The sequence below is a fragment of the Oryza brachyantha genome, chromosome 1 (genome assembly GCF_000231095.2).
Source record: "Oryza brachyantha chromosome 1, ObraRS2, whole genome shotgun sequence".
NCBI classification, from domain to species: domain Eukaryota; kingdom Viridiplantae; phylum Streptophyta; class Magnoliopsida; order Poales; family Poaceae; genus Oryza; species Oryza brachyantha.
The window spans coordinates 11,902,257-12,046,435 of NC_023163.2; the positions used below are offsets into that span (position 1 = coordinate 11,902,257).

General features: G+C 40.9%; 8 protein-coding genes and 1 long non-coding RNA gene across 12 annotated transcripts; 6 read left to right on the forward strand and 3 right to left on the reverse strand.

Moving 5' to 3' along the window:
* Positions 1-6,610: 6,610 nt before the first annotated feature.
* LOC121054147 lies at positions 6,611-7,810 on the forward strand. The gene has a single exon (XM_040523019.1). It carries the CDS (start codon positions 6,611-6,613, stop codon positions 7,808-7,810), a length of 1,200 nt encoding a protein of 399 aa, XP_040378953.1.
* A 2,846-nt stretch (positions 7,811-10,656) lies between these two features.
* LOC107305600 lies at positions 10,657-14,521 on the reverse strand. 2 transcript variants are annotated; one of them, XR_001551828.2, is made up of 3 exons: positions 14,240-14,521; positions 12,827-12,911; positions 10,657-10,668 (listed from the first exon to the last, which is right to left on the reverse strand). It is a non-coding gene; the product is annotated as an uncharacterized LOC107305600 (long non-coding RNA). The 2 variants fall into 2 exon arrangements; XR_001551827.2 differs by lacking the exon at positions 10,657-10,668 and adding an exon at positions 10,681-10,694.
* Positions 14,522-19,257: 4,736 nt separating this feature from the next.
* On the forward strand, positions 19,258-26,041 carry LOC102713866. The gene is made up of 7 exons (XM_015833262.2): positions 19,258-19,559; positions 21,224-21,442; positions 21,910-21,996; positions 22,991-23,137; positions 23,846-23,872; positions 25,427-25,522; positions 25,625-26,041. The coding sequence occupies exons 1-7, from the start codon at positions 19,308-19,310 to the stop codon at positions 25,823-25,825; spliced, it is 1,029 nt and encodes a 342-aa protein (XP_015688748.2). The 5' UTR covers positions 19,258-19,307; the 3' UTR covers positions 25,826-26,041.
* A 16,699-nt stretch (positions 26,042-42,740) lies between these two features.
* LOC102701866 (LEC14B protein-like) lies at positions 42,741-51,356 on the forward strand. 2 transcript variants are annotated; one of them, XM_006644125.3, is made up of 11 exons: positions 42,741-42,968; positions 43,268-43,387; positions 44,196-44,573; positions 44,704-44,823; positions 46,080-46,157; positions 47,014-47,187; positions 47,871-47,948; positions 48,565-48,737; positions 49,011-49,166; positions 49,753-49,813; positions 50,772-51,356. In XM_006644125.3, exons 3-11 carry the CDS (start codon positions 44,205-44,207, stop codon positions 50,979-50,981), a joined length of 1,419 nt encoding a protein of 472 aa, XP_006644188.1. In that variant the 5' UTR covers positions 42,741-42,968; positions 43,268-43,387; positions 44,196-44,204; the 3' UTR covers positions 50,982-51,356. The 2 variants fall into 2 exon arrangements, with proteins under 2 accessions (XP_006644188.1, XP_006644189.1); XM_006644126.3 differs by lacking the exon at positions 43,268-43,387.
* A 1,424-nt stretch (positions 51,357-52,780) lies between these two features.
* LOC102702327 (nuclear pore complex protein NUP98A-like) lies at positions 52,781-59,636 on the forward strand. 2 transcript variants are annotated; one of them, XM_006644127.2, is made up of 8 exons: positions 52,781-52,873; positions 53,597-53,740; positions 56,473-56,541; positions 56,711-57,240; positions 57,328-57,483; positions 57,709-57,822; positions 58,070-58,241; positions 58,909-59,636. In XM_006644127.2, the coding sequence occupies exons 2-8, from the start codon at positions 53,599-53,601 to the stop codon at positions 59,502-59,504; spliced, it is 1,779 nt and encodes a 592-aa protein (XP_006644190.1). In that variant the 5' UTR covers positions 52,781-52,873; positions 53,597-53,598; the 3' UTR covers positions 59,505-59,636. The 2 variants fall into 2 exon arrangements, with proteins under 2 accessions (XP_006644190.1, XP_015692326.1); XM_015836840.1 differs by having other exon boundaries at positions 57,331-57,483.
* Positions 59,637-61,969: 2,333 nt separating this feature from the next.
* On the forward strand, positions 61,970-78,837 carry LOC102702607 (probable LRR receptor-like serine/threonine-protein kinase RKF3). The gene is made up of 5 exons (XM_040523048.1): positions 61,970-62,078; positions 62,727-62,800; positions 62,924-63,206; positions 63,317-63,377; positions 76,783-78,837. The coding sequence occupies exons 1-5, from the start codon at positions 61,970-61,972 to the stop codon at positions 78,665-78,667; spliced, it is 2,412 nt and encodes an 803-aa protein (XP_040378982.1). The 3' UTR covers positions 78,668-78,837.
* Positions 78,838-90,565: 11,728 nt separating this feature from the next.
* Positions 90,566-91,542, forward strand: LOC102702889. The gene has a single exon (XM_015839647.2). It carries the CDS (start codon positions 90,681-90,683, stop codon positions 90,999-91,001), a length of 321 nt encoding a protein of 106 aa, XP_015695133.1. The 5' UTR covers positions 90,566-90,680; the 3' UTR covers positions 91,002-91,542.
* Positions 91,543-96,286: 4,744 nt separating this feature from the next.
* Positions 96,287-102,741, reverse strand: LOC102714424. Its single transcript, XM_006645853.2, has 4 exons — positions 102,676-102,741; positions 100,212-100,315; positions 98,142-98,282; positions 96,287-96,689 (listed from the first exon to the last, which is right to left on the reverse strand). Exons 2-4 carry the CDS (start codon positions 100,281-100,283, stop codon positions 96,573-96,575), a joined length of 330 nt encoding a protein of 109 aa, XP_006645916.1. The 5' UTR covers positions 100,284-100,315; positions 102,676-102,741; the 3' UTR covers positions 96,287-96,572.
* Positions 102,742-117,801: 15,060 nt separating this feature from the next.
* Positions 117,802-120,203, reverse strand: LOC102714698 (S-type anion channel SLAH2-like). Its single transcript, XM_040519875.1, has 3 exons — positions 120,051-120,203; positions 119,375-119,947; positions 117,802-119,272 (listed from the first exon to the last, which is right to left on the reverse strand). Exons 1-3 carry the CDS (start codon positions 120,201-120,203, stop codon positions 118,112-118,114), a joined length of 1,887 nt encoding a protein of 628 aa, XP_040375809.1. The 3' UTR covers positions 117,802-118,111.
* Positions 120,204-144,179: the final 23,976 nt, after the last annotated feature.

The window sequence follows — 144,179 nt, forward strand, 5'->3', positions numbered from 1 at the left end:
AATTTAGGCTTAGGACGAAACTCCGGGTGTGACCCCGGCCCAGCACGCCGCGCCCGCGAAGTCCACGTCGCCTCCCCGCGTCGGCTGAGTCCGACTCTGCCGCGTTGTCGCCGCCGCCGAATCCACTGTCATGGCCGACTCGGTCACCAACCACCGTGCCACCCATACGCTATAAAGCCTCTACCGCTGCACGTCGCGGCGCCTGTTTCCTCTCCACCGCCGCACCTGAGCTCGTCGCCGCTGATCGATCTCGTCGTCCGCGCCGCAGCGTCCTCGCCGTCGGCCGTCATCGGGCGTCCCGCCGCCTCGCCGACGCAACCTCGCCTACGCCACTGCCGGTGAGCGCCTCCATCTCTCCCTCTCCGCCCATGGCCGCCGGAGCCGATGCCGCCGGCTCGTCCTTGCGCGTTCCGGTCATTGTCGTCGTCCGTCCGCCCGCCGTCACCCCCGCCTCGCCATCACCGACGTGACCCCACCACCGTCGGTGCATCGCCGTGCCCGTTGCGCCCCGTCGGCGTCGACTCCCCGAGCCGGCTATGCCCTCCACCGCCCTCCTCTCGGCGTGGCCGCCACCTCCATCGCCCGCCGGTTCGCGCCACCGATGCCGCTCGGTCGGACGCTGCCGCCCTCCCCTACTCGGTCGGCGCCATCCCCCTACCCTCTCTGACCCGGGTCTCCGACCGGTGGTCCCCACCCGTCGGGCCCCTTTCCTCTCTCCCCTCTCACCATCAGGTGGCCCTGGCCTGTTAGCCAGCCGATCACCTCCCCTCTCCTCTCTCCTCCTCTCGGGCCCACCTGTCAACCTCTCCTCTCTTCCCCTCTGTCACCGACAGGTGGACCCCACCCATCAGCGCGCTCTCTCTCTCCTTGCTGACGTCAGCAGCCCTATTTATTACGCAATAATCGATTTAGGACTTTTTTGTTTAGTTAAAAATACAGTTAAACTTCTAAAGTTCATAACTAATTCATCCGGTCTCCGTTTAAGTCCATTCAAATTTCATTAAATTCATAAAATTATCAAAAATCCATTAAAAATACTTTCTTTTGTTGTTTCAGTAGAATTTGTGCCTATTTTATTAATTTTTGTGCTTTGTCGCTTAGATTCGGACCTCGCCGAAGCGCCGGTTTATTTCGAGATTGTCGCCAAAGTACCCCAAGGACCAGAGCAAGTCAAGTGGCACTCATATTTGATCATATTGAACCTATTATTGCAAATTCTCTGCTTTATTTATTCAAGCATGCATTGTTTTAATTAAAAGTATTTATTGTATTTATTTTTGCGGGTAACCTATTATTATGTCGTTGTTTATCCAGCTTTGTTTTATGTTATACCAGGGGTAACTTGAGTAGAGTTAGGCCCTAGCTTAATGCTTAGCCGTGCTTAGAACAAGTGGCTCATGGGATCACACTTTAATCATGACTAGTTTTGAATAGCTGTTAATTATGATTCATTACCTGGTTCGGGTTAATGTCAATTAAAATATTGATAATGGTGGACTGTGGGTACATGGTTTTGAGAGTCGCACCCATGGCAATTAAGGACCGGTTCACGGGAAACCCTGAAAGTAATTTAGTGCTAACCACATGCCAAAATGTGTAAGGTGGGATTTGGAGCATGGCTTAGAACTATTTGACATACCAAGGCAAGGGTAGGCGTGATAGAGTATGGACGGGACATCGTGGTATAACGATGGCCTGTGGTGCTTCCGGATCTACCAAGGCACAAGAGGGGACTGCCCGACTTGGTGTAAAGGAGGGGGTGAAACCTAAACTGCGGTGCCATTAAATAGGGAGGGTTATGTGACGGGTCCTATCACGGTCTCCTTTCCGGTATACCATAGTGGTATGTCGGTGCACGTTCAAGTGCAGTGGAGTCGTGTCTTGTGGGTACAGTAGTACACCTCTGATCAGAGTATAATCTATTTGAATAGACGTGTCCACGGTTAAGGGCGGACTCTCAGCTTCACTGTGATTAGTTGAACCTTTAATGACTTGGTTAAACTGTCTTTCGCTTGGGACTATTGCAACGTGGTGTAGCGTTGAGTACTGGTTGGGCCCGTCGCAGCGTGGTGTAACGCTGGACAGCGATGTGGTATTTTACAACTGTTATTTATGTATTTATTCTTTTGTTTACATAATTACCTTTATTCAGTTTAAATTCTATTAATTATTTAAATGCTGCTATATTGCAACTAACCCTAGTCTATCCTTGTTGATCCTTACGCATTATTTATTACCCTATTTTTCGTGCTGCTTGTTGAGTACAGTGGTTTGTACTCAGCCTTACTTAATTTCCCCCTTCAGAGTTAGATGCGGAATCCGATGGAGGTGACTCTCAGGAGTGAGCTGTTCCGATGTCGAAGCGTTGCCTGTGGACTGGAGCCGTACCCGCTAGAGCTAGTCTACGTTATCTTTTCCGCTGTATTTCTCGTTAGATTAATTGTTATTTTCAGTTGTTTCTAAGAACGATGGTTATGTAATCAACATTGTCTTTTTGTGTATCTTGGCTCGTCCTGGACAGGGATTTTAATACACAAATTAAGTTTAGAAATTCGTGAGAGAAATTTCTGAGCGTGACGCTCCAACAAAAGCAACTGGCTACGTCATCATCTGAGGGCGATGTACAAAACAAGCATGTGCCCCCCTCTCAAATGCGTTACCAAGATGCACAGGAATCAAGCGCTAAAGGAGACACACAACACAAAGTACGACACACACCTCGCTCTGAGGACAATCACCAACAAGATGGTGCGGCCGTGCCTATAGTAGCCCACAATAACAGTCAATCTGGAGCGACTTTTCCACTCATATCGATAACATCACTATCTTCAATATGATTGTACATATTTTACACATCAATAACCAAAGGTGCATGCTTTCTACTCCTCTATTTCATATTATAAATTACTTTGTGTTTATCCTTTTCAAGTTTAACTATGTTCATAAATAAATATAGTAATATCTAGAACACCAAATTAATTCTATTAAATTCATCATTAAATATATTTATATAGTATATTTATTTTGTATTGGAAATATTACTATATTTTTATAAATTTGGTATCCTTTGGGCGGAACAACCTTTAGCCAAGCAAGGCTTCATCCTTAGAGTAGTTCATGGTGTCGTTGGTTGATTGCTAGGAATATAGTTAAGCCTAGGTTAGGCTAGCAAATTGGCTAGTACAACTTCAATCTATTATTCAACTTGGCATTCTCTATTCTCAACAATTGCTTTTACTTGCTACCGTACGATGTCATTCGAGCTCGATCACATAATTCTAATGAGTACATGTTTTGTGGATACCTAAATTTATACTATCCAATGTCCCATGTAATCACCACATAGGTTTAGGCGAATTCAAATTTATCTAAAACTAGCTAGTATGCCCACATTTACAATTAAATTTGATATTTTTATAATATGTAGAAGTCGAATCTAAACTTGCATATTTGTGAAGTGATATCTTGTCAGTTTTTTAATCACTATTCATGTAAAATACAATAAATAAGTGGATATCCCACTGAGTGATGGAAATACTTTACATAATTAAATCCTACTAGAAAATTGTTTGTGCGTTACTACGGGTGAAAACAATTTTAATTGTACAAAAGAACTCATAAGAAACATGATTTTGTGTTGCATCACATGGGAACCTACGCAAACAAAGAATAGAAATAAAATAGAATCTAAGTCAATTAGTTAGATTTCTTATGATGGAATATGCTCACCGTGTTTAAATTCTAGATCTGACATAGATCGTCGTATTTATGTCTAACTATAGGAAACAATGTACCTATCGATTGACAGCGAGACGCCCATATTGATTTCTATAATAATAATAATAAGATAGGTTGGTTCGGTCTTTGAAATTTGTTATAGGGGTTAGGTGCGTGGGTATGTATCTATATAGGATGTGTTTGCGTGTGTGTGTACATATATATATATATATACTATTATAAAAAGCAATAAGGATTCTGCCGGTTTTTCATCCGTCACCCCGTGGTGCGATGCTTCATTTACATTTTCGTTCCCAATCATATAGCAGTCTGTTTGTTGGGGCAGCGGTGAAGCGCTCCACCTTGAATCGGGAGGTTCCGAGTTCAATTCCATCCCGGGCAAGTGTGTGCGAGAAATTATTTCTGCCTTGTCATGTAATCTGTGTGGGACGAGGGGCAGCGGTGAAGCGCTCCACCTTGAATCGGGAGGTTCCGAGTTCAATTCCGTCCCGGGCAAGTGTGTGCAAGAAATTATTTCTGCCTTGTCATGTAATCTGTGTGGGATAATCGTTTTTCCCATGGCAACGTAGGCCGTGGACCATATATTTTTTAACTCATGTACGTCTTGATCGATACATGAGTATTTCATTATTTAGCTAATTAAATCCTGCTCGATGTGTCAGCCTATTTATTGTTAGATACATTATTTGTGGTTACTTAGCTTGGTGTTAACATTTTGAGGGCAGGTTAATAGTTCCTATGTATTTTTATAAAGAGTGAGGTGCACCAGCGGTCTCTAAACTTGTGTGCATGTATCATCTAGGTCCCTAAACTCTCAAAATGCATTTTTGAGTTCCTGAACTTGTCCGGGGGTATCATATAGGTCCAATCGGGCTCTGACCCGCTCTATCCGCTGATGTGGCATGTTACGGTGGCGCATACGAGAACGGAGAGAAAAGAATAAGGAGGAGAGAGATACTGACATGTGGGATCTAAATGACCCCAACAACACGTAGGCACCACCGGGGCATGCCACATCAGCAGATAAAGCGGGTCGAAGCCCGATTGGACCTATATGACTCCCCCGGACAAGTTCGGGAACCCAAAAATGTATTTTGAGAGTTTAGGGACTTAGATGACACATGCACACAAGTTTAGGGACCGCTGGTGCACTTCACTCTTTTATAAATAATGTTGTGACATTTTGACACATGTTTAATCATTTAAAATTATGTGTAAATATGGAAAATATAAATTATAATTAAAATATATTTAATAATAAATCTATTCATAAAAATATAAATGATAATTATGTAAGTTAAGTTTTTTTAAGAGTGAAGTGCACCAGCGGTCTCTAAACTTGTGCGTATGTGTCATCTAGGTCACTGAACTCTCAAAATGCATTTTTGAGTCCCCTAACTTGTCTGGAGTGTCATATAGGTCCAAACGAGCTACGACCCGCTCCATCCACTGACGTGGCATGCCACGGTGGCGCCTACGTGTTGGTGGGGCCATGTCGGTCCCACATGTCAGTGGAGGAATCGAGAAGGGAGAGAGGAGAATAAGGAGAGAGATACTGACATGTGGGACCCACATGGCCCCACCAACACGTAGGCGCCACCGTGGCATGCCACGTCAGCGGATGGAGTAAGTCGGAGCCGGTTTGTACCTATATGGCACATCGGACAAGTTCGAGAACCTAAAAATGCATTTTGAGAGTTGAGAGACCTAGATGACACACGCATATAAGTTTAGGGACCGTCAGTGCACTTCACTCTTTTTTTTAATAAGACGAATGATTAAACATGTGCAATAAAGTTAAGAGTATTATATTAACATACATATAGAGAGTATATGTTTCTATGGAGCTCAACTATTCATTAAATTATTTATACATGCTATGTATTTTAATAGAATTTTATAAAATGATTTTTGCATGTAGCGAAGCACGGGCATTGTGCTAGTCATGAATAAAAGTATTTTAAGCATGATTTATAATTTTATATATTTGTATTAAAAAATTTGAATAGGACTAACATATATCGAAGAGTTGATTTTGTTTGTATAATTAACTTCAGGACCTGGAAATCCAGACTTCGTCGCACGTACGACAACGGAGAGCGGAAGCAAGTCAATTTCGTCAAGTAGCAGTGATAGAGATAAAGTAAATATTAAAGTCCAATCAGTTGCATTAGCCGTTATTTTAGATGCCAGGCCGAAACAACGGGTTGGCAGTAAGACGATGGTGTGGCCCAGTCTATGCAGTGACAGTGAGCTTTACTTACCGAGATTAACTACTCAATCACGCAAGAAAATGGACGACGCACGAAAAACGGATTGACGGCAAGACGATGTTGTGGCCCATAACGGCCCAATCTATACAGTGATCTCAAGTAATTAATACTAGATAATAATCGTGCTCCTTAAACTTTACGTGCCGATCAATCGCTTAATCACGCACGAAGACGGACGACGTAAAAAAATTGTAGCAGAATCATTATTCCTTCTTATATAACAAAAAAGTAGAGAAGGTAACCTGTCTGGTTCGGTTTTTTACCCAACAAGAAGGGCACATGTATCAATACATCGTGGATATATACCCGGAGTCGAAGACAACAGTCATGTAAATATTTCCTAATTTTGGACGATAGTTTAGCAATAGAGTTGGTTCCTGATTCCTGAATCGGTTCTTGGCGTTATATCTTGTTTTATTATCCTAGAACTGGAGAATAATATACTTTTCGGTTTGCCATAGAATCTCTGGGAAATCTTAACGAAGATTGCCAATCTGATAATTGCACCACTTGTCCATTAATGAAGTTAAGCCTTCGAACTGATTTATTTCCATCTGCCGTACGTCTCCCGACCCGACTTCGCGGCCAGCGCAGCGCCGATGGGAGGCGGCAAGAAACGGAAGCGCGCCAGCAAGCCGCCATGCCTCCCGCCGGCGACGACCACGCTTGAATCCCTCAACGACGACGTTCTCGAGGAGATCCTCTTGCGCCTCCCGTCCGTCGCCTCGCTCGTCCCCGCCGCCTGCGCCTGCTCGCGCTGGCGATCGCTCGCCTCCTCGTCGGCTTTCCTCCGCCGGTTCCGGGCGAGGCACCCTTCGCTCCTCGGCCACTTCGCCACCGACGCCGACGACGAGTCGGCGATCCCGACCTTCAACCCTGCCCGTGACCAGTTTGACGGCTGCTCCGACGCCGCCGTACGAGGCGGCGATTTCTTCCTGACCCACGTCGACGCGGACGCCGGGTGGCGCATCCAGGACTGCCGCCACGGCCGCGTCCTCTTCGCCAACGACAGCGACGACCTCCTCGTCTACGACCCCCTCTCGCGCCGCGGCGTCTCCATCCGCCGACCAATGGGGGACCCCGCTTGCCACTTCACCCACTGCCTTCTCGCCGGCGACGACGGCGGTGATGGCAGCAGCCCAGATTCCTTCCGCCTGGTGTCCATCGAGCACTACGGCGAACGGGCGGCGCGCGCGGCGGTGTACAGCTCGCGCACCGGCGCGTGGAAGCGCGGCCGGTGGGACTCCCGCGTCATCAACCCAAAGCGCCCCGGCGATTACTCCTACTTCCCGGCGATGCAGGCGGAAGGGCGCATCTACTGGAAGAACCGCGACACGGCGAAGATACAGGTGTTCGACGCGGGCGCCATGCGGTTCTCGTACGTCCACCACCCGGAAGGTGTGGGCCCGCGGTCCAAGTACGCCGTCGGCGAGGCCGAGGACGGCGGATGCTGCCTCGTCTGCCTCGCGGAGGCGCCCCACGGCTCGGTGTTCAAGGTGTGGCGCCTCCGGGTCGGGACTGGGGAGGCGGCCGGGTCGTGGACGTGGGAGCTCGAGCGGCGGCTGCTGGCAAGCCCGGTGATAGGGACGGTGCAGTACCCCCCGCTCCGCCACGTGTGCGCGGTTGTCGCCGGCGTGGTGCTGGTCTGCTTCCAGAACTACACGGGGCCTCGCCGGCACGTCGCGTTCCGGCTCAGCGACATGCAGGTCGAGGCGACGTTCAAGAGCGGCGGATGGGCTTACCCTTTCTTCATGCCATGGCGTGGCGTCGCTCACCTGTCTCGCCGTCCCCCAGTTTAGTCTAGTGTAAATCTATACATGCATGTAAGTGCTTTATTCTCGTATACTCCCTCCGTACCGTACCTAAATGTTTAATACTGTTTATTTTTTTATGCATGTTTGACCATTCGTCTTATTCAATTTTTTAAAAAAATATGTAAAGTTATACATATACATAAAATTATACTTAACAATAAATAAAATGATATAAAAATAATTAATCATTATATATTTTTTTAATAAGACGAATGGTTAAACGTACATTAAAAAATCAACGGCATCAAATATTTAGGGATAGAGGTAATAAATAATATGGGAGCAACGCCATGTTTGATACTTAGGCCATTTTCACTGCTGAGGTTTCATTATACGGTTTCTAACTGTCATATTAGCAAAAAAAAAAGTATTTGAGTAAATGAATGAAATAAGTTATCTCGATACAAAATTTTATTTCAAGGTTTCATGTGCTACTGTATCATTTAGATGGTGTATCAAGTGACCAATGGAAGTTGATTAAATATGCAAGGAAAGAAGAGAACACAAAAGGAACAGGAAAAGGGGAAAGACATGACTTTTCAGGTTCTGATACAGATGTGGATATTAGATAATTTGAGATCTTTAGGAATTTGGATAAATTTCAAGGAAAAGGGGATTTCGGGATTTTGGACCTTTGTAGATATTTGGAGTTTTGGAAAATTATTTGAAGTTGATGGAATTGAAAGGAATTAGCTCTACTCCACAAACAATCAAATAAAAACCCAAGAACTCCAAGTAACAAAGCAATATAAAATGACACGTGATTAATTGATTTAGTAAATTTAAATGAGAAAATCTAAAAAATATCATTGACAAACGTCTAAGTCTAAAAAATATCATTGACAAATGTGAGTTCTAAGAAATCTGTTTTCTTAGTGAAATTTTCATTAAGTTAATTTAGGTGAATAAACTCAAGGTGAATTTTCGCAACTAAGCGAGCTAAAAAGAAAGCAAGTAATCATTTAAGTTCATGATTGAATTCTAATCTCTAACTAGGGTGTGTTTGGTTCATAATCAAGGTGGGATAGGATATGATCATCCATATTTATATAGTCATCCAGATGTATGGTTGGTTGGATGGGATGATCCAATGTTTTATTTGATTGGATGTTTTATTTGATTGGATGGATGAGGATATTCAATTACTAATAAATAATATTATTAATTAATCAACATATATCTTATACTAATTAGTACAAATTAACAATGACATATATCTAACATCACTAATTAACACTAATTTAAACTTAATAATTACTAAATAATAACAAAAAACGCTAATTATCACTAAACCATTACTAATGAACATCGTTAGTGAAGGTGGATGAGCTCATCCAGCCAATTTAGCCGGATACACCCATCTAGCATTTTTAGAAAATATTCCCTTCCTGGATCTGCCTATCCAAACTAGTAATATAATCCAAAAACATTATAGATAATAATTCAGATCATAACTCTACCAATATTCATCTTGAGACGAATTCCCTTATAGCATAAAAATCATAAATCATCAGAAACCTCATGTAAATAAAATCATCTTGCGGCAAATAATCTTTTGGACTATACTAAGCACAAATCAAACTTGAGGACAATGAGAACCTCGCTTGTTTTGAATAGGAGCAAAATATCATCCTTCAAACTCGCCATAAAAATAAAACCCTAAATTTGTTGGTATAAATTGATAAAACCCAACAGAGATACGAACCAAAACGAAGTACTTAGATATCCTGATAAACCTCATGAAAAATTGGTCATATGCTTATAGTTTCGTCCGTAAACCAAATACATCAAAAACTGGACAGCCATCTCCAATCCAGGGATGTCTGGCCAACCAAACACACCCCTAGTTGAGAACAAACCCAGCGGATCATATATCCTATCATCCATCCGGAAAATAGATGATACGAGGGAAAAAAGGGTACTAGCAAGTCACATATCTCATCATCCAAAAATATAGCGCCATACATATTGGAAAGAAAAACTCTAAATATGGATATTCTCTCCTCACTTCATATCTCAACATCTAATCACACGAGGAAAGAGTAATAACAATAAAAGCGGAGGTGGTTGCAAAATATATTAATAAATATATATAGATGATGTAATATGGATGTTCTATTAAAGTAATAACTGATATTAATAAAGAATCTATTTTGGGTAATCATCCAAATGGCAAGATGGATGATGAAACTTGGATGAGCCATCGGGAAATGCGCTGAAAGAGGTCAAATAGACTAAATTCCAAAGTCAATTCATAAGTACATTAGAATAAAAAAAATGAACTACGTTCTCCCATAGACCAATGCGTTAAATTATTTCATTCAAGGTCAATTCATAAGTACAATAGAATAAAAATAGCAAGCAACATTACAGGTTTAATTTTCTCAAGATTCTGAACAGATTAGTAGGTTTAGTACTAGTGTAATGCCATCAGTCTCATCTCACAAGATGGTGGATACCGAGAAAGAAATGAGAGGTTTGATACTTGAGCACAAACCTTTGAACTCGTCTCTAGCTCTCCTTGTTCCCGTCCACACTCTCCACAGGTGGAATGGTCTGCAAGAGCATAGAAAATGAGCACGCTAGTAACCGAACAGAGCAGGCGTTACGTTGAACAGGTTATGCTGACTTGCTGAGACAGATAATGGATATAGAAGCCATACCATGTCAGGCCTGTAGATGTTGTGCACGACGGATGCCCCAGCTAGCAGGGAGATGACCACCACGACCGAAGACCAGGCCAGCGACGGTGTCCCAGTCGGCAGCCGGCCTCCTCCGAACTTCTTGCCACCGTTCATCACACAGATACTGATTCCAAGAATGGGAGACAACTAACCAATTCCCTGGCACCAGGTGAGGAGAGGAAGAGCTGGAAGAAATGATCAAGCTGGGTGACACCTTATGGGGACAGATCAGTGGAATACACGGGATTTTGCTACCATGTAATCAAAGGTACATAAAGTTGTTTCATATGAACATAAAAAATGGTAATGACAAGTTTTGAAGTACAAATAATTCATTCTAGACATACCTCAATTATAGTTTGAATGAATTACACAACAATGGAAGTAAATATTACCTTTGTTCCACATTATAGGATTTTTTGGTCCTTAGATTCCTATGGATGCTAACAAATTTGGAAACATATATATTGATCCATAGATGAATCTAAGTCAGGCTAAAACATCTTATAATATGAAACAGAGGGAGTACAATTTAACTTTGTGAGTTGCCATGCATTAGAAGAATCAAGGTATGTTGTCCTAATGTCGTCCCACTTAAACTGCACTTAACTTGCAGAAACAAAAAAGAATCAAGCTCGAGAAAAGTAACTAAGCAAGCATCCAAATTGCAAGCTCTACAATTTCGGATTAAATACCAGGGAGGATGTGAGCTGCTCCTTGGCGATGAAGTTGCCACACTTGAACCATAGAATGTGAGAGAATAGATTTAAGAGTAAATTAAAAATGAATAGTGTAATTATACATCTATTTCACTGGCTCTAGCAAGAATTTCACTATTTAACTAAAACAAAAAGGAGCTCCAGTATGTGTAATTGAAGAAAAACACTGGTATCACCACATTAGCTTCATGTCTTCCACAATAATGTAAAAGTATAACTCACTCAATCCTCAATAAACGGTAATTTCAAGTTGACATGTTTTCAGATGAATCAAAAAACAAAAATAACCAAAGTCATCATCACCTGGAGAAAATACTAAAATAAACATGAGCACCAAAACAGGAGCACCAAAACACCCCAAAAGCCAAGCGCTAGTCGTTCACATATGGCTATATAATCATGGATTAACAACTCAAAAGCAAGGGGCACCTTATCAAGAGGAGTCCCCACTTGCTAATAATCTTGGGGCTACAAAATCATAAAATGCACAGCTCCATCAAAACATGTTAATATAGTATCCTTTTTAAGGATAATATTTAGCTTTGCATCGGCTTAGGCAATAATTTTCTCCACGGCGTCGAGTTGTGTCCATGTGTGTGGTAGTATCTCAATGGTCGATGGCTCATTTGGCCAAGGCAAGGTGAAAAGCAATATTGGAACCGTGAACAAAAGTAAACATTTATACATATCATGAATTTGAAAATAATCTTACATGTACGATTGGATTATAGTATTGTATCCTATTTCTTCTCTAACCCTTTATGGGACAAACAGAAAACACCACTATGCTGGACAGGAGCTCGATTATAGTACATGAAGAGAATGTCATCTCAATGATCAATTCAGACTAGATATTAATAGTACCATCTCCTATTTCTTTTGTAAACCTTTAGGCAACAAATAGAAAACACCATCATAGATTGATTATAGTACACAAATAGATGAAAAAAATAACTCTTCTACACTCAATTGTGCTAAGCTGTTAGCACTGCTCCTTAGTTCATAGGCATAAAAACAATATATTAGTACAAATGTTCATTGAGGTAATCAATATTTATGTGTTGTACACTTGCCCATAGATCATGATTCAGCAACTTTTCCTAAACTCATGATATTCTCTCCTGCAGCTTGGTACACTAATATATGCACAAGTGGTGAAAGTAAATAATAGCATTGATGAAACTTTTATGTGCTCTCTCTCTCTCTCTCTCTCTCTCTCTCTCTCTCTCTCTCTCTCTCTCTGTGTGTGTGTTAACGTAGTACATTCAATCTAGGCAGATTAAGTGGTGCGGCCTGCTCATCAGGTTTCTGAAAAAGCATGCCAAGTGGATTTCCCTTGGTGTGCAATGGAGGCCATGATAAAAACACAATTCAAGAGGTAAAATTTGTAATCAGACACTTTTTAGTGATGAAGAATGGTGAAAATAGCAAAGTGGATTTCAGGTATTTCAGAAACATGAGACCTGAGGGCTGGGAAGTAATAACCCTCTACATATACTGACCAGACGGTTATTTTGATATTTGTATATACTACTCCTTTTGTATAACATTCTGGCAAGATATCAGGACGAAGGTGGGCGATCGTCAGGATAAAATACCAGGGAGGATGTGCAGCTGCTCCTTGGCGATGAAGTTGTCAGTTGTCACGCTTGAGGCTGGGCTGGATGTGCCAAAATTACCTACCTACACAAATAAGAACAAAATAATTAATGAAACAGATCTGAAAATGCATTTTTTGTAATTATCCTTTTTTTTGTTTTCTGAATTTATACGGCCTACTTTTACTTTTATAAAGTATAGTAGCATTGCAATTGAACAAGAAAACACAAAGAACAAAACAGATTCATCTTTATTAGCAGGTTCACTGTTGAAAACAGTCCCTTAGTAGTTATAGATGCAAGAAATCCGTTGTACTAATTGACAGGTTTAAAAAAGTAAAGTTTTTGGTTACAAATAGATGAAGCAGAAAAAGCAATAGTCAAGTTCTTCAATAAAGAAGCAACTTTGTAAAGATTAAGTAGGCAATCTATGACAGCAAGCAATTGAACTGATAGTAGCACAGTAGCTAGCATCAGTTTTTAATTTGAACTGAAGATAGATTATATAATCCTCAAGCTGGAAAAACAAATAAACAAAATATTAACAAAAGCAGGTAAGTGGGAGGGGGCATGTAGTTCCATGAGATGAAGAACACAGGTGTTTCAGCTTTCTATATGGTTGGTGAACAAGTTGAGCTGAATAGTGATACCTAAAAATAAAAATAGTTCCTGAGCTGTAAAGTGCTCCTAGTTCTCATTGTAAACAAGCAGATATGGATTTGGAATGTCTAATTTATACCTAAGGTTATTCAATGGTTTGCATGAATTTTAAGATTCAGAACTATGGGTCAATATGAACTTGGACCACCGTTTGTTAGAAGCATCCACCTTGTCAGCAATCTTGTTCATATCCTTGTGGATCAACTTTGCCATAGCCATAGCAATGAAATAGCTAAGGTTAAACTTTAGCGCTCAACATTTATGATATTGCATTCAGCATAAAAAATGGTAATCTAGCTTCGGTTATTATCGCCGTTAATTCATTGGAACATAGCTATCAACAATGTTATCATGGAAAAATTATCAAGACCAACATCTTTTAATAGAGTAACATGTTAACAACTTTGTGATATCAAAACCAATTATAAATAGAAACATGTTATCAAAGGAATCATAAACAGAAACACATTGTCGAATGGTTAATCACCAGTCACAAACAAAAAAAAAGAACCTGGTGTACAGGCGACTGCGGACCTGGTGTATCAGCCTGCAAAACCAAACTAAACCATGGGAATAGAACCTTTTCTAATGTATATTATGTGACCAACGATCATTTTATTCAATTGTTTCCTGACGATACCAGGCATAGAACTGAAGCCGAAAACGGCTAAACAGGCGGAGGCGGTGACTGTGGCTAGGGGCTAGGGTTTGGGGAGGCTGCTGGAGGAGAGCGGCAGGGATGAGGCGGCGCACCTGTCGTACCGGCGGCGGCGGGACGGGAGAGCGGCAGCGGAGGGAGGGCGTAGAGGAGGCGGCGGCACCCGGTTGGGGCAGCGGCGGCTAGGCCAGGCCGATCGGCGAACGGGGGGCGGCGGCGGCGGCGCCGAGACGGGAGGGCGAAGAGGAGACGGAGAAGAGCGCGGGGCCGCGCGTAGTAGGTCGGTGCGGCGAGGCGAGGCCGACCCGGGGGACGGGGGACGGTGGCGGCGGGACGGGCGGGCGAAGGAGGACGCCACGGCGTGTCTAGGATTTGGGCTGGGAGGGAAAATTACCAAAACACCATCAGCACTCAAAACATCACTAATAAAAAAAGGTATTCATACCAAAACGTCAAAATTCAAAACAGATATTAAAAATAACCGTTCCACCCCTAATCCTTGAATTAGCCATATATTATTCCAGAAATTAATAAAAATTATTTATTTTTAATAAATAGTCATAGAAAATATGAATAATTGTTTTTTCGCAAAAAAAAATACCATGAAGTCTTCAAAAAGCCATATATTATTCCAGAAATTAATTTTTTTTGCACCAAAAATAATTATTCATATTTTCTATGATTATTTATTCAAAAATAAATATATTTTATATTTTTTTATTAATTTCTGGAATAATATATGGCTAATACAAGGCTTAGGGGTAGAATGGTCACTTTTAATGTCTATTTTGTGAATTTTGGCGTTTTGGCATAACTACCTTGTTTACTAGTGGTGTTTTGGAGGGTTCTTGTTTACTAATGATGTTCTAGAGAGTGTTGACTGTACGGGTGGTGTTTTGGCAATTTTCCCAGAGCTCGTGCTCGGCAAGGTAACAAGTTCGGTTCATGGCCCAATGAGTAGAGCGCGGCTGTATGAGGTACGAACCTGAGGTTTCGTCGTGTTCGACTTACGGGCTAGCACTCTAAGTGGCATGTTTGGATCTAGAGATTTTTTAGTTCATTGCCATATCGGATGTTTGGACATTAATTAGAAATATTAAATATTGACCGATAACAAAACAAATTGCTTAAACAAAGGCTATTTCATTAGACAAATTTTTTAAACCTAATTAAGCCACAATTAGCAAATGTTTATTGTAGCATCACATTTGCTAATTATATACTAATTAGGCTTAATAGATTCGTCTCGCGAAATAGTCGAGAGTATGGGGTGGGTTTTATTAATAGTCTATATTTAATACTTCTAATTAGTGTCCAAACATTCGACATGACGGTGACTTAAAAAAGTTCGTAGGAAACAAACACCCTCTAAGGAATGCAGCCCGCACAGCGCCGACTTTCTTGCCATTGAGAACCAATAAATCCATAGCAAAGCATGTGAATTTTTTTGAGAATTAATATTATTTTAATGAAAAATCACAAAATTAGTGGTTATCCGTGAAAAATTATAAATTTAGGGACCTGTCAAACTGTCGTAGTTCCATACGACCCCTGTCGAACGACCAGCAGTCGACTGAGAAGGAGATCGGACTAGATTGCCAGCGCTAAAGTTCGACAGGGCCTGTCAAACGGTTAGACAGAGGGCATGTCTAACTACGGCATGACATGCCCCTACTGCGGTAGTTCGACAGGCGAGGCTGGCTCAGTAGTCGAACAGGTGGTGACCCTATCGAACTCGCTCCGTTTGATAGGCCTCAGTCGAACCCCCACCGTTCGATAGAGCTCAAAATTCGTGATTTCCCGCGGATGGCCTCTATTTTTGCGATTATTTTTCATTAAAATAATATTACTTCTCAAAAAAATTCAATGCATGGCGTGCTAGCGGCTAAGCCCAGCTGATTAATTGTTAAAATTTAAATTTAGTCCCAAATTCATAGCGTTGGATGTTATAATTTTAACACCAAATTTTGTTAGATTGTAAATTTTAACACCAAATTTTGTTAACTAAATAAATTCTCAAAATAAATCATCACTATTATGATTTTTAGGATAGATTATTTTGATTGTTGTACAAAGTTGACAGCAAAAATATTTGTACATATAAATCGTTTCTTATTTAAGCATTGAGTCAGGGCTACACCTACTATATGGATCTATTCAGTGCGCCAGTTTTTTCTTTTCTTAGAAGCCCTACACAATATCTACAATATTAAAATAGCAAGCATTCGGGAGATGTCCAACATATTGTGTGAAGATATTCCTAATGATCAAGAATCTGAACGGATAATTTAAGCGACTATGAATGACTTCAGGGGTTGTCGTGAAATAACCAGGTATGAGGTATCTTGTGTACTACATGTATCTATATAGGAAAGAGGGTTCTGAATCATAAAGGAATTATAAAGATAGATACTAGACCGTAACCGAATAGCTATATGGCAAGAATGTATGGTTTTTCATAACTAGCTAGGTACGAGTCAGTTTAGGATTAGTCTTATTAAATTAGGTCTCTAACTTTTATAACCCTATCTCATAGTATATAAGGAGAGGCAGTGGGTTTCTTAGTGGGCATGTTCTAACGTATCATTGTTAAGCCTGTTGTGAGTTTTAAACAATAAGTCTATATACAAGCACAAAGTAGAGTATTATCTCATCTTTAGAGCCTGAACCTTACTAGCTCCTTGTCTCTGCACATCATCATACTTTCGGTCTTATGTATCACCCTATATATTATTCCCTATATATTATTGCTGATATAAAACATAAAACACAGTGAATGTTTTCTAATACTTTTTTAATTGATCATTGAGCTATGACAATTGTTTTCATGTTATGTTCATAATAATACTAATACTCACAGCACTTTTTTTTTAGTACGTACTAACATCTAAAAATGTATAACCGTTGAATCTACTGTGCAGACTGCAGACCACGCAGAAAAATATAACTTTTCTTATAACAAACATGGCATTATAAATAGTTACAGCCCATCCCGTAGCACGTACGAGATGAGTGACTGCACAGGGCCAAAATAATATGGCCCAGCGTGTGTTTTAGTTTAAGTAAATACATTCATGTATTTAGGATCTTTATTCCGTTTTTGGAACTATATTTTGTGACAACGAGACGTGTGTCCCAAACAATAACGATTTCATTTACTATTTAGTTCTAGCAATATACCCATGCTAACGTCATATATATATATATATATATATATATATATATATATATATATATATATATCATTTAATTTCATGTCCGTTAAATTACTTTTTCTAAAATAGGTCTAATTGCACTTTAATTTGATTTAAGTCATATATAAAACATACATATGCTAATGAATGGTGATATTTGATAATAAAAATCAATTAATTGAAGTAAAATTTATGTTTTAGATATCGCACAATTTTATCTATCATAGTGTACCATCCACTATATTAGGAAGCCATGTGTATACTAAAGATGAGCTAAATATAAATCTTTTTAAGGACGTGCAAATGACTCTTTTATGCAATGCAATTGGGGTCTATCTTCTAATTCATATAAATAAAGTATTTAAGCAAATTCATACAATCCCATTAAACAATATTCTTTTATCACAATTTAACAAAAATCCACTAGGTAAAAGAAAAACTTAATTATATGAAATTCACAAATCTAATTGCGTGTATAATGATTAATCTTATAAATTTCTAAGACTCAACACGCCACAAGTCATCACTTTTGGTAATTATAGAAACATCCACACAATATATAGCATAATTATAGAACCTATGTATGTAAAGTGTATATATTTATATTTTATAGGAATTTCTAATATACAGAAAGAATTTTTCTATGCATTGTTACTGCCGCTGGGAGCAGTCTCGTGGGGGCGGAGGCGAGGGCAGGAGACGACGACATCAAGAGCAACTGTAACCGAGGTCGAGACGGTGACATCGAGAGCAGCCAGGAGCTGCAACGGAGGTGAGGTTGGAAACGGGGACGGGAGGGCGTCGACAGTAAGGAGTAGGAGGGGAGTGAATAAGAGCAAGACGCGACGGTAGGGGGCAGAGTGAGGGAGAGGAATCCAAAATTAGGGGTGCAAGAGGAAAGGTAGTGCACGAAATTAGAAGGCCGAGATGTGGAGGCCATCTGAATTGTTGGATGGACTCTAAGCAAATAAATATATAATGTTGAATCGATTCTATAAATCATAAGTCTTTTGTATTTGTGAATGATATGATAGAAGAAGAAGAACTAAATCGTGATAGTGGTTCTTCTTTCACATAGCCAAATGGATACTAGGTGAGCTTTTTTGAGGTAGCATTAAGTTGCTACAGTATTAGTTATGAATAATCTATGCTCGTTTTATAGGACATATAAATAGATGAGAACCTAGCTGATGCTAGCCCGCTTTTTATAGACGTCGTCAGATGGTCACTCGCTACAATGTATATCAAGAAATAAAAACATTATAAATCCATCCTAATGCATTATAAAAATAGATATAGTATTGGTTTATCGAGCAGTTACTATTTTCAAATATATTTAGCATGTGGCCCTGTATTATCAGAGATGGCCCTTTTAGATCCCTTCTCAAATGCCTAGTAAAAACAAAAATTGATTTGCATGGTCTCGAAGAGCATGGTCAGTATTATCACAGTATTTATAAACATATTAGAAATTATAAAATTACTTATTATTTATTTGATATAAAATTGATGGTTAATAAATTTGCTTTAATCTTATTCTCAAATATTTCATTTACGACAGAACGAAGTTTTTCTTTTTTCTTTCAGAAAACCCTATCCGTTCCAATATGTGGCCAATCGAATACTATTTTTCTAGGTATATAATGATTCACTAGCTTCTTTTATACTCACTCTGTCCCAAAATAAACCAATTTTTTTACTTTTTAAGTATAATGTTTGACTCTTCGTCTTATTAAATTTTTTTACAATTAATAATTTTATTTTTATTATATGATAAATCATAAATATTATTTCACATGTGACTAATTTTTCTCAATCACTTAAAAAAATTTAAATAAAACTAATGGTCAAATATTGATCTTTAGGAAAGATGGAGTATATGGCATATATATGATTTGGATAATGTTTCACTACAAGCCTCTGTGTTCTTTCGCCTCCACGTGTAAAAGAAAAGAAAAAAAAAAGAAAAATGATGATGAGACCGTCCTGCGGCTACGGCTTCACCGGCGCCGGCGGAGTCGCCGCCGCCGCCGCCATCACCGTCAGGCTGCCGCCTGCCCGCGCGGCGAATACCTCCTCGGAGCCGGCGGCGCGGCTGCGGGCGGTGCTCGAGCGGGTCGACGAGGAGCTGCGGGAGGGGAACGACGAGGCCGCGCTGTCCCTCGTGCGCGGCGCGCAGGGGGCCGACGGCGGGCTCCGGTTCTTTGGCGCAGCGAGGCAGGTTGGCTTTTTTTCTTGTCATGGAGTAATATTTTTTTCTGCATGATGTTGTTGTCGCGATTGTTTAGCAGCTCCTGCTATCCTGCAGCTGTGATAGTGATGCATTTTGCCCCGTGTTCGTTCATAGATCGGAGCATTTTTCTTATGCGTGTTGGGTTATCTGATCCCAATATTAATTTCTAATCTTAGCCTAATATTGATCACCTCTACTAATACGGAATTAATTTGATGTACTTACCTGATTGAGAAGCCAATGAATTTGAATTTGATCTCCTTCTCTGTTCTTTCCCCTCTTCTTCTCTGTTTCACTCGCAGTAGGCGTGGACGGCGTAGCAGTACGGTTTTCTCCTTTTGATCAGCGTCGATGACCTTTGGGTCTTCCTGAGATTACCTCAGGACTTCCTTCCGGCCCCTAATTGATCGGGCAATTAGGGTCACGAATTTTTCACGTTGGATCTGGGCGTCCCCTCCTCCTCTGTATTTATATCGCTGGTGGGAGTTGAGGGTTTATCTCGTATTTGATACGGAGTCTGATTCTACCGATCATCGAAACAAACTCCTATTCTATCTCTTCTTTTCTTATCAAAGTAAGACACAAATTTCTTGTTTGAGTAGGAGTAGGACACGGTAGAAAAATCGGTTATGGTGGATTCCGAATTTCTTAAACCGGTCTCTATCTCTAATTTCTTTTATCCGATGTTTAACCGAATAAATCAACCAACAATGCGCATCTTAAATCTTTCTGCTAAAAGCTATTTATGATTTGGTTTGATATAGTGATCTGTTGTACACTTCAGAAATCGGAAGTAGGAGTAATAATTACTCGATTTGAATCAGGAGTAATGGTTACTGGATTTTTATAAAAGCGCTATTCTACAAAAATTTGTGATTTACTCCCTCTCTATTTGAATAGATGATGTTGGTAACTTTTTTGGCACACATTTGATCTTTCGTCTTGTTAAATAAAACTTATGCAATTATATTGGATTTATTGGTAAAGGTATTTTAATTATAACTTATATATTTTTTTGCACGTTTGCACAAAATTTTTGAATGAAATGAATATCAGACGATGTGTCAAAACTCAATGTTGTGTTTTATTACAATACGGATGGGTACTTGTTAGCAAATTTGTAATATAACTGATGGACAGTAAAAGGAACTTTAACCAACTTAGTTTGTATAAATGTTCTGGGTTGAAGTTTTACCCCTTTTAACGGTGAGATTCAATGTGGATAATATCCATAAATGTGAAAGGATATATAGTCTAGTGTTGCAGTGACCTGAGTAGCATACCAAGGTCATACGGTTGGATGTAGAGGCTGGGTAAAAATACCTTTTTCTAAAAAAATTCCATAAATATATGAGTTAACAACATTTCTTGGAATACAATGCCAAGGATTTCTAACTATGAGGCTATGGTCAAATTGTTTCATACTGAAATCAACAAATGAGACTGTTGGTTAATGCCAAATTTTAAACTTGTTTTTTTTCCCATCTGCACATTTAATGATGACCTGCAAATTTGTGCGATATGTTGTTTCTATCAATAATGTTGTGCCCATATGTTTGATAATAAATAAAGTGAACCTTTGGCCTTTTCCTTTTCTGTAAAATTTGATCAATCATACGTAGTCACCTTTTTCTACTGAAAATATATATCAGGTACCTCAAAGACTTTATACATTGGACGAGCTGAAGTTAAATGGGATCGATGCTTCTGCTTTTCTATCTCCTGTGGATCTGACTTTGGGATCAATTGAGAGAAATCTCCAAATTGCTGCAATTCTTGGAGGGCTCTCTGTATCAGTTGCATTTGAGCTTTCGCAACTCCAAATACTGTTTCTTTTTTTGGGTCTACTATCTCTGTGGTCTGTAGATTTGGTGAGTTACATCATAAATATTTTTTTATCATAATATGGAATTTTAGATAATCTATTCTTTTATCTATTGAATCTATTTTGTTATCTAATGATATCTACTTAGTTTTGTCCTTCATGTAAAATTCTGAACTGTGCATGATTCAAGGCCATGTTGGTTATATATTCTTTACTGATAATCAAGGAACATGTAGTCATCTGTAACTGTGAAAATATGAAGTCTACCATACTGGTCCATTCACCCAGTAATGTGCTTCCACTGTATCGATGATCTTGAGCTTTCCTATATTTCTAACTAAAAATCTTAGCCTTGCAGACACTCCTTGGAACTCTAATTTGTTCTTTCCTTGAGTTCATTTCATGTTTTTTTTCAAAAATAAAATGTTTATTGATTTCATGTATCAGTTGTCCCATTCCGTGACCATCAGACGACCCACTGTTTCTTGATCTTACACAACTACAGCTTTCTAGGTATATTTCGGTGGTGGAGTGAGAAACTTGATTCTTGATACAATTGGTCACAATCTTAGCCAGAAGTATCATGACAGAGTTATTCAGGTATATATCTGTCATCCATTCTTATTTATAGAAGCTAAGCTGTGTAAGTTTTGAAAATTTCACATTGCTTTCTTCTTACTGATTAAAGAATATTCTCCATGAAACCAAGTTTATGAATGATAAAATGTGAATATTTAACCACTTTGTTCATTTTCCAAAATGGGATACAGTTTTTAAATTTATCATTGTGCGGTATAGTTGGTGCTAATATGCCACCTCTATCTATGTTCTTTTGCTTCCAGAGGGGTTTGAAGGTTGTCCAATTTTTGGAATTGTGGTTCAGAGGGAAAAATCTAAGTACTAGGATTAGAACAATTAATAAGTCTCCCTCAGTTTGATGATTCGATTAATTTCTTCCAAACAGTTGTTAGTATAATTTATTTATGTTGGTGAGTTTGTATTAAAATCTAAGAAAGTCCATATATTAGAATATATTGGTAATAAATTGGTGCTACAAAAGGGTGTGAACTCTGAAGGGACAAACATGATAATTCCCAATATTTTACTTGGTTTGAGAGCCAAGTGTTCATCTGTTTCAGACATGGATGGCATAGTTTCAAGAAAAACTAGTTGCTTCCCCTTTGAGTTTGCTTCACAGGCCTGGATGCCTTGTACAACATGGATATAAGGGGAAATGTTTAGTATGAGTACATTGCTCGGTTTTCATTGTGAGATCAAGCTTTGGTGAAATGGTTAACATGTGAAATTTATTAGACCCCTACTAAGTAGCAGTTCTGGTTTTTTCCCCTTTATTTCACATTCTATTATCAAAAATGTCAATCTCACAATGAAAACCAAATATAAAGAAGTAGCATTAGTAATTGGACCAAATGAAGGACATACCAAAATAGTTTGCTTCCAGCTGTAAGGCTTTTTAATTTCTTCAAATCTCCATCTTCAAGCATGGCCGAAAAATGCCAATCTATTGAATGCTGATGTTGCGGTTTATTGTACATAATCTAAGCTAACATCCTATTTATGTAAAAATGTGAAGCACGAAGCTGGCCACTTCTTGATAGCTTATTTGATTGGGGTCCTTCCCAAGGGATACACTATCACAAGCTTAGACACACTTATAAAAAAGGGCTCACTGAATGTGCAAGCTGGGACAGCTTTTGTGGATTTTGAGTTCCTTCAAGAGGTTAGTTTTCTTATCACCTCCATTTTTACCACCACTATTTTTGGAAAATGATGATCTTTTATTGTCTGTAATATAACCTTTAAGTTTGCAGATGTTCTGTTTCTAGTGATTAGATTTGTAGGAGATACTAGCTATTCTAGCAAAATCAGTCGCAATCTGAAAACAGACATGTACTATATTGATAAGAACTAGGACTTACTTATCCTTCTTTCTCCATTCTCTTTGCCCAGAATAAAGAAGGAAATGTGCTTGTTATTACATTTTTATGAATCAGTTAATCTGTTGAGAACTCATAAGTGAATGAACTATATGAGCACAACACATCTGTAATCACATGACAGGTGTCTGTGCTGATATAAATTTCTGAATATACATCTAGCTTAACATATGTGCATGACTTCTTTTTTATTCCATTTAGTCCTAGCTAAACTAAAGACTTGACTGGATAAACTCAAGTGGGTTATGATGTTTGAATCCTTCATACCGCATATGTTACAGTAATTATTTATAATGCCCGTCTAGCCATAAAATTTAATAACAATGCAATTATCATGCAACACCATTCAGTTGTTACGGTTTAAAATGTATTGATAATATTTGACTGATATAAATGCAGGGTGCATGTTATAAGTTCGTTGTTCTATATCTTTTTCTCCAAAAATATTGGGAGTTATGTGTACTAGGCTAATGATTGTCTTTTATACCCAGGTCAATACAGGCAAACTATCTGCCACGGTAAGGGTTTCTAATCACCTTTGTCTTGTATAAAGCATATACAATACCCAGATTTTATTTGATCTGCTTCAAGATCTATTGTTGGTTGGTGATGATCCTTGGATTATCTTGGGGGGGGGGGGGGGGGTAAATATTTGTTGTAAGGAGGTCAGACGGTGTTAGGTGGAGGAGGCACTAATTGAGGGAGGAACACATCTAGAATAGCTGACCATGGAACAGACCAGAGCTTGAGTTTAGGACTAGGGGTTGTTTATTCATTGCAGATTGCTTCATGAAAGTTAATACTTTATACAACCCCATCCTCCAATAAAAGGGATGCCTCCCTCAAGAAGCGGATCCAAAATTAAGGAAATGAACAGATAACAATCTAATATATTTTTATATCTCTTAAATAACTAAACATCCACTCAAAAAAAAACTAAACAAAGATCTGTGCTATTTTTATTTACACATGAACATCGGAACTCAAAAAATCAATAAAGCATATTCTTGTAATATATATTTACTGTAAATGAAATGTGAATATGAGTAATTTTTCATTCATTGTTCAAGCATAAAAACTAACATTTAAATAAAACAGCCTTTATTGATTCAAGAAAAAATTTGCCCTAGGCCCAATAACTATACCTCTTGCCCTCGGTAGGTATGATGTACCTCAGCAACTTAGCTTAGTTTGATAGAGTCAGTTAGGATAAGAGTCACCTCAGTAGCTAGGATACATTAGATTTTCTAGTCCATCTATATAAGGAGGGGTCCTATCCATTTAAGCTAGGCATTGGATTGAACTATTCTCTTGTGTCTCTGTCCCTGCCTCACCAGCCTCAACTCCACCGTACGGATGAGGTCCAGGGCTTACCTTCTAATATGTTCCCCTTTGCACCAAAATATCCAAAATACTCTTGCGCGTGATAACTAATATCCCGAAATACTCTTGCATGTAACAGAAAGGGAGGGAGGAGAATTATTATGAATTTATGATATCCTTACCTAATAATTTAAATATCTTACGAACAAGAAATTGAAAAAAAAAAGCATTACATAGAAACACAAGTTATAAAGATAAAACGAGTGTGGGACTAGAGGGCCCACATATCAACCACTCTCACCAACCCTACTTTTTTGTGGGAAGAAAAAAAAGATGGTGGGGCCAAAGAGTCCACATGGCAGTAACAAATATATGCTGGAATTATGAGACAGTATATGCAGAAATTATTGGTAATAAAGGTTAATCATATTTTTCTTTAACTAAAATCCTGTTTCAACTCATGTGCAATATGCTAGTGCTTCATAAATTGGGGTAGTTTGTCAATCATTAATTATTATTAGCATTGTGATGCATTGTTGTATTGCTGTACATGTATTAATTATTATAGCATTTTTGTAGGAACTTAATTATTATAGCATTTTTAGGAACTTAATTATTATTAGCATTGTAATGCATAAAGTTCAAATGGGACATTGGTACCATTATATGCAATATTGGTGTTAAATATGAAATTTTTTTGTTATGATATTTTTTATGAACAGTTGACTATAAGCTGGCTCTAATGGCAGATGTTGAACAAGTTCTCATGCATTGCATTGGCTGGAGTAGCAACAGAGTATCTTTTGTATGGATATTCTGAAGGTGGACTAGCGGACATTGGCCAAGTATGCAAGCATAGGCAGTCTATTAAACTTTGAATTTTGAAAGGCATTGTGGAACCACATCACCATTGTTTATTTTATGCATTCATTTTCTTGCATTGGCAGTTGGATGGATTGCTCAAGGGTCTAGGTTTCACCCAGAAGAAAGCTGATTCACAGGTGAGATGGGCTGTGCTGAATACTGTACTTACACTGCGTCGCCATGAAAAGGCCAGATCACAGCTCGCAGAGGCAATGTCTTCTGGGATGTCAGTTGGATCTTGTATCGGGGTCATAGAAGAGAATATAAACACCGAGGATATTTAGTTGCCAGTGACCGTGCAGATCCTGGAACAGACAGTTCGCAGATGTACAAACTTTCGCGATGGATTATATTTTTCAACTTCAGCTATTATATTTAGTTTGTAATCTGATAATGTATGACAAAAGTATAAGTTTTTTCTTAATATTTGTCAAATCTGGTGGTAGTACAGTCATTGTTTCTCTGGATGCTTGATGATTTTTTATTTTGTATGTTTTGCTGCGATTTCGTAAAGCACGGTTGGCCACTTGCCAGTCTCAGACAGAAACAAAGAACTTCAGGTAAATATGCATACTTTATTGATCTTTCTATCTTTTTCGGTATATTTGTGTCTTTTCCACATTGCAGCTTAACAGAGGTGTACACAGTTTACCAACAAAGCACAGCATACTTGTGTTTTCTTCTGAAGTAATCCCATTGAGTATATCCTGTTTCTTCTGTTGGAGCTCCTTTTGCATAGATGACACAATTTAATTTTACAAAACAACGCTATCGTCCCAAAATTTTCATCCTTGATTCACTCTTCTTACACTGACATTTAATTTCTTTTTCCTTATCACCGAGTACATGGATATCTTGATGATGATGCGATGATGATACGTGTTAAAATTAATATATGGGCTAAAGTCTATATAAAGATTATTTACACCTTTCCTATTATAGAAGAGGGAGGTCTACTTACAAGGGAGAATGCTCCTATGCATTTAAGACTTATGTGGTGAAGAGAATAAAAGAAACATATGCTCACATGCGCGTTCGCCTTGGTCAAGCGATGGCCCAAACAATCTAGGTTTTTGCTTGTACCGCATCAGGATCGGGAGAGCAGGTCTATAGAATGCAGCAATAAGGTTTTCTCTACGCTCAAGGGTTGCGAGCCAACAACAATATCTGATGTCACTAGTTGTTTTTTTTATTTTGTTCACAATCCATAATAGAACATAACACTTGCTACGTGTTCATGTTTTACTTACTAGTTTGCATGTATAAATCATACGAAATGAATATAGTAGTTTACATGGTTAATATCATGATTCATTTATGAATTAAATTAAATTATTATGTGCTTATATATTCAACGGTCCAAAATCTTATTATAGCCACCGTTGTTTTAGTATGGCTTGTTTTGCCGATGCACCGAGCCCGGAAAAAATTACCGGTGTGCACTTCAAAGATAGCAGATCAGAGTTACTCTACGGCTCATAGCCATGAAGAGCTTCTGAGTTAGTGAGGGCAAACTTGAAGGTGCTCTTACTGTTAAAAAGCAGAAAGAATTTGAGGAGACCACTACTATCTTTGTGGGAGGCATTCTTGGCGAGTGTTTGGTCGAGGCGTATATGCACATAAAATATGCTAAATAGTTATGAGATGCACTGAGTACCAAATTCGGTGTTACTAATGCTAGAAATGATATGTAGAGAATGGAACAGTTCAATCCAACAAATTTATGGTTGGGTGTGTTATTACGAAACTACCTCCTTTATGGAGGAATTTCGGTACTAAACTTAAACACAAAGAGACGGGAGTACCCTGTTGAGGGTTGATAGCGTCTCTTGATGTTGAAGAGAAAGCTCAGGAAAAAGATGTCATGACCAAAGATGATGATGGACAGCCTAGTGTCAATGTGGTGCACAAGGCCCCAAACAAGAACTAATGGAAATTCAAAACCCATCAGACAACCAACTTTAAGAAAAAGAATAGCAACAACCATGAAAACAGAACTTGCCTTGCGTGTGGCTTACCTGGTCATCTGGCCAAGAAGTGTCCACAACGCATGGGGGATGAAGACACCTACAGTGCCGACCACTAAATCTGCCAAGGTGACCGTTGGCAAATCTTTCCATTTAACCAATATACCAACTGATGGGTTGATACAGGTGCCAATGTACATGTTTGTGTTGATATCTCACTTTTATTCTTATCAGGTTTCATGGGATTCCTCCGTCCTAATGGAAAATGGGTCATGAGCATTTGTTCGTGGTGTTGGCATGAAAGATCTGTAGTTTACTTCAGGAAAGATCGTGCAACTAAAAAACGTGCAACATATCCCTACTATTGACAGAAATCTTTTTAGTGGCTCATGTCTATGTACAGATGGATTTAAGTTAATATTTGAGTCTAATAAAGTAGACGTATTTAAACATGGATATTTTATTGGTAAAAGAGTGCAGAGGCTTGTTCTGTTTTTTTCCATTCTGATTCCTGCAATAAACTTATGAACCATATTTGTGGCAACATGGATAATGAGGCTAATGTTTGACATTGATGTTTATGTCATATTTATTTTCTCTTGATGTCTCGGTTTTCTAGTATGTGTTTAATTTCTAAGTTTTCCAATGTCAAAGGTTCGTTGTGTCATAGTCATGTGCAGTCAAAGCTACCTCGCAAGCCTCACAAGGCTGACGAGAAGAAAAAATGGGTACATCTAGAACTACTACATTCATATCTTTGTGAAATGAATGGGGGCGTTGACGAAGGGTGGGAAATAATAATTCATGATGTTGATTAATGATGTTACTTGATTTTGCTATGTGTACTTGTTGAAAACAAAAGATGAGGCTTAGACTATTTTAAAGTTTATAGGTAGAAGTTGAAAACCAACTTGACAGGAAGAAAAAAGATTTAGATCCGATCGTGGTTGGAGTTCTAGATGGATGTTCAATCTTAACCGATCTCCGTCGAACCACTGATATATAAACAATACATTGGAAAAAGACAAATATCTATGGGGTATTAAGATTTGGTGAGGTATTGCTGAAATTAATATATGGTCTAAGGTTCATATAAAAATTAACTCTTTAAAAAATCATAAAATTCTACCTCATGGGATGGCATGAAATGAAGTTTAGTACCAACTTTTGCCTATCCTAGAGGAGGGAGACCTCCTTTTAGAGAGAACAAGAGGAACACACGCACCCACGCACTCGCCTCGCCTAGCCAATTCTTCCTAGTGATGAAAGAGGTAATATTATCTATTTTTAATAGCTACTGAATGGTATGAACGATAAAATTAAATATAACCTACTTATTCTATATAAACATAAAAATATATTGTTTAGTAGTTCGAGAATTATGTCTACAAATCCAACAAATAATCTAGGGTCTATGGAAACGAAAGCAGAAATAAAGAAAAGCTGTCAAGCTTGCGTTCAAAAGAACAAAGGCCGAGCCGAGGAAACCTTGTTGCAGAAATCTCAATAAAGTAATGGATCATGCTTCCGGTGTGAAACATGCAAATAAGCTCATGATCTCACGAACATAGAGTGTGCATGGATGCATAACACCCGTGTTCTTTTGGGATGAAGCACGAAAAATGAAAGATTATTTGATTTTTGAAAAATTCCTTACATGCCCCTTAAAATTTGCTTAATCTCTTATGTACCTTTGAATTTTACCTTATTCCTTATATACCCCTGAGTTTTTATTTTGATTCCTTCTGACCATTATTTGACCATTAAATATTTTTAAAATGACTATATTACCCCTCTTATACATATGTGCTATAAATTTTCATGCGCAAAAAATAATTTATACTAAAATAAAAGGGATATAATCATTTAATGCTAAACTTAAAAAATAATTTTTTAAAAAAATATTATTAAATCCACACATTAATTTTAAATATGTTTTTTAGTTTCTCATGAAATAATTTCATGCCCTTTGTTTTTTACAATGAATCTTTTTTCACTGCATATTCGTTGAAAAGTAATTTTCAAATTTGATGAGAAGCTTGATTTGTTTACGATAAATATTTTTAGATGTTAATGAAATTATGATTTATTTTTTAAAAATATTTAGTAATTTATCTCTTTTCGTTATTCACAACCCAAATAATTTACACATCAAACATTTTTAGCTTTTAGCAATATACCAATGACACTAAAGTAATTTCTATAATAATTAACGGTCAAACTAACGGTCAACTAACGGAATAGACATGTAAGGGATCCAAATAAAAACTCAGGGGTATAGAAGAGATCAAGCAAATCTCAGGGGCATAGAAGGGATTGGAGGAAATTACAGGGACATACAGGGAATTGGCCCTTTTTGATAGTCAATGATATAAACAATGGAATTAACTATTACAAAGTTGGAAATCTACTTTAAAAAGGTAATATGATTAACTTTACAATGGAAACTTTTTTAAAAAAAGTACGCTATTTAGTAAGTTGAAAAACATGTGTACAGAAACCGACAAAAAACCGACAAAAATCAACTAAAAGAACGACGAACATTGGGCGAGAATGACAGAAGAAAAATGTAAGCATTTGGTTTTTGTTTAGTTTTTATTCAATACGTATGTCTTTGACATAGCTACCCTATTCCTCTACGGAGACCTGCAGTATACCAGAGAGAAAATGACGTAAAAACAACGATATATTTGGGCCTTAAATGCCGTGATGATCGTGGAATGACATAAACACATCAAACCTAAATTTAGCGACAAAATTTGGTACGGGACATCGAAAAAACGTATAATTAGCCGGTGGACACCGTAAGACTTCGGCCATCATTTTATTAGCTTCAAAGTAATTTTTTTTTTAAAATGACGAGATTGTCCTTGGTGGCCGGGTCGTCGCCGCCCTCACCGCAGCTGGCTCGCCATGGCCGCCGCCTACTCAGTCGCCCTATAGGCTAGGGTGCGGCGCCAAGACCAACTGGGTTTGGTTCGACTGGACCCAGTCGGCATAACGGGTTGATCACTAAGGGCAATCTTATCTTTTTAAAATTTTTTACTTCAAAATTAATAAAATAATGTCCGGAGTGTCTACCAGCTAATTTCCATATTTTTGTGGTGCCCTGCAGCAAATTCGTGATCTTACGGTGTCCATCGGCTAATTACACGTTTTTTCGATGTCCTGTAGCAAATTTTGCTAAATTTAGCAATATACCCTAATACGTGTTACTCCGATTAAGATATGAACTTCGCACTTTGCTATTTCGGCCACTCACTTTTACTTCTGAATAATTTTTTGGATGCCGCAAGTTATTCTAGGTGACCATACATCTCAACTCGTGGTGGCAAGGACGTCTAACAAGAGAGAGAGGAAGATGGTGTTGATGATTAGATCGATGGCGGCTTGTCACGCATGCTGAGCAGAGGGACGAGTCTATTCCATAAGATGGGCGGTATGTGACGAAGAGAAATAGAAAACCTAGCACAAGATATGTTGGCGATGAATGGGCTCGATGATGTGTCGGCGTTGTTAGAAGTATAAGCACATAATGATTTAATCTATCATATAAATAAATCATGACATTGTAAAGCGAAAGCATGACAACACATGGATCAACCAACATGAACAGATCTAATCTAAACATGTATGTGAAATATATACACACGAATAGATTAAACAGATGTAGAACTAGATTAAACATAATTGACCTGTACTGAAGGTTGTTGTTCTGAGGAGGATTGAGAGTAGCACGAACAACTCGTGCCATAGGATGTTGACGACGGCGAGCAACGACCGATCGACGGGGAAGACGAGCCGTCGTTGATGAACAGCGAGCAGTCGCGCAGAGCGCTTCCCAAAAACCTTATTCGCCCTCTCCCGGTGTAGGACTTTATGAGTGCGATGGTTCCGGAGACCTGCTCTCTCGATCGCTGGTGCACGCCGGCGAAGGGGTTCCGGAGACCTGCTCTCTTGATCGCTGGTGCACGCCGGCGAAGGGGATGGAACTCCGGATTGGATAATAGAAAATGGATCAATCGAAAGATTTTGTGTTTGGCGTCAGCTACGAACCCTGTTCAGGAACCCAACCAGTCAATTACACAGTTTAGGCGCAGTACATTGGAGAGACAAACCCTAGATTATTTTTCACGTACGAGACAAACCCTAGATTATTTTTCACGTACGTTGCAATGAGGTAGCAGTCCGGTATTTATAGGACGTGTGATCAGCACGTCTACCATATCATACCCGAACCGAATAGACCGCGCGTAACCTATCCGGACTCTATGCCAATTTTGGCGGACCATTCACCTGCATGTCACGTGCCCGCGCAACCCGACCCGAGCTCGAGCCCGAGCCAGGCGAAGCGAGCAAGCGCACGCGTGTGTTGCTCTATTTCTTTTTTCTCAAGAGCTTAGAGAGCACTCTTCTATTTAAGGAGGTCTCACTCTCATAGAACTAGCAAGGGGTACTAAATGTTCACACGCATGCTTCCATGAGGTGAGCTTTTATGATTTTTCTAGAAATTATTCTACACATGGCCTTAATCCAATCGTTAATTCCAACAGGCCTATGTGTAAGATGTGAGGGAGGCCTTGTGGTATTCTGCTATTTAGGCCGGCAGATGGAAGAGAGAGGGTGAACAGAAAAGATACTTCTAAAGCTAATTCGAATCCTTCTCAATCTCTGTTCATTCTTCCGTGTCTCGTGTTCTTCATGTGCTTGTTCTATTTCTGATTCTTTATTTCAGAATTCGATCGCGGAGTTCGTATGTGACATGGCTTATGGTGGCGTGGTCATATTGGTGACCCTTGTTGGCGGTGGTGGTGCTCGGGGTCGGTCTCGGCTCCGATCGACGGCAGCGGCGATGTCGAGATCGATAGCGGTGGCGGATCGACGAACAGGTCGTGATGGACGGGGCTGGGCTGCCATGTGATGAAAGTATAAGCATATAATGATTTAATCTATCGTGTAAATAAATCATGACATTGTAAAGCGAAAGCATGGCAGCACATAGATCAACCAACATGTACATATGTAATCTAAACATGTATGTAAAATAGCTACACACGAATATATTAAATAGACGCAGAACTAGATTAAACATAATTGACCTGTACCGAAGGTTGCTTTGAAGAGGATTGAAAGCAGCACGAACGACTCGCGGCATAGGATGTTGACGACAGCGAGCCGCTACCGATCGACGGGGAAGACGAGCCGTCGTTGACGAACTACAAGCAGTCGCACAGAGCACTTCCCAAAAACCTTATTCGCCCTCTCCTGGTGCAGGACTTCACGAGGACAATGGTTCCGGAGACCTGCTTTCCCGGTCGCTGGTGCACGCCGTCGAAGGGGACGGAGTAGACGACAGTGGCGGCACAGCACAGAGGAGAGGCAAACCCTAGATTGTTTTTCACATACGTTGCAACGAGGTAGCGGTACGGTATTTATAGGACGTGTGATCAACACGCCTACCACGTTGTAACCGAATCGGATAGGCCGCGCGTAAGCTATCCAGACTCTATGCTATCTCGCGCAGGAAAGAATCCGATACGATAAGTTTCCAAAAACTGATCACCGGAATTTCCGTTTCACGCAACAAAACAAAACTGCAAAAGGAAGCCGTCAATTTTGACGGACCATTCACGCACATGTCGTGCGCGCGCGCCACCCGGCCCGTGCCCAAGCCAGGCGAGGCGAGCGAGCGCGCGCGTGTTGCTCTATTTCCTTCTTGCTCAAGAGCCTAGAGAGCACTCTCCTATTTAAGACGGTCTCACTCTCATAGAACTAGCAAAGTGGTAATAAATGTTCTCACGCATGCTTCCATGAGATGAGCTTTGTGATTTTCCTAAGAATTATTCTACACATGGACCTTAGCCCAATTAATAATTCCAACACCATAGAGTGTTATGGGATGGAAAGAGTTTTTATCGTGATTTTAAAAGACACACAAATTGGATGATATATCATCAAAGAGTTTCTAGTGAAGTGGTCACACAGTGATATTTGTGGTTTATATATTTCAGGCTGGTTAAAGGAATTTCCGTATAAGAGTATGTATAAGATATGTCTAAAATTGATCACTACAAGTAATATTTTTGAATTAGACTAGAAAAGATATTTTCAATTGGTTACCAAATATATTCTTAATATTTACGTATATCTGTATTCTAAATTTAGAGTAGAAATATGTGTTCCTGATACAAACTATTCACTTTTAAATTTTTGTTGGAGAAATATATAATTTGTATGCCTAATACTTTCTAGATAAACAAAAAAAAAATTTTAGAAAAAAAATATTAGTATTATCTTGGTCGGAGAAAGAAAAAGATGGCGCGTTTCATCCACGCACCTACCGAAGAGTCCTGAGACTGAGGAGTCGTGTGTGGTGGCCCACCCGAAGATGTTGAAGAGCGAGAAACAGCCAGGGGCATGCATAAATTAAGACCTCGCCAGGCTTGGCGAGCTAATTAACCAATCCACACTTCTAGAAGCTAGCTAATCTATAGTAGTATATCTGTAGCGACGAAATAAGAGCAAGTACAGTATCAGGTTACAAGATGCCTAAATGTTTATGTGGAGTAGAGGGGAGAAAAGAGAACTAGTGAGATATAATCTTATACCCAGCTTGGACATTAGAATTAAGAAATTATGTGAGAGATATGTAAGTCCTATATTAATGATAAAGAGCTAACTATTATATAAATGGACTAAGAAAAGACCACAAGAAGTTTTATAGCCAACTTGTTAGTTATATTATTAGCGTTACTCTAAAAACCGTGGCTGCTCCTGTGCTCCAGCTGCGAGAGATCGACGGCACCAATCTTTTGGTCTAGCCAGGTTATAACCCAAAATTTAAATTTTCAACATTAAATTTAAAGTTGATTTTAAGAGTTCTTTTACTAAATTTTTTTAGCTTTAAATCCTAAATAAATATAAATGCGTATATAAAAAATTATTCAGAGATTATTTCCCGTTTATAAATACATTATTTGTTTTTTTTTTACTCATCCGAGTCGCGACAACTCGGCCGGTCGGGCGGGCAGCGGATATGCACGCGCAAAAAGGGCGGCCAGAAAAGAAAAGCATGGTCAGCGTGGGAGGCCCGCCACGGACCGGCACGGGGCGCAAAGCCGTCATCGCGTTCGTCACGTTACGCCCCCAACCCCAGGGAGCCGGGAGTCCTGTCGCGTTTCTCGGTGAGGGAGTAATACGTACGGACCGGCCGGCCCCGCGGCGTCAGCTGCGACAGCAACCGGGTTCATTTTGCGCCTCTCTCTTTCTCCCTCTTTGCGGTTGCTTGTCATGTTTTTCTAGTTTTAATCTGTTCTACTTGTGTATTTTTAGGAGTAGATAATGAGCCAACTTGACTCGGTTCGGTCGAGCTCGTTAAGATAACGAGCTAGCTTGACTCGGCTCATTATCATAATGAGCTAAAAACCCAGCTCGGCTCGGCTCGTTAGGCTCACGAGCCATGTATGAAAAGTGAATCTAAATAATTTTTCAATAGATTATATAAGCACATTTTCAATTCAAACATGTAAATCATATGAAAATTGTATCTAAAATATTAAAGTTTGAACTAACAAATCACATGGTGAACCTGTGAAGTACTAAATACATGTATTTAGGGGTGGAATCAATGAATGTCGGCGAATCGTGTGGCTTTGGTCTAGCTCGTTAGGCTCATGAGCAGCTCACGAGTTAGCTCGAGCTGGCTAGTTATCTCTAATGAGCTAAAATGCTAGCTCAGCTCGTTAGAAAAATGAAACGAGCCGAACCAAGTTTGTCATGAGTTAAGTTTGTCATGAGTTGAGCGAGCTAACGAGCCACGAGCTTTATGTCCACCCCTATGTATTTGTGATGCAATTTTATCATCGTTGATGAAAAACATCATGTACCTTCTAATAAGTTGTATTAAGTACTAAACTTTTAAGGGTAAATTTTATTACCTATAAGTATTTTGTCAACATAAGTAAAATCGCTTCTTTTCTTTCGAACGATAGCCTACACTGTCACGACAGTCATTGAATTTAATGAAAATACACGACTATATCCGTAGGTAACTGCAAACACAAAATAAAATGCTACACCTTTAATCTCTTTTTCCCATTGCGATCTGGATGAGGGGAGAGTAGACTGTTCCTAACAACTCTGGAAAAAAAAATCGGTACTAAGAGTATCTCTAACAGCATACCTAAATGCCTTTTCAATATAAAATTTGATAATTTGGTCTTAAAATTACACTCCAACAGATTGATCTAGCAATACTCCCTCTACTGGCCAACTTTGGCCATCCAAGAAAGGCTTGCCAAATATGAGCCCACGTCTCTCTCCCTCCCCTCTCTTCCCACTTCTCTCCTTCTCCCACCCCCGTCTCTCCCCTCTCCTCCCTCCACGCCAGCAAGGAAGCCGCCGGCCTCCGTCCACCGTCCGTCGTCGGCACCCATATGTCGCCGGCCTTTGCCCATGCCGCCTCGCCGGTCTCTGTGTGCCGGCCGCCGAAGTCCCGCCAGGGCGGTACGGCGCCGCGCCGTGCCATCGGCTACCTCACGGTCCTGAGAAAGAGAAAGAGAAAGAGGGAAATAAAGAGGCTGACATGTGGGGCCCCGATGTCAGAGACTCAGAATAGAGAGGATAGATGAGAGACTATTGGAGTAAAAAACTAATTTAACTTGCCAAATAAAATAGAGAGTGGCCTAATAGACATTTGAAGAGTTCAATTTGGCTATGCTGTTGGAGATGCTTTAAGGCCACGTTCGATTTAAGTTATCTAAGCTAACACGAAGAATATAGTAATAGATTAGTACATGACATTACTAGATAATCTAGCAAATTTGACGGGTCATCCAGGACGGAACCTAATGGCCCATCACACGCACACTCATCTGTGACGGGCCAAAATAAGACCCGTTGTAGATGACTTTATTCGGTTTGACGACATGGGCCTCGTCTCGCCTGGATCCGGCGATGGCGGGCCTCGCCCCCATCTCCTCCACCTCCCTCCTGCGCGGCCCTTCTCCCTCCTGCGCGGCGCGGCCGGCGCCGTCTCTCCCGTCCGCCGCCCCGACACCATCTCCCCTGAGCGACGCCGGCCCTCTCAGCTCCCTCCCGTGTGACACGGCCGGTGTTGTATCTCTCGTCCACCGTGACGTAATTACCGCGCGCCGTGGCTTGCGTCGTCTCTCCTGCTCAGTGCCTCGCCACCAACCAGGTTTGTCCCGAGCGCTCGCCCCCGTCCCTTTCACGCGGCACCATCGGCGACGTCTGTCCTGCCCGCGCCCTGCTGCCATGTGCTGTCGAGCATGTGCCTTGGGGAATAGCTGAGAGTTGGTTTGATTAAAGTCTTAACTAGATGGAGTAAGTTGATAGACATGATGGTATGTTAAATGTTGCTGAAACCAATCTTTTCATGTTGCAACTTATCTATTGTTTTGGTGCTGGATTGCCTTACTAATGGTGGCTTAATTTGTTATTAGGTTTGATCTAAGATAGTTTGAATCTGAGATGTTATTGGATTAAAGTATGGATGGATATATATGTGTCGGTGGTTCTTGGAATATATACATACATATATATATATATATATATATATATATGTATATATATATATATATTGCTTCATTCATTTTTTTGGGCAAAGCTAGCAACATCGTGAGGCCAGAAAATAAATCAAATTATTTTTTTGTTGTGTATTCCAGTATCCGTGAAGGGTCGTAATAAGCGTCCATCCCGGATGAGTCATCTGTGACGGGCTGTATCTCATGGCCCATCACATGACCCGTCACAGATGAGCATCTCGGTGACGGGCTTTACTTTTGGCCCGTTAAAGATGATGTCCATCGGTGATGGACTTTGGCCTGTCAATGATGGGTCTTTCTTATCAAATATGGATTTAGGCCCGTCACAAATGACTGGTTCCATAGTAGTGTGATTAATTAATTATTAATTATTAAAAAATAAAATATATTAATATGATTTTTTAAAAACAAATTTTCTATATAATTTTTTTTGCAAAAAATATACTATTTGGCAGTTCGGGAAGCACGTACATGGCAAACGAGAGAATCTGGGTTAGGAATGTGGAAGAATAACACGAACTAAGTACTATTAGCTATGTCTAGTCCATTTCCATCGGGTAGGCTATCAATAATAAAAAAATGTGCCAAGACCCCAGAATGCATCCATGTAGTGCATTAGTTGGTGTGACTCGTGACTCATTATCTCACGAGACAAATCCAATGATCATAATTATTTACATCAATCGAATGGCTAGATCGAATTTACATCCCCTACTGCCATAATAGAAAATTCTTCCGAAACTTCCTATAAAATATAAATATGTACATTTTTTTCATGTATATAGCTCATATAATTATGGTATATATTGTATGTGTATATTCCTATAGTTACCAAAAGCATTGAAGTGACGGCTCGTTGAGTTTTAGAAGTTTATAAGATTAATCATATAACACAATTAGATTTCTGGATTTCATATGATTAAGATTTATGATTAAGTTTTTCTTTTGCCTGGCCTGTGATTTGTAGTGGATTTTTGTTAGATTGTGATAAAAGAATGTTAGTCAATGTGATTGTACAAATTTGCATAAATACTTCATTTACATGAATGAATTAGAAGATAGACCCCAATTTCATAGTAGTAAAGAGCCATATGCACGTCTTAAAAAAATTATTACTTAGCATATCTTTAGTATACATATGTCTTAATAGCATGAAGATGGTATCTGGCTATGAAATTATTTTGGATGAATATAAATATGATATTAAAATTGTGCAATGTCCAAAAAACAAACTTTCTTTCAATTAATTGATTTTCATTATCAAATATCACTATTCATTAGCACATGTATGTTTGATATATGACTTGAATGAAATTAAAGTGTAATTAGGCCTACTTCAGAAAAAACTAATTTAACTAGTGAATGTGAAAAGCGGGTTGGGTGCCATCCTACGCAGGGGGCGGATATCACAGTGTAATCACCTGGGTCATTTGACATCTACGAGACTACGACATCGAACGTTTGCATAGCAATGCTCAACGTTCCACCAACCCCGACGATCCCAGTGACGGTATTCAGCTGGCACGTAGAAATAAGCGGTGATGAAAAAAAACCAAACGATATACTCGTGAATGAAAATAATTTATAAATAAAATATATATATATATATATATATATGTATATATATGATTAGCGACCTTAAAAGAAGGCTAGAAAATAAACTACGATTAAAAAACCTTAAAATCAACTCGTGTCGAAGATATGGGCCCGGGGTATCTCCTGTGTATGTGTGGTGCACGGCTCTGTGGGCCCACGTGTTTAAGCCCCTAGAAAGGGGGTTAAGGCCAGGAATCTGTGTACCCCCAGAGGATTGGGCTCGAGACGTTGCCAGACGGGCGGGCGCTAGAGGGGTCGGGCCGCCCCGACCCCCTCGGCATGGGCCAACACGTACGGGATCCACCACGTGTGCATGCGCGACACGCCCTCGGCGCCCAACCACCGCATTTATGGCGATAGGAGGGCGCCTGACGCATGCCTGCATCCATGCCCTTCCTCGAGAAAAAGCGGGGAGAATCAGGCAATCTCTGACCATGCTGTCACCGCAGGGATGGCGTTCTCTCTCTCGTCACCGTCGCATTAAATGTATGGGGCAACCACGTGAGAGGAGGAGTGGCCTCCCGTTCGGACCGCCAGGTCCAAGGGATTGCCCCCTCCTCCGCCACTGGTTGATGGAACCAGGCGATGATAGCATGGTGACAGGCTGACTAATTGCGGCCTCCAGGATAGTCCCAATAAGAATGAGCCCCTGCATGTCGGATGTGGGAAAAACCATGGTCTATGTGGTGTCCCCTTGTAGTATAAAAGGAGGCACTAGCCAACGGGAAGAAAAAATACCAAACAAGTAGAACATTCTCATAAGCTTGTAACTTTGTTCCAATAGTTCACAAGCGACAGGAGTAGGGTATTACATCTCTCGGTGGCCTAAACCTATATAACTTATTTGCGTTCTCCGAGGGGCCGACCCCATGAATCTCTCTGTTTTTCATCCGTTTCCTTTGATAGGGTTTCAAGCCTAGCTCGTACCCCTGGGCTGAACTCAAAGGGGTCCCACGGTTCCTCGCTTGACGACCTCACATTCCAACAACTCCAAAGTTAAGACTAAAATTCAAATTTTAGCTTATAAGTATACGTACAAGAAAAATAAGGGGATGAAATTAATTCATTTGACATAGTTACCATCTTCATTGGTTACTCTACCTTATATTAATATGCACCAAACCCAAGTCACTTTTTTTTACTACTAACGTAGACTAATTAAATTGTTTTATCGGTGTGCTTTGATTGGTCTGTTACAGTTAGCTAATTTCAGATTTGGCGTTCAACTTTCCCATTTGGATGATGAAAGGAAATGCTTTCAGCCTATTCCCGTTAGCATTATAAGAAATAAACAAATATCATATTTTATATTGTATACTTGACGGAGCATGGTTAATAAACGTGCCTCTAACCTACAATTGTGTTTTAGTTAGATTAAAATTATAGGGACATTTATTTAGATACAGAAACTATAGTATAAAAAGAGAAGTTTTACGTTTTTATGATAAAAGCCTCTGGTGGTGGCACCAGCTACTCCCATTGCATTTTTACCCCCATTAACTTTATAATATTAAAAATCAATCAAATCTAGATTGATATCCATATAAAATCAAATTAATATGAATATTTCTATATAAAAAAGATGGCCACATAACATAATGTACTGAAGTTTTAACATTATACTTTCTGATATCATTTTAATAATGATAAAATTGTCATATATATATATAGTCTAGCTACGGTGAGTTGCAACTCACGGGCTCCTCCGTGAGTCGGGATCCAAAAACATAACAAATCACCTCTAAATTTCGATTTATATGGCTCACTAGATTCTTTATATCAAAGTCTGGTAGCACGCAAAAAAATTTTATTTTTGGAGTTTTTTAAGTATTTTTTTGAGATTTTTAAAAGTGATATATCACACTTTTAAAAATCTCAAAAAAATACTTAAAAAACTCCAAAAATAAAATTTTTTTGCGTGCTACCAGACTTTGATATAAATAATCTAGTGAGCCATATAAATCGAAATTTAGAGGTGATTTGTTATGTTTTTGGACCCTGACTCACGAAGAAGCCCGTGAGTTGCAACTCACCGTAGCTAGACTCTCTCTCTATATATATATAATCTAGCCTAGCATACGGCTGCCTATTTGTACATGTATGCTGCATTTATTTGCATATAATATTTGTCAAGAATATGTATTGACACCACTAAATTTAAGGCTTAAAATGAAAAATATGATATCTTTGGGTGGCCAAAAGATGTCAAGACTATTAGTAAAATATTTTTACATTTAGTGAAGAAATTTAACATTATTTTCTGGAGCATTGTTGCTTATATTGCCCTTTAGTAAATTTGATTTGTTCTTTCCTTTCCTATTTAACTTTTATAAGAGCATGTTCAAAGGTAGAACCTGTCGTGGGCTCTATCTCAAGCCACGTCAGTAACAAGAGTCTATTTTATAATAATACGTATAAATTTAGAGTCAGGTATGGTTTCTTCATTAATGCAATGAAATGTTTTTTATTAAGCTAGTTTTCTTTTTATACATTCTTATGCAAGAAAGTTTTCTTTAATAAATACTAAGAGTCGACTCTAAGTTGTTGCCATGCATGGCAACAGCTTTTTTCTCTCCTTCCCACTCTTTCCTCCATATCACCAAATTTGCTTATGTGACGATTGAGAGAGTCAACTAATAGACACCTTTGTACGTGCCCTAAGTTTATTTCAATGCTCAATTTTCATTTTATTCAACACTCTAGATTTTAATTTGCTTTGTATTGCTCTATTGAATTTAAGTACTGCTCCCATCACTTGTATGACTACAAATTATCTTTTATCTAACCTTAATATTTATCAAATAACTTAGAAATACTTATTCTTGAAACACATGTATATTTATTTGTAACTAAAGTCCAAACGGTCGTACATCAATAGTTATTACAAAATGCCAATCGTTTTCTTAACCAGGGCCACGTTCGGCTGTCCGTTTTACGAAAATTTTCTAAAGAAAAGTTTTTTTAAAAAGCATATTAATCTATTTTACAATCTTTTTATAATTAATAAATAATTAATAATATACGAAGTACTAATCTATTGCTTCGTATTATGTTTTATGCGTCGGATAACTGACCCTCGTCCTCTGAGCTGAACGCGTCATAGGCACCTAAGGCCATTCACAATGCTCTTAGGTGACGTTCGGCCTCAGTTGCCACGACGCGAAGGGAGCCAACTGGACAGTTTCATCTGCTCTGCCGAGGCCTACGCGCCCTCACCAAGGAACGAGCGACCCTGCCTCGAGTGCCACGAGGAAGCTTCTGGAGGCACACACTATGAGAGATTGTCACCCCATCGTGTATCCTCGCTGCCCGCTGCCCTCTACATGTCCCGATGACCGCCACCCACCGCGCTTCGAACGGGCGCCCGACGCCCGCCGCCATCTGGGGGGCGCTTGCCCTCTTCCGCGCCCTGACGCCAGCCGCGCGCCCGTCGACCGCCGCACCCCCGACATGCACCCGACACCCACTGCGGTCCAGGGCGACCCGTCACCCGTCGTGCGCGCTCCACGGCCTCCCTCCTCCGTGCGCGCTCCGTGACCCGTCGACCACCTGCCGTCGATGGCTCCATAGGTAGCGTGAGGGAGGGAGAGATCGGGGAGAGGGGAGAGAGGCATTAAAAGTCATGGCCCCACGTAAATCTATCATGGGCCCCACCTAAAACTGTTTTACCGTGAGAGATGTGGTTATAGAGTAGCTTCATTTACGTGGCATCAAAAAAAGTGCCTCCACTATTAATGCCCTAAGCCAGCACGGCCGATAAAAACTACGATGACGAGGCCATCTTCATCGACCGAAAATAGAAGGGACGCATTTTCGCGTGGCGCTGACGTCAGCCGATCCGATATTACATCACGGCATGCGACACAAAACTCCACATTGGCAGCAACGGCTGCCCCTCTCGACCCCACCCCCTGACATCTCCGTCTCCGTCCCGCTCACTACCTACCAACCGAAGCCATGGGCCCCACCCGTCGGTGACAGGCGGCGAGGGTGTTTTTCACGCGCGGCCCCCCCCTCCATGTTGCTGTATTTTAAACCGGCTCCCTCCTCTCCCAGCTATCGCCTCCCCGGCTCCCCCCACGCCCTCCTCCCTCTCCTCCTTCCTCCGCGTCTCCGCCGTCCCGCGCGAGCCCGGCGCCTTCTTCGCGAATTCCTAGGACTAGGGAGGAGGGACACGCCGTGGGCTTCCCTCTCTTACCCTTTGCGGCATCGTCGGCTCGCTCGCCCCGCCGGCGAGCAGGTTTGGAGGTGGGGGCCGCGGCGGCCGGCGTTCTTCACGGGTTTGAGTGGAATTGAAGGTATCGGTTGTCCTCTCCTCCTCCTCCTCCTCCTACTGAGCCGGCGCAGATTGGATGTCCGTCGGGACTTCGGATTTAGGCTGCTCAGATAGTAGTAGCGAGTTTGGAGTTCTCTACGGTTAGGCTTTTAGGTTGAAATCGTACGCTCTGCGGTTTTAGTCACCAAAACTAGGTGTGGACCATTCGTCAGATTAGAGAATCTAACGCCATGCTAGAAATCATAAATACGGTAGGGAATCACATGTGTCCTTTTCCTTCCTTCCCTTGAGGCTATTAAATTATTTTTTCGTGCCGTGTAGGGAATGACTGGCTGTAGAAGAGTCCAAGCCTCCGGCTATCAGCTTTACTGCCCTGCTTGGAGTTGCCTGGATAGCTGGATTGCAAGCTTGTGTCCACGTTAAAGTCTTGTTCTTTTTGAGGTGAATGTGGAATTCCTAGATTTTTCCTCCTCCATTCAGTTCCAATTTTTTGAACAGATATAGTGGTAATCATGTGAACGGAGACATTTGGGTGGGTGTGGGTGTTTGGGGGTCGGGGGATTTAGCTCATCACCACCCACCAGCAATTGCGCATTGCAAAAACAAATTGAGTTCTTTTTTTCCCAAAACAACCAGAATATCCTTATTTCATTGTTATATATTCATAAGGTCACGTTTGAATTTGACACTTGGCTGCCCTTTTTGTTCAATTAAAGTTCATCATCTTACCTTACTAGAGTAGACTTTCAACTTTTCATTGATTAATTCCACATTTGTGTAATTAAATAGCTATCACAAAATTAGATAATCTTTCATCTTTCAACAACAAAAGAACGCCACCTTTGTTTTGCATAGCTAAGCCCAATGTCGAACTTATTTTGGGGGCGGAACGAGTATTTTTCTGGACATATTGGTGTTCCTGAACTAATCGGCCATCCCCTTTTTTATATGTATATGTAAATAAAAATCTTATTTACATGCAACAAGTACGTATATCCTGTTTTATCTGTAATAAAAATGCAGTGGGAGAGTATTATTATGATGCTAGAAATAGAATACAGATAAATGTTTACAATTTTTTATAACTTCAATTGTTTTGGGAGTTTCTTTTGAAGTTAAGCATGCTCAGTACTCAGTAGCTGTCTTTTTGGCTTTCAGACTGTTGGGGTAGTATAGGTAGGTATTCATAGGAAAGTTGTTTGATTATTGTCAGTAGTGATAAATAACTTCATGGTATTCATGATTTCAGTAACCAAACATGGGCTGGAAAAGGAAGATGCATCATGGAGGAACATGCCATCAAGAAAAATCCTGTCGTTCACATGGTAATGAATTGTTTGCCATAGACGAGCAGGTTTCCCATCTCACTAGGCTTAAATCTGAGCCATGTGAGAGGACTCGTGCATCCCTTTACGCTGGAGAAAAGAGGCCTATCTCAACATTCAAGATGTTGTCAGGGAGAGAATCCAACTGTTCAGGGATTGGTAGATTCTCTTCAGCTGATTGCTCTTATGCTCTTGGGAAACACCTACCAGTAAAAGGCCCTTGGTGTGTTGATGATATGGACAGTGAAGCATACATATCTCAATTCTCTGCAGATGGTTCCCTTCTCATTGGTGGGTTCCGGGTATGTCATTGCTATTATTGGTAAATTATAATGAATAACCACATGAATTTAGCTTTTGGTCACATACTTTGGCTAGGAAAAGTTTGTGATATGATTGGCTGACAATCGTTTATGCCAAAAAACAAATCAGGGTAGCCATATCAGAATCTACAATGCTGACAAGAAGTGGACGATATATAAGGACATAACCTGCAAAAAGCTACGTTGGACAATTTCAGATATTGCTCTTTCACCTGATCAGCGATACTTAGTAAGACTTATCCATTGTTTTCATTCTTCTTTTTATTTTGTTGCCTAGAAGTACTAACCTTCTGCATGCTGTTTACTCATTGGGAATCTAGCTAACTTACTCTTTCAGGAGAACATATCTGATTCCGTTTTTCCTGAATAAAATTTTGCATCAATCTGCTTGAATAATATTCTGGCAATCAGATTGTTTTTTAAAGTAAATTTTATAAGACTACATGTATTATGGTCTAAGTTACACAAAACCATAGAGGTTTTAGAATATGACACATAACCCCGAATATTATGGTAGACGAGCTTCAGAAAACCACACTATTAACCAATTTAATTTGGTACAATAACAAGATAAAATGAAATGATTAATGTTGGATGGTTGCAACTTATATATGGTATGCCATAGAATTAATAAATATGATATAATTTCACTGTAGATTTTTAATTTATACCTTGCCAAAAGTGTTGTTTTATGAAACTATCTGACCATAATACCTGTGGTATTTGCCACATACCAAAAACAGTGTAGTTTTCTGAAACTTGGTCTATAATAAATGTGGTTTTTTGAAATTTATGCTTATTTTTAATACCATAATCTGTTTTGTTTTTCCTCTTCTTTATGCTTATTTTTTAATACCATACTTTGTTTTGTTTTTCCTCTTCATATATGGAGACAGGCCCTTTGTTTGGGTATTGCAAGTCTGTACTCTCTTGCCTTTTTCTTTTATTTGACACTGTTGACTATTGAGTCCACGTTTGACCATTTTTTTATTCAAAAAAATTACATAATTATTAATTAATTTATTGTGATTTGATTTATTACTAAAGACATTTTAATTATGACTTACAATGTTGCATATTTGCATAAAAAATTGAATAGGACGAACGGTCAAACGCAAATCTAAAAGTCAACAGCATCAAAAAAAGGACCGGAGGGAGTACCATTTTATTGTGTAAAGAAATATATGAGTGTTTCAATGTTAGAATAACATATTTGATTCCTTGACATACTAGAAGTTGCAAATTACTGCCTTCAAAACCAATGTAATCTGCAGCGTACACAAATCACAAGCATTTTGGCTCCATTGTTGTCCATGCCTATGCATAAGATGGATTCTGAGTTATTTACAAGACACTTTCCTATAATTCCTAACAAGTAACCTTAGTTGTCTCACTAAGTTCATGAAGTTACATTTTAGACTAGTTCAGGTTTTTTTGTATATTTGTTTTTTATCATTAACTAAGTGTTACTCGTCCTTTTTGCAGGCTTATTCCAGCCTATCACCTACCGTTCATATGGTAGATGTCCAGAATGCCGTGAGAGAATCGCATGCCAATATTACGGTACATCCTCTAATGAGAACAAAAGTTTGGAAATTTTGAGGTCTATTCATATCCTCTTGCTGAATGTGCTGACTCCAGAGGCACTCGAAAAATCATATTACGGTTCTACTTTTATTTAAAAAATTCTATAGGTGTTTTTATTTGATAAGAAACATTTATAGATAATTAAAAACTATAACCTTTGGAGTCATGGTGCTTTCTGGTTAGTGCGTAGACTTGAAAAAAAATCAACACCATGATGCAGACCTGCTTGTCCATTTGCATGTTTGTCACAAAAAATAGTTTATTCTACCCCCTCAAATATTGTGGTTGATCTACCTAGCCCTGCTAACGATGAAATGGTTATTTTTCCACCATATAGAAACCGCTTCAAATTACGCCTGAGGTTGTTTTTGAGGTGGTTTTGCCATTGTGACAGCTAACATGCATATGGTATGATGATTACCTTGCAATTATCTGTTGTCAGTGTCTTCTTACTCAGTTACTGTCTTTCACTACACTGAAGGTGGTATCTGGTTTCGTGTGGTCATCCCATTTTGTAGTGCTTTAAAGCATAATTGGATGCTTATGTGGCTTAACCACTTAAGTGGTACAAGGCTGGGGCACCTGTACCTTGTATGCAGCCTTCTAGACCTTTTTTTTTCTTAAAACACTGCTGTGATCAGAGTGGAACAACACTCTTAGTGGTCGGCAACCAAAGCCTAGTCCCTTATTACTCTTTTTCCTTGTCAAAACAGTAAACATTAGTTGTTAGCATATTTATTGATGTATATGACTGGTATTTCTTCTGTTTTATTTTTGGAAAATTTCTCCGTATTTGTGGTTTTGCATATTTAGTTTTTTATTTATAATGCAGCAAATTCATGAAGGCTTGGAGTTCTCTAATGATGATGATGGGTTCTCCTTTGCCATATTTTCTGTTAAGTTCTCAAAAGATGGCCGAGAACTTGTTGTGGGAAACAACAATGAATCAATATGTGTCTACGATATTGGAGCAAACAAAGTAACAGAACGCATTCATGCTCATTCGGTATGAAAACAGATGCATGACTGAGCTACATACTTTCTTTTATTGTCACTGTATGACTGTTTCCTGTTCTGTCAATTTATATATGTTCATTATGTTCATTTAATTAGAATAGCACTGATTTGTTTCTTTTTGGAGAACATGATAAGATTAGGTGCTTAGTGTGGCTTGATGTGTCATATGCACATATTAACACAGTATACATCAATCTAAGCCAAGACCAAAGGTTTCTGTATTTTTATTATGAAGAATGATGGTATATTTAGGAAGCTTTGATCCAAGAAAATTGGAAATTTGCACAAAGAATCGAAATTTTAATATCTATATCAAATCGTTTGGTGTACTTAAAATTCTCATTCTGGGTCCAGTGTAGACAGTCCTAACATTACAAACATATAATGATCTAGACCACTACAAGTACGAAATTGAACATTTCAGGAATCTTGAATGAACTTGAAACTTGCCTCCAGAAACCACCCTGATAGTGAGATCTCAAACAGTAGAGGGGATTATCTGTAAAACAGTATAACACGTGTTACATTTTGTACTGTACTAATGTTAGATGTAACTTAGGTTTGAAACATTTCTCCACAGTATAATTTTTCATTTATTCTTTTGAGTAGTCATTGTATTAGAAAAAGATTTATCTTTCTTACTGAATCTTATTTCTCTGTTGGTATTTAAAGGCTGATGTCAATGCAGTCACCTTTGCTGATGAAAATAGTGACGTCTTATACTCTGGAAGTGATGATAGCCTCTGTAAGGTGAGACTACTGTTTTCTATTTACATTTTCTCTTTCTTTAAGGCTGATTATATTTGCATTTACTAGTTCCAGGTTTAGCTGGCTGATCTTGCCAGAAGTCAAGTGATTGAATATTTTGTGTACATAAATGCTATTACCTCCGTCCTAAAAAGACTTCATATTTCTCCTATCCCACACATACCAATAGACAACCAAAAGACTAAATATCCATCACTTTTTCAGTTTCCAATGCATTTATCCCTCACTTTCTCCAACACTAATGAATTTGTCTCCTACTTTCTCAAAATTCTGATGCAATGATTACTCTAAAAATAAAGTCTTTGTGAGACAAAATCTTTTGTCAAAGGTAAAGTCTTTGTAGGACGGGGGAGTATACGCTAACCAATATGAAACTTGAACTCATTGCTCAGCCTTAGAGGAGAGATTTGTGTAGCTGCTAGAGGAACGATTACACAGCAGTGTAAACTCTAACACCAGTCTGATTGATATAAATGATGATCCATAATTTTGCTTGCCTAGGACATGTGAAATCAGTCAAGGCTTTATCATATCTTAGAAATACTCATAAGCCACCCCTGGAGGCAATCATTGACTGACAGTCTTATCCAATCTTCAGGTCTGGGATAGGCGCTGCAACAAGAGAGGAAAACAAGTTGGTGTTTTGACAGGGCATTTAGATGGGATTACATTTATTGATAGCCGTGGAGACGGACGCTATTTTATTTCCAACTGCAAGGATCAGACTATTAAACTATGGGATATCAGGAAAATGTCATCTACTGTGAAAGAGTAAATACAGCTCTTGCTTTTGATTGATTATTTCGCCAAGCCATGCCACATTTTTATAACTTGAATCTGAAGCTCAACATATTGTAGGCAAGTAGGAAAAGCTAAATTCAAAATCTGCCTAACTCTGACTAGATTTACTCAGGCAGCCTATCTTGGCCTGACTTGTCCAAGATCTGGCCTACATGCTTGTCCTAAAGCTCAAATGTTTAATAGACGAGAGTTATTGGATAAAAGAATGAAATATTGTTTTCAATAATAATTTGTTTTTTGCAGCTGCACACCAAAAGCATATGAATGGGATTACAGATGGATGACATATCCCTCAGAAGCTCGATATTTCAAGCACCCGTATGATCAGTCCCTGTCGACATTTAGAGGCCATTCGGTGTTACGAACACTAATTCGTTGCTATTTTTCCCCAATACACAGGTTAGTTTGGATAAGGCACTTTTGACTTCTATTATTAATCGATTTTCTGAAATATGTTGAAAATGTTGTCATTGATCTCATGGTGACTCTAAATACTGGAATTTTATTGTCATCCCATAACCATGGGATTTGATCTTTATTAAATGAATCCGTAGGGAGGACTAGTGCTTTTTTCTCCTCTCTGCAATATCGCGTGCCCTTAAATCTGTAAAGAAAGCTTAAGTGCAAATCCCCCCATAGCCTATCTCTGGTACCATGGTACTTTCGTGTTTTACCCTAACAAGTACGTCCTCATTTACACTATTGAAATTGACTTAAGTAAATGGATGCAAAGCTAACATGGCCATTTAGATGGATGTTGGTTACATGATGTACACCAGCTCTGTGCCTCTTGCACAAACAGTCTAACCAGTTCACATGGAAGGCTAGAGATCTGACAAGTTGATCTTTCACCTGAGTGGTAGTACAGCACTTTAGTATGCTTAGTAATATCTAATTTGATTTTCTGATAAGAAATTTTTTGGCCTATGCGTCTGACTTGTTTTTATCATTAGTTAATACTGTTCTTATTATTCTCCTTTTGCAGCACGGGTCAGAGGTATATATACACAGGATCCAGTGACCAATGTGTATATTTTTATGATGTGGTATGGACCTTTCATGTTTCCCTTGAACTACATTGTTGTAGTGTGATTCTATTATTTGCATACTATGGCAGTTTTTCTGCCCACAGGGTGTGCTTCCCACCTGTGAAAACTCAAAAATGCAGGCTGCATTGATGCCAAAAAAAAAAAAACTTTTTAGATGTTCACATCATTTTTTTTCAATATTAATATCTCCATGCTTTCTAGATGCCAAAAGGCATTCTCCTCTGTAAACTTTTCAATATTTTGTCTTGGGGATTCAAACACCAGAGAATTTGCATAAATTTGGGCTTGTTATTATCATTGTTGTACTTTTGTCCCTCTCCTCTATGCCCTCCAAACTCCCTAATACACAAGGATTAAATTAGTTTTATCAAGTTTTCTTTTTATTAGTGAGGATTACAATCTAATATAGGTAACTTTGGCTAGTTAATTGATGTCGTATGACCATTTCAATGAAGAAATTATAATAAAAGTTTCAGTAAAAACGATTAGAGATTAAACTATAGGATTAAATAATGTTTTGGGTCAAGAAAGACATGTTACAAACCTGAAGGACAACATGATTCTGCATTTCATCTTTTTGCTTTTACTTATGCTTATAAGCCAAAATTTGAATTTTTAATCTTAATTTTGGAGTTAAATTTGGTTTTTTTCACCGATGTTTATTTTTTAGCCTTGACTTTTAGATTGGTAAGAATACGTATATAAAATTTTTATTCACAAATTATTTTTTATTTGCAAATACACCGATCACCCCCTCTGTAAATTATACTGTAGATGTTATAAATTGTACAGTCTGATGCAATGGTGCAAACCTTATTTACCCTGTAAAACAATATTAGTAACGTTTCTCCTTGAAGCATTCCATGGGCTTCCTGTTTCTGTTTATCTGGTACTGTGTATTCATACTGTCCAGATTAAAGTTGGACCCCCTATGTCAACTGTCCGTTTCTTGCAGGCCACTGGCAAAATTGTTGAAAAACTCAGATGGCATGGATCAATAATCAGGGATTGTTCCTGGCACCCGTACTTTCCAACGCTTGTTAGCTCTTCTTGGGATGGCTATCTAGTCCGGTGGGAAGCAACAGAGGACGACAAGGACTCCATGCTCAAGACTGGAAAGCAAAGGATGCATCCAGAGGGGTACACATTTTCATTCGTGTTGTAGCAAATCCCTGTAGGGCCTCAATGCTTGGACGATGTATGCATGTCGATGCTGCTTCACCGGAGAAGTCATTTTCTTTCTCTGTGCTTTCTGGTTCAAGTAGCAACGCGTTGTTCAGCCCGTATAGAAATTCACAAAATCACTGTAACAAGCTTACAAATTGCAAAGGTAGCGTCAGTCATTTGCAGATGGATGTTTTTGTTTCTCTTTTTTTCTCCCATTTGGGATTTCGATGGCCTTGACTACATGTTGGTGACTGGCATCGTGCTCGCTAGTACCATATTATGTGTATAATGTAAGCCAGGCTTGGACAGTGCTCCAAAATTTTGGATGCAACTATGTACAGTTCAAAAGATGAATAAAGTGAGGAATCTTTAACGCATCATAGTTTCGTTCTCTCGACTCCGAATTCTGAATTATATTTTGGCCTCCTCGTAGGATATATTTCCTGCAGTAAAAAACACTTGATTTTAATGTTTTTTTCCAACCATGTTTAAGGTACGATTGTGACCATGATTCTATAGTAGAATCGGCTAACAGAGTTTAATCAGATTGTACGAAAAACAGTAGCCAACGAAAGCTGCCCACGCGAGGCCTATATCACCTTCGGTGTTTGCTTAGCAGAGAAGGGAGAGGTACGCACACGGGTGTATATATTCAGATTCCAAACGAGTCAGCAATGCTTTTACGATAGCTTATCTGATCTTGTGACAGCTATTGAAGTGTATAAATGATAAAATTAGTTCATGAAAAGTTGAAAATCTATTCAAGATAAGCTGATAAATTTTCATATAGAACCTTTTTTTAAAAAATACATTGTTTTATAGCGTAGAAAGCGTGCACAAAAAACCAACTAAAAATCTGATAAAGAACTATGAAATGAACGCAGCCAGACTACTCGGTAATTCGGTATCCATTGTCGCTGGGTCGATGAAGGCAGGAGATACACTCAAGGACCTTTTATTTACCCCCGCAGTTCTGCTTAAAAATTAATGAGACGACCTCGTTCTCAACAAGGAAAAAAATTCACTGTAAGATGAAAGTCTGTCATGTGACAAATATACGGGTATAAATACTGTATACAATGGGTAATGCCCTCAGATTCCTGGGTGGTCAGTCATCGTTTTGCTTTTTTAATAAAAAACAAACAAAGCAACATATTTGAAAATTAAAAAATAATTTATAAGTAAAATTTTTATATATGTGTTTTTATGATTTAAAATCAAAAAATAACAAAAAATTAGAATAAAAGACCAAAATTAATTTTAAATTTATTTAAAGTTAAATTTAAATTTCAGCTTCTCTATTTTAAACTTCAACCCATATAAATATATAGAAAAACTTAGCCCCATTAGAGCAAGTTCAATATAATAGCCAAATACAAGCTCTAACTCATCTATAGTCAATATAATAATCAATTCAGTTATCTACAAAATATATAATATAATATTAATACCTGGTACAAGTCCACTTTCGGCCCCCTCTAGGTTAACTTCTCCGCCTCGTTTTTTACACGCACGCTTCCCAAACTGCTTAACTGTGTATTTTTTTTAAAAATTTTCTATAAAAAATTGTTTTAAAAAATCATATTAATCTATTTTATACTTTTTAATATTAATAATTAATTAATTATATACTAATCTATTTAATACGTTTTTCGTGTCGAATAAATTAACTTAGCAGCCCTTAAAAAGAACACACGTAACCTCTTGGACAAAAAAGTGAGCTTTCCGCCCCTCAGCCTTGCGTATATAAACGACCACCTGGTCACCCCGGAAAAAAAATAAAAAAGAAGAAGAAAACGAGGAAAAGGCGAGGGAGAGCAAGAGGCGGCCGGGCACCGAGCTCGCTCCCTCCTCGCCTTCTCGGGAGCTAAATCACCGCCGCCGCTCTCGGTTAGCTTGCTTCCGCCGTCCTCCCCCGCCGTCCAATCTCTCCGCCGTGTACTCTCCCATCGATCGGCGACGGAACGGCACCACTCGATCGATCCCATTGTTCGTGTGCGTGCGTGCGTGCGTATGATCCTCTAGGTTGCGCGCTCGATCTGCTTCTGGCTGTTTGGTTTTCCTTTGGGGGGCGATGAATCGATTCCCCCGTTTGGTTCAATGGGACGATGGCATCGACGAAGCATTCCGGGTCGGCGCGGGTTTTGTTTGAACCTCCTGCGGTTTTAGTTAGTTCGGGGGTTTTTTTTGGCTAGGTGCTTGCACTGCTATGCTAGTTTATTCAGTAAACGCGATTTTAACGGGGCGATGTTTTGGCCGTCGGTTCTTCTGAATTTATTTGCGCAATGCAGCCGACGAGCACAGATTCCTTTATAAATCAGGTTATGTTTATTTGGCTGAAAATATTCTGGATTGGAATTTTCTCTAGTTAATAATCAGTCTATGAAATCACGACGTTAGTAAAATTTACCACATAGTAAAGTTGGTGTACTGTTACTGTTTTTCTTATATTAAAGTCTAATTTCTTGTTGTTTCTGTCAACAATTAGCAGGACCTATTTTGATATCTCGATACTAGCATTGTCTTGTGAAATCGATGTAAATTGATGGTACTATTTTCCATTACGGTTAGATTTGTAGTTCCTCTAATTTGATCTAATGTTGATTTCTGCAGCTATGATGGGCTCTTCTTCATCTTGGTCTGCCCCAACCTTTGGGTTATCCAGGGAATCCTCTTCATCATTGTTTTCACATGGCTTTGTGGGAGCAATGGGTCCTTCTTCATTCTCATCTTTGCCCATCCCAGGCTTTGGAGGAGGTATGGGTCCCTCCTCATCTTTCCCTGCTCATCCATTGCGTTATAGTGTAGGCTTTCTTCCTCCAGTCCATTTTTATGTAAGCAACCTTTTCTCTATTCTTTTTTTTGGTGCTCCTTCATATCTGCCAACTTTATAACGATATGATAGGGGTAAGATCCAACCTACAAACAGTTCATTTTCCTATTTATGTCTGTTCTGTTCAAATTTCAATTATGTGTTCTAATGCTTCAAGATACTACCATGTAGCAGCCATAATTCTTCGTTATTTGATTCATTTATAGTATCTGTGTTTCTCATCAAATCTATATGCTCAATTAATGATAGAAAGCTTCATAGTCAAAACAATTTTGAACTTGCTAAATATATAGTTTGTTTGAACTCTGATGACATATTATATTCGTGTATTCATGAGAACGGATAGACGCTTCATTTTCCTGCGGAACAGGGGCAATGCTTTTCTGATGGAATGTCCTGCAGTACTATATCTGGGGTAGTGGGATGAACTAAAATGTACCAACTCGAGTGAAATTGTTGATGCTTTTTGAATTTCTCTTTTAAATTACATACAAGTACTACTGCAATGCTTTTTCGGTCAATAGTCATGTCATTTATAATTGACTACTACTCCCCCGTTCAAAACTATTTGTCATTTAGAACTAGATTTGGTCAAACTTGTAAAATTCTGACAGACAATTATTTTTTAAATGCTTAGTTTGAATGCAAAACAAATGATATACATAGATTTTGCTCAAAATGTACTATCATAATATCATAAACTTATTTGGTTTTATCAATTTATTCTAACAAAAAATTGGTTCTCGGAATTTTAGAAGTTTGACTAAATCTTGTCCTAAATGACAAATATTTTTGACCAGAGGGAGTAGTAAATAACATATTTACAGCTTAGGTGTTAAACTTTTATTTTATATAGTTTGAAATGATCATATTTAGGCAAGAAGTGAAGTATAGATGTAATGAGTTTACTCAAACTAGTAAATTAGTATAGGATTGTAGGAATCCTCCATAGGATTTTTGCTGCATCTGCTTTAATGTAACATTACATTTTGACTTTTCATTAAACTAGTAAAATGTCAGTACGTTGTCACGAAATTAAAACCATCACATTGTCACGAAAATCTATTTTGAACTTGATAGCTAATCAAAGGTTTTGGGTTGTCAAGTTCTTTAATAGAGAATGGTGAGTGGTCGCACATGTTTACGTACTTGGTTAAATAGATTTAGGATTTATTTTGATCATTAAATCTAGGAACATCAATGCATTATCAAAAACACATTTCTTTATTGTTGCCTAGCAGCATCTTTGGTAACTTGATAAATGTTACCGATAAAGTACATAAATTATGCCACACAAGTAGAAATGTCACAATGTTCCTAATATTCATGGGTTCCTGTATTGCCTACTTTGTCTATTTCCTTCAGTTGTTTTTACAATACCATAAGTATTGATTGTTTCAGGATTAGTAGCTGAAAGCTTATTGTGTAAAAACTTGGTTAAAGAAACCTGGCAAAAATCATTGGTTAAACCAGTCCTGAATGTTTCCTAAGCTACAACCACTGCATGTCTTAAATGACTGAAATATTTATTAGAGATGATAAAAGCATAAAATGTTTAGAAACTAAACTTCAATTTACTAGAAAATATTAAAAAAACAACTAAACCGCTAGCTGGTTTTTGCTAATTGACCAGACTACTGTTTTCTGGATGCAAACAATTTTCTGTGCCCCAGAAGACATCACAGCTTTATCTTGTATTGGTCATTTGTTTGACTTCCCAATTGTTCATAATAAATGTTTAAAGTGGTATTTAACTGTTAGGCTTACCCACCTTGAAGCACTTCTGTGGGCTAGCAGTCCTGATACCAATGGTCAATAGGGCTACCCTGACTGCCAGTGTTTATGATGTAGTGGTGTTTTCTATTTTGAGTATCCCTGGTTGCATGGACCGTGTTTTTTTCCCTTATGGTGAAGATGCACATACATGTAAGAGTGTTCTCCCTTAGCACATTCTTGAAGCCTTGAACTGATGGAGGTTAGGAATGAGTCTCTGGACCTCGCAAACTTGAATTGAAGCACACGTGTGCGTGAATGCATTCACTAGTATGTGGACAGTGAGTCATACACCTACAACTCCAGCCCACCTGATGATAGGCTAACTAATTGGCAAGGCAATTTGACCATGGGGGTGATCATTTGGTCTTTTTAGGGAACAGTATATTTGCAAACGAAAATAATTTATAAATAAAACTTTTATATACATGTTCTAACCGATCTAAAAGAAAAGGCTGAAAATAAACTATGATGAAAAAAACCCAAACTCAACTTCAAAATTAAGGTTGAAATTTCAAATTTGGGCTTATAAGCATTTTGGTTCATGCCTTCATAGAGCAGAAGCAAAAAGATGAGGCTGCACTTCTCTGTCTAAAAAGCAAGGTGGCATGGTTTTAAATTTGACATGTTTCACTTTTTTACTCTTTAAATGTCTTCTCCCATTTTTGTTCATGCCTTCATATAGTTGACTGACATGTTCCACTTTTTACTTTGTAAATTTATTCTACCATTTTGGTTGATGCCTTCATATAGTTGGCATTGTTTTTTTTCTTTGTGTTCTACCATTGTAATCATATAGTTGAGCCTGCAAAAGGCAGCAGGGTCTATGGCTATACCAAGACTGCTTATGATCTTCCTTATATGCATACACTATCAATTTCAGCAATGCCAGCATACATAAGCAAATCGCATGAGGAGCTCCGACATGAAGATTATCAGAGAGGCGACAAAGGTAAAACAATGCCGAATCTGTCATAAACCTATAGTTCTAATAATTTATGCTTAGAGTTAGTATAACGCATGATTTGCCTATGATGTTTTATGATTAATATTCTGTTTGCACATTTTATTTTTGTTTATTCCTTTTCTATGTTTTAAATCTAGTTGTATGAATTCTCTAGGTGGTGACGTTCTGCAGAAAATTATGTTTAATTCAGCTCCTATACTTCCCATGCCCATCCCACCGTCAGTTGGAACCCCAGTTAATTTGATCAATTCAAGTGAACCTGCTTTCAGTTTGAAGCCCCAAACAAATTTCAGTACTCCACTTTCAGCAGCAACAACTGCTGATCAACGATCTGCTGAGCTACAGTTCTCAACCCAAAATCGCTATTATGCTTCAAACCTATTTTGGAGTTCCTTGGCAGGACCGCAGCTATCATTTTCATCAGCAGGGCTGCAATCTTCTACACCAGGTTTAAATTGTACTGCCAGCACATCATTTTCCCATCTGTTCCTGCCCACAAAGCAACTGCCGGTGGGAACCCAATCATCAACTTTATTTCCTACCCCTTGTGTGCATCCACCCGTGGAGTTGCAAAAGAATGCCACCACCCACTGCCCAATTTCACAGACTGCACCTTGTACAGAACATGGAGGAATTTTCTTTGGCACATCTGCAAATACGTTCTCAGCAGCTACATCATCTACTGTGAGTTCCTTAAAACAGGGCTCATATGTTAACAAAACAGATTGGCCAATGTGATTTCTAATCATTGATCTTTGTGTTGGTTGATAGCAGCCAACCACTTCATCATTGGGTCCAAGCTCATTTCCTGCTACTCGACATGGAGATTTGTTCAATCCCTATTGTTCAAGATCATCTCATGCCCCTTCTACTGGATTTGCATGTCAGGAGAATGTGTTCAGCAACTCTGCGGCATATACATCTAATGCAAGTATTTTGTTACACTGTAGTATTCATTTATGATGCAGTATGTGGTTGTTATCAGTTATTTTATTTATAACATAGGATGTATTTCTGTTCAATCTGCTGGAAGATTATTTGTTGCTTCAGTTGCACATTCAGCATCTTCAAATTGTCATAGTACTAGTCTAGGTATCCATCACTGGTTTTTCCACACCTTTTACTTTGTGTGAAAGACAATCTTCTTTGCAGGTAAATTCTGATTTCCCCATGAATACTATTGATTTACTACTTCCAAATAACATCAGGCTGGTAAGGATTAGATTTTCTTCAACAAATGATGGTGACAGAAGTCTTCCTTCGAAGGTACTGTAGCTGAATGTCCATAGTAGAGAATTGCTTTGCAGATTAATGTGAATGAGTTTTTCAGAAAATGATCTCATGGCTCCTGTAGCTTCAAAATCATGTTGAAATCTTCTATGTTTTTACATGCTTGGTCTCATTACTATTTAGAATGAAATGCTTTGACCTTTATGTCTTTTTTGACTGAAAACCTTTATGTATATTCATTTTGATAGCCATATAATAACATGAACATGTCCTTTTTCTTTAGGTTCATTCTGTTGATCGTCATGATGCTAAAGCTTCAGAAGTACCCATTTCTTTATGTATATATCCTGGAGAGAACCAAGAGCTGACTATCAAATCAATGGTGGAACCTGCTAAGAGTCACACTGGAAAACAGTCTAGTCCACCTGGTGGATCTCGTCCAGATGATCAAAGTGGTAACTAGAATTTCTGGCAGTTCCTCTACTTCTGATTCTAATATTATCACTGTATGATTAAATTATCTATTTATATTTTAATATTTTATTAGCAATTAAGGAACAAACATATGACCATTGTAGCGGTGTAATTCAATGTTAGTGATTTCTATTGTGAATATTAAAAAATGGATTACAATTTAATAGATTATTATTGGTCCGTAGAAATTTACGGTGATACTTCATGTTATCCTTAATAAACTGACATTTGCTGTGATACAGTATACACCACTGCAATAAATCTACTGGTACTACCGTGCTAGTTCAGCCTGAATTACCAAGTTTCTAAAAATCTGAACCTATTTCATTAACCGTCCTTATTAAATTACATGCAAATTAGGGAAATGAGGTAATGTATCCATGTTCAACCAGATGTTATTTGCAGTTCTAGTAGGCTGCTTATCATTCTGTGAGAATTTTTGTTTCTATTAACTTTTTGCTTCTTCATACTGTTAAACTCGTGTTGATTAACATGGTTACAAACTTACAATCAAAAGTAAACCTGAGTTCTCCATTACTAAATCATCAATAATCAGGCTTAGGCAACCATACTTTGATGACAATATGTAACGATATCTCAGAACTGAACAATTCCTCACCATACATATTCAATTTTTGGTGCCTACAGGTCGCATCAAAGTGTGCAACAGTGCTGATGGTGCATCATCGGGACCTGGTGAGAATCGAAAGGAGAATAGCGGTGCTGGTCACAAGACACTGAGGTCACCACTGGCTGCTCCTCACTGTGGAGTGATAGCTGAGTCTCTACTGCCTCGCCTGTACAGCGCTGATTACTACACCGTGCCATCTATTGTGGAGCTTGCCGTGAGAGAGCGTGAGGAGCCAGGTTATTGCTCGCATGTGAAGGGCTTCACTGTTGGCAGGCATGGCTATGGCAGTGTAAAGTTTGATGGAGAAACTGATGTGAGAAAGCTCGATATTGGATCCATCGTGGAGTTCAATGAACGCGAGATTATCGTATACAGAGATGTGAGCAATAATACTCCACCTGCTGGACACGAACTCAACAAGGCTGCAGAAGTCACTCTTCTGAACGTCAAGTGCGTCGATCAGAAGACCGGGCTGCAGTTTACGAAGGGGCTATCAGTTGACAGGTACAAGGAGATCTTGGTGCAATGGACAAGGGACCATGACGCAGAATTTGTGTCATTTGATGCGGCCAAGGGGGAGTGGAAGTTCAGGGTTAAGAATTTCAACATGTAGAGTCCTCTGAAAATTAGTAATCCTCCAATCAGTAGGCTCCTCTTTCTGGTGAACAACATATCATGTAAAAATCTGTTCTGTTTATAGCTGGGTCACTATGGATAGTTGGATACATCTGGACGAAATTACTTTCTGGCGCGGTTGTGATGATTTCTTTAGCGCTTTTGCCACCTTGGATTGAGTTTCAGCAACAGTTCTAAAACAGGCCTATAATCTTTACTGCCCTAAACAGACACTTCATCCGATCTTGTTTAACGGACATTATAATCAAAAAGTTGTTTACAAATAATTGACATTGCCTGAAACTTAGTAGTATTTCCCATTTGGTCCCTATATATAAACGATTGTGTCCCATCCATATTATTCTATAAAGTTAGTTTATAACTTGCCCATTTCCTAGCGACTGACAGTATTAAGTGATACCCTAAGAGCAAAATTTTCATTTCTAAAAATATAATGATTACTTATAGTTCACAGTCAAAATTGTGAACTAAGAGAACAGTTTGGGGTGGAGGTAGTTTTGCAGGTCTGTAACGCCAAATAAATAAACAAATACCACCTCTCAAAATCATACATATACCGTATCGTACAATAACCTGCATGGCATGGACAATTGTCTAATTCAAGTATTTCGGCTAGTTTATATCCAATATTCAGCACGGTTATATACTCACAAGGGAAAAAATGGTCATTTTGACAGCGATGGACAAAGATAGCGTTCACAGGAAACATGGAGAAAGTCACGGGAATTTTTCCTTTTTCCGGTTTTTGTCAAAGGGGTCCCTAGTAGGCCAATATCTTGATGTTAACCTGGCTGCAACTTTGCAGTGAAAGAGAAGCCCTCAGCAGAGCACAACTTGCGAGGAGGATACACGATCGTAAACACCAACCACCGAAATTCTGGATACAAATGTAGGAGTAGTAGTTAAGGATCTGTGGCACAATTAAATGTGATATTTTCGGACTTGTTCTTGAGTTGTTAATTGATTTAATTCTTGCTTATGAATGACTTATTTCCTGCTCATGAACGTCATTTTACAATTATTGAGGTATTCTTTTTTATAAATTAAAAGATCAAAGCCAAAGAGGACTAAATCTTGTACGTACCAGCCCTAACTGATTTTACTCGTACTTAAGATCTGCCAACTAAAATCATTTTTATAAGATCGAACGGCTATAATAGACCCCCACCTCTACATAGACAGACTTTATATATATATATATATATATATATATATATATATATATATATATATATATATATATTAGAGTTTGTAAATTAGAATTTATCTTACCAATAATAGAGTATTCATATGTTAGAAATTTTCTTTCCAATTAACAACAAGTCAAATGCTTTCTATATATTAGATATTTTATACAAAGTTAAATATATAAACTTTTTAACTTTTATAAATACACACTATATACCTTTGGAATCAAAGTCTAAACACAACATCGGTGTAGCTGGCACGGTAGCATAAGCTGGCTTGAAATGTCACTAGGACACCAATAACAATGTTAAGACATGAAGTTCATGCTCATCATCATATTGCGCTCATCGTCAAATTGATCAAGGCCATCATCATATTGCGCATTTATGGTACTATAGGGTTTAACAATAAGACTAGGGCTTTGTTTGGCCCAACTTTAGCTGCCAACTCCAACATATCTAGAGCTAGAGATGTGTTAAATGATATTGATTCTCTATTTTTTAAGTGAAGTTAACGAAGTTGCTCCTAAAAATTGAACTACAAAGACGGAGCTGGCCTTTTACTGTTCCATAGCTCCACGCCACCTCAAAAGACCCACTATCATTTAAATTTCTGATGTAATTGTTAATCAAAATGGGCTAGGTCCAATTAAAGTTGATTAAAATTCCACTAGCCCACAATGAATGGTAGAGACAATAATACCACCTTAGAGATTTAAAGTGGAGAAGCTCAACTTAAATAGAGAGGTTAGTGAGACTCTTCGTTGACTGGTTGAGACGGTAGGAAGACCGCCACACGTGCGCGCGCCGACCGGCCAGATGGACGGTCCGGTCCGGTCTGGGACGTGGCGCGGCGGCCGGACATCCTTTTGCAACGGCTGGGAATTGAAAGAAATGATTTTGAATCCCCGTGATTGCGTAACGTTCGCAACGATAATTGCGCGGTAATCACGCAATTTGATTGTGTGGTAATCACGTAACGAAATCGTGGGATCGGGGGACGCGGATTCGGGTTTCCATATTTCTTCTTCTTCTTCCCGAGGCCAGATCAGCTCTTCTCCATTCTTTTGCTCCTCCCTGGTTTTCTCGAGTTCTCACGCCACCTCTCTGTCTCCCCGGTTCTGTTCTCTTGCGCGCACGAGAGTTCGGAACGAGCAGGCCTCTGGAACCCCTCTCACCAGAGTACCTGCCAAGGTAGGCGGGTGCTAAGGTTTTTGAGAAGTGCGTTCGCACGACTGCTCTCTCTGCTTTCACGATGTCGACCGACGGAGCTGCGCACGTTGACGGCGATGGCAGTGGCAGCGGCAACGGTGGCGCCGAAAGCAGTGGCAGCGGCAACAGGAACGACAACATCAACGGAGGCAGTACTGCCTTGAACACCAGCGGAGGGCCATTCTCAGAGTATACCGCACTTCCTTTTCTTCTGTTTACTATTTTAGAATGCCTGTTAGCAATGTTTTCATTGCTACACGTACATGAAATGGATGCTTGTGCTTATCATATATTAAGCATGATGGTAGATGTTCTGCTCATAATTTTTAGATCAATCCCTATGTCTGTCATGCCTATTGTCTTATTATTTTAGATTAAAATATGCCGAAATGTGACCATATTTCCAACAATCCAAAAATCTTATAGGTCCTTTTCGGTAGTTGGTTTTGCTACTTCTTTGAAACCGCATGTATTTGATGGTTCGAATTATAAGAGATGGAAAGCACGTGCAATGCTGTGGTTGACAGCCATGCAATGCTTCCTTGTCTCACGGGGCAAACTGACCAAAAGGCCTCTCTCACCTGAGGAGGCGGCCAAATTTGAGTCGGCGGATTGCCTGTTCCGTGGGGCATTGATCAGTGTATTGGCCGACAACATAGTGGACGTGTATATGCACATGCCTTCGGGGAAGGAGATGTGAGATGCACTTGAGGCCAAGTTCGGAGTTTCCGATGCTGGCAACGAGCTGTATGTCAAGGAGCAGTTTTATGACTACAAAATAGTTGGTGACCGTTCTGTAGTGGAACAGACTCATGAGATTCAGATGCTGGCAAAGGAACTTGAGAACAACCGCTGTGAATTGCCTGACAAGTTTGTGGCTGGTGGCATTATTGCCAAACTGCCACCCTCTTGGTCAGATTTTGCTACTTCTCTAAAACACAAGAGATAGGAGTTCAGTGTTACTGATCTCATTGACTCTTTGGGTGTTGAGGAGAAGGCAAGGGCAAAGGACAGCAAAGGCAAAAAGGTAGAGGGAGATTCTAGCGCCAATTTGGTGCAGAAGAAGAACCCTCATGCATCCCACAACAACAAGAAGAAAGTCAAGCCTGACGTCAAACCAAACGCCGCTACTGCCTTTAAGAAGAAAGGCAAGAGAAAGGCCAAGGATGACTGCTTTGTGTGCGGTAAACCTGGGCATTGGGCCAAGAACTGTCTTGATCGTAAGGACAAGAAGGCTGCCAACATGGTCATTAGCGAGGGCGGAGGAACATCGGGGTATGGTAATCTTTTACCTACTGTTTTATCTGTTTTTCATTCACCTGATTGGTGGATTGATACTGGTGCTAATATTCATGTGTGTGCTGACATTTCCCTATTTTCTTCTTACCAGTTCGGGAGAGGTTCCTTCTTGTTGATGGGAAATGGGTGACTTGCGGCTGTTCATGGTGTTGGTACGATCGATCTGAAGTTTACTTCGAGAAAGACCGTGCAACTCAAGAACGTGCAGCATGTCCCTTCAATAAAGAAGAATCTAGATAGTGGCTCTCTATTGTGTAGAGATAGTTTTAGACTTGTGTGTGAGTCCAATAAATGTGTTGTTTCAAAATATAGAACTTTTATTGGTAAAGGTTATGACAGCGGAGGCTTGTTCCGCTTTTCTTTGAATGACATGTGTAATAATAAGGTTGTGAACCATATTTGTTAGAATGATGAGTCCAATGTGTGACATTCACGACTCTGTCATGTGAATTTCGGTTATATGATGCACTTAGCCAACATGAGTTTAATTCCAAAATTCACTTTAGCCAAAGGTTCTAAGTGCCATACTTGTGTTCCGTGGAAACAACCTCGCAAGCCTCACAAGGCAGCAGAGGCGAGGAATTTGGCACCTCTAGAACTTGTTCATTCAGATTTGGGTGAAATGAACAGTGTGTTGACTAAAGGCGGAAAGAAATACTTCATGACATTGATAGATGATTGCACTAGATTTTGCTATGTGTATTTGTTAAAATCAAAAGATGAAGCATTGCATTACTTTAAGATTTATAAGGCTGAGGTAGAAAACCAACTAGAGAGGAAAATCAAACGGTTGAGGTCTGATAGAGGTGAAGAATATTTTTCCAATAAGTTTACATCCTTTTGCGAAGAGCTTGGAATTATTCATGAGAGGACGCCTCCCTATTCACCCCAGTCAAACGGGGTAGCCGAAAGAAAGAACCGCACTCTAACTGAGATGGTGAATGTCATGTTAGATACCGCGGGACTATCTAAGGAATGGTGGGGTGATGCAATTTTGACTGCTTGTCATGTCCTGAATAAAATTTCAATGAAGCACAAGGAAGTAAGCCATTCGAGGAATGGGAAAAGAAGAGGTTAAATATCTCCTACCTACGCACATGGGGCTGTTTGGCAAAGGTGAATGTACCTATAGTCAAAAAGCGAAAACTTGGACCAAAAACCGTTGACTGTGTGTTCCTTGGTTATGCTATCTACAACATGGGCTATAGATTCTTAATAGTAAACTCTGGTGTGCCAGACATGCGTGTAGTTATAATTTTTGAGTCCAGAGACGCTACATTTTTTGAGAATTAATTTTCCATGAAGAGTACACCTAGCATTTCTAGTCAAGAACCTATTGCATCCCATGAGCACTTTGAAACGATAGAACACGATGATCAAACTGTTAAGGAAAATCCCGAGGAGAATAACATTGTAGATACTCGAAAGAGTAAGAGACAAAGGATTGCAAAATCCTTTAGAGATGACTACATTATATATCTCATAGATGATACTCCAAGAACCATAGAAGAGATATTTATTTCCTGACGCTGACTAATGGAAGGAAGCAGTACGCAGTGAGATGGATTCTATTATGTCTAATGGTACTTGGGAAATCGTTGAGTGTCCATATGGGTATAAGCCTGTTGGATGCAAATGGGTTTTCAAGAAAAAACTTAGGCCTGATGGTACAATTAAAAAGTACAAGGTAAGGCTTGTGGCCAAGGGTTATACCCAGAAGGAAGGCGAGGATTTCTTTGATACTTACTCACCAGTTGCTCGCTTGACCACTATTAGGGTACTATTAGCTCTAGCAGTCTCTCATGGTCTTCTCGTCCATCAGATGAATGTTAAGACAGCTTTCCTAAACGGAGAGTTAGAGGAGGAGATCTATATGGATCAACCAGATGGCTATGTACTAGAAGGTCAGGAGGGAATGGTGTGTAAATTATTGAAATCCTTGTATGGCCTTAAGCAAGCACCCAAGCAATGACATGACAAGTTTGCTTTGTTGCGAATGAAGCTAACAAATGTGTGTACTATCGATATGGTGGGGGAGGGCGAGTAATCTTGTGTCTATATGTCGATGACATATTGATCTTTGGAACTAGCCTCAATGTGATTGAGGAGGTTAAGGACTTTTTGTCCAAAAGCTTTGAAATGAAGGACTTGGGAGTGGCTGATGTTATTCTTAACATTAAGCTACTGAAAGGAGATGAGGCTGGGATTACACTTGTGCAATCTCACTATGTGGACAAGGTCTTGAGTCGCTTCGGGTATAGTGACTGCAAGCCAACTCCTACCCCTTATGATCCCAGCGTGCTATTAAGGAAAAACCGAAGGATAGCAAGGGATCAGTTGAGATACTCCCAAATCATTGTCTCATCGATGTACTTAGCTAGTGCAACAAGGCCTGACATCTCATTTGTTGTTGGCAAACTGAGCCGGTTTGTTTCAAATCCGGGAGATGATCACTAGCGGGCTCTAGAAAGAGTCATGCGCTATCTAAAGGGGACAATGAGTTTTGAAATTCACTATACTGGGTACCCAAAAGTACTAGAAGGGTATAGTGACTCTAACTGGATATCTAATGCTAATGAGATAAAAGCCACAAGTGGATATGTGTTCACACTTGGAGGTGGCGCTGTTTCCTAGAAGTCTTGCAAGCAGACCATCTTAACGAGGTCGACAATGGAAGCAGAACTCACAGCACTAGATACTGCCACAGTTGAGGCCGAGTGGCTTCGTGAGCTCCTGATGGATTTGCCGGTGGTTGAAAAACCAGTATCAGCAATTCTAATGAACTGTGATAATCGAACAGTGATTATTAAGATGAGCAGTTCAAAGGACAACATTAAGTTATCTAGGCATGTAAAAAGAAGACTGAAGTCTGTCAGGAAACAGAAAAACTCCGGAGTGATAGCACTGGACTACGTCCAGACAGCTAAAAATCTGGTAGATCAGTTTACCAAGGGACTATCACGTTATGTGATAGACAATGAATCGAGGGAAATGAGTTTGAGACCCACTTAAAGTTGCACAATAGTGAAAACATATCCATTCTGATAGGAAATCCCGTGAATTTGGATGGTGAGACAAGCTGTTATATAACTGAGAGAAGAGACCCTTAAAAGGACTCATTTCCGTAGTGTATTTCTCTTCTACTCTGTATGGTAGGATGACTTATGCCTTAATGTGATCCGAGAGGCTTTTCTCAAAGCAGAGATATTGACCTACAGAACATCTTAGAAGGAACACACCTATATGAGTTCGACTGCTAGTCACAACCTATGAGATTTGGGTATCTCTAGATACTCATGAAAGGGCCTGGAGTTTGACTCATATGCTCCAAACAAGAGGGGATGCAGACGATAGCCTAGTATCAGTAAAGGTTCTGAGTGAAACCTGACCGCACAAGACTGACAATTCAAGGCATAGTCCATTGTTCAGTTGTGGTCTGATGTAGCTCTTTACCTAGGTGAAAGTTCAACTTAACAGTCTTCACCGAAACACTGGTATAATAAACAAGATAAGTCTTGAGAACTTTTCTTGTGGGCTATGAAATTTGGTGGGGATTGTTAATCAAAATAGGCTAGGCCCAATTAAAGTTGATTAAAATTCCACTAGCCTACAATGAATGGTAGAGACAATAATACCACCTTGGAGATTTAAAGTGGAGAAGCTCAACTTAAATAGAGAGGTTAGTCAGACTCTCCGTTGACTGGTTGAGACGGTAGGAAGACCACCACACGCGCGCGCGCCGGCCGGCCGGCCGGTCCGGTCCGGGACGTGGCACGGCTCGTCCGGCCGCTGCGCCCACCCCTTCCTTTTGCAACGGCTGGGAATTGAAGAAGGAATTTCTTCTTCTTCTTCCCGAGGCCAAATCAGTTCTTCTCCATTCTTTTGCTCCTCCCTGGTTTTCTCGAGTTCTTGCGCCACCTCTCTGTCTCCTCGGTTTTGTTCTCTTGCGCGCACGAGAGTTCGGAACGAGCAGGCCTCCGGAACCCCTCTCGCCAGAGTACCTGTCACACCCGGAGTTTTGTCCTAAGCCTAAATTGTAAAAAAAAAATTCGTAAGTAACAATTGGCTTAATTAACTCAGGAAAAATCCCTCTAAAAGGAATTAATTCAACTAAATCGAGGCTCGCAAATCGACTAACTGGATTTAAATTCAAATTGCAGAAGTATAAAATTTAGCCAAACAAATTAATTTAAAACTCGGCAAAAGTGGGGTTTTCCTTTTTCCCTCCTTTTTCTTTTCTTTTTCCCTTCCTTCTCAAATTGGGCCGAAGTCCAATTTTCCTCCCTCCTTCTTTTTCCTTTCCTTTTTCTTTTTCTTTTTCTTCCCGGGCCGGCCCAGCCGAGCCGGCCCACCGCCACTCCTCCTCGGCCAGCCCAGCCGCGCCGGCCGCTCCCCTCAGCCCGCCAGCGCCCGCGCCGCCTGGGCCGCCGCTCGGCCCAGCTCGCCGCGTCGCCCGCGCCGCGAGTCCGCGCCGCCTCCCTCCTCTCTCGCACCACTGACAGGTGGGGCCCACCTGTCAGCGACCGAGCTCCGCCAGCCCGCGCCGGCCGAGTCCGAGACCGCCGCCGCGCCGCAACCGCCGCCGCCGAGACCGCGTCGTCGCCGACTCGGTCTCCAACCTCCGCCCGCCCTAGCCGGTGCCGCCACCCTATAAATCCCGAGCCGCCGCGCGCCGTCGCTCGTGTCGCCGCCGCGCTGCTGCCTCTCCCCGCCGCCGCGCAACTTCGCCGTCGGACGCCTTCGCCACTGTCCAGCCGCGTCATCACCTCCGCGTCGCTGTCGTCGACCAGTCGCCGTCCTCGTCGTCGCCGGTGAACGTCCCCGCGCCGCGCATTCCTCCGTCGCGTCGTCGCCGTCGCTCCCGGTCGCCTCGCCGCCGCCAATCGATCTCCGCCGCCACCGCCGATCTCCCGCACCCGCTCGCGTCGCCACCTCCGCCTCGGTCTCGCCGACCCGCCCGAGCCCTCGCCGCCGCCGGTGAGCACTTGCACCCTCCTCCCCTCTCTCCCCCCCTTCCGGCCGACCGCCGCCGAGTCGCGCGCCGTCGCCAGATGAGACCGAAGCTCGCCGCTCCCGCCGGCCGCCGTGGTCGTCGTCGCCTCCGCGTCGCCGACGTCTGGCCGCCGTTGCTTGCGCCCACGCGTGCCGCGCCGTCGCCGCTCGCCAGTCGCCATCGCCGCTGTTCTGCCGGGTTGCGCCCGTGCGTCGCCGCCCCGGCCGTCGTCGCCGTCGCGCCGTCGCCGCTCGCCGGTCGTCGCCGTCGCGCCGTCGCCGCTCGCCGGTCGTCGCCGTCGCGCCGTCGCCGTCGTGTCGCCGTCGCCGTGCGCCGCCGCCACCGCGTCGCCCGCCGCTCCCGCCGGTCGCCGCCGTCCGCCCGACCGCGCGTTCTGTCCCCTTCTCTCTGTTCCTCTCTCGCTGACGAGTGGGTCCCACCCGTCAGTCGTCCCCACGCCCTCCTCCTCTCTCTCTCCTCCCCGGGCCCGCGTGTCAGTCTCTCCCTCTCCCCTTCTCTCACCGACAGGTGGTCCCCACCTGTCAGCCGTCAGCTTCCTCTCTCCTCGCTGACGTCAGCAGCCCCATTAATTGCGCAATAATTGATTTAGGACTTTTCTGTTTAGTTAAAAAACCCAGAAAACTTCTAAAATTCACAAGTAATTCATCTAGTCTCCGTTTAGGCCCATTCAAATTTCATTAAATTCAAAATTATCAAGAATCCATTAAAAATAGTTTCTTTTGCTGTTTCAGTAGAGTTTGTGCCTATTTTATTTATTTTTGTGCTTTGTCGCTTAGATTCGGACCCCGCCGAAGAGCCGGTTTACTTCGAGATCGTCGCCGAAGTTCCCCAAGGGCCAGAGCAAGGCAAGTGGCACTCATCCTTGAACATATTGAACCCATTATTGCAAATTCCCCGCTTTATTATTTCAAATATGCATTGTTTTAATTAAAGTACTTACTTTATGTAATTTTCGGGTAAACCTTATTATTATGCCGTTGTTTATCCAACTTTATTCATTGTTGGACCAGGGGTAACTTGATTAGAGTCAGGCCTAGGTTAATGCTTAGCCATGCTTAGAACAAATAGCTCATGGGATCACATTTAATTATGCTTAGTCCTGAACAGCTGAGATAATGATTCACTACCCGGTACGGGTTAATGTCAACTAAAATATTGATAATAGTGGGTTGTGGGTGCATGGTTTTGAGAGTCGCACCCATGGTAATTAAGGACCGGTTCACGGGAAACCCTGGAAGTAAATAAGTGCTAACCACATGCCGAAATGGGTAAGGTGGGATTTGGAGCATGACTTCGAACTATTTGACGTACCCAGGCAAGGGTAGGCGTGATGGAGTATGGACGGGCAATCGTGGTGTAACGAAAGCTTCTCCTGCTTCCGGATCTACCAAGGCACAAGAGGGGACTGCCCGACTTGGTGTAAAGGAGGGGGTGAAACCTGAAGTGTGGTGCGATTAAATAGGGAGGGTTGTGTAACGGGTCTTATCACGGTCTCCTTTCCGGTATGCCGTGGTGGTATGTCGGCGCACGTTCAAGTGTAGTGGAGTCGTGTCTTGTGGGTACAGTAGTACACCTCTGATCAGAGTATAAACTATTCGAATAGCCGTGCCCACGGTTAAGGGCGAACTCCCAGCTTCACTGTGATTAGTGAACCTTAATAACTTGAGTAAATGTGTTATCACTTGGGACTACTGCGACGTGGTGTAACGTTGAGTAGTGGTTGGGCCTGTTGTAACGTGGTGTAACGTTGGACAGTGTTGTGGTACTTTACAACTGCTTATTTTATTTATGCTTTACTGTTCTTAATTACCTTTATTCTTTAAGCTCTGTTATTTGTTTAAACTGCTGCTTTATTGCAACTAACCCTAGCATGTCCCTGTTAATCCTTATACATCATTTATTTCCCCCTTGTCCGTGTTACTTGTTGAGTACGGTGGTTTGTACTCAGCCTTGCTTAACTTTCCCAACCCAGAGCTAGAAGTAGAGTCCGATGGAGGTGCCTCTCAGGAGTGAGCTGTTCCGCCGTCGAAGTGTTGCCTGTGGACTGGAGCCGTACCCGCTGGAGCTAGTCTACCCCTTTGTTTTTCTTTCCGCTGCATTTCCGCTAGAATAAGTGTAATTTTCAGTTGTTTCTAAGAACGAAGGTTATGTAATCAACATTGTCTTTTTGTGTACCCTGGCTGGTCCTGGACAGGGAATTAATACACAATTAAGTTCAGAAATTCGTGTGAGGAATTTCTGGGCGTGACAGTACCTACTCGGGTAGGCGGGTGCTAAGGTTTTTGGGGAGTGCGTTCGCACGACTGCTCTCTCTGCTTTCACGATGTCGACCTACGGAGCTGCGCACGTTGACGGCGATGGCAGCGGCAGCGGCAACGGTGGCGCCGGCGGCAGTGGCAGCGGCAACGGGAACGGCAACATCAACGGAGACAGTACTGCCTCGGACACCAGCGAAGGGCCATTCTCAGAGTATACCGCGCTTCCTTTTCTTTTGTTTACTATTTTAGAATGCATGTTAGCAATGTTTCATTGCTACACGTACACAAAATGGATGCTTGTGCTTATCATATATTAAGCATGACGGTAGATGTTCTGTTTATAATTTTAGATTATTCCCTATGTCTGTCATGCCTATTGTCTTATTATTTTGGATTAAAATAATGCCAAAATATGACCATATTTCCAACAGTAATTACATGAACTACCACTCACTATCACTAACACCCATGTCTGTACTCTCCTTCCCTCTCAAATCGAAGTAGATGCGGAGCGGGGAGTGTGGTAGCAAGAGGAGTGAGGGCGATTGCCGGGCAGTGCATGGGCACAAGAGGTTGGTGCATGGGCAGCGGTCGAGCGGAGGCTGGTGACGAGCAGGACGACAACTGTAGGGCAGTGGTTTCTAGGTGGCGATGAAAGACGAATCTACAGTGGTACTATTATCATGTAACCTTCTCACAATCCTCTCCTTTAGAAGCTGTGGAGTTGACAAAACTAGCCAAACACTTTTGAGGTGTACTACAACTTCCATAAGAGCTAGCTTATGCTAGAATTGAAGTTCGGAGTTTGGAGCTTTATCAAACGGGCCCTAGATATAACATGGCTAAATATATGATGAAAACTATAATATAAAATTTAAGTTTTCTCTTAAAGATCGAAATCACATACATTAATGTTTTTTGTTAAATGCAGTGCAAACGGATGTGCACTGACACCCTGTCCTCGTGAGAACCTTTTAATGTTTGGGTCAATATATGTTAAGATTGGCTGGATCGACAAAGTCACAACAAGTACCTCTTGCTTATCCTAAAATTAAGTGACGGGCCAAGTCATCATATCCAAAGGCTAGCATATTTTGAGATTGAGAGATTACCAAAGTCATCATGGGCGCCTTAGCATATCTTGCCCGCTGTTCACAGGTACATTACTCATTGACAACATAGTTAATCGTAAATATTATGTGTGTGTTAAAGTCTAGGATTTAAACCAAAGTGAATAGATACAACCACAAGGGGCCTAACCAATTGATCAACCCTTATTTCTACGTACATCCATGATATTATGTGACCCTACAAAATTTTAAAGTGAGCTCCACTTAGTTTTTTTAAAAAATAGATAATGTACGAAATATCTCTTGTAAAAATAATTTTTAAAAAGCAATATTTTCTATAATACTCTTCCATTCTTTTTTTTTTACTTCTTGTTAATCATTGTCTCCAATATTTGTCTAATATTCATAAAGTTCTTAAGATTATAATGATGAATCTATCAATTGTATTTTCTCCAACACAATCTATGGTACCTTTACACATATTTATGCTCAGAGTTTTTTAAAGTTTGAATATCTATTTAGAAAAGGAGTTGATGTGTCAACTTTAATTAATAGAAAACAGCTAGCTAGAGAGACTCACGACAGAGAACCATCAACACAAAGTGGTGATATTATTCATGGCATTTGGATCCACTCGACCAAGTGTTCATTAATTGAAACTTCAAAATGTGGGCTGCAATAAGGATGAACAAGTTAGCCACGTACTCCTTGCAATAGGGGAAAAATATGTTAATAATTTCAAGTTAATTTCAAGATGTTTGTTCATGCAACGTATATGTGCCATGAGCGGGACCGGGAGAATCGACAACGCAACTTGCAAATTAAGAAACAATCAAATATTGCAGGAAGAACGCGAGAGAAGAAATAGAAATTCTATTTGGAGGAACATATATTAATTCCACGAGTTGTTGGGTTCGTTGGAGGCTCACTTGTTTGGTAGAATCTATAAGGGGCCGATAATGAATAGCACTACAGCTAGCTAGATCAACATTAGTCCAGAACATAATCATCTCAAACAATTCTTGCAACATGTGGCTATGTTTGATTGAGGAGAACCCTATATATGACTGTATTAATAAAATATTTTCGGCAAGTACAGATGCAACCACTCGAGTACTTACAAGCACATAACATCATTAGTTGTTTTTTCTGGGTGCTCATATTTTTCTGGAGTTTTTAATTTCGAGAAACAATATAAGCGTACATGTAGTAAAGTTCAGTGACAAAGCGTGAATATTTTAGAATTACTTAAATATAAACATGTGTGTGTGGACATGAGTGTGCTGTGGGTGTGGCTGGGTCATATGTATATGTCTGACCTGTACTCTGGCATCTTCCTCATTGGTTGTGTGATGGTGAATTTGTTAACACACCTTCTATGGTGATTTTTTTTATCAAGTACTACCTCCGTTTCATATTGTAAAACTTTTTAGCTTTGTCTAAATTTATCAATTAATGAATGTATATAATTTATATATATGTCTAGATTCATTACCATCCATATGAATCTAGACAATGCTAAAAACTCTTACATTATAAAACAGAGTGAGTACTTCGTATCTTTTAATGTTTCAAAAATCATTCACGTTATTAATACATTATTTCAGCTCTAGAATTCAAGACTACCGTACAAAGTCATCTCTAAAGATAAAATTATTTAAAAATCATTAACTTGTTCCGAACTAGAACGCGCACAACCCACATATATATAACAAAAGCAATGGATGTTTAGCTAGTTTTCATAACGAAAAAGACATGTCGCACGGAAGTGTAACCGTGAAAATTAATAGAGATTTACCAGGTCATTGATCCTCTCTATTTGGGTCATTTCTGCAGCTACTTCGGTTGATTCAAGAGAGAAAGTAACATGGATTATTAGTTGCGCGACGTTTTTGGCTTTTACTGCAGGCTTGCCAAGTTAATTAAATCTAAAAGGCCACTAGTGTCTAGTGGCAATCATTGTCCGTTTCCCAATATTAAAACCCTAATCTGATTTTAATAGTAGTACATGCTCCTTCTCTTTCAAACCTTTCTGGTTTTAGCGGATGCTTTTCCATAATTTATCCGTAATGTACGTGTCTGATCTGGTAATATTTAGATTAGCTGGAGTATATATCAGTGCCTTTTTGAGATTAAATTTTTGTAAGGCCATAGCTTCCGACCATATCGTTCACTTCTCCCAACCAACCGCAGGTTTCCCTTTCCCCACTGAGCAAATTGGAGTATAAAAACATCAACGTCAAATCAAGCAGCACTGTGAAGTTTATAGACGGTTCTGGCTCCCATATATAATGGCTGCAATGTGGTTTCCATATATAAGATATACGGTTTAAAACTGGTATACAATAAAAACATTTTTAGAGTACTACTTATCCCTTTAATCAAGTATCAAATTTCTTATCTTATATTCAGCCATATCCTCGCATTCCCAATCATGTTTTATTTTACAAATGGGATCCTCTACAACACTGCTTCTGTAGACTGCTCACCGACATATGGACCCAATAGCAAGTGAGGCCCACATGTCAGTGAGCAGTAACTACAGAAGCATTAATGTAGATGATCTAGACTTTTTTTCTTTAATTTCATCTTTTAACAATCATTGTACTGGAGTTTATCAAAGTAAGAAACAAATGCAATGAAACAAGATAAAGGAAGGATAACTGCATTGAGATTTAATAAAATGGAAGATATTATACTGGTCGGTGATATCAAAACTAGGGTCCATGGCCAGATGGGAGACGAGGTAGCGGAAAGGGTCTCCAAAGGGTTTTGATAGATGGAGGGGTTGAGCCAGCTTGACTCACCTTTTGGAAAGTCAAGCAGGCGTAAGGTTAGATTGATGCCCAACGGCTAGGGGCCTGGGTTTCGTGCAAAGGTAGGTGCCCCGCATTTCTACCTAGGGTAGAGTTGCGGTAAAATGACCGAGTCACACATGGTGCAATTACCACATGACCACATTCTCTGTCGTACACTCGTACCAGTAATGACGACATGTGTGCTGGCCATCGACCAAAGGACGAGCGCATGCCCTTTCACCCCTTCTTGTCTATCATGTCCATCATGTCCTCTTTATTACCCAACAACTCTAAGGTGAGGTACTTGCCACCCGAGGTTAGAAGTTGTCTGTCTTAGAGGTTACGTTGACCACTCAGAGCCGAGAACAGGTGGGAGAGATACCGACCATCTACTAGTATGACATGTTTATATTAAATGGCACCCGCGAGAGCCACTTGTAGCATAAAGGATAAAATGAGGGTCATGCCTCCAAGTAGGGTTTTACATCCCTAGGCGGCTCAAACCTAGATACTTCTCTATATCAGTGCGTACTTTTGCTTATTGCAATGAATCGGTCCGATGCTCTCTTTGACTATCTTGATCCCACCCCCTGGCCCAAACCCAAAAATTCAGAGGCCCACATGATCCCCAGCTAGAGTAGTTTACCTCTAACAATAGCATATTTAATTCTGTATTAGTATGAGAGGATGAATGAAAAAATAGAGTTATTTTGTGACAAAGGAGGTAAAAGAATATACTATATATATATATATATTATTTTCTTCTCAATTATAATCTCTTATAAATAACATGGAAATGTTTATATCTAGGACATTATGAAAAAATTAATACGATGTCTTGTTCAGCTATCCTTTTCACTATCTAATTAGCTAATTTAGGTTTGTATACTTTGTGACCAATTTAAGGCAGCGTTGTAGATTATTCGCATATGAAATAATACTCTGTCCCATAATGGCTTTATTTTTTTAAGTTTTTCCCGTTTATCTAAAAAGAGTTTATTTTTTAAGAATTTATCGTATTTTAGTTTGGTAAAGTGAATAACAAATGTATCATAACTAAAAAAACATGGGATTAATGTATTGGGATTTGAAAATGTCAAGGATATTATAGTATGTGTGATTTTGTATTAATTTGTGCGAGGGAGACTAAAAATGAAGTTTTGAGTGGGGGAATATAATGGATTATGTACTTCAAATAAATATTTTATCTTATAAATCTAATAAATAGAGTGGTCTAACAATGAAATAGGAAAAAAACCATCAAGCAAATATTGGATATAAGCATAAAAGAACGAAGTTTTAAATGAATGAATCTAATGCAATAGGACTATATCATATCATTCTCAAAGCTTTAGTCACATGTATCCTGATGGCAAGTTTTAACCAGTCTCATTATATCTTCCATTCTCTATCTATATCTAGACGCAATCCCTTTAAATAAATAACTAAAATTATATTGCTAAATGTGTATAAAATTCAAATACACAAACTTTTAAACCTAGAATAAAAATAAAATAAAAGTCACAAAATTAACAAATAGTAATATATTAGAAAGGAAATCCCGGTGCTATAAATATTACACACACATTATCAAGCTTTAAATAGAAATAATGAAGCGAGGTAGAAATGTGTCCCTGATCTCTGTCTCTTTGAGCGTGTTACCAGATTCTCATTTGTGTGTAGCATGGTGTTGGATATGCAATTGTGCAGGTATATATACTGTTGTATATTTGGAAAAATTGATGCGTTAAAATAATTATAATCAGTTAAAAAATATGAATTATTGGTCAACAAAAAGAAAATCTAAAAAGCCCTATTTATATTAACATGCTATCAAGAAGGATGCCTATGTTAGCACCTTCGATGGGAGCTGCATAGGATCAACCCCACGTGAGGAAACCAACTTTTCCACCGGCAGTCAACGCGCCGGTAGCAGAACAAGAAACCTGTGCAGCATGTGCCCGGCGATTTTGCTTACTGTTTGTTCGGAAATGGTATCGATCTATCCTCGTCTTCTCGCTTAGAAACAAAAATTTAAATTTTTAATTCTAAATTTAAAATTTATTATATGGTATTTTTTATCGTAGTTCAATTTTCAGATTTTTTTAAATAGTCAGGAGTATGTATAATTTTTTATAATTATTACTGTACTGTTTTTCTTGTTTACCTAGAATAAGGCAAAAATGGGCCCTCCGCCTCGACAGCTTATCCCAGCAGACAGCACAGAAAAAGCACCGATGCTCAGTGATCGCGCACAACGCTGGTCGGCTCGGTCCACCCAACTTCCGCCCCTCCTTCCCATCGTCCCTCCCCCAACGTCCACCCACCAACCCACACGCACCCTCCAGCTCCGACCTCGCCGCCCGCCTCCAACCACCCTCCCCATCCATGTCCTCCTCCTCTTCCCCCCTCCTCCTCCTCCTCCTAATCCTGCTGCTGCTACTCCTCCCCGACGCAGCCCGTTCCCAGCGGCAGCAGCAGCAATGCCCGCTCAACTTCACCGCGCTGGGGCCCTTCCTGGCTCCGCCGCTCCCCGCCGACGACTCCGCCCGCTGCCTCTTCGCCGTGCAGTCCGTCCGCCTCCTCCTCGCGCTCCACCTCGCCGCCACGGGCTCCTTCGTGCTCCCGGCTAACGCCTCCTGCCTCCGTCCGCTCCGCGCCGCGCTCCCCTTCGCGCTCCCGCCGCCCTCCGCCTGCGGCCTCTCGGGCCTCGACGCGCTCCTCGCGTCCCCCGGATGCGGCAACGTCTCCTCGCTCGGGGACTTCGACGCCGCCGTCCCCGCCGCCTCGCGCGCGGACATGAACGCCACCTGCGACCGGGACCTCACCCCCGTCCCCGACTGTACCGCCTGCACCACCTCGCTCAGCAAGGCCGCCGCCGCGTACCTCCTGCCGGGGTCCCCCGACAACGGCGGGAACAACGTCACCGGCTGCGTCCAGTACCCCTTCATCTACGCCGGCGCCGCCGCCAGCCCGCGTGGCGCCGCCGACCCGGCCACGGCCTTCTGCCTCTACCTTCTCAAGGTGAACTCTCCATCCAACGCCCGCTCCGGTGTCCCCGGTTGGGTCTACGGCGTCGTGTTTGGCTGCGTCGCCATGGTGCTGCTCGTCGCCGCGGTTGCTGGCTCTTGGTTCTTCGTGCGGCGGAGGCGGAGGAGGGCAGCGGCGGCGGCGCTGGCTAAGGCCACGGCAGACAGCAGGAGCAAGCGCTCGCAGGCGATGGAGTCAATCAGCGCGAGCACCACGCTGGTCCAGTTCACCTACGACGAGGTTAAGGCGGCCACAGGGGGATTCGCGAGGGAGAGCATCATTGGCCGCGGCGGCTTCGGCAATGTGTACAAGGGTGTACTCCCGGACGGCGCGGAGGTGGCGGTTAAGCGCTTCAAGAACTGCTCGGCGGCCGGGGACGCTGCGTTCGCGCACGAGGTGGAGGTCGTGGCCAGCGTGCGCCATGTCAACCTGGTCGCCATCCGTGGGTACTGCATCGCTACCACGGAGAGAGAGGGGCACCAGCGGATGATTGTGTGCGACCTCATGCATAATGGCAGCCTCCACGATCACCTGTTTGGTGCTGGGGAATGCCAAATGGTCTGGCCTGTGAGGCAGAGGATTGCTATTGGGATGGCGCGCGGCCTGGCTTATCTGCACCGCGGAGCGCAGCCGGCAATCATTCACAGGGATATCAAAGCGAGCAATATCTTGCTTGATGACGACTTTGAGGCTATGGTGGCTGATTTCGGATTGGCCAAGTTTGCGCCGGAAGGAATGACACACGTGAGTACACGGGTTGCTGGCACGCTGGGTTATGTAGCTCCAGAGTATGCCTTGTATGGCCAATTAACCGAAAAGAGTGATGTCTATAGCTTTGGAGTTGTGCTTCTTGAGCTTCTAAGCGGAAAGAGGGCATTCATCTCCCTTGGTGAAGGCCAGAACTTTGTGCTCAGTGAATGGGCTTGGTCATTGGTTCGGAGAGGGAAAACAGTGGATGTGATCCAAGAAGGAATGGCTGAGCCTGGTCCTACTGAGGTAATGGAGAAGTATGTACTTGTTGCAGCACTCTGCACACATCCTCAGCTGCATGCTAGGCCTACAATGGATCAAGTGGTGAAGATACTAGAAGCAGATTCAGTGTCTGGGCCTTTAATTATTCCGGAGCGCCCTCTCCCGGTAGTTGCAAACCTGGCTGAGATTGAGAGGTCAGCCAGTGGCAGTGGCTCAGGTCAGCTGTTTAGTCCCTCTGGTTTCCGGTCTTTTACTCGTATAAATGAAGATGCTGATTTGGAGTCTCCTAAAGAAGATTGACACTTTCCTTAGCTGATTAGAGAAAAGTTTATTGCTAGATTCTCTATGTATCATATTTTTTGTTAGCTTGATTTGTCTTAATGGGGTTACTCTATTGTGTAGATAGAAATTGTACTTTTCTTCCCACCCAGGAAATGTAAGATTCTTTGGTGACAGTTAATTCATTTAAAGCATCTGCTCTTGCATTTCTTTATTATATATTTAGCATTTAAATATCATTGGCGTGGACAACTTTTTATTATTTTGGATTGTCAGGATGATTGAAACAATTTCCTGTGATAGATTAGGTTTGGAAACCGTAACAGCTTTACCATCCAGTTCAAAGGCACATTATTAAGTATAAGGACGCTCCATTAATGCATCATATTCTTCTATTATATTGTATCATGTCTTGAAATGATAAGCATAAATTTGAAGTACTTGTCAGTTACCACTGATTATCTGTTGTCAAGGTAATTTATGATTATGTTGACAAAGTAAACCGAAAAGATTGCTCCTGAACACTTGCTTATTATTATTGGTAACACCAATTAGAAGCTACAACATTACCTTGGAGGTTGTTAATCAATTTAAGCACCTCCCTTACCAATTTAAGCACCTCCCTTAATCAATTTAAGCACCTCCCTTACCAATAGAAGCTACAACATTACCTTGAAGTATTCTAATGGAGTATACATAATAATCACTGGCAAGTTATACTAGATAAACTGTCAGGCAGTATTGGAGGATCGAAACTATTGAACTGATAGCTAGCTTTATCCAAGTACAAATATCTGTTTCATGGAATTTAATGACATATCATTAACCTTTTCATGGAATTTACTGGGAATTCTTTTTGAGTGTTTGATAATTGGGGATTGTGTAGACATGTTAAATTTGTAATTTGTGGTCTTGAAAATAAAACTACTTTGATTTTAAGTACTCCCTCTGTCCTGCTATATGAACTTTTTTGGACTAAACAAATTAACAAGCAAGGGAAAGTCCATATTGTCCCTCAGTAAACATGCACCCCACCTTCTTATTTGTGCTTTAAGCATGCCATAAATACATAGTATTAATGAGATAGTGAAGAAAATCAGCCATAGTAGAGGGGGTTATATGTATTAAATTCTAAAAGTCCTTATATTTTAGGGTAAGTTGTGAATGATAAAAATCTTTATATTTTGGGACAAAGAGAGTAAGAATCTGTTTTGCTATTTGTCATGTCACCTATACAAATAACCACAACTTTATTATAATTTACTGCAATTTAAAGTTTACTTTGTTTTATGCTTCTCTAGATTTCATTTTATCTGGTTTCATATTGATAGGGCTTCATGAGAATACAACATCTTCATTTTTAAGTTAGACCATTTTTTCACAAGAAAACAAAAAGTTAGGGATTTTTGCTATTGGATGTTGATTAAGTGGCCTAATAAAGGGTTTGATTGATAAGAAAAATCAGCCACTTCTCATTACTTACGATATCATGAGAAATTAGCAAAGCTTTCTCGCTCTCTTTTTTTCTGGAGAGGGTTAGTAAAGCTTTGTTGTTTTAAAGGATTAGCAAAGCTTTCTGAGATCACTAACTTAGATACCATAAATCTTGAATAACTTGTCCCTTCAGTCACCATTTATACCTGAGAAAGCAAGGAATGATTTTGTGGCACAATTAAGTCACTCGAAACTGTTGTTTTCTTCTTTCATCTCTATCTTTGTTTGCTTTCAGGAGTTTTCTAGTCTTGCAGGTTCCAGGCTCATTCTAATTGCCAAACGCTGACAAGGCAATCTTTCTATGATCACCTACAATGCCCTGCTGGCATATGCCAATTCCAGGTACGAATTATGTAAAGTTCAGACTTTGTTCTCTGTGTCCAATGCTTAGTTTTGTTTCAAAACTTCAGAAGGAGCATAATCTAGTGATAGAAGAAATCCCAGAAATTATATTGCTAAAACCAAATATCAGTTGTCTGCTCTAATTTTGTTAGGTTTTCAGTAACATATATTGGTCCCTCATACAAAAAATCATAAGTATCTAAATTGTTGTTGCTTTTAAGTTGCATTTGCATTATCCTGTGTTGGAATAGTTCACATCAGGTTGTAGACAGGATCATCTTGAACGAATCATTGGTTACATTATGACTGGTGAACTAGAAGGCAAGGGAGGAGGAAGAATCCTGTGTTGGTGGCTGTAGCCAAGTTTATCTGTTTCGTCAGCGAAATGCATCTGAAATCTACGAAGACTGCCAAAGAGATACGATGCAGCTGTGATAACAAGAGGCGTCCAAACCCGACGGCTGTGGGCGTGGAGGAACTATACGGACGGCACTGCAGCAGCCTCGGTTTTTTCTGAGCCTCGACGATGTTTTTCGTGGAATTAAATTCAGTTACATTCCTTGTTAGGTTTTACGTCACAGTGCTGGGGGCAAATCGGGTATGGTAGGTTCTGCCGCAAATCACGGATAAATCGACTAATCGAGCATCTGTTACAAAACCTCTGTAAACTTTTTGAATACCTTGTGGTAATTTAAGTGTTGGTCACTTGATATTATAGTAAATGTCCCAAATAGAATCACCAGTTCACCACCAACCTCTTTAACCTCCCATTGCTAACTTTTAATTGCCCTTGCTTTTTTTTGGGGAGAAGATCTTTACTGGCTGTTGGATCAGTTTGTATAATCTTTGCTGACAAATTTGAATTAAAAAAGAAGAAATTAGTTTCAATGTTATTAATTTTTACTCTTACTAGCATATTGCCGATGTGTTGCAACATAATTTTATTAAAAAATATCATTAGCATATTATTAAAGTTTTGCTAATAAAAGTGGTTGATATATATAGGTCTTAGTTATTTTTCCTTTTAAAAATATAAGAGAGTCGGTGGTAGGATGGGTGGCAGATTCACCACTATTCACCACCTGAAACAATTGATATAGATATAGATATATTCAGTCCTCTCATTTTCCTTTACTGATTATGATTAACATGCCTGAAACAATTGAACACATCAATTGGTTCCTTCCAGATTTTGTAAACTGTTGTCCCAAATATTCAATGCGAAATAAATTAGTCTCTTAAATAATTACAAGTTTTGATGGTGCAAAGAACATTGGTTTCTAAAATATGTAAAGAATATAACAATAATAATCTATCCATTGTGTACTTGTGTGGTGAACTATTGCAAAAAATAAACATGTTTATATACAAAAATTATTTTAAGGTAGCTGTTGCGTATAGATATGAGAGTACTCTGTGTTGACCTGTCTATATGAATGCAACGTAATTAAACAAGTGTTCTGATGCACTACCATTATTTAAACCCTTATGCTGAATTAATCTCTCACTTCTCTCTTTTTCGTTAGGTACACGACGGAGCTTAAACTATGTGAGATACCTAGCTGTCTTCACCTTTGCTATTGATCAGGTGATAACCTCAAGATTTCACGGACAAATTAAATTGATTTGTTAACACTATGCAGACTGTGGTTTATTTAACTACTCCCTCCGTTTAATAATATAAGAAGTTTTAGCTATGCTTAGATTCATCTATTAACCAATGTATATTGTTTATATATATGTCTAGATCCATTGATATCTATATGAATTTAGGATACGCCAGAAAATCTTACATTATGAACAGAGGTAGTACAATTTTTTTAGTGATCACCACATTAGGACATAGTTAAAACAGAAAATTACCAATAGCAACATAAATTAATTGAACTGAATGGGGGAAAGCGAATGTCATGGGGTGATTGTTTGATTTTTTAAGGAAAAAAACCAAATATCACATTTGCAAACGTTTTAATGGACCGACGGTGTTAAACCGGAGGAACGAGAGGATGAGGTCAAGTCATCATAATTAATAAAACTTTTACATACATGTTCTTTGTCAATCTAAAAGCAACTTTAAAATGCGCCAAGTATAAGTAGAAGTAAAAAGATAATGGTGCATATAGACATGTTTGGAGTATTAATAGAGAAGACACAAATTCTTCCAAGCACCGGTGCACGCTCAAGAGTTTAGGGGCTTTACTATAAGCTCCACAATAGAAAGAGTAGGTTTCAATATTCCATATTTGAGACGATATAGATTATGACTTACTTCCACATGAGACTTAGTGAGCGATGTATCCCACCAGATTTATTTCCTTTCTCAGCACCACTATGCATCCCAGCACTTTCCTGACGAGCGTGGGGCAATCAAAGGCGGAGAGGATAATGAACTAGTCCTAGCTGGCGCATTGTGGAGGCATTGCTGCGAAGACGAGGCAAGTGAATTGCAGTGGTGAGGAGGAAGGTTGTGGTGGCACCATCCCTGTGAGGAAAATGACATGGGCTCAATGAAGAGTGGGGGCCACATTGTCCGCACAATGGAGCAGAGAGGAGGCGTATTAGGGAGAGGGACACTAGGCTAAGCGTGAACATGATGAGATAAATGAAGACGGCGTTGGCATGTGACACAACAAGGTCTTTGGTGGCACTCCTCACATGATCTTCATGTTGTCTAGGAGGAGAGGATTGAATAACAAAGCCTGAAAATTATGTAGGAACACAAATCGATACATATGATTGTTCAACGAAATTCGTATCCCAACGATCTTACAAATCTATTGAGGAACTCCAAGAAACCAGCTATCTCTCAATCCCAAGTTTTATCAAACAAGAACCAAGGACAAAACTTTCTTATCCAATCAACCATGGAGCAAAGCACATTTTCAAACGATCCCCAAAGTCCAAAATTGAACATGGGGCAACTACCATCGGTGAAGTTTGCTCTACCTACCAACTTCTAAGGATAACCTTAGTTCTTATTCAATTACCTCTTTCTTCGCAGGAGTGAGAGAAAAAAGTCTTAATAATTTTTTGTCGGCTATCCACTATTAGGTACTCATGGACGACGTCAAGCTGGCTAGGAGGATAACCTCAAAGAGTGATAAGGCTGATGATGAAGTTGATCTCTAAAATGCTCGACATAACTAGCTATGGATATATAGGAGTTAGGCTAGATCTATGATATATAAGATAGACTAGACTTAACTAGCTATGGATAAGGGTAGGCTAGATCTATGATATATAAGATAGACTAGAACTTAAATATTATGTTGTCTTGTATAGCACTATAGGGTATAGACTCATAATCAAATAACACCATGTAAATAAGAAAGCTGAAGCCATATTTGATTAGGTTCCCTACCTTGTAACATTGTCCCTTGGTATACAAGGGGAAACAGAGGGCCAATACATATGGCTAAACCCTAGCCAGTCATACTAAGGTATTATTTCGTATTCGAAGGCCCGGACCTTTATAATCCCATATCTTCTGTTAACTGTCATACTTTTGGTCTCATATGCCTCCTTCAATTTGCAAAACATCAATAATCATCCTACTTAAAAAGCTTGGGTGAGGATTTTAAATCCTTACTTATGCTTACAATGCATGGTAGGTATGTCACGACAATTTCCATAGCAATATAAGCGCATCTCCACTAGTCCCTTAATAACCCAACCCCAATAACTGATTATTGGAGCTCTCCCAATACCAGTTTCATGATTATTTGTAGAGAGGCTTTAGTAGATCCCCAACAACATTGCCCCCAACAACTCATTTTCTCTTATTTTTACACAATTGCATATAAGCATATTGATTTCAAAGTAATAATTCAAACATTTATGTTTCTTGTTCTTCTTCAAGATTGGCACAAGGGATAATCCTAACATCTTCTTCATTTGGAACTTCCACACGATTGGAGAGGGAAATGTTATGTATGCTAACATCCTCATTGAGCATATATAAATAATGTAAACGGTCGCATATCACATCAACAAAAATTGAACAAAAAACCGTTGCAATATAGTAGGCAAAATTGAAAGGGGAGACATAAATACCTTTTGGACATTTCATCTAGCACTTCGAGGGTGTCCTCAGTAGTCTAGTCTCCTTGACACTATCTATGGAGTTATTGGAGCCGGTCGTGGATTCCATCGCGTTGATTGTTAGGTCAAAAAGAGGAGCAACAAAGTGGACGATATAGCTGGAGTTGGAATGGATGGTGTTGCCTTCCCCTTTCCCTTTCACTGGTTTTGCCAGTTGTCCTCATTGATCTGGTGGCTTGAGCACTGACATGTCGTTCTCCATACCTCTACTACTACTAGGCGACATTGAGGTTGGCCAAGGGAGCCGATTAGGCGGTTGGAGCCATGCTGAGGTTTGAGGGATTGGACATTGGGAGGAAGGTAACGGCGGCGATTGGACATCGGGAGAAAGGTAACGGTGGCTGGGAATCACAAGGATGGCCGAAGAAGTAGCTGGCGGTGCCTAGGACTTCACGTGATAGCCGTTTCATGGGAGAATCCAGACAAGCTGATAGTATGTTGGAATGACATAGAGCCTGTGGCCCGATGGGCAGGCAGGACGGCTCTAGCATGAACGATTGTTTATTGGCGCCAATTTTCCGTATTATTAGAGGGGTTTTGTGGCAAAAATTCCTTTTTTTTGCAACAGAATCTGGACCTTATAACAAAGCTTTTTTGTTGATGCAGCCCGCTACCGGATTTTGCATCGTGATGTTGAGTGGGCTTAGCTGTTTGCCTGAGCACGGTAGCCAATAAGGGGTTTGTTCTGCGTCACCTTTCGGAGCGTTACGAGAGCAGACGCTTGACGCTGTCTGCCTCTGCCTTCCATCATAAACTGGGTAACAAAAACATGCCGGATAATCTTTGATTGGAGATAGATTGTTACAGATGCCATACACCTGGTGGTGTTTATCAGGCACTGGTCGTCCTCACAATTAATGTTGTTTGCCGACCAAATCAAACCTGAGAATGAGAGTGATATGCTGCGCTAGCTTTGCCTGCGTATCATAAATAGGATAGCATTTCAACTATTTTGGCACTGTTTTGAACTGCCAGTACTATTGCAATTGGTAATTCTGACCAGAAATTATCATGATTAGTTTAAAGTAACAAATTAATATAAGGATGGTTGATGTGGTCGATATATATGGTTTTGGTGGGATACCAGTTTTTTTCTACAAACTATATTTTATATGGAATTCTTATGTTCGAGACACGGCCGGCTCAGATGTTACACAATGGAACATGCAAGTATATCAAACAAGATGTTAAGTTATTCCTTCATTATGTCAAACCTACCGTGATCATGATCACCGCATCTGTTCTAAAATATAAGAATTTATAAATTGTTTAGCATAGGTGCCTATCTTTTGGCTTATTCAATAAATAAGTTAAACAATATATTTGTAAATAAAAATAATTTGTAAAATAAACTTTTATATATGTATTTTTAACAATCTAAAAGAAAAGGCTGAAAAAGAATCTATGATAAAAACCTAAAATTAATTCTAAATTAAGATTGAAAATTTAAATTTTGGTTTATAAGCATAAGCATAAACGAAAAAAATGAGGTTGATAGACTAATGATATATTCAATGGTCAATTTTAAAATTTAAATAAATAGATTTTTTCTAAGCATCTGATTAGGTCTAAAATCATTGAAATAACAAAAAAATCGGTGCAAGAATACTTATATTATGATAAAATTTAAAATCATAAAAATACTTATATTTTGAGTCGAAATAGTACGGGCACACTTTTTTTATTCTTTTTGGCTTTTTTTGACATTGACACGACTTTTAAAGCAGACGATTTCTAATTGTTTTTGAATCGTGGATATATACAATTGATTGGAAGTATAATTACATTTAAGTATTTTATGTGATGTCATTGTTATGGATAATCAAACATTACCACACTGGTACAAAACCATGGTATTGCCAGGTCATAAGCAGTAACACTTGTAACTTGCCACTCGATGTTAATGGTGTGGCGTTGTTTGTTTGCCGTGTAAAATACAAACCTACATACCGATGTAACCCATCCTAGGATAATAAATCTGGAGGGAGTGTTGTCCATATTCATTATTTTAGAAGGGGTGACAACGGAGGGAATAACCTTGGATGCCCAAAAGGTTTATGCTTAAAAATAATAAATGATTGGATGTTTATTTTTATAACTTAGATTAAAAAAGGTTTAATAGAAAAACTATGTATCAAGCAATCCTGCGTAAATTGATTTCGCCAATTGTCACTAACAGAGATACCTTGCAAATAAAATTAATTATTATATCGGCAGGTATACAATACTAGTACTAATGTTGCACAGACATCCTATTGGCCCATTAAATGCAACAGTCTTGGGGGTTATGAAAAAAAATCAAGCAATATATTTATAAACGAAAAATAAATTATAAATAAAAAATATATATGTATTTCTAGCGATTTAATAGCCAAGGCTAGAAAATAAACTTCGATAAAAAAAACCCCAAAATCAACTTTAAATTTGAGATTGAAAATTTAAATTTTTACTTATAACCCATTAACAAAAAACTGTGTTGCGAGCTTTTACGAGCAAATAGGAAAACTAGTGATGGAACACATTGAATAGAATAAACTCCAGAGAATATTCTTTAAATATCCAGCTACATATATACATACTGCTCTAGCAAGAGATAGGTTGGCTCCAATATAATGCCCTCAATTTGTATACGGTGTTGATGATGCATGTAAGTATGTTCTCAATTTCTTTCCGGAATATATATTTATGTACATTTGTTATCCTATATGAAAATCTTTTTGGAGTCTCACAGGTCCAACGTACGCCTGAGAATATTCAGATTTATTATAAAAACATTTGCCTTGTTATATTTGTCACCAGAAATGTAGGATGATTATTTGTTGTTTTCGGTAAAAGCCAAATAGTATATGTACAAACAAAATATTATAAATAAAATTTTTATCTACATGTTCTTAGTTCTTAGCAAGGTAAAAATAAAGTCTAAAAAATAAACTATGATGAAAAACCCCAAACTGAAAAATTTAAATTTACTTTACAAGCCGAAGCCAAAAAAAAGGTGGAGGTGACAGTACTAAAGTGTTGTTATTTTGGTGATTAACTAAGAATATTTAAATTTTAATAGCTATTAAATGATAAAATTAATTACTACTACCTTCGTTTTATATTGTAAGGGTGTGTTTAGACTGAGAAATTTTTTGAAACAAATATCATGTCAGATGTTTGACCAGATGTCGAAAGGGATTTTTGGACACAAATACAAAAACTAAGGGGTTGTTTAGATGAGGCTAAACTTTTTAGCTCCATGTCACATCGGATGTTTGGACGCTAATTTAAAGTATTAAGCATAGGCTAATAAAAAATCAATTTCATAAATGAGTGCTAATCCACGGGATGAATTTTTTAGCCTAATTAATCTATAATTAGCAAATGTTTACCGTAGCATCACATAGGCTAATCATGAATTAATTAGGCTCATTAGATTCGTCTCGCGAATTAGCCCAAGATTATGGATGGATTTCATTAATAGACTACGTTTACTATTATAAATAAATGTCCAAACATCCGATGTGACTAGGGGCTAAATTATAGCCCCTAGAAACAAACAATCCCTAATTACAGATTATGCCAAGGAACTGCGAGACGAATCTTTTGAGCCTAATTAATCCGTCATTAGCAAAAGTTAGTTACTATAGCACTTATGACTAATCATGACCTAATTAATTTATATACATGTCTAGATTCATTAACATCTAATGAGTCTGGAAAAAGCCAGAAAGACTTATATTATAAAACGGTGGGAGTACAAAGTTAGAAATCTATCTAAAAATGAGATGATTAAGTTTTATATAAAATCTTTTTAAAATACACACTATTATTCTATAGTTTGGGAAAACCCATGAGTATAAAAGCCGAGAAATTAGCCTTGCAAACGAATAAGGGGTTGTTTAGTTTGCAAATTTTTTTCAAAAACATCACATCAAAACTTTAAACACATATTTGAAGTATTAAACTTAGTCTAATTACAAAACAAATTTTAGATTTCCCCTGAAAACTATGAGACAAATCTTTTGAGTCTAATTAATCCGTCATTAGCACATGTTGGTTACTGTGGCATTTATGGCTAATCATGTCATAATTAGACTTAAAATATTCGTCTCACTATTTTCTCCATGACTGTATAATTAGTTTTAATATTTATATATATTTAATCTAAAGATTCGATATGATATTTTTGGAAAAATTTTGAGAACTAAATAGCCCCTAAAATACAGTAGCACTGTTCAAGTAACAACACAACAAATAAGGGAGATTAGTGGCATGCATGCGTGAGCACGGCAGCAGTGAAGCGAGTCGATAAGGTTGGTGACGCGTGATGCCCAATCTGTAACGCGGTGACAACCTGAATTGACCGGGGAGCAGCGGAGCGGAGACACGAGGGTTTATTCAAGCCGACCTGCCCCCACCACCAACTTGCGCCGGACGGCGGCAGCAAACAGCATGTACCAGATGGCCGCAAGCCCGCAGCATGCCGGCTGGGGCTTTGGTTAGTTCTCAAAATTTTTTTTTCAAAAATATTACATTAAATTTTTGATATTTAAATATACATAAACATCAAAATTAATTACACAGTTACGAAGAAAATCGTAAGACGAATCTTTTGAGCCTAATTAGGATGTGATTAGCCATAAATACTATAGTAACCAACATGTGCTAATAACGAATTAATTAGACTCAAAAGATTTGTCTCGCGGTTTCCAAGTGAAATCTAAAATTTGTTTTATAATTAGACTATGTTTAATACTTTAAATATGTGTTTAAAAGTTTAATGGATGTTTTTCAACTAAACAAGGCCTTTGCTTGCACTGCCACAGTGGGTGGCATCGCAATCTGCAACGCGTACACACAACAAATTTGCATGACTGATGCTGTTTTTTTTTCTTGGGTCTTTGCCAACTATAATAATAACAACTGAAGAAAACAAGGGGCATATATGTGCATAATAGATATTACCAGGTCCAATAATAACTATAGCTTTATGGTTGAAATTTGAACTATAAATTTGCAGTTATTATGACATAGAGTTAATATTTAATTTAAACTATAAAGCTGCAGTTATTAGGCGTGACAGAGGGAGCAAGGTCATGTTTAGTTTCAAAAAACTTTTTTAAAAAACATCACATCAAATCTTTGAACATCTAAAGAAAGTGTTAAATATACATGGACATTAAAACTAATTACCCAGTTATGTACGAAATCGTGAGACGAATCTTTTGTGCCAAATTAAGAAATGATTAGCCATAAGTGATATAGTAACTAACATGTGCTAATGACGGATTAATTAGACTAAAAAATTCGTCTCGTGGTTTCCAGGCAGAATCTGAAATTTGTTTTTTCATTCGTATTCGAAAAGCCCTTCTGACATCCTGTCAAACGTTCGACATGATCCTTTCGTCAATAATTTTTAGCAACTAAAGAAGACCGAAGTACAAAATTGTGTTGACACCTAACAATATGTGAAGGATTGGAGAATTAGAAATTGGAGAGTTAGACTGAGTTGATGTAAAAACACTACCACGTCTATTTATTACGATGTGGTAGGTTGAGATTAAAAAATAAGGTAGAGTGGTTTACTGTTAAAATGAAAAATATATTTTTTTAAATATTAATTTTAAAATTCAAAACCAAAAGGTTCGGTAGCACCGTAGCAGGTAACAAGAACAAACAAGGCCTTAGATCGAAAGAACGTGCATCAACGAAGAGCCTACAAAACGCAACGCAACGCAAGAATCAGAGGACACAACATCCTCGTGTGTAAATCCGGGGTACACCAAGAGATGCGGAAGAAGCAATCATGCCATCCCGCCTTTGACCGGCGAAGCGAAGCCGGCACGAACCAGCCAATTACCCCCACGAGTGACCCAACCAAACAACCAGCCGCTGGTCCGGTGCGAAGTGGGGTGGAAGCCGTCAAGGTCCACCCCAACCCAACCGCGTCCCCCACTTTTTCCACTCCCCCTCCCCCATCGTCTTCTTCTTCCCCAATCCTATAAGACCCATTCCTTCCTCCTCATCCCGCATCCATTCCATTGCCAACCTCTGAAGCAGCAGCAGCCCAACCTTTCCCTTCCTCTTCTTTCTTTCTGTCTGTCTTCCGTCGATGGCCACCGAGGTGCTGCGCCCGCACAACGTCCTCCTGCCTTCCCCTGCGCAGAGGATCCGTGCCACGTCGTCGCAGCAGAGGAGGCCGACGGCCAGGGCACCCGTGCCGGCGGCCGCCCGGAGACACCAGGGCAAGCCCAGGAGGGCGCCCGCTGCCGCCGCGGTGGAGGTCTACGCCGGGCCGGCGTTCTCCGTGTCCCCCGAGCCGAGTGCGCTGCCGCTGCCGCAGTTCCCGTTCAGGAAGGCCGCCGCCGCCGTCGCCGTCGTCGACGATGACGCCGCCACGCGCGACCTCCGCCGCATGCTCCGGCTGGAGTAGTCGCCGCCTCTAGCCGGCGCGCGTGACATAGCTTCTTCTTCTTTAATTGTTCCCCTTCTCTTCTCTGGCCTTGCAGTTGGCATGTGAGCTGTACGGGTAGTTCTGGCCAGCCTCGTGGTGCGTGGCGCCGCCGCGGCCAGGTCGCCGGCTCAGTTTTATTGTGTGGCCGGAGACCGGTAGCGCGGCGGCCGTGAGCTCCGACGACGGCGGCGTAGAATGAACGCAGCAGTATGCGACGACGATGATGTAATTACGTATTCACATTTACATTGTAGACATATACAGTATATGTATACGCCTATACGGTAGGGGTCTCTTTGGTATAATACAAGTCTAAAGTAATTAGTTTAACCCACCCATGTGTGTGTACCATGTCTTAGCATAAGAAAAACAGGCCATTTTCCGCCTGTTTATAGGTGTATTGGTTGATTGAAAAGTGTTTTTATTTTTGGTTGTGTTCGTGGGGATATATATTTCAATTAGTCATAGCTAAATTATGTTCACTGTAATTAGTCGCTATGTCAACTCGGTTGGTGGCACGCTGACCAGCTGGCACCTACCGCATGAAAGTTCTGTGCTAATCATTGTTTTGTATCTTTCATATTCACGTTCTCACCCTCGTTTTTTTACTTTGTATAAACATAAGCAAAATGATTTATTAATAATAAATAATCTGAATACAACTTTTATATGTATTTTTATGGATTTAAAAACATTGACAGAAAAATAAAGTACGATGGAAAAAAACTCCAAATTTAAGCTTTACTAGTAATCTACTACTACGTACTATATAAATATATAAAAGGAGTGGTGGTGATAAATCTGTCACCTACTCTCCCACCAACTTCCTTTATTTTCTGGAAAGAAAAAATAACTTATATCTATATATCAAACCACTTTATTAATTCTATTCTAATAGCATGCTAATAATATTATTAATAAAATCATATTGCAACGCATGAGTAATATGCTTGTATACTAGTAAATTACAATAGAGCCATAATTAATGATGCATTATGTAGCCCATTAGAAAAGTTGCTTAAAAGTAATATCAATATATTTTTAATTTTTTATAACTAATAATTAATTAAGTATATATTAATCCACTGCTACGTTTCTACGTCGATTACTAATTCCATATTAACAAGTCGGCCATAGAGATGTAAGTAGGTAGCCTATCAAAGCAAGTCGACTTTCTCGTAGGCTATTTTTTTGGGTTTAATTGTTATTGTAACTAGATGATACCCTCTTTATTGCAGAATAGATAGATGAAATTGTGCTAAAATTGTTGAAATGTAGATATATGTGTTAAAATATTGTGAAAGTGATATGGTGGATGATAATTTGACTTGCTTGTATATTAATGTTTAAAATCTAATAATTATAGATGATATAACACACTTACGTGAGTTTTAAATAAAACAATTGCTAATGAGTGTTGATATAATATTTTTACTTGTTGAGCTTTAAAATATATCGATTTCTAAAACTTAAGCCATATCATTATAATGTTATAGGTATTCAGGACGTTCCCTTATCCATTAATTTGATTTTTCAGTGAGCTAGGCAAGCCATTGAACTGCACGCCTTGCTTGGGTTTGAACCCGGATGCCAATATGCCATGCAGTTTCTCACTTGGCAAGACAGGACGTTGAACTGCCTCCACACCAGGGGTCAAACTCAGGTGCTTCACCCTCCTTTAAGGTGGTGTTTAGTTGCTAAAATTTTTTGGTAAAAATATCACATCGAATATTTGACCTGATGTCGGAAGGGGTTTTCGGACACGAATGAAAAAACGAATTTCACGGCTAGCCTAGAAACTGCGAGACAAATCTTTTGAACCTAATTAATCCGTCATTAGCACATGTTGGTTACTATAGCACTTATGGCTAATCATGGACTAATTAGGCTCAAAAGATTTGTCTCAACATTTTTTCCGTAACTGTGAAATTAGTTTTTTGGTTCATCTATGTTTAATGCTTTATTTAGGTGTCCAAAAATTCGATGTGATGTTTTCTGAAAAAAATTAGGAACAAAATAAAGCATTAAACATAGATGAACCAAAAAACTAATTGCATAGTTATGAAAGAAATCTTGAGACGAATCTTTTGAGCCTAATTAATTCATGATTAGCCATAAGTGCTACAACACTATGTGCTAATGACGGATTAATTAAGCTTAAAAGATTTGTCTCGCGGTTTTCAGGCTAGCCATGAAATTCGTTTTTTCATATGTGTCAGAAAAGACTTTCTGACATTCGGTTAAACATTTGATATGACACTTCTCCAAAAATTTTCTCAATCTGAACACCCCCTTAGATAAAATTGTTCGTCCATTCTTCCTTCCCCCTCTTGTCTCATCTCTTCCACCAATAAGTGATGCTGCAAAGATGGTAACAAGCAGACCAGGGATGCCCAATCAAGCCTATTGTCATCATTCATCAAGTCTAATGAGGTGGCATCCTTGGAGAGGAACTTCATATTCTTATGGGCCTATTTGGGGAGCTTTTCTTAGCTGTAGCTTTTTTCCAAAAGCAGCTTCTATCAGAAAATGCCCCAAACGGTCCACAACTTATGGGAATTTACAGTTATTCTGTAAAAGAGCTTTTCTAGATTCTCAGAAAGCTGGCTATCAAACATCTACTTCTCAGAATCTAAAACTCCCCAAACAGACCCTGAACTCCTCTCCTAGCTCACTTCCAATGTTAGTGGTGGCAAGGAGGAGGATGCGAGCATTCACAATGGAGGCTTTTAGAGGCTTTTGACATCTTCCTTATAGTCTCCAGTATATCACAAATAGTCAAAGATCCGATCCCTACCGAGCTCAATAGCATCGATGCTCCCATCATTCTCCATTGCCATGAACATGGAGTAGATGATCTACTCCTACCATACCTACAATCCTCATAGATCATCACTATCGATTTGCCTGCCATCCTAAGCTGTCCTTCGCACGGAGACCAGGTTGGCCCATACATCAAGATCATTGTCATTGTTGCCATAGGGATCTAGGTTCCTCGTGACCACCATTTGATGTGATGGGTGTTGTGCACCTTCCTATTAGCTTTTGTCATCTCCTAGTCATCTTCATTAGGCCACCTCTAACAATAGAGATAACATACTATCTCTAAACATTCTAATAGACAACTTCTTCAATAGGCTAGCTCTTAGCAAATAACTTATAGTACAAATGACCCTACAATTCATTCTCACTTGACATTAAAATATGTGCAAGAGACTAATGTCTCTACAATTCATTCTCACTTGACATTAAAATATGTGCAAGAGACTATCTCAGACTATCTCTTGATTAAGAGATATTTTTTCTCTCTCTTTTATTAAAAAATTATATAATATACCTTATAGATAACTTAGAGATACCAATCGGAGGAGGCCTTAGTGCGCTAACCTAGGGCCATCTATGTTGTCATCCATTGCATGTCACCGTAAAGTCCTAACCACTCTGCTCATCTTGTAGCACCACTCTTGGTGGAAAAGAGAAGAGAGAAGAGATGAGAATTAAGAAAACATGATAATTTGGCTCAAAAGTTTCAACAAATTAAGGAAGGGATATGTACGTATTGGCATATCCCAAATAAGTATAAAATTGCAATAGTATGATGAATTTCGTGAACTGCAATGGTATTTTTTTAAGTAAGCTAGGGAGTTTATAATGACATTGATCGAAATAGCTTATTTTTTTATAAGATGGATGATGTTTGGTCTTTTTAGCCTGGGTAAGCTGGTGTGGCAACATTGTCTTGCCACACGGGGTGACACTGGCGTGGCAAGCCTACCACGCCAACCATTTTATGTGGCAGCGTTATTTTGCCATGACACCAATAATGTCGTGACCAAAAGATTCATATGATGAAAATATTTTTCTCCAAAGTTTAGTAATAAAATTATTTATTAAAGAAGTTAAAAAAAGTCTGTTTGGATTGAGTAAAGTTTGATTCCAAAATGTAAAATCTTAGGCGAGAGATAATATAACCCTATGACCTAAGGCTGCACTGAAAACAAATAACTTTATAAGTATGTATTGTATGGATCAGGCGGAGTGCTATCAAAAGCACATGCCAAATTCTTTTCCTTGACCACCCACAGCTGCCCCAATTGTAATTGCCCGAGTTTGACCGTTTCGCTTTTATATTTTTTGTTTTTAAGGCATCAAAATCTGAAGGTACCTTCATCAATCTCTTCTGTACATTGATACAAATCAGATCTCAAGGTGAAAATCAGTCAGCTTGGATGGACAAATAGAAGGAACACGGATAAACTGTCTGTATCCCATTCTAAAAAATAAAAACACACACACACACAATGGCTAGGAGCAGATGTTTTTGGCTGTTGAGAGCAAGTGCGCGTACCTGTACTCAACGGTTCAGAGTTTTCCTGAAACTTGAAACTCCAGAACTAGGCAAGTTATACTAACTTAATTCATGGATTTCCAAAGATAGGGCAGGCCACATAAACTTGGCTTCCTAAATTCAGCTGAAAATTAACTCATACTCCCTATGCCCACAATTGATCTTTGTATAATGTTTGTACATCAACACAAAGGATAGTTTAAACTGCATTGGGATGCATGGACTCGTCCACACACAATGCAATGATTGCACTTTGACAAAATCTATGCTTAGACTGTTAAACGAATATCAAGGAGGTGACTGAAAAACAAAGAACATATTTATAACTAGAAAATAATTTATGAATATAACTTTTATATACGTGTTTTTAGCGATGTAAAAATTAAAACTGAAAAATAAACTATGATGAAAAATCTCAAAATGTACTCCAAATTTAAGGTTAAAAATTTAATTTTAGACTTACAAGCATAACAAAAACGAAAAAATAGGACTGCAAATTGGGAGTTCCTAGCTTTCATTAGGCATAGATCAATTATGGCGGAGGGAGCATATAAGTTTAAATTTTATTCTTCAACTAACCAAATGATATGATTATGAAAGAGATAAAAATGCAATCTCAAAAGAACATATGGGATGTCGCAAAACTAAGGGGTTAATACGGGATAAGGTAAAAAGTCAAGGGCACATGAGGATTTTTCTCTAACTACCGTTTCTAGTAATGCTTTACTATGTCTGAAACCCCATAGTAATAATTCAGTTGGAATGGACTAATGCAATTCTAAAGAGCAAACGCATTAGCACAGAGTTAAAGGAGAAACATAACAGAGCAGCAGCAACACCAAATGATCCAGTAAAGCAAATAAGCAACTACTTCAACAGAAGGAGGAAAATGAAATACCAAATAGCAAGTCTGGAATTTAAACATTAAAAGAAACCCTCCAAGTACAAGCACACACAGAAGAGTTTTAGGTGCTTAACGGCAGTACATGACTTTATTTTGGGATCGCTGACAGATTATTAGAACTTTTAGTGCCATTGCACTGATCTTTGTCCTACCAAGAAAACCTTGGGTGAGGCTTTTTGATCCCCTAAACTTGTTCTCCTTTTGGTATTCTCTGGTCGATCCTGCCATTAAGGAGATGGAGATGGGAATACCACAAGGACACAAGAGAGGGGGATCAAAGAAGCCATGCCATCAAGGTCTACTTGGACGGTGGTTCGTCAGGCTTTGCTCCAGCTGCAGGGGGGAGTGGAGGCTCCACTTCTTCAGGCTTTGCTCCAGTCTCCTGCGTTGCAGCACCGCCGTACAGGCGCCCAATCTGCACAAAAGTTCACGTAACACAGCATCAAATCTCTGGCAGGAATTATTAGGAGTCAGGAATGTGCTGTAACTTTGTGTTTAACTCAACTGTATAATGCAAAAGCAAAGAGTATTTAGGCGAACATCACTACAGCATACTGAACATCACTATATTTGGTAAATGTTGGGGGGGGGGGTGTTCAATGTTTGGTTTTTTGTGAAAAAAACCTAACAATATATTTGCAAACAAAAATTAATTTCTAAATAAATAATTTATATACACATTCTTAGCGATCTAAAAACCAAGACAGAAAAAATGAAAAACTCCAAAATCAACATTGAAAATTCAAATTTTGACTTATAAATATAAATAAAAGTGAAAAGATAGGGGTGCAGAGTGATTGGGAAATGACATATGAATATTTCAATTGAAATATGGATCCTACATTCCACACGCGTCCTAGTTTTCGAACAGTTATGTAGTTATATTAATTCTACTCCTAAGTATTTTAGATTATTCACAGGAAGGGAAATAGGTATGAAACAAACCTAATCCATGTCCAGTGAAATTGCAAGATCTTAATAAGGAATGCAGGCAGGCTGTCCTAGTCCTACTGATTAGTTTTAACCGGACAGCTGGAAAAAAAATCATCTTGGCAGCCTTTAGGCAGGGGCCTCCTACCACCGAGCGCACAGGGGAATACCGAAAGATATGTCACTTGTCTGATGCTCAAATTTATCAAGTTGTTAGGAAAGTTCACAATCTAAATTACTTATGTTGCTATTTATTTTAAAAGAGAATTTGTAAATCTGAAATTTGTTCTCACACATTAGTAGTTGTCTGCTCAACTTGGAAATAAAGTTCCACTGCTTATGCCTATGCAAATATTACCTTTCTTACCATCACTACATTTATACGGATACTTATTAAACCTAGACACATATATAAAACATATTAATTGATCCATTAAATCTTATAATATGAAACAGAGTAAGTATCATATGCCCTAAATATTGCCACTTAAACTCTAATAATCAAGTTCCAATTTATGGCCTAATTGCCTCGTTTATATTAACCATAAGCAAAACAACTTATTAACAATTAAAATATAATTTATGGGTAAAACTTTCACTTATGTATTCTTAGCAACCTATAATTTATGGCTAACACTTTCATTTATGTATTCTTAGCAACCTAAAGCAAAGGCTGAAAAAGTAAACAACGGTGAAAAAACACCAATATCAAGTCCAAATTTAAGTGTTAAAAGTTTAAATTTTAGCTTATTAGCATAATCACAAGGGATGCTAATTATCTATAACATATCTTGTGCCATGATTGTAAAAAAAATCTCTTCATTAGTTGACCATATTCCTCGGATCCAATTGGATGATCATTACTCAGTTTCAGTGCAGAGAAAACATTCCACAAAAAGTAAGTATAGGATATGAGTTTAGAGACAATTTAACAAACCTCAGTTCCCAGGCAGGCATGTTCTGCGCTCATACCACAAGCACAGCAGGACTTTTTGAACCCCTGCATCTTGATTGCATAATTCTCTCGCCTTAACTTCTCATTCTCAAGCTTCAGCTGCTCATTTTGATCCTGGAGGGACTGTTTTCACAATTAATACCACGTTAGTTTAACAAGTACTCTGAGATGACACCACTCACTTTTTAGCATATGTTTGGTCATTCATCTTATTTAAAAATATGACGTAATTATCATTTATTCTATTGTGATTGGATTTATTATAACATATATTTTCGTATATTTTTACAATTTTTTAAATAAGACGAATGATTAAATATGTACTGAAATGTCCACAACATAGTATATTAAATATGGATGTAGTATCTTACAGCCTATTTAAATTTAGTGTTCCAGATAACCTATATTAGTACCGAGTATGAATTGTTGCATTCATTCAAGCATTTATAAATCCTATAAAAATCATTTATAAATTCCTTTTATTTAAACATAAAAATCTGAGAACTATTGCGTCCATTCGGGAACACTCACAATCATAAATCGCTAATATATGCAAAAAAGTTAAGATTTGATACGTAAATATTGAAATAGTTTCATGAAGTACTATTTTCGATATTTTTCAACACATGATTAGAAAATGCAATAGTAAAATATGCGCGTTGGATACTTTGTCAATGTCTTAAGCGACAAGCAAAAACATAATGGGAGGGAGTATATTGTACATACAACTCCAAATAAGGCACTTCTATTAATATATTTTTAATAACAATGTTCTAAATATATGAACAAACAAACACGGTAAACTACGCCAGTAATGATCTTTCTTTTTCTTTTTGAGTCACATGTTTGTCAAAATTGCTCTTTTGGAAAAGATGTTTTTGTTTTCTCATTTGAAAAAAGATGAATTGATTTTTTTCTATTTCATTTGGCTTAGTTGAAGTAAAGCTTTTTATGAGTAAACAGTAAGGAGAACACTTGTGAGAAGTATAATATTGAAGGTTCTACATTCATCAGCACTCTACATGTTTTACGGCCACAAATATGTAGGTATGCATGAATTATTTGTAAAACTTTTCTAGATTATATTATTTCTTTCCGTAAAAGCATGTAATTGTTCAATTAGAAAACTTACATAATTTGAGCTTAGTGTACTAGCTGAATGATTGTGTTTTGCAGGATACAAATATGTTATAATATTGTCTTAAAAATAAAATATATATTTTTACAAAATGTGTTACCCTTAATATCCTTAATTTGATTAGATATTTGGCTAGCCAGGTACATTTTATTGTTTTTATATTAATAAGTTTAAGACTAATCTATAACATTTAAAATAGAAGTAGGTGGACATCAGATTTACTACCACCATCACACGGTTTTCTTGTTTTAAAAGTAGTATAGATATTTAAAACAGTGTGTGCAACTCATGCTAATCTATACTCATTTAAAAGAGTAGTGATGGTGGCCACCCCATCACTGTCTTTTACATTTTGTTATAGATTGGCCTTTGATATTTTCTGAAATTATTATGAAATAGCTCATTATTTTGTTTGAACCACTTAACACCATATATTTGAGTTAGAAAACAAGTGACACTAAGCATATTTGATTAAAAAATATAGTTAAGTACACCTTCAAGATCTTTTTGGACTGTATACTCAATAGGAAATGCTTCTCAATGTTTAATCAGGTTCAACTGTGTTCAAATACTGTATCAATATTTAAAATTATTGCGACAAACTCAACATACCTGGGAAAAAAAGGAACTGTGCAATTTATTATTTATTTAAATTCCTTTGGAAGTAACTGGACTCATTTTTGTGCTCTGTTGAGCTAGATCGGTTCATGCCCAGTGTTTATTAACTTTGTTTCCAATGAGCTTTATTTTGTTTTGTTTCACTAGACTACCATAAACTATAAAAACAAGTCTGAAGTGAATGCATATATATTTCAAGTGTTCCTATGTTAATCTCAGTGTATTAATGAAACACTTTAACTATGTCATGGGAAGATGCATGGAAGAAGGTTGGATAACGGCAAGTGCTGAGATACCTTATTGTGAGCTTGCCTCCTGGCGAGCGCAACTTTCATTTGCTTTGATGGATATCCTGAATTGTCAGCCATTTGAATGATCCTTTTGTTCTTCAATCCGAGCTCTGAGTAAAAAAAAAGAGAAAGGAAATCCATTTGAGCAAATATTGTAGAGCCTTGTGACGCAAAAAGAAATTATGAATAACTTGAGTAATATATAACAAGTTGGCTTTTTTTTTGCTGTACATCCCATTGAAATTTATTGATTGCTAGTTTATAATCAATTCCATTTCGCAAAAACAACTACTACCTCCGTTTCATAATGTAAGATGTTTAATTTTTTTGGTTGCAACGTTTGATCATTCGTTTTATTCAAAAATTTAGTATAAATATTAAAAATGACAAGTCGTGCTTAAAGTTCTTTTGATAATAAAGTAAGTCACAAGCAAAATAAATAATATTTTTGAATAAGACAAATAGTCAAACATTATAAAAAAAGTCAAACATCTTACATTTCGAAACAGAGGGAGTAGTATATAAAAGTACTGGCCAGGAGAAGTAAAAAGAAGATGCAGGCACCACTTTGCAGTGAAAAGAATATTAGCCATGGAAACTACTTAATATGTCCTAGATATAACTGTGTAATTAATATGGATTGTTTCTTATAAACCGACTATGAATACACCAGTCAGGTCTGAAAATATTACTGGTTTGCTACGCAGGATTCTGCAAACTCTGATTTTAACCTATAAACATCACCAATTCTCCCCAACCCTAGTTTTAACCTATAAATAAATATCACCTAAAAACGTACGGTTTAGTAGTTAAATGTCAGTGTAGAAATTAAGAAAAAAAAACCCATTTACTGCCCAGCTGTGCACTAAACTTAGCAACGGCAACTGGAATTGGGACAGACCTAGATCGCCGGAGATGGAGATCAGCATAGATCGAGCATGAATCGTTTGGAGGATCCAACGATCAAATTTGACCTTTCCAATAAAAATGAACATGTCCATATTTACTAGCTATCTACCTACCTAGTGATCTGTCCATTTTATTAGATAACACTCTTTCTTAATGTCTTGAACATAAATACTTAAAGTAATTTGAAATATCGATATTTTAAGCATCATACAGAACACTCTAGGAATGATGGAATTTTCAGCAAAGAGACATACACCAGTAAATTTGGCAATTGCTTTTGCTACGAGCATTTTTAAGGTACTCGACCTCTTATAGATGGCTATAAGGCCCAAGGCCTGACAGCCTGGCCCACAACATGGCCATTTGGCCCGACACCACGGGGATCGGGCCTGTGTCGGCCTAGCCTGACTGTTGGGCCGTGCTTGGGCAAATGCTTTGGGATGGGGCCGCCCCAATATGACCCGATTTAGTTAGTAGGATAGACTTAATTCAATTCAGTCATATATATATAAGACTTAGCACAAAAAGAGAGGTGTGTAAAATAGACTTATCCTAGTCATACAAGCTACATGCTAAAGAAGAGAGATGAAAAATAGACTTATTCATGTAGCCCAAAGAGGTGAGGTAGGAAATATAGACTTTTTCACTGAATAAGCACGATAGGCCTTCGGACCGGCCTGACATGGCCTAAGGCTTATTGGGCCGTTTCTAGGCAGAAGGTGCAGCCCATGGGCCGGCACGGCACGGCTTGGTGTGTTGATTGGGCCGTGCCAGCCCAACGAAGTTCGGCACGAGCCTGACTGTTCCTTGGCCGTGCTCTCTTAATTATAACAAAAACAAGAAAAAGATATTTATTAAACATTAATGCTCACTGTTACCCTACCCAACTCTATCGCATGCATGCAACAAATTACCCATCTAACAGCCAATAAATGATGCAGCATGTTCAAAAGTACTTTTATAAAAATCATGTTCTAAATCCAAGAAAACCTGAAATATATCTAAAACAATTTTGTACTTGATTCAAATAAACCAAGGTGGTTTGAAGTCTCAAAGTTCAAAAATCTGAATTAATATAAACTAATATATGGTCCTATACAAGAGTGAGCTAGATTTCATAAATCAAAATAGAAATACACCAAGTATGAACGTTGATACTCAAAATATCAAAATAATTTGAAATTCTATGATTACCTTTTATCTTACGATTTAAAATTAAAATACTCATCCAAATATATATGCATATATGATTTTCGAATTTTAACATATATAGCAAGTGAGCGCCACACTAAACTGTGTCGCCTTGCATACCAATAGCAATTGCAAATTTCCTTGTTTAAGCTCTATTACCTCCTAGGAGGTAAGAAGAACATCAAGTGTTGGATTAATATAAAATGGACAATCGAGAAAATTTTGGAGCACCGTAAAAAATATCTTTTTCTACACATACATTAAAACATTTTTTGAGCAAATACATACATCAAAACAATTGTTTCATAGAAGGAAGAAGTGGAACAACAATCAAATGAGAGAAAACAAAAAGGAAGAGTTTCTTCCTTACTTGAAATCAAATGTATTCCCTTTCTTGCTTGGATCAGAGCATGCGACGAGGATGGTAGGGGTAATGTGTTTGTGTTGCCACTGTTTTGGGGGTGGGTTGTGGGGTTTTTATAGTTGAGCCATACACCGCTTTTCTCGGTACAAGCACTTTCATATATTTTTAAATATTGAATAGCTCATTCGTTTGGAATTCAGTATGCTGGAGATAGATAGATGTTCTACTCAGAGATAGAGAGATAGATTTCCGCATTAGAGATGGATAGTGCTCTACAGATAGATGGAGGATGGCTTGGCGATTTGGAAGTATACATGACTGGCCAGGAATATTAAAATCCATTTGTATGGGTCCCAGGTTGGCCGTTGAAAATGGTAGTCAGAGATAAACTGATATATTTATGTATCCTGATATTTCTATATTCGAGATAGATAGCTATCCTAAAGATAGATACAGGATGGCGTGGCGGTTTGGTCGAATACATGAGTGGAAACAATTAATAAAATACATTTGTGTTAATTGATATGTATCTTGGCAGGCCTAGGGAGGGGGTGTTGTATACGGTATTCGGAGATAGAGTGATAGATCTTTGCATTCGAGATAGAAAGCCACCTTATAGATATGTGGAGGATGGCTCACTGATTGGAAGAATACATAGAATGAAACAATTATTGAAATCTATTTGTGTAATTGATATGTATCTTGGCAGGTCTAGGAGAGTTGTTGGATACGAAAGCCGGAGGTAGAGCGATAGATTTCCGCGTTCAATATGGAGAGTCAATAAAGCGACCCATGTATTCCACTCCCGAGGTAGAATACCGGTCTATGACACATTACTCAATAAACTCCGTACATCAAGAAATATGTCCATCAGAGTAGCATAGCAGAAACTTTACGATGGTTCCGATTATTAGAATACCCTAAAAGCTTCGCTCAACACCGAACTCAAGCAATGACAACAAAAGATACAAGGTAGAAGCTAGAAATATAAACAACAAAAGCACTCCAACTACTCGTACAACTACCGGTATTAGAAAAACTAATGTTCTACTGCTACTACCCCTACTGTGACAACGCATCACACATTACTGCTCGTCGACCCCGAGGTCATCATAGAGACCTTCAGGGTTCTCATCCATCGCCTGCTTTTTTTCCGCTCCTTTAGTATAATCTTCTTCTTCATTTGTATCTAATGGTTCAACATCTATATCCAAGGAATTAACATAGGGGATGAGTACGAAAGGTACTCAACAAGACCATCAATAGCAATGAAGTGTTTGAATGCAATACTATAGTATCCAAGATCCTTCAAGGAATTCCAAATAATTTTGGCAACTCTTTCTTTCAAAATCTCCAATTTTAATTTGAAAATCTACTGCACATGAGGTACCACAGGGTAGAACCTCCGATAGGTTCCTTTCCTGCCGCATTCACAGTTTCTACCCGAAACAGGGAGTGACATATCACAATTCAATACACTCTGCAGAGGTGTGTCACTGTACCCACAGACGTCTTAAACCTTTTAATGCCCACGCCCGTCGGCGCTTTAAACACACTGCACGTTGTATGCCGGCAAGGTTAAGATCACAAGCTTTTCATCAATCCTATCTGTCAATTATCTCTGTGGGTGATCCCTGCAACAACAGCAGATCAATAATCGGATCCCGCAACAACGGCAATCCATATCATCTAGTCGGATCCTGCAACAACAACGATCCTCATCGCTAGCCCACGCTCACGGGGTTCACGGAAGTCCTTAGCCCACAGGATAAAGCCATTAAGAAAGTATTACTAAGCCAGCCCGTCCCATTCCAGGTCATGTGGTCGACACGATCGCTACGACGCTTGCATACCAGATGGCAGTTGTTAGTTAACCTTATGATATACTCCACAACACACAAGTACCAGTTGCCAACAAATAAGATCATCAAGGAACTGATCCACATATATATCCATGCACATAATTAACATTTAAAAGGAAACTTCTGGTTTTCTATGCAATGGTGAGGGTTATATAGGTTGCAAATACTGGAAATAACTAAGCAATATGATCAAGAGATGGACTTGCCTGGATAGAAAACACCAAGAGTGCCTCTGGGTTCAGTCGAAATGATTGATTCCTCGGGAACTCGAACTTCTAAAAATATGAAAGACCAAATAAAAACGTATTCCGAACGTATGATATACACGCATGCAATGCACATGAACAGTGTCTTATGAATATTAAACCCAATACATTTTATTAAGTAAACCTTGTTTCAGATTGCTAATTTAAAATGTATACTCTAAGATATTTAAATTATGATGCTTAAGTGATTTATTGAATAATACTTAAAAATATACTTTATTTAATCAACAATATGATGAAATTAAGAATTTAAATAATTGAATAGTACAGTATATACTTACAAATTATAGTTTGGAAAACTGAACCAATTCAACTACTCAAGTTTTAATACTCTAATTTCTGGAATCAATTTCTTTAAGCCAAAGCACTAATTAACTTAGTAGTGAATGCTCACTGCACCTCTCACCTACTGCATCGATCGTTCTGCCTCTTTCTATCTTCTTCTTCCTCCTGTCTGCTCTCTCTCTCACATACATACACGCTCACCTTGCTGCTGCCATTGCAGCTCCATTTCTTCACTGCAGCTGCTGTGCTCTACCCCTAGTGACTCCTCTGCTGCTGCTAATCGAAGCCCCCAAGCTTGCCTCCAGCCAAGCTCATCACTCTCTACTGCTCTCTGCCTTTCTGTCACGCCCGGGGTTTTATCCCAAGCCTAAATCGTAAAAAGAAATCCGTAAGCAACAATTGGCTTAATTAACTCAGGAAAAATCCCTCTAAAAAGAACCTAATTCAATTAAATCGAGGCTCGCAAATCGATTAACTGGATTTAAATTCAAATTGCAGAAGTATAAAATTTGGCCAAACAAAATAATTTAAAATTCGGCAAAAGTGGGGTTTTCCTTTTTCCCTCCTTTTTCCTTTCTTTTTCCCTTCCTTCTCAAATTGGGCCGAAGTCCAATTTTCCTCCCTTCCTTTTCTTTTTCCTTTTTCTTTTTCCTCTCCTCCTTCCCGGGCCGGCCCAGCCGAGCCGGCCCAGCCGAGCCGGCCCACCTCTCCCCGCCCGGCCGGCCCAGCCGAGCCGGCCTCCCGCTCCAGCCTCCTCCGCCCGCGCGCGCCTCCGCCTGGGCCGCCGCCCGGCCCAGCTCGCTCGCGCGTCCGCGCCCGCGCTCGCCGCGAGTCCGTCTCGCCTCCCTCCTCCCCTCGCGCCACTGACAGGTGGGGCCCACCTGTCAGCGACCAGGTTTCGCCAGCGCCCCCGCCTCCGCGTCGCGCCAGCCGAGTCCGCCGCCGCCCCGAGTCCTCCGCCGCGCCGCCGCTGCAACCACCGCCGCAACCGCCGCCGCCGAGTTCGCCGCGTCGTCGACTCGGTCTCCACCGGCCGCTCCGCCCTAGCCGGCGCCACCACCTATAAAATCCTCGCGCCGCCGCCTCGCCGCCACTTTCCCCCTTTCCGCCGAAGCTTCCCTCCGTCGCCGTCAGCCGCCGTTTTCCCCGTCGGCCGTTGGACGTCGCCGCCCACCCGCGTCACCACCTCCGCCTCGTCCTCGCCGACCTTCCGCCGGCCCTCGTCGCCACCGGTGGTCGCCGAGCTTCGTCGCCGCCCCTTCGTCCCTTCCGCCGCCGTGCCCCGTCGTCTCGACGCCGTCGGCCGATCTCGCCCCCGAACGTCGCAGGCCGTCGCTCGTCTGCGTCATCACCTCTGCCTCATCCTCGCCGACCTGCTGCCGCTCCTCGTCGCCACTGGTGAGCGCTCCGCTCCTCTCTCCCTCTTTCTCCCCTCTTCGCCGCCGCTGCCGACCTCCCCGTGCAAACGGTAAGTGCCGGTCGCCGTCCGCCGCGTCACCCGCTTGTCGCCTTCTAGTCGTCGCCGAAGTTCCTCGTGGGTCTAAGCAAGGCAAGTGGCACCCTTCTTTGATCATATTGAACCCATGATTATAAAATCCCCCGCTTTTACATTCAAACATGCATTGTTTTATGCAAATCTATTTATTGTATTTATCTATTGGGCATTTACCTTTATATCCGTTGATTCCCATTTATTATTGTCATCCCAGGGTTAATTTGACTAGAATTAGGGTTAGTCAATGCTTAGCCATGCTTAGTTCAACTAGCTCACCAATTATTATTTAATTATTGTTGCACTTTGGTACACCTTCAATGGTTGTTATCATTATTCATTTCCCGATGTGGTTTAATACAACTAAAATATTGCTTATGGTGGGCTGTGGGTGCATGGTTTTGAGAGTCGTGCCCATGGCAATTAAGGACCGGTTCTCGGGAAACCCTGAAGGTCTTACACGTACTAACCACAAGCCAGAATGGGCAACGGTGAGACTCGTAATCTAGCTTGTCCCTATTCGACGTACCCAGGCAAGGGTAGGCGTGATGGAGTATGGACGGGCAATCGTGGTGTAACGAAAGCTTCTCCTGCTTCCGGATCTACCAAGGCACAAGAGGGGACTGCCCGACTTGGTGTAAAGGAGGGGGTGAAACCTGAAGTGTGGTGCGATTGTCTAGGGAGGGTTAGGTGAAAGGTCGTATCATGGTTTCCGTACTGAGGTATCGTGGTGATACGTTGGGGCATGGTAACATGCTTGGCAGCCATGTCTTGTGGGTAAAGTTGTACACCTCTGCAGAGTAAAACTATTCGAATAGCCGTGCCCGCGGTTATTGGGCGAACCGACAGACTCACTGGGATTAGTTGAACCCCTTTAATAATTTTATTAATCTTGGAACTGGTTTGACCCTGCGCAATGTGGTGTAACGTTGGCAGTGGTTTGGGTCTGTCGCAACGTGGTTTAACGTTGGACAGAGGGTTGACCCTATCGCTACGTGGTGTAACGTTCGACAGCGGTCTGGGCCTGTTGCAACGTGGTGTAACGTTGGACAGTGGATGATTATTTTAAATGTTTACTTCACTTTTATTTCAGTCTATTTTATCTACTGTTTTGCTAAATTACTGCAGCTTTTGTGCAAGTTAACCTTAGCCTATCCTTGATACCCTGTTGCATTCATTATTCTCCCTCTCTTGGGTGTTACTTGTTGAGTACGGTGGTTTGTACTCAGCCTTGCTTAATTTTCCCCCACCAGAGCAAGCGCCAGAGCCGGTGTCAGAAGAAGGTTGTTCCGAAGGTTGAAGTAAGGTTCAGTCCGCCGTCGAGAGTGCCTGTGGTGTGGAGCCGTCTTCGCAAGCTGAAGCTGAAGATTAGATGGTCTAGTCTTGTTTTCCTCTTTCCGCTGCATTTCGATAGATAATTGTTTTTATTTGTTTTTAAGCCGTGGAACTGTGTATTAATTTGTCATAGTGTGTACTCGGGCTGATGCCTGGACCGAGATTTAATACATGCTATTGTTCAGAAATTTGGTGTAAATTTCTGGGCGTGACAAGTTGGTATCAGAGCCAATCTTGACCGTAGGATGAGCCAAATGGAAACCCTAGGAGCCTTCTTTCATATGCATTAGATTTTGCAAAATTTGAGTCGTTTAAAAAAAAAAGAGTCGAGTCTTTTGGTTTTGAAAATTTAGCTGAGCATACTTGCTTCTCAAACCTTGATCTCTATAGATGTGTGTCATCCCATCGACGAGCCCGACCCTTCGTCGCAGCAGTCGACAACGACTTCAGCTGATCAAGTGTCAAGACCGAAGAGTCAAGTTCTTCCAGAGGTGAAGAGTCAGGTCTGCGCTACTCCAAGCGTCGCTCTCAAGTTGAAGACAAGTCGTTCAAGAGTCAAGCGTTGCTTCTTCAGTCGTCGCAGCCGTTTCGAGCCGTAGACGTTACCCTAGCATCGCCTTTTAGTCGTTGCTTGGTAGTTTTTGTGTGTGTAGGTTTGTTTTGGGGTTAGCGGTTCACCATAACAAGTGGAGGCGTTATGGTCGTACCACCAGGAGTTGAGTGCTCTTTTAAGTGTTTTAATCCAGATCAGAAAATTTCACTCGAGTAATTCAAGAAAAGCCCCTTTGATTTTCTCCTCTGCCTTTGTTCTCTCCTTCTGCTCTGAAGATGGTGAACACAAGGAACAGTAACCGCAACAACAATGGAGCAACTGGAAGTCAAGAAAACCATGAAGGTTCGCGCAATGGACCGCCACCGCCGCAACAAGAGGACCCGATGATTGCCCAAGTTCTAGCCAACCAGGCTCAGATGATGACCATGATGATGCAACAGATGCAACAACAACACCAACAGGTGATGCAGCTTTGGATGAATCAGCAGCAAAATCAACACCAAGGACCACTGCCAGCACAATCAAGGTTATCAGAGTTTCTTCGAGTTCGACCACCGACGTTTGCGAGCACAACCAACCCGATGGAAGCAAATGACTGGCTACATGCAATCGAAAAGAAGCTGAATCTTTTGGAGTGCAGTGATCAAGAGAAGGTCGCTTTCGCGACTCACCAACTGATGGGACCCGCCTCCGTTTGGTGGGATAACCTTCTGGCTACTCGGACTGCCACTACAGATATCACTTGGGACGAGTTCTGCAATAGTTTTCGGAAAGCTCATGTGCCGGATGGAATAGTGGCACAGAAGAAGCGAGAGTTTCGTGATCTACAACAAGGGGATATGACAGTTACAGAGTATCTCCATGAGTTCAACCGCCTAGCACGTTATGCCCCGGAAGATGTGCGCACCGATGCTGAAAGACAAGAGAAGTTTCTTGAAGGATTGAATGATGACCTGACCAAACAGCTGATCTCAAAGGATTTCGCGGACTTTGAGAAGTTAGTGGACAAAGCAATCTGCCAGGAGGACCAGTGCAACCAGATGGATCGCAAGAGAAAAGCGGAACAAGTCAACACAGGAAAGAACCAGAAGCCACGTTTGCACTTTGGACAACAACAGGGGTCTTCGACACTGATTGTTCGTCAACACCGACCTTTCAACCCAAGCAACTACAACCCCCATGACAACGACAGCAATGGAGGACCACTGCAGCCCTTATCAGCACTGCCACCGCCAAGCCGGGCAACACCAGCTCAGAAGCCAGGGGTTTGTTTCAACTGCAACAGACCGGGTCACTTCGCCAAGGAGTGTCCACAGCCAAGACGCAACAAACCAGGATTCGTGCAAGCCCAAGTCAATCAAGTCTCAGCCAAGGAAGCTCAAGCCGCACCCGAGTTTGTTCCAGGTAAGTTCTGCCAACTCTAGGCTGCTTGTCTGCACCTCTTTAACAGCTCCTCCGAATCTCGGGGACGAGATTCTGTTAAGGGGGGTGGATTTGTCACGCCCGGGGTTTTATCCCAAGCCTAAATCGTAAAAAGAAATCCGTAAGCAACAATTGGCTTAATTAACTCAGGAAAAATCCCTCTAAAAAGAACCTAATTCAATTAAATCGAGGCTCGCAAATCGATTAACTGGATTTAAATTCAAATTGCAGAAGTATAAAATTTGGCCAAACAAAATAATTTAAAATTCGGCAAAAGTGGGGTTTTCCTTTTTCCCTCCTTTTTCCTTTCTTTTTCCCTTCCTTCTCAAATTGGGCCGAAGTCCAATTTTCCTCCCTTCCTTTTCTTTTTCCTTTTTCTTTTTCCTCTCCTCCTTCCCGGGCCGGCCCAGCCGAGCCGGCCCACCTCTCCCCGCCCGGCCGGCCCAGCCGAGCCGGCCTCCCGCTCCAGCCTCCTCCGCCCGCGCGCGCCTCCGCCTGGGCCGCCGCCCGGCCCAGCTCGCTCGCGCGTCCGCGCCCGCGCTCGCCGCGAGTCCGTCTCGCCTCCCTCCTCCCCTCGCGCCACTGACAGGTGGGGCCCACCTGTCAGCGACCAGGTTTCGCCAGCGCCCCCGCCTCCGCGTCGCGCCAGCCGAGTCCGCCGCCGCCCCGAGTCCTCCGCCGCGCCGCCGCTGCAACCACCGCCGCAACCGCCGCCGCCGAGTTCGCCGCGTCGTCGACTCGGTCTCCACCGGCCGCTCCGCCCTAGCCGGCGCCACCACCTATAAAATCCTCGCGCCGCCGCCTCGCCGCCACTTTCCCCCTTTCCGCCGAAGCTTCCCTCCGTCGCCGTCAGCCGCCGTTTTCCCCGTCGGCCGTTGGACGTCGCCGCCCACCCGCGTCACCACCTCCGCCTCGTCCTCGCCGACCTTCCGCCGGCCCTCGTCGCCACCGGTGGTCGCCGAGCTTCGTCGCCGCCCCTTCGTCCCTTCCGCCGCCGTGCCCCGTCGTCTCGACGCCGTCGGCCGATCTCGCCCCCGAACGTCGCAGGCCGTCGCTCGTCTGCGTCATCACCTCTGCCTCATCCTCGCCGACCTGCTGCCGCTCCTCGTCGCCACTGGTGAGCGCTCCGCTCCTCTCTCCCTCTTTCTCCCCTCTTCGCCGCCGCTGCCGACCTCCCCGTGCAAACGGTAAGTGCCGGTCGCCGTCCGCCGCGTCACCCGCTTGTCGCCTTCTAGTCGTCGCCGAAGTTCCTCGTGGGTCTAAGCAAGGCAAGTGGCACCCTTCTTTGATCATATTGAACCCATGATTATAAAATCCCCCGCTTTTACATTCAAACATGCATTGTTTTATGCAAATCTATTTATTGTATTTATCTATTGGGCATTTACCTTTATATCCGTTGATTCCCATTTATTATTGTCATCCCAGGGTTAATTTGACTAGAATTAGGGTTAGTCAATGCTTAGCCATGCTTAGTTCAACTAGCTCACCAATTATTATTTAATTATTGTTGCACTTTGGTACACCTTCAATGGTTGTTATCATTATTCATTTCCCGATGTGGTTTAATACAACTAAAATATTGCTTATGGTGGGCTGTGGGTGCATGGTTTTGAGAGTCGTGCCCATGGCAATTAAGGACCGGTTCTCGGGAAACCCTGAAGGTCTTACACGTACTAACCACAAGCCAGAATGGGCAACGGTGAGACTCGTAATCTAGCTTGTCCCTATTCGACGTACCCAGGCAAGGGTAGGCGTGATGGAGTATGGACGGGCAATCGTGGTGTAACGAAAGCTTCTCCTGCTTCCGGATCTACCAAGGCACAAGAGGGGACTGCCCGACTTGGTGTAAAGGAGGGGGTGAAACCTGAAGTGTGGTGCGATTGTCTAGGGAGGGTTAGGTGAAAGGTCGTATCATGGTTTCCGTACTGAGGTATCGTGGTGATACGTTGGGGCATGGTAACATGCTTGGCAGCCATGTCTTGTGGGTAAAGTTGTACACCTCTGCAGAGTAAAACTATTCGAATAGCCGTGCCCGCGGTTATTGGGCGAACCGACAGACTCACTGGGATTAGTTGAACCCCTTTAATAATTTTATTAATCTTGGAACTGGTTTGACCCTGCGCAATGTGGTGTAACGTTGGCAGTGGTTTGGGTCTGTCGCAACGTGGTTTAACGTTGGACAGAGGGTTGACCCTATCGCTACGTGGTGTAACGTTCGACAGCGGTCTGGGCCTGTTGCAACGTGGTGTAACGTTGGACAGTGGATGATTATTTTAAATGTTTACTTCACTTTTATTTCAGTCTATTTTATCTACTGTTTTGCTAAATTACTGCAGCTTTTGTGCAAGTTAACCTTAGCCTATCCTTGATACCCTGTTGCATTCATTATTCTCCCTCTCTTGGGTGTTACTTGTTGAGTACGGTGGTTTGTACTCAGCCTTGCTTAATTTTCCCCCACCAGAGCAAGCGCCAGAGCCGGTGTCAGAAGAAGGTTGTTCCGAAGGTTGAAGTAAGGTTCAGTCCGCCGTCGAGAGTGCCTGTGGTGTGGAGCCGTCTTCGCAAGCTGAAGCTGAAGATTAGATGGTCTAGTCTTGTTTTCCTCTTTCCGCTGCATTTCGATAGATAATTGTTTTTATTTGTTTTTAAGCCGTGGAACTGTGTATTAATTTGTCATAGTGTGTACTCGGGCTGATGCCTGGACCGAGATTTAATACATGCTATTGTTCAGAAATTTGGTGTAAATTTCTGGGCGTGACACTTTCTCTCTCACCTGGATCTCTCACCTGGATCTGGATGTATGTAGCCCCCTTGGCTGTCGGCACCCAGCTCCGATGGTGGCCGCCGTGAAGAAGGCCAGTTGCAGTTCTGGCAACTCCGGTGACCCCAACATTCACAAGTAATTTCACTAACTCCATGATCCCCTTTTCCCCCTTTTCTCCTGCCATACAGTACACACACATATATCTCCTCGTCTAAAGTTCTTCACTGTGATTGCATATATAGCTGGGATGTATATACTACTACTACAATCTGACACTTTAGTTTTTATAGCTTTTATATATTGGTTCAGAGTGGTTGCTAGGTTCAGAATAATTTTCCTCTAATGCAGTGTTCTGAAATAATGTCTAACTCTAAACTTCTAAAGGTAATTATATTTCAGAGATGATAATTATGACTAAATACTTATAAGGTTGATATCCATACTAATAAAATAAACTGAACACTCTAACTATGTCAGATTCTTATGCATGCTCTATTTCTCACTAATTGTTTCATGAATTAAATATTTATTTTTACAGAACTATAATAGCACACAGACCAACTATGATTGTCCAGTTAAAAAAATATGCAATACTTTTCTCTCAACCTAAACTCCAGATTGATGTGAATTTATATCCATTTAAAAATACTAATGCTACTGATTAGTATGCCGTATCCCCTCTCCTCTTTTGTTTTTAAAGTTTTGGTTACCTTTTTGTTGCTTCTATTCTGATACTGAAAGATGTGTGGTAAAACTCCTCCTGTGCTTCTACTGCCACTCTCTGGATCAGAATGATTTTGCTATAACAATCTTCTTCTCCTTGAACTGGGGTACCTGCTCCTTCTGGAGCTGGAGCCCCTGCTCCACCTGAGCTTGCTGGTCTTGCCGTCTTCTTGCTCAGATTTTTCTCTCTCTAACTCTCCTTTGGTTGTACTGAGTTCTACGGTACGGCTGTGCTGTGTGAATTGATTTGGAATGGCTTACTGGTGAGACTCTTGTTACAGTGAATTTGAGAGATTTTATTACTGTGTACAGTGTTTTTCTAGGTGACTCACCTTCACCTGCAAAGAACTTGCTGGCAGCACTAGAGCTTGACACCTCACATTTGCTTGCTCGGTGGAAAATTTTGAGAATTTTACTGATTTCCAGAAAAATGGAAATTTTGGCAAAATGTAGATATTTGATACCTTTTTCATTCCAGCCCCTAAAATTTTCAAAATTCAGGAGGTAACTCTGAGTTTAGGGACTGATTTGTAATTGCCCAAAAACTTAGGGTTTTCTAAAAATTGAATATTCATGGAAATTGTAGAGATAGTTCATGCTACTAATTTTGTGCCCCTATATGGTTTGGTTGCAAAATATATGGCATGAATAACTCACAATATTTCTATGGTGTCTAAAATATAAATTCGTATCCTCCTAAATTAATTTGGTGTGACAGTAAACACCACATTCTTTTAACTACTGTACTATTCACAATGACATACACTGATGTATACTTAAAATATGAAAAAGAAAGTAATATGCATATGTAAACGAAATAAATGATTTTATTTGTCTTATTCTGTTTTTCTATTGTGATGATATGTATGCGAGTCAGTCTTCGAATACGAAAAACCAAACCACAATGCGGCAATTAAATGAATAAAAAAAATAAGGTCGCTACAGTCAACTTATAGTAGATGGAGGATGACGCACTAGTTTGAAAGATACATGGCTAGCAAAACCTATTAAAATCTATTTGAATCAAGTGACATGAATCTTGGAAAGCGCACGTTAAGCAGATGAATTGGTGCTGGTGTGGGACAAGGTGACAGTGGTAGATCCATAATTATTGGTGATTAACAATAATGTATAACTAGGAGAGTACAAAACACATATTTATTGCTATATAAATCACAATTTATGGAATTAATACAAGTGGGATAGGCCAACAGACATGGTTGACCAAATGACTTAATCCTAATACCAATATCTATCTAAGACCACCCTTCGTGGTTGGAGAAGTAGCCGGACGAACGGTTAGTAGTACGTAACATCGATGAAGACAGATGAAGCAAGGACTATGGTGAAGATATTTGCACCCTACAATGTACTAGGAAGAACATTAAAAACTCAGAGGATTATGATAATGATGTGCTTAGAGATAGTGAAGGTCAATCTTGGTGTGTTTGGTGTGAAGATGATGCACCATGTTTGTCGAGAGATACACAACATTGATATTATCACAATAAACAAAAGTAACACATTTGAGAGTACAATGAAGTTCCATGAGAAACTGGTGCAGCCAAGAAGTCTTAGCCACAACATTAGCAACAACTCAATACTCATCCTCAGCACTACACTAGGAGACATTATTGTGTTGGTTAGAAGACCAGGAAACTAGATTGTTGGTATAGGGTCACTTGCCCCCATTCGACCAAAGCTTAAGAAGCATGCGCATAGTATTCGATTCTTTCCCAAGCATATAGGAAATGTGAACTTAGCTGCTTACATAGAGTATTTGAATATGAACTTGTGTGTATAAGGTATTCACTCCCTATATGAATACAACAACATGCTCAATAAGAGATGTGCCATAGAGTCTAAGTCCCAATTGCCTATACTAAACAAACAACTAGGACAAAGTGGCAAGGGAATGTATCACTCAGAGGGAGAATTGAACTAAGGGCAATGGGAGTCTTGTCGATCATGACTCCGAGAAATATTCTCCAAAATTCCCAGGGACCAATACTCAAATGTTGTTACCCGCTCATAATGTGGTCCCAAGTTTCTCTCCAGATTACTAGAATACCCTTATAGTTCCCTAGTTGGTCTCGGGGCATTCTTGTAACTTCCCAAGGTTATCCTAAGGCTATAAATGCATGTCACCCTTAATGTAAAAAGACAGATTATTTATGAAATACATCACTGTGGTATTTGAGCATTCCACACTCCAATTCACATTCATTTTGGATAGGCGAGGGAAATTGTCTTCCATCGCCTATTCACTTTCTTGTTTGTGACCAAAAGTAACAATATAGATTATCTCTAAGAAAAACACCATAACTTGATATGGAGTAGTATGAATTAGGACATCCAACCCAATTAACATTAGACTATGAAACCAATAAGGAAGTGTCAGTGTGATGAAATTACAAATTAACCATAGCCCAAAGTGCCTTCAAGGTAATGCCTGATGCGCTTGGCAAGTGCCAAGTGAGGCTTTCGTGTTTCATGCATGTGGAAGCAAACATTCTGATTAGCGTATGGGACATATGACCAAAAATGAGATACTGCAAAGCCATAGCAAGGCCACGATAATGAGAAGAATCATTAACAGGAGACACTTCGGTAGGTGAAATATTTGAGTTACTATGGAATGACATCAAATAAGGTGAAATCTGTAAGATATCCTAGCACGATCAAGGACCTCAACAACATACTAGGAAAGAATAAGCCATTGTCATATTGTGTAATCGTAATATCATAAAAATAATTTCGAGGGCCGAAATCCTTCATAGAAAATTCAAATTGAAGTGCGGGAATAGCTTGTTGCAGGAAAGTGGGAGAGGTTACCGTTAGAACAATACTATGAAGATAAAGGAGAGCATAAATAGTATCACTGTCATGCTAGTAAAAAAAGAACAAAATATCAGATTTGGTACTTGAAGAAAGAAGAGAGGAAATGAGAGGCAAACCGAGAGTACCAAGAAGGTGTGGCATGCTTTAACCCATATAGTGATATGTTGAGACAACAAACAAAAAAGATCTGGACTAAATCAACTAAACCATATTGCTACCCGTAGTAAAGTATCTCAAATAATAAACCATGCAATAATGTCACATCTAGTTGAGGAATAAGCCATCCATGGGAGAGAGCCACTCAAAGCACAGCACAAAAAGTAGCATGCTTTAGAATAGGACTCAAAAGTCTCCCCAAGTCAAACTTGCACTGAGTAAAACCACAAAAAAAAAACCCAACGAGCCTTGTACTAACGAAAAACGTGCCGTTGAACAATAGTGATCTTAGTGATTTGACTATTTAAACGTCCAACAATAGTGATCTAGAGTATTGATCGATCTTATAATTAGTGCAACTATGGCGTGCCGTTGAACATGAATTTCATTGTTTTGATATCATTGATGGTGTTCTAACTATGTGATTCAAAAAATATGATTGAACTTTGATTCTAAAGGTATAAATCATATATTTGTAGAAACTTTATGATTAAAACAATTATATATTTATCTTTATATAAAGTCTAATGTATAGAAACTTTATGATTAAAACAATTAAACAATTATATATTTTTCATATTTATATTTATGAAAAATGTAAAGGTAACATAAAAAATGAAAGTAAGTTATCATAGAAATAATTTATTATGACATGAGCCTATCTACATGTTAAATTTATCAACAAAAATTGTAGAACGAACATTCACAACATTGTAATTGTCTATGATGTAATTTATTCAATAATTTACATATATGATAATAGTTAATTATTCATATAACAAAATTAATGTACAACATACATATTTAAATTACTATAAGATTTGATTAAATTCCTTCTTAGACATTTATAAAAGTAACTTTAACAAAACCTATGAGTAATTTACATAAATTATAAAAGGAAGTTAAAACAAAATGAAAGTAATTTGTCGCTACATTAAAGCCAAAGATATTGAGGGGGTAAAAAGAAAATATGAGTCTATTTAGAAATCAAATTTAATGAACACGTATTATTGATCTAAGCATTAAAGTAAACTATTGATCATATTGTGAATGTCAACTCTTGTGAATCAAAATTTTAATTTGTACATATAACAGAAGTAACATATATATATATATTATATATATATATATTCTTTTTATTAAAATATAATCTTGTAAAATCTTGTTATACATATTTAATTGCAACAAACATAATATTAGAAATTGAATTATAGATTGAACAAATACGTTATGAGGAAATTTTAATTGGACCTTAGGTGTTTGGAATTTTAGGTGGTAGCTAGTTAAGGTTAATCAGTGGACATGCACTATGTAGTCCCATCTATTTTTATTTCCTATCCACATGTTTCTTTTTCCAACACAGAAAAGGCATAGAGTAGGAAAACGTAACATTTTACAAATGAAAAAACAAAACTGCATACTCAATCTTCCTTCTCAACCAAACACGGTCTTAGTTGTACAGTACATTTACCCCCAGCTTAAATAAACGTAGGATCACTGATTACTACTTACTAGTACAAGAAAGTTGCAGGTTCTTCTCTTCTTACAGTCCGTAAAACTAAAAAAAAAAAGAAGCAAAAACATTCATCTTCTCATAATTTACACCACGAGTCCACGAGGTAATCTTAGTGCCTCGCGAGCAGGCCACGTAAGCTCGGCCACCCCACTGGCGGCCATCGTGTCTCGCGCAAGAACACTGATGTGTTGCCGCGTGTCATCCTCGATGCTAGTCATATGCAAGTTTCAGATGATGCTTGCACTGTTGGCTGTGGCTGTCGCTGTTGCCGTGCCGGTCTCGACATCGTTGCTATGCTCATCAATGGAGCTTCCATTGTCGTCAAGCCTCTCCTGCAGCTCCACGATGGGTTTGACGTTGCGTTCGGTGATGGCGATGGAGATGTCGTTGGGGAAGAGGTCCCGGAGCACGACGCCGTGCACGATCGTGGTGGCCAGGAGCGCCATGACGGTGAGCACGGCCACCACGGACAGCGCGACGCAGAGCGCCTTGGTGAACGCGTTGTCCACCTCGGTGGAGTAGCGGATGGAGGCGATGGCGGCGCCGGTCATCGGGAACGTGTACGCCCACCAGGCCAGCGAGAACCTGAACCCCCTGAAGAAGTTGATCCGGACGGCGAGCGACGCGTAGAGGAACATGGCGATGAAGTAGGCGACCCTGGAGCCGAGGCCGAACTCGTCGGCGATCTTGGCCCACGCCATGCACGCCACGCTCGGCGCCGCCACGAAGAGGAAGAACACCGGGTGCAGCTCCTTGGGCAGAGTCTCGTTCGTCGGGAGCCGCTGGTACAGCGTCACGAACAGCACGGTGTAGTGCGCCAGCCCGACGGCGAAGAAGAAGACCGGGCCCTCCTTGAGCCCCATCGAGGCGCCGAGCAGCGCGCCGACGAAGTTGCCGACGACCGACAGGTGGTTCGACGGGTTCGCCACCTTCGACAGCCGCCTCTGCCCGCCGGACATCCACTGCCCGTAGATCTTGAGCTCCATGCAGAGGACGGGCGCCATGAGCGCGTACCAGAGCCAGGGCGGCAGCTCCGTCGCGACGGACGGCGGCACGCCGATGGCGAGGAAGAGGCAGGCGATCCACGGCGCGAAGAAGAAGTTGACCCTGATCGGGTGGTAGTACTCCCGGCGGACGGCCTCGAAGAAGAAGACCACCTTGCAGGCGTAGATGGCCGCGATGATGCACATGAGCGCGACGGAGGCGCACCACAGCACCAGGTTCACCTTGGTGGTGACGTGAAGAAATCTCGTCGGCGCCGACGTAGCCACCGTCTTCCACAGGATCGCCTGGCTGCTCACGCCGAGGCAGATGCCGAACGCCGAGACCGGGAACCGCAGCAGGAACGGCCACGTCTTGTCCGATGGCAGAACCAGTTCCTCCGACGACTGATGCAACACACCATGAGCTCCGGATCGAGTTCCATCGAAAAATCGAAGCAGAGATTTTGCGTGATGATTCCAGAAGAATTAATTAACTAATTAACTTACCCGGAGCTGGTCCAGTTCGGGGCCTTCGAGCGCGGCGAAGAAGCGATCAACCTGAGGCATGGACTTGCTGTGGTGGCCGCTGATGCTGTCGTGGTCGCCGTCCTCCTCCTCGGGGACCTCCGGCCCGGCGCCGGCAAGATGGGTGAGCTGCCGCTCAAGCTTCCCGGACCACGTCTTGAACGAGTCGTAGCGCCTGTCCCGGGACATCATCCGGCCGCCGCGGTTCGACGTCGCGCGGCGGGCCGTCGGCTTGCCGCCGGGGATCGGCTGCGACCGGAATACCACCTTGTCCGGCTGCACGAACCTGACGTTACTGCTCCCCTTGCCCTGCTCTGTTTGACCAAGCTGTGCGGCCTCCGCGTCGCGTGCCGCGTTCGACATGGCCTGCCTCCGGAGGTCGTCCGGCTCGCCGGAGCCCACGGAGACGGGGAGGGGCACGCCGAAGCCCGTCGGCGACGCCGGCAGGCTGATGGACACAGGCTGCACCGAACGGTACCCCGGAGCCTGGAACGGCGAGTCCAGCGGCGGGAAGACAACCTCGCTGCGCCGTGCCACGCGCTCCAGCAGCGGAACCTGCATTGGACACAAAGAAACACATTCACGTCAGCCATCGAAGTTCGAAGAGAGCACAACGGAGGCGACGCCGAGTCGCCGGCGAGGCGGCGACGTAACGCACCGGAGCGCGGGACGTCATGTGGTGGTGGAGGTCTTGGCTTGGGCCGGGTCCAGCATGCGGGCTCGGGGTGACGACGTCGAACCCGTCGAGGTCTCCAGCCTCGACGTCGGCGAGGAGCGACGGCACGTCGGGGCTGCCACCGCGATACTCCATTGGTCACGCGGACGTACACAGTTCTTGGCAACAAATTCACCAATCCGTCTGAGCTCCGACGCCACTGCACTGCACTGCACCTACGAAGAAGAAGAAGCGCGGCACAGTCTACAGATGTAAACGCGACTACGCCCGAAGGTCGCGGAAGGAGAGCAAATTTAAGAGGAACAACAACGCGTTGATCATCTAATTCGAGCACCAGCCAAACCAAAAGCGTTAACAGCAAATCTAGCTAGCTTCGAGTGCCCAACTGTCCACGTCCAGCTGGACCAGCACAGCTGGGAGACGAAGACTGGCAGCAAGCGCAACGGCGATCTTGCGGCTATCTGCCACAATTTTTTGTATACAAACTTGGGAATGTAGAATATTACATATCTACGCCATTATATTTGTTGCTATACGGCAGGACATGGCCTCACCAGAAACACCCGAATTTGTTTTCCTTAGCCATAACTTGTGACATGAATGTGTGAGTTGGACCAGGAGCCGAGAAGAGAGCAGGAAGGAAAACAAACACTGCTCCCTCCATATTTTTTTATACATTAAGTCGTTCGTCTTATTAAAAAAAATATAAATATTAATAATTTTGTTATAATTTGATTTATTATTATGGGATTTAATTTAAGTCTGACTTGTAATTATGTATATATGAATAAAATTTTTAAATACGACGAATGATTAAACATAAACATGAAAATTAATGACGTCGTATAAATAAAAAATAAAGGGAATACTATGTATGATCGTGAGGAGTGAGATTGGAGAGAGTGCATGTGCGGGGCTGAACTGTGTGGCCTTTTAAATGGACGAATATGCTGGTTGGTGGCACCAGCAGAACACGTCTGCAATCAACTGATTCTACTTCGCTCGCTACGGACCAGATGTCACGGATTGATTTGAGTTCTGCCCTACAGAAGTGGTATCCGAGTTCTCATTGCTCTGTTTGATGTTCATCGATTGAGTTTACTTATTTATTTATCAGAGTTTAACACTAGGTAACCTCAACGCCTGATGTATTAGTCGCCAGCTAATACCTCCCGCGAAAAGATCGCGAGCAAGCCCCAGTCTAAATTAGTGATATTTTCCTCCTTGCAACCAGGCACAAGTTATGGACGAACAAGGTTACCAGCTTGGCATTAGCATAAGCAGTGGACCATGGACTCCAGGAAAAACAACACTACTGTTTGGTTTAACATGTCCGAATTAAACCACCAAACTTCTCACAGGGTGGGCTCCAGACGTGATGTGACCAAGCACAGTCCATCTGTACGGTTCATGAGCGAACCAGCTGTGCGTATGCATTACATGGACTGATGGACACTTCAAATCGAAGAGGAACTCCCATGCAGGACGTAACGGAGAGGCCTGTCTCCGTCGCGTGGATATGAACCAGTCGAGCATGGATGGCTCATGCTTGTCAATTGGAGCGGTCGCTCTCAGAATATTTTTAGATAACCGTCGCAAGTTACTGCTTATTTGTTAAATTTTGACTACAAGTCTTTCTTAAAAAAATATTATGTATATATAAAGTTATATTATATTAGTGATAAGTGATGTACAAATATATTATCTTACAATTTTCATGAATCATCAACTAATCGATTAAATATTATTAATGATCAAAATTAAAACGATAAGTGTGGACACCCCAAGTATTATAACATCCAATGTCCAACGTGACCATCACATACTATTGGAGGAGTGAGATCCACACACGCATAAATAGCCACTCGTCCTCAATGTGTCCATGATCACGGTTGACAACCTTCTGTTATAATAATCGGAATGCCGAGTAGTGAGCGCAAGACATAACCGTAAGATAGTTTGCCAGTCTACTCCGTCATATGCCCATCAACCACTCGAAGGTAGCGACGAAAAGCATACCCCAGTGACTCGATCCAAACCGCTATCTCCGATTATCTCAAGCGATCAAAACCCGTTACTCATGCTTAGCTAGTCCCCAGGAATGCGACTAGCCTCACATTTTCATCGTAAGCAATTAATAGTCATAACAGTACCATATCACGGATAATAAGTGGCAAGGTACAAGATACAACATAGGGTCCAAGGTCCCAACATACATAGAAGGAGTAGCAGCGGAAGACTCAAATAAAGCTCATAAGCATAAAACGAAAGCCGGCGGTGCCACAACCCCACAAGGGCAAACCAACCGGGCAAGAGCCAAGCTGCAAGAGAAGGGATCACTCACTGCCCTCGCCACCCCCGGCAGAGCAGTGACCACACAAGAAGCACAACTCATACCCGGAATCCTCACCTGAAATTGCAGACACCGGATTAAGTACAAGATTGTACTCGCAAGTCTTACCCAAAACTATATATAAAAGGAGAGAGGAGTATGCAAGGTTTACCTTAACCTAAGCCATCTAGGTTGCATAAAGCCAATTTTATTGAGCAAATAACAGTAAAAGTGGTTAAGTAATAGTAAATATAACATCATTTTAACTTATTGACAGCAAGTATACAATTCTGAAATGCATAAGCAAAAGAGTCCAAACGGCGCTCTCACCAACAACAAGGGACTACCCAAGTCCACACCATCATGGCACAGCATGCCAACACCACCATCAAACACAAACTCATCCATATTAATCCACACTTGATGCTAACATAACTGACTAACACATCAAGCAATGTCCATAACCGAGGACGCGGCTATTCGAATAGATTATACTCTGATCAGAGGTGTACAACTGTACCCACATGAAATGAACAAGGATCAAAAGCTACACACCCCGTCGAGTGCGGTACGCGAGTGATACAAGCTCATTACATGTCTTTCCTAATCCCACCCCAACCACCTATACCACGCCGGGGTTCCCGACGACTTAGTCACGTGCCTGTGTGGTGTGACCAAGGCGGGCGCACCACGCGGGAGGCACCCCCTGCCAACATAGGCACCCGAGGCCCTCCAAAGGGCTACCTGCCCTCACGTCTCTCCAACGTGGTATAAATAATCACAGTAGAGCTAGTAAAGAACAAGCCGGTCCCAAATAAGGCATGTGGTAAGTACGAAGGGTGCTTGAATAGATGTCAAAATGTTCGGTCCTTAACGACCCAGACGGGGCTACTTGCATCAGGGGAAACCAACCTTCCTTCATCGCCCTACCACCCGTCCAAGTCCAACATATTTCATCAACCATAATTTAGTGTAAGTGCTCAAGTTTTATGCCCACTAGTACAAGTTGTCTATACACCACAAATGATAGTACTGTCAATCCTTATACTTCTATTAGCATTAAGCATGGCTAAGCATGAATGAAGTAAACAAGCCTAACACTCCTATACGGTGGTGACAAGGGATAAGGTCAGCAATATAACAGGGAATAAATGCATAATTAGGATCTACCAATTCACCCAAAATAGACGTTTTAACATCTAGGAAACACATGCATATATAGGTATAGTTTTGCAACCAAAGATATTTATAGAGAAAGCATAGGTTCTATATGCTTAGGTGCTTGCCTTCCTGCTGAGGGTAGTCACTATCCTCCTCTGGATATGGCTCGGTACTCTCCGGATTCTCCAAATCTACCGAAAAGAAGCAATATGCGAATAAGAGCCAAATAAACATGCACATGCGAAATGATCAATAAATCATGAAATAAATACAGTGAGTAGAGCACATGTTAACTTGAATTTAGGTGAAAGAATCACTAGATTATCACTTATTGTTTAGGAGATATGAAAACGACAAGCCTTCAGGTCAGATAATGACAGCTCCAAAAATAATTAAGTCTACTTTAGAGCATTACAAGTAACTTGCAACTCAAACCAAGTTTTTACATGTATAATTATTTTTAGTGGGCAGTACATCATTCACAGGTGCTAAGAAAAATTATTCCACAGCTTTATGTATTGTCATTATTTATTTATGGATCTTAGAAGTTAAAATCATGGGAATGCTAAATACACTCCTAAACATGATTTAAGGGGAGTATTATCAAGCTTATTTTCACAACAGCAAAGAGTAACAAAATATAAGCTCAACAAAATTGGTTTCACAATTTTAGCTTTTACCGATAATTTCTTACGGATCTATGAAGAGCTAGACCACACAAGGGAGACATATAGCTATTTATATTCCTACAGAGAAAAACAGTAAAAAGTTGGTCATTTTTATTTTACAACAATGAAAAGATCTGTTTTATGAAGCAATAAGAATTTGTTTCACTGAAATCGGAGTTCATATGAATTAGTTATGGATTTTCAAAGTTCACTCATTTTTCAGCCAAAACAACACGTGTGGATGGCTCGATCTAGTGCATGAATGCCAAGAGCATCACATGCAAGAAAACATACATTAAGGACTTGATTCTACTGCTAAGAAGACACTTTTCAGCTTGAGTTGAAGAAGCTGAAAACTCACCAAAACAGGGAAGCAAAGACACCGAGCTGTTGTCACCGAAGAAGAGAAAACAGCTTGTAGCCTGCTACTAGCCTTCAAATCTTGAACCGGTGACCTATGGAGGAGACTAGGAATGCTCAGCATGATGGGGAACCTAAGAGAGTAGCTATGGATGGGGAAGAAAGCTCACCAAGAGGAGGAAAACAACTGTTGCTGCTGCTGCTCTGCACCAAGCAGCAAGCTCCTCTTTTCTTCTCGATCTCCCTCAGCAACCGATGCATGTGCAGGCTATTTGGATGGATGGAAATATTACAACCTTGGGGATCTTGTGGTGTGACATGCAGTGCTGGATCCTTGCATTTTTGTGAAGATTTGGGGAGGAGGAAAATGAGGAGGGAGCTTAGCTCATGGAAGAACAGAACAGCAACAAGAACAGAATGGGAGGGAGATGAAGGGGTTTTCTCTGCCCCTCCCCCTTAAATCCTGAGGTGGGAGCACGCCCAAGAGGGTGTTGTGGGGGCTAAAGAGACACCCAAGGTCAATGACAAGTGGGCCCAAGTCATGGCTGTTTAGGAGGGTGAGAGAGGTGGGTGAAAAATTGAGTACAGATTCACTCTTGCAGTTTTCAGGATTTATTTTATTTCTCTCTCTTGGTAAATTCAATTTGATTAAGCTATAAGAGTGTGAAAAATGTGTGTTTTGGTTTTGAGATAGATTGAGTCACCTAGTTTCCATTTTTGAAAGTTTCACACATAAATCCCAAGTATTTTAAATCTGGTGAAAAGATGAATTGGGTTAGGCTGAAACTTGGTTTGAATTTTTAGGAGACCTAAATAGAGAGCTAAAATTCAACAAAATATATATTTAGTGATGATAAGTAAACTAATATTTGAATAAAATATTAAATATGTATACTTCTGTTCAGGTTATTGCTCAAATAGAAGTGGTTTCAATTTTACCGATTAGAGTTAATTTTGTTATTGCATATGATCAAATTGCAATATAGTAAATATGCAATCTAAAGGACAACAAATGAATTTATAAATACCTGGTTATGAACCTAGGGCTCTTACAATAAGGGTCAATAGTGACATGTAAATGAAGACGAACAGAGTATTAAAACTCCATACGGCCGATCAATGGATGGATCTAGCCGTGGCGAGAAGAGCCACAGTATGAAGTTTTGGTTCCAATCTCTCTATATATATCTTGTGGGCCTTGAGTCAGTGAACAACAACAAATTCTATTCTCTTTGTTCTAAAATATACTTATATTAAATCAAAGTTATATCAGAAACATAACATTATTTTAAGATGAACAAAGTAAAGATTTTGGGAAATGGACATTGGTATTAAGAAAGCATTTATTACTGAATAAATTAAATGAAGAATGATTATGATTGGTCAGGACGAGCACTAAAAATGATTGTAGTAAAGTTGGAATTGGTGGAGAAGAGAATATAAATGAAAAAAAATAAATGGATAACAATTATAATTGGCTAAAATGAGAGATAATTAAGTGGATAAATAACTTAGTATTTTACCGGAAGTAAAACTAATGTCTCGAGCAATTCCATTTCCGATTTGGGTACCCAAACTAGCTAGCATCTCGTCCTGCCCTTTGCTTAGAGGATGAATAAGTAGGCTAGACAACTGTTGTGTACTGAATTTTCCTGTATTGACCGCGTTGTTTGGTGTAACTGGTCGTTGTATCGACAGCATGACGATAATCCATAGCATAGACAATGTATTTAGTTATATCAAATACATTAATATAGTTAATGATATAATTCCATAAATAATAGTTACGTGTAACCGCTAAGTTTTTCTCTAAGCCTAAATCATAATTGAAAATAAATTAAAGAAATTATTTTTGCTTAAGTCGAGAGTTAACTAAGTGAAAATAGAATCATTTAATTAATTGGGCCCAAAGGCCATAAATAATTTTGTTGTATTGCTTGTGTCACAATTGATTAACATGACATGCAGTGGAAATTACAGCGAAAATGTGCTAAAGTTTCAATAGATAAACATCATTTAAAGTTTAATTAATGTCCAACGACAGTTTTCCTCCTTTTCCTTTCTTTTCTTTGGCCTCGGTGCTCCCCTCTTTTTCTTAGGGCACGTTAAAAGGTGCCTATTAGCTAACTCTCTCAATCGCCACGTAAGCAAATTTGATGACATGGAGAAAAGTAAGAAAAGTAGAGAGAAAAGATGTTGTCATACATGGCAATGGCTTAGAGTTAACTCTTAGTATTTATTAAAGAAAACTTCTTGTATGAGAATGTATAAAAAGGAAACTAGCTTAATAAAACATATTTTATTGCATTAATGAAGAGACTACACCTGACTTTACTTTTGTACGTATCATTTTAAAATATACTCTTGTTGCTGACGTGGCTGAAGATAGAGCCCACAATGGACTCTACTGTTGAACATGCCCTTAGGCCGAAGTCTGCCTTTCGTGCACATTAGGCCGCAGGCCAAACCGCAGCCGCCGCACCTCCCTTTCCGTAGCCGTGGCCCTCCTGGCCATGTGTGTAACTTCTCTCACTCTCCTTCATTTGTCACGTACGATTCCTTAATCTGTACAAACTTTTCTTTTTTTTCTTTTATATATCGCCAATCTTTCCTTTTGTAAAGGGGAGTGTTTCTAATTCAGGTAGGACTCCTTGTCCCTAAATCCGAATCTATGTCTAAGCTATCGCTATAAAAGAAACCCTGTGGGTGTATTTTCACGCCTCCTCTCATCTAGCCGCCACCCCTTTCCCTTGTGCTGCCACGCCACTGCCGCTGCTGCTTGCTGCCGGCCTATGGTAACCGGGAGGTTGGGCACTATTCCAGCAAACTGTTAATTGTCGGGATAATCCTTGACAGTGTGCTTGATGAATGAAAACTGTTCGGAGCACGCCTGCACCTACACCCTTACTCAACTTGCATTATCATTGTTATTACCTGTTGACTCCATGGGTGCTATCTGCCTTGTGCAGGGGGCGATGAGACAGAGATGGTAGGCTTAAAGATTTATTTAGTATCGAAAGGCGGACAAGCAAGGATAATCAGGAGCGTAGCTAGTGGTAGTCCAGGTGGGCCTATGACTACCCATGAAATCGGCCCAGGAACGAGGACCCCCACAGCCCAGCCCAACGAAAAGAGAGCTAGCCAACTAGGATTCGGCGGCGAGCACATGCGAGGAGGCGAGGAGCCAGGCAAGCGGCGGCTGTAGTTGCGGCGCCTCCAACTCTCCCCCACTCCGCTCCCTACCTCGCCCATTTGGCCATGCCGCCCACAGCCGAGCGGCCGCCACCCACGACTCTGCCTGCCCCGTCGCCTGCAACTGCGGTATGTGGACAGCCGCCCAGCGCCCGGTGCTCGCGTCTACGAGCTAGGTCCCTGCCGGCCGATGCCTGCGCTTGCCCCGTCGATGCCTGCCGTCTCCGCCGCCCCGCCTCTACCTACGGCTGCGGATAGCCGCCCACAGCCTGCACGCCCAACACCGCCTGGCGCGCGCCGTTTGCTGCGAGTGGTGTGCATGTGACCGTGAGTGGTTGAGTGTTGTCTCTCTGGTACTTTTCTCTCTGAGTCTCTGTATGTATACTAGGTTAGATTACTAGTTAGTGTCTAAAATCTAAGCAAGCTCTTAGTAGTTAGCACTAACTAGTACTCACTACTCTGTACTACTTTCTAAGTTCACTAATTAAATTTCAATCCGTCGCTAGAATGAAAATTATGGTTCTACCAATGCATAAATGTATATTATTTACTTGTTATAAACTTACAAGTTACAACGTCTCATTGTTTATTTGTTAGTTGTTACTATAGGATTTATATTTGCTAGTTTTATTTGGTTAAAACATGAAGAGAAGAGGGGATATCATAGTATTTGAACATTTTGATTTTGTTAAATTAGTGGATTATTGATGTCCTAAGATACTAATTCTATAATATATCATATTTAACTAACTTTTTACCTCTATATGTGAGTGTGGTGTTCAATTTTTTATATCACGTCAACATACAATGTTAAAATTTGGACGGATAGGACTACCCAACGAAAATTTTTTGGCTACGCCACTGAGGATAATGTCATAAGCATGATGTCCTCCCAGCTTTGCACGTCTACAGGAGCATAGCAGAGGCACATAGGACATTAATTAGGCTAATATTGTCATTCCATTCGTGACACTGTGGTATCCCCTTAATGTTATAAAATGAGGACCATGCCTACAAAAGAGAGGCCAAACAGGTCGAGGACTCTCGAGAGCTAAATAGAAAACATGTTTGAATGATAAAAGAGAGAAGAAGGAAGCTCCCAATTACCTGAGTTCTAAAAAAAATCACATAAAAACAGCATGAGTAGGTTATTACGTCTTCGCGTGGCCTGAACCCCCATAAATCCTTTGTTCATGGGATCTCTTCAACGCATTCTCCTTCTTCCCCATCTCTACACGTACATCACATCTCCACTAGCCTCCATGCTTGAGGAGAAATCCTACCGCACCTATAGATTTGGACCACACATTCGATAAGACTTATGTTATGAAATGAAGAGAAGAAAGTGGGGAATTAATCCCCTAATAAATTTGAAGGAAACCGATTGGTGGGTGACGGAATGTAGGGCAGCTGGCACTAGAGTTTCCATGGCAAGCATTGGCTTGAGGTTAAATGATGATCTATTGAGTCGACCTGGTCATTAACATCTGTAGGCACGGATGCATTTTCGCAGGCCAGTTGGGCCACAGAAGAAGAAGATAGCCTAGCACAACGAGATGGTAACCATGGCTGTGCAAGGGAGACGACACCATGAGATATTGGGGAGTGGCTGTAGCTAGGCCACACATTTTGGGCGAAGTGAGCAAACTTGGTCAAGGGAGCGTCAGGAGGAGGCCTCTGTGAGCTAGGTGATGGAGGTTGTGAAGAAACAAGAGGCGAGACAAGGTCAACGTAAAGGAGGTCTAAGAGAAAGAAATAGAAAGGGACAGAGTGAATGGGCCGAAAGAGGAGGAGGAGATGGCCCCCAATAGAGAAGGGGGAGAAGATTGTGGACCGGAGTAAGGGAAGGAAACTTGGGCCAAAAAGGGCTTGAAGGGAGAAAGGATTTTTTTGTTTTTCTTTTATAAAAACTACATTATGCTCTTAAAAACTTTATGAAAAATCAGGGGAAGCATTTTAGAGTATTGATATTTGAAGAAAATTATCCAAGCTACATGTGAATTATTTGGGATGTATTTTAATGTTTGATATTTTTTCTTTAAGTGTTTGATAAATTCTAGAATCCAATTGAAAATTTGAATTTTAAATTGGGGCTTAAGAGGTATGTCAAGGGGTTGAGAAATATGTCTGTGTTGATCTATGTATTAATAAGTGAGCATGGTCATGAGACTAGCTAATACATGCAACTTTTCTTTACAATATAGTATAACTGGACGGTGGTTAATAAATCCCATCATAGGTGAATCATATTTGTGAGCGGTCCTAACGACAACCCTTCACACGTGATCATTTGGGACAGATAGATATTTTTCATCCATCACGCGTGGAGAGATCAACCCATCACACATGAGTCATCTGTGACAGGTGGTATTATCAATCGCGAGAAAATTGTATATCTAACATCACATAAAAATGACTTCGCTAGAATACCAATAAATTGGCTTCGCCAAATACCATCCTCAACAAGTGCAATGTGATACTTTTCCATTTTCATCATTTTGGGCTAATGAAAAGATTTTTCTCCTGTCTAAGATTTTCTTTGCCGTAACGGCCCCTGTGTTTTTTCTATCTCTATATCTCTCTTGTCCAACAACACCCATGTCCACCGCCCACCACCACAGCCTACCTCCCAACAGCCGTGGGCATAGACCGTCGACCACGACGTTATCTCTGCACCGTCGAGGCCGCTGCCATTGACCGTGCCACCGCCTCTGCCCTTCGCCACTGTGCCACCGACCACACCACCCCGACTGCCTCTCAAGACCACGCCGCGAAGATCGTCTCCTCCTCACCGTTGCCTCTACTCACTGCCCCACACTGCCTTGGCCGTCTCTATCGGCCATGCCGTGAAGACCGCCTCCTCCTCGCCATCCAATCCAGCTGCTACGTCCTCGGTGCACACTCTCGGTGTATCTCGGTGGGGAACAGTGCCGCATCTCCCGGGATAGGAACGGTGGGGGAATAAGGAGAGGCATGCTTGCCGGCAAAGAAGTGGTGGGCATCACCAGCGTCGCCGCTTGACCTAGGGGTACAAACGTTCAAGAAATTGTGTAATTGAGGAAAAATAATTTTGAGATGAAAGAAACCACAAAAATGACATTGTAGCGAACATTCACAGTTTGTAAGTGGTATTTTAGCTAAAGCCATTTTATCGATGGTATTCTAGCGAAGCCTCATTCTTATGCGATGGTAGATATGCAATTTTTCCATCAATAAAAGAGTGAGCCGGATACAATAGAGGGATTTTATGAGGTTTGCGAGGTACAAGAAGGTAGAGGAAGGTGAGGCAACATAAGTCGTTGATCTGTGAGGGGCAAGATACGGACAGAAAAAGTGTAATAGGTGAAATTACTATAAATAAGATGGTATTAGAAGGGCATAAGTATCTTCCATACATCTGAAAAGGTATGTGGAGGCATTACCCTGTTACGTTATATTGTTTTACAGAGTTAAGTTCAGTTTATAAGTAGGGTTTATGTGTTCTTTGTTCACATATAAGTAAGTCGGGAGGTAGATATAATTGAGGGCAACACAGGTGCATGGCCGGAGTTTGGGGTGCCGGCGAAGGTTGGGCCGGAGGGAGGGGCAACGAAGGAAGAGGAGCCAGTGGAAGTGGTCCGGGGCTGCATGTGTTCACCGGTGTCGATTTGGGATAGTGGTATAGTTTATCTTTATCTGATTGAGGAGCATGTATCATGTTGACGAATGTTGCCTACTCTGGATAAATTCCATCGGCTATGTAGTATCCCGTATTATATTGTTTTCTATTAACAGTAAACTGTGCACGGGGAGCTTCTCCTGTCAATACTTCAATAATCAATGGTGACTTGTTTAGCATATTGTTATCATTGTTGGAGCCTACGGTACCAAAAAAAAATATGCCATAGGCGAAGGACTTTGGATGCAACCGCTTCAAGGATCATGGTAGGAACTCCCTTGTCATGAGTTATACCATGTGACCGGACAATTTTTCCATGGCCAATGCATACAATCTATACTTCCTAACATACCAGGAAAACCACAGGACTTACCAACCTGTAGCATTCTTTCCACCTTGTCAATTCTAGGGGCATGCAAGTACTCCTCACCAAATATTTGTATGACACCTTTAGCAAATTTTCCTAAACACTCCAATGATGTACTAGGACTAATTTTTGATACCTCATCAAGTTGGTCCGCGGGGTCCCATATGCTAGCATACCAATGGATTTCGTACACTTTTGAAGCTGTGGATGTCTAACTCTGCCAGTGGCATCAACTCTATTAGTAAAATAAGGAGACCATTCACTAAGGGCACTCACAATTCATAGGAAGAGAGGCTTCGTCATGCGAAACCGCCTATAGAACATCTCATCTATGTAGATTGGAGACTCTGAGAAGTAGTTGGCTATAAGATCATCATTGCCAGCTTCAAGGTTTCTTGGTATATATCTTCTTGTACCACTCTGATGCCAGCAAGGAGACAACCCAGATGCTTTCTTCTCCTTCAATCTGTCAATAATTTTCTCACTATATTCAACTAAAAGCATTGATTCAGCTAAAAGATCATCGATGTTGTATACGGAGTATTTCCATAGGATCAAAGTCATCAACATCAAGATCGGTGTCATCAAGGTCGGTGCCGGCATCATCAATGTTGGAGGCAGTGTCATCGATGTCGGTGGTAGTGTCGTTGATGTCGGAGGTAGCGGTTGCATCATCATCAAGCTCGGCACCAGCATCATTGAGGTAGGAGGTGGCGATGTCCTCGGAGTGAGAAGACCCTATGTGGCTTGACATGTCTAGTACCTTTTGTTCTTTCATTTCAACTGAATCAATAGTTCATGTATATACATAACTGGAAATTTTGTGTGCGAGATGTCAATTTGGAAGAAGATAATTTTAACATTGCAAGATATATATAAATCACACTGATTGCATATATATCAACTTGGATCAAAATCATATTCACATTGCAATATATCAACTGGAATATTCTATAATCTCCAGTATTCTGCACAAAATCTTCTTTTCACACATCTGTATCCAGATTATTTGAAACATGTACATTAGGTGTAAAAAATCAGTTTTCACATAGCAAAAATTTTCTTACATCTGTATCCAGAATATCTGGAATCACACAGCAATGAACTTATTTAAAATGTAGACAACTTGATGCATGCAATCTGCATTATCCCAAAGGAAGCTTGTGGTGTGTTGCTCTTCCAGAAAACCAGAGGTAAACATAAGCAGGTGCATAAGTAATTTCTCATATAATATCTCAGCACTACATACTGAATCAGGGTACCATATTAAGTATGATGGTCATAATGCACATGTTTATTGCAGAAAAAAAAGTAAGCGTGTTCCTTCCGTCAACTAGAAAAGCCTAAGAAAAACAAGCAGCTCTTCACAACTTCTGTTTTACATCGGTATAAATAAATATTTGGGTCTATGTGGAAACAGAATTTAAATCTGAGTTGTAAAAGCCTCACCTAAAGGCAGCCATAATCCTCTGCACCAACTGCAGGTAACCCTAAAAATTAATCAGTTGTGGATCCGATCAAAGAGTCGGGCAGGAAAAGGGGAGAGCTCCCCGTTCCTGGTTTTCCTGTAGCTGGATTCCCGGAACCACGAGAATCCTTAGAATGGGATTCCAACTCAGCACCTTTTGTTTTGAGATTTTGAGAAAAGTTGCTCTTTAGAGAGCACAGTATGGCGAAAGTTGTAAGCTGTGTTTACGAGGGAGTTATTACGTATTACTACAGCTAAAAATAGAAATTAGAGGCCTACAAATTAGTGATTGCTTACCAGGAAATTAGAATTTTTCACTGAATACATAAAGCAAATCATGGTATCGAGTATCACTGTTAGTACTGTTAATGGAAGTTTGATAGAATCATCTAAATAGTTGCAAACATTCGATGGTCAGACTTTGAAAATTTCGATGGTAGATGCATCATGTTCAATTTAGAGCATACAGCATACAGACTAATGGCATAGAAAATGCCCTGTTACCATTATGTGGCTTTATGCTGTATGCATGAAATTTTTCTTTTTACCAATGACTTAGAGCACACAGACTAATACATTCAGGAAGTGTAGAATGTTATATCATGGTAATTTCATCAGAGCTTCTTTTCTCAACTTTTAGGCAGAGACTACATTTTGTCATTTTCAGCAGAAAATTCCTAGAGATGGTTTACTTCCTGTTAATAGCCAGATCGATCGGACACACTATGTGGTGCGTGATCAATACTATGAGATTGGACCACGTTCTTGCGGGACAATTAATTGACCCACTGGAGAATTTTGGTAATGGGAAGCCTTTGCAATCTTGCTTCCTGGATGCAGGCATGCAGCCCACCTTTCATTTTATTTCTGTAATCAATTACGAGAAATTAAGAAGAGGAGACAGGTTGTGGCGGTGAAAGATTAATAGACTCCGATCAGCGGCCTTGCAACGCTGCTGCTGTCTACTGCATTCGGACAGATTGGCATAATTCAAGGACCACAAAGTTTGGTGCTAATTTATTAACCCCAGCCCCAAAATAATCTGACAGAGAAAACGAACGAGTTACTATAAGCTACTCCCTCCATCCTTAAATGTCTGACGCCGTTGACTTTTTTATACATGTTTGACCGTTCATCTTATCCAAAAAATTTACTTAATTATTAATTATTTTTATATCATTTCGTGTATTGTTAAATATATTTTTATGCATATATATAGTTTTACATAATTGATAATTTTTTTTAAATAAGGCGAATGGTCAAACATATATAAAAAATTCAACGGCGTCAAACATTTAGTGATGGAGGTAGTACATTTTACGTACTGTAATATTTTAGATGGTGGTTGAAGCTATTCATCAACTATATTTGCTCGTACCACATTTCCCTTTGAAATGTGACATTAGGATTATCATCCGATCCAGATAAATTAAGTACTTCTGCCATATAATCCTTCGCTTCCACTGCAACAAGTTAATTAGCTGTCGTTGAAAATATATACACACGTCCATCTAATTTAAATGAATTATGACATTGAAGACAAAAACTAACTATGGATGTGATTATACATGTATAGGACAGTGCTACACATACATAAATATTGGAGGGAGTAAACCAGGAGTAAACCAGTAAATATGATAGATACTTTTGGACACTTCTGTAGTTCAAGAGGATCAGGCGCAACACATACCCTGTTGATGACGTCACCAGAATATAGAGCAAGATGAGCCATGATTAGGCCTGTTCATAACCCCAGGCGGCCAGGCCTGGAAAAAGCCATGCTAAAAACCTAGGCCCAAACCCAACGTCTCTATTAAACAGAGCCCGGCCTAGCATGACCCTGAGGCTTTCTTGGGCCGGGCTTGGCTTTTCAGGTTTTTTTTCAGAAACCTTAGGCTTTTTTGGGTTTACGGGCGTCAACATCTAGGCATGAGCCTAGCCCAATACATGGTCAGGTCAAGTAGGGTTCGGATTTTTTCGGGTCAGGCTGGAGTTGAATAGGCCTAGCTAAGATCCACGACAAGCACCATGGTGAGGGTAACGGTTGTGAAGACCTTCTCTCCCATCATTGGTGCACACTGGCAGACAAGATAGAGTAGACAACATATGATATTGTGACACAAATGAAGTGGCAAACACTAGAATGCTTTCCTGTATTTTGTATGGAGGCGAAGTGGATAAGTCATGCTTAGTTTAGAGACTTTTTGATACTCCAACACATTGGATAATCCAGTGGGACTATGCATGCATCATAAGCCAATTTTAATGCACCATTCACATACATGTCAAATGCACACACTTCTCGTCCATGCTTGGTGAGGACCAACCAAGCGAGCAGGCCTCTATTCTCTTCCACACATATGCTCAAGTGATTATGAGAGCGGTTGTTGTCTCATTCTCCTAGAAGGCTTTCATGTGTATGCTTCTATAAGATGGGCTTTTAGGAGTTTTATATAATTCATTTCTCGTGTAGGCCTTGGCCCATATATACATTCCAAAGGCTACTTGACCATATATTGGATTTGCACTGGGACTGTGGATCTAGGTGAATTTACTTGGCAACTAGTATAATTCTAGTAAGAGAAAGGTCCCCATTTGATCGCTCAATTATGCCTTCTATTCGGTTTTGGTATCTTAACTGCAAAATTGTTTACTTTTCGTCTATATTGTGTCCTAATGTTCAAACTTAGGTGGTTTTCGATAATGTAGGGTCACACGTTATCATAATCAGTGTTCAATTTATCAGTTTCCGCATGTCTATCTGAGGGTACTGATAGGACATAAGTTTTGGTATATTTCAGTCTGAAATAAATTGAAATTTGAACAAATATTGGTCAAATTTGAATAAAATATGCATATTCAAAAACATTGAAAATTTCGGGCAGAATATTTTCCTAGCGATGGGTTCAAAATTTCAGATATTTGGGATATGTCAATCCGAATTATGACCCCTAATCATAAGAAATTGTGAGCTTTGATCATATAAAATTTAAAATATATTATGTATATATTATTTTCTTTGTTTTTAATTTAGACGAGATTGATTTGTAAGTTGTACTATTTTCTTTCTTTTTAATTTATTTTAACTTTATTTATTATTACTACTATGTTGATATCATCATTGTCAACCTATATGGAGTCCAGGTATATGCCGCCTCACAGAACCATTTTGTTATTGAGATACCAAAACCAAACCGAGGGCACAACTGAGGGGCTAAGACCATTCACAGTGCGGGGTGTACCCCATGTACCACGTAGATGAAACTACCCTATAAACCACTTCTTCCACATTGCAAACCACTTCAAATGGGTCCAACCACTACTATAAATTCTCTTCCCTCGGTTTCTCCACCAGTCCGTCGCTGCCCATCTCCCTCCCTCCCTCTCCCGGTCTCCCTCACAATCCCCGGTCGCCCTCCCTCTCCCAGTCTCCCTCCCTCTCCTCGGTGGGCAGTCGGCAGGTGGGCGAAGGCAACGGCGGGCGGACACGACGGCAGTCGGCCGGCGGGCGGAGCGTGGCGGTCGGCCGGATGCAATAGCGGGCGGAGCGCGGTAGTCGGCTGGCGGGCGATCGCGGTGGTGCGGATCTGGTGGTGGTGTGGATCTGGTGACGCGACTGCGATCGGGTGGCAGGTGTCGGAGCGCGGCGGGTGGTGGAGCTCGGCGGATGGTAGACCGGGTGTCACGCCCTGAGTTTTACCCTAGCCAAAAATTAATTAAATAGTATTAAAAATAAATTGTTAATTAAAGTTCAAGAGAAAACCCAGTGGAAAATTAATTCAATTAATTGGAAGCTTTTTGGAATATTCTAAAATGTCCCAAAACCATTTTAAATTATTAAGTAGATTTAAATTTGAACTTCAATCGATAAAATTTGCTTAAACAAACTTAATAAAAATTAGCAAAATTGGAGGCAATTTCTTTTTTCCCTCCTTCCTTTTCCTTTTTCTTTCTCCCTTTTTTCTTTCTCCCTTTTTCCCTTTTCTTTTTTCTCTTTTCCTTTTTTTCCCTGGCCGAACCCCTCCTCTCCTCTTTTCCCCTGTACGATCTCCTTCACCTCTCCCCTCCTCCCTGGAACGTGCGATCTCCCCCGGGTCCGGTTTCTCTGCATTACTGCAGAGGGACACTGTTTATGTGAGTGTAACAGTGATCCAATGCTATAAACAGTACCAAAATACTGTAGCAACAGTACTTTTAATCACTGCCAGGCAAAATACTGTGGCACTAAATCTCATCCATCCGTTTTGATCCAACAATCACGAGATATACCAAATTCATGTCACTGTAGCTCTCTGCATTAGCATGAGGATCTCATCCCCTGGTCTCCCTGTACGATCTCCTCCACCTGTCCCCTCTTCCCTGGAATGTGTGATCTCCCCCTGGTCTCCCTTGCAGTGCCGCACGTTTGCCCCAACTGCTTGGCCGTGAGCAGCCCCATCTCTATCTCCACAAAAAAAACTCAATTCCAATTAATTAGGACTCTAATTCTTATCCATTTGAAACTTTATCTATTCCCTTTTTATAGGAGATGGATAACTAGATTTATCTCAAGCTCTCCCCTATAAATACCCCCTACAGCCTCACCACTTTTCCCTATCTCCCTCTCCCGTGCACCTCGAGCCGCCTCCTGTCCAGCAGATGCACAACAAGCTATAGCAGCCATGCTGCTCCCTGTTCACAACAGCCGAAGCCGATCTAATCTATCGCCGATCTTCAGGTTCGTATATATTTTATTCTTACGAATCAATCTAAATTCATCTACCGTTCAATTGTTTAGATTTCCTAGCCGAACAGCAAGGGAAAGCCACAATTTGTCGCTAATCACTCCACCAAATCTCATGTTCACGTATATTTTACTCATGCGAATCAATCTATCCTTGATCTACTGTTTAATTGCTTAGATTTTCTAATCTAATTAGCTAGCGTAAGATTGATCTACAGTATGAAATTCAATTTCATGCACGTAGATTTATTTCACGTTAAAGTCGTTTAGTTTTAGTTTAGCGAGTTGTTAAATCAAGATTTAACGGGTTGCTCAATCTTGTCGTTGTTCTGATAACAGTGCACGGTTTTGTGTTTCGGATCCGATTCATCGTACGAATCTCTGATTCGTGCATGTTTAGGTTCTATTGTGCGAAGACGCGTTCTATTCGTAATTTCCCGAATCGTGGCCCAACCCGCGCTCGAAGGCACCATCGCCTCCCTTGGCCCACTCCTCCTCCTTTTCCCTCTCTCCCGGCCCAGCTCGTCCGGCCCAACTACTTCACCTCGGCTTGCCTCCTCCCGCCTCCCTCCTTTCTCTTCCCTCCCTCTCACGTGCCGAACCAGGCCACGGCCCACTACCACCTCTCGCGCCCGAGTCCTCTCCACCTCCCTCCTCTCTCGGGACACCGACAGGTGGACCCCACCTATCAGGCCCGTCTTCCGCCTCTGGCCGCACCCGCTCGCGTCCGCTCGCCGCATCTACTTAGCCTTGCCGCCGCGCCGCACACCCCGCCGCCAAGCCCTCGCCGCCGCCGCACCCGTGCACCGCACCGCGCTCGCAGCGCCCTCACGCCCACGCTTTGCCGTCGCCGCTTGCCATGTCGTGTCTCACCATCGCGTCGCGCTCGCACCGCGCGCCGCCGCTCTCCTCTGTTCCGCCCATAGCCCGCTGGTGCTCGCCGCCTCGCTCTCTCTCGGCCAGCCATTGTCGCCGCGCATCGTCGTCGTAGCCGCCGTCGCGTCGCCACTATCCGTTGCACCACCGTGGCGTCGCCGTTCCCGCGCCACAGCCTCCTCGCGGGAGCTCGCTGTCCTCGAGTCATCGCGTGCCAGAGCTGTGCCACTGTCAGCTGCCAGCACCTCACCGTCAAGCCGTGTCGCATCGCTGACGTGTCTGCCGAGCCGCGTCGTGCGTTTCCCCCGCAAGCTTGCCTGTCTCGTGCTCGCGCCGCTCGCCGCCGCGCTGAGTTGCGTCGCGTCCACACCACTGGCCGCCCTCTGCCACGCCGTCGGCCCCTCGTCGCTCCAACCCCTTCGCCCGCACTTCGCCATCCTGGCCGTCGCGCGGGGATGCCGCCTCGCCGTGTAACCGCACGTGCGCAACACGCCGCCACGGTCAACTGTCGCCCGCTCTTCCCGGCGCCGCACCCGCAATGGCCGTGCTGCCGCTAACTGCCCCCACCCTAAGCGCGTCCCCGCCGCGCTCGCCTCCCCCTTTATGTCCCCTTCTCTTCGAGCCACCGCCGTCGTTTTCCACACGTTCCCGAGCCACTGCTGCGGCCATTGCCTCGCCGCCGCAGGCCGAGCTCATGCCTCATCGCCCGTCACCGTCGCGGAGTGGCGTCATCGCCCATTCCCGCTCGACGCCGACTCGCTGTCGCCCTTCGCGTCGCCGGTTAACATCCCCCTTCCCCTCTCCCTCCTTTTTCTTCCGCTTCGGACGCTGCCGTCGGCATGTGCCGGCGCCGTGCGTGTGCGCCGCCGTTCACCGTTGATGCGCCGTCCTGGCGTCGTCTCCCTCGGCTCGCCGTCGCCGACGCGGTCCCGCCATCCCCGGAGCGCTGCCGCCCTCCCTTCGCGCCACCACCACTCCTTCTCGCTTCGCCGTCACCGCAGCGGGCCTCCTCGGTCGTTGTCGCCGGCCCAGCACTCTCGTGCGTCCTCGCCACGTGCACCGGTGCCGCGTCGTCACCACTCGCCGCCGGCTGTCGCCGCGTGTTCACCGACGTTGCGCCACACACGTCGTTGCTGCCGCTTGCCGCGTCGTCATCCCGCTAGACCAGCGCCTCGGTCTCCCTTCCCATCTCTCCTCACCGCTCTCTCGCCATGCACCACCGTCGTCGTCTGGCCGTGCCACCGCCGTCTCCTCCTCGCGCCGCCCTTTCCCTGGCCGCATCGTCACCCCGCTCTCCCTTTCCTCTCCTCGGCTGATGCCGCGCCTGTTCCTCAGCCCATCCTCTCCTTCTCTCCCGGCGTCGCCATGGCCGCCCGCTCCCCTCTATTCGCTCGGGTGATCCCCTCCCTCCTCTGCTTTCTCTCAATGACCGGTGGGACCCACCCGCCGGTCACCACCCCTTTTGGACCAGTGGGCCCTACCCGTCATACTCCCTCTCCCTCACTGGATTGTGGGCCCTGCTCTGTTAGCACCTCTCTCCTCGCTAACGTCATGCCTCCAGTTAATTGCACAATAAATGCATTAAGGTTTTCCGTTTAGTTTAAAAACACAGATAATCTTCTAAAATTCATAACTAATTCATCTAGTCTCCGTTTTAGTCCATTCAAGTTTCACTAAATCAAGAAAAATGTCAAGAATCCATTAAAAATAGTTTATTTCTCTGTTTCAGTAGTTTTATAGCCTGTTTTGCTTTATTTGCTTTGTTTCTTGTAGGTTTTTCGCCCGTTGAAGTGTCGTTCGTTCTCGAAGTCATCGCCGAAGTTCCTCGTGGGTCAGAGCAAGGCATGTGCCACCCCTCTTTGATCATATTGACCCCAATATTTATAAAATCACTCGCTTTTACATTCAAACATGCATTGTATTTAAATGTATTCATTTTACTTTATCTATTGGGCTATTACCTTTATATCCGTTGATTCCTACTCTTTATTATTATCATCCCAGGGTTAATTTGACTAGAAATAGGCTTAGGTAATGCTTAGCCTGACTTAGTTCAACTAGTTCGCCAATTATCATTTAATTATCTGCTAGAATTGATAGGCCTTTAATGGCTATGATCATTATTAATCTCCCGAGGTGGATTAAATACAATTAAAATATTGCTTATGGTGGGCTGTGGCTGCATGGTTTTGAGAGTCGCGCCCATAGCAATTAAGGACCGGTTCTCGGGAAACCCTGAAAGTCTTACCCGTACTAACCACAAGCCGAAATGAGTAAGGTGGGATTTGAAGCATGGCTTCGAACTATTTGATGTACCAAGGCAAGGGTGGGCATGATGGAGTATGGCCGGGCAATCGTGGTGTAACGAAAGCCTCTGCTGATTCAGAATCTACCAATGCACAAAAGGGGACTGCCCGACTTGGTATAAAGGAGGAGGTGAAATCTGAAGTGCGGTGTGATTAAATAGAGACAGTTATGTGACGAGTCCTATCACAGTTTCCTTTCCATGGTATCATGGTGATATACCGGCGCACGTTCAAGTGTAGTGGAGCTATGTCTTATGGGTTAAGTTGTACACCTCTGTAGAGTAAAACTATTCGAATAGCCATGCTCGCGGTATTGGACGAACTTACAGATTCACTGAGATTAGTAAACCTTTTAATAACTTGATGAACTTGGAACTGGTTTGACCCTGTCAACGTGGTGTAACGTTGGTAGTGATTTGGGTCTGTCGCAACGTGCTGTAACGTTGGACAGAGGGTTGACCTTGTCGCTACGTGGTGTAACGTTCGACAGTGATTTAGGCCTGTCACAACGTGGTGTAACGTTGGACAGTGGATGGTTATTTTAACTCTTTACTTTACCTTTATTTCAGTCTATTTTATTTACTAGTTTGCTAAATAAATGTTGTTTTGTGCCAATTTAACCTTAGCCTATTCCTTGAACCCTATTGCATTCATTTATTCTCCCTCTCTTGGGTGTTACTTATTGAGTATGGTGGTTTGTACTCAGCCTTGCTTAATTTTCCCCACCAGAGCAAGTGCTAGAGCATGTGTCATAAGAAGGTTGTTCCCAAGGTTGAAGTGAGGTTCAGTTCGCCGTCGAAAATACCTGTGGAGTGGAGCCATCATCACCAGCTGAAGCTGAAGAATAGATGGTTTTAGCTTTGTTTCTTTTTCCGCTGCATTTCGATAGATAATTGTTTTTATTTGTTTTTAAGTCGTGTAACTGTGTATTAATTTGTCATAGTGTGTACTCGGGCTAATTTCTGAACTGAGGTTTAATACATCCTATTATTTAGAAATTGGTGTAAATTTCTAGCCATGACATCGGTTGTCTTCTTCGAAGCTCGGCGCGGGGCGGACGACGGATGCTTTCTCTCTCGCGCGCGTTGAGACCACAGCCGGAGGCGCCGCATCCTCCCAACGCATACCCCAAGACGATGCTTTGCATAGGTCGTGGCGAGAGCCGCGTACCCTGCTCAGGATGCGCACTCCTCCGTGGCGCTGGCGATCCATCGTGGCGGGCTGAGGCATAACGCCACCTCAGCCAACTGTGAATGCCCTAAATGTGTTTGTGGGATTGCTGGAAGAATTGTTTGGCTGAGTTTTGCTCTGTATGACACATTGGAATTAAGCTACTAGTAGCTAGGAGTAGGAGTAGCTGGCCTTTGCACTGTGAGCTGTTTTGTCTGTGATGAAACGAAATACGGGGTTTGCACACCCCCTCGATCGATATCACAGCTGTGCAGACGTTGGTCGGACGGCTGTCGGGGCGGGTACACACATGCATATGCGAGGTGAGGCCGGCCTCTTGCTCGATCTCGTCCGCCATGTGCTTGGTAGACCCTCTACGGTATTCCTGTCCTTTCGTCTGTGCCCCAAGGTACGTACGGTCGTTGACACAGCTTCTATGTATTCTTGTCCACGCTCAGTATATATTCTCCTCCTACAAATTTCTGTTTGCGTTTTCCGATTCGTACAATTGGACGTACGCACACACTCTCCCAACACTATAGCGAGCGGTGGATCTAGGATAGGGTGGCGGGAGCTTGATAAAGTTATTGGTGCCCCATAAAAATCCTCTCTAAAGTTTTATAGCAAAGATCAATAGAAAATGGGCTGAAACTCTATCCAACTTGTTCAGACATTTAACCTCGTTGGCTAGATCCGCTGCTGACTATGGTGGTGTTTTTACTTAATTTTCTTCTTGGTCTTTGTGGATACGTACGTTGTTCGTAATACTTAATGGTGTATTTTTATAAAATTATATCCAAACTTTTAACTTTCTGGTACAAAATTTTTAAAAGGGTAATACAGATACTGGGTATTGAGCCACAGGCCCATTTGGCTCTGCATTTAGGCCTTGTTTAGTTTCTAAAAACATCACATCGAATTTTTGAACACCTAAATAAAACAGCAAATATACATAAATATTAAAATTAATTACACAGTTATAGAGAAAATCATGAGACAAATCTTTTAAGCCTAATTAGTACATGATTAGCCATAAGTACTACGATACTAACATGTGCTAATGACGGAATAATTAGACTCAAAAGATTCGTCTCGTCATTTTCAAGTGGAATCTGAAATTTTTTTCATAATTAAACTACGTTTAATACTTTAAATGTGTGACCTCTCTCCTAAAGATTCGTGAATGTGACCTCTCTCCTAAAATTTTTTGGAAACTGAATGCAGCCTTATTTCCTAATAGAGCAGGCTCTGCACTGCAGGATATATACACCATTATATTAGTTGTTCCATCTCATTGGCCATTGCCCTGCATGTGCTCCGTTATGTTTCCGTACCAGCGCCTCATTTTGATTGAGAGGGTCACTGCTTCTTGTGTTGGTAATTATTTTCAATTTCTGGCTGTTGCAAGCTGATCATTGATTGTTTTTTTAACTCCCCCTTGCTCTAGCTAATCACTAGCTGCTGGATAGCCAGATAACTACAGCCAGCGGTGTTAGCTAGCAGCTGCAGAGAAATGACAAGAGCACCTGTGTTAACTCGGCTGCTACTGCCCGACAAGATATTTTTGTACTCAATCTCCCAAAGAATCAAACGTGGTGTGCCCAGTTAGAATTGCATAGAACCAACGATTTAAATTTTTTGAAAAGTTAGGATACTTATATATATATATGTAGGCTTTTCTTATATTGACAAAGCATAGTTTTCTCATCATACAAAATATTGTTCTGTTACGAGTTTTTTCATTTAGATTTTGGGATAAAGACTATCGAGGTTAAGTTATAACATAATCTGAATGTAACTGATGTGTACAATACTGTCTTCATGAATATA

Excerpts from the sequence above, each read along its gene's own strand:
- LOC102701866 (XM_006644125.3), top strand. The coding sequence starts at position 44,205 with ATGGGCTGGAAAAGGAAGATGCATCATGGAGGAACATGCCATCAAGAA. Across the intron at positions 47,949-48,564 it reads GTGATGATAGCCTCTGTAAG|GTCTGGGATAGGCGCTGCAA; the intron begins GTGAGACTACTG and ends TCCAATCTTCAG. Across the intron at positions 49,814-50,771 it reads GTGTATATTTTTATGATGTG|GCCACTGGCAAAATTGTTGA; the intron begins GTATGGACCTTT and ends CGTTTCTTGCAG.
- LOC102702607 (XM_040523048.1), top strand. The coding sequence starts at position 61,970 with ATGTCGACCGACGGAGCTGCGCACGTTGACGGCGATGGCAGTGGCAGC. Across the intron at positions 62,801-62,923 it reads GTGAATTGCCTGACAAGTTT|GCAAGGGCAAAGGACAGCAA; the intron begins GTGGCTGGTGGC and ends GTTGAGGAGAAG. Across the intron at positions 63,207-63,316 it reads CGGAGGAACATCGGGGTATG|TTCGGGAGAGGTTCCTTCTT; the intron begins GTAATCTTTTAC and ends TCTTCTTACCAG.
- LOC102702327 (XM_006644127.2), top strand. The coding sequence starts at position 53,599 with ATGATGGGCTCTTCTTCATCTTGGTCTGCCCCAACCTTTGGGTTATCC. Across the intron at positions 57,241-57,327 it reads CAGCAGCTACATCATCTACT|CAGCCAACCACTTCATCATT; the intron begins GTGAGTTCCTTA and ends GTTGGTTGATAG. Across the intron at positions 58,242-58,908 it reads TCGTCCAGATGATCAAAGTG|GTCGCATCAAAGTGTGCAAC; the intron begins GTAACTAGAATT and ends TGGTGCCTACAG.
- LOC102702889 (XM_015839647.2), top strand. The coding sequence starts at position 90,681 with ATGGCCACCGAGGTGCTGCGCCCGCACAACGTCCTCCTGCCTTCCCCT.
- LOC121054147 (XM_040523019.1), top strand. The coding sequence starts at position 6,611 with ATGGGAGGCGGCAAGAAACGGAAGCGCGCCAGCAAGCCGCCATGCCTC.
- LOC102713866 (XM_015833262.2), top strand. The coding sequence starts at position 19,308 with ATGATGATGAGACCGTCCTGCGGCTACGGCTTCACCGGCGCCGGCGGA. Across the intron at positions 21,443-21,909 it reads CTCTGTGGTCTGTAGATTTG|GTATATTTCGGTGGTGGAGT; the intron begins GTGAGTTACATC and ends ACAGCTTTCTAG. Across the intron at positions 25,523-25,624 it reads GACTAGCGGACATTGGCCAA|TTGGATGGATTGCTCAAGGG; the intron begins GTATGCAAGCAT and ends TTGCATTGGCAG.
- LOC102714424 (XM_006645853.2), bottom strand. The coding sequence starts at position 100,283 with ATGGCTGACAATTCAGGATATCCATCAAAGCAAATGAAAGTTGCGCTC. Across the intron at positions 98,283-100,211 it reads GGAGGCAAGCTCACAATAAG|TCCCTCCAGGATCAAAATGA; the intron begins GTATCTCAGCAC and ends TTGTGAAAACAG. Across the intron at positions 96,690-98,141 it reads ATGCCTGCCTGGGAACTGAG|ATTGGGCGCCTGTACGGCGG; the intron begins GTTTGTTAAATT and ends ACTTTTGTGCAG.
- LOC102714698 (XM_040519875.1), bottom strand. The coding sequence starts at position 120,203 with ATGGAGTATCGCGGTGGCAGCCCCGACGTGCCGTCGCTCCTCGCCGAC. Across the intron at positions 119,948-120,050 it reads ACATGACGTCCCGCGCTCCG|GTTCCGCTGCTGGAGCGCGT; the intron begins GTGCGTTACGTC and ends TGTCCAATGCAG. Across the intron at positions 119,273-119,374 it reads CCGAACTGGACCAGCTCCGG|TCGTCGGAGGAACTGGTTCT; the intron begins GTAAGTTAATTA and ends GTGTTGCATCAG.